This window comes from Dermochelys coriacea, chromosome 25 (genome assembly GCF_009764565.3).
Source record: "Dermochelys coriacea isolate rDerCor1 chromosome 25, rDerCor1.pri.v4, whole genome shotgun sequence".
NCBI classification, from domain to species: domain Eukaryota; kingdom Metazoa; phylum Chordata; order Testudines; family Dermochelyidae; genus Dermochelys; species Dermochelys coriacea.
In genome coordinates this window covers 10,593,266-10,729,354 of record NC_050092.1, presented here as the reverse complement: position 1 = coordinate 10,729,354, position 136,089 = coordinate 10,593,266, and the positions used below count along the sequence as shown (strand labels likewise).

The following is a 136,089-nucleotide window of genomic DNA, read 5'->3' as shown; positions in this document are numbered from 1 at the left end:
GGCACTGATGGCTGGTGCCTAGGCCACGTGCTAGGTCCCTGCAGCCCAGGGGGCGGGGCCTGTGCTGGGTCCCTGCCGCCCAGGGGGCGGGGCCTGTGCTAGTTCTATGCAGCCCAGAGGGCGGGGCCTGTGCTAGGTCCCTGCAGCCCAGGGGGCGGGGCCTGTGCTAGTTCTGTGCAGCCCAGGGGGCGGGGCCTGTGCTGGGTCCCTGCAGCCCAGGGGGCGGGGCCTGTGCTAGTTCTATGCAGCCCAGAGGGCGGGGCCTGTGCTAGGTCCCTGCAGCCCAGGGGGCGGGGCCTGTGCTAGTTCTGTGCAGCCCAGGGGGCGGGGCCTGTGCTGGGTCCGTGCAGCCCAGGGGGCGGGGCCTGTGCTGGGTCTGTGCAGCCCAGGGGGCGGGGCCTGTGCTAGGTCTGTGCAGCCCAGGGGCGGGGTCTGTGCTAGGTCTGGTCTGTGCCTAGGTCTTGTGCTAGGCCTCTGCACTGGAGTCAGTTACGACCCCTTGAGAGCAAACTCTTTGAGTAGACTCGTGTGTCCCCCCCACCCCAAACACACACACAGCGACTGTGGTGAAGAACCCCAGCCATCGCCACAGCCCGTCTTAGACCGCGGCTCCTGCGATTTCGCAAAGGATGAGGTTGTGTGGGGGTGTCGAAGGAGTCACACATCGGGACTCAATTGCCGGAGTTGTGTTGTGAAATACCAAACCTTTATGGCACACGCTGATATTAGGAACATATTTGAGGGAGTTTTTTTCTTTCTTTCTTCTGCACAGAGAGGAGACTTGGCCAGGCTGGAAAAAACCCAACCCAAAGTCGAAACAGATGCTTGCCGTGGGCTTGGCTCGTTCCAGTCACAACCGTGCACAGTGCTTTCTTCACCTGCTAGCCCCAAGGGGCCCCTCCAAGCCCACCGGGGCCAGCTGGGGCGCATGATGATATGTCTGCAGCAGGGGCAGTGTTGATGTTGTTAACCCTATTCATAAGAGAAATCTGGGCGGCCAGATTCCAAGTCGGGATGTATGTTCACTTAAGGAAGAAAGCTCCTTTAAAGGAACAAGGGGCACTGTTCTACCCCAGAAGACCAATGTCCCAGGCATGCTGCTGATCAAGCTAATCTGTCTGTAAATCCTTTACTCACCGTGGTAAACATCTGCTCATGTGGGAAGCCATGTGGCTTAGTGGATAGGGAACTGGCATTGGCATCTGCTCAGCCACAGCCCTGCTGTATGAGGTTGGGCAAGTTGCTCTCTGAGGCCTGAACGATGTCTCATTCAGGGATCTCAGTCAGCGCTATTGTATTTCAAACAATAGTAAGAAAAAGCACTAATCAGGGAGGTCATTGCTCATTCACAGGAGGAAGAGGTTTACCAGTCTGTCCTGCCTTTGCCTTGCGACCATGTGGGCCAGGCTTTCAAACACCAGCCTCTCTTTACAAACAGAGTTTTCTGGTGCAGTTTTGCACTCCCAGTTATTTGCAAGGGCATGTTTGGTGGAAGCAGCTGGTTGCACCTGCATGTGTTTTGGGGGTGCAAAACCAGAGGCTTGGTAAATGCTGGAATTAAATCTGGCTCTGTCTATGTAGCTGATCGTCTCGGATACTATAAATGCTTTGTGCCAAGCAAGTGTGGAGGCAGGGCTTCCGTGCACCTGCCCAGAGCTGTGGGCGTGGCCTGACTGCATGGGTCTGCTCGCACATATGTACAAACAGGCACGTGCTAACACAGGCACACACCCATGCGCTTAATAGAGACTCATGTGTGGACCCAAAGACCCACAAATGCATAATCACAGACACAGGTACTTTGGACACACATTGTACACACACAGTCTCTCATGGACATACATACACTTGCAGAAACTTGTGTACACTCACACACAGGGACATGCACTCACACACACTCAACACACCCTCTGGCTCAGCCTGTGCAAAGCCTCTAGGAATTTGCTTTTCTGTCCTGCTCTTTTAGCCAGTGCTCTGTGCTGTTGTTTTAAGCTAATCTGTGCTCCAATCTCAGCTATGGGAGCAGAAGTTTCCTCAGTAAAAAGTAGAAACTGAGAAACAACTTCATGCAGCTCAGTTATTCTTTCTTCAAAGTATCCTCACTTGTAAGTGACCCTGGGATCTGGCCCCATACCCTTCTCTCAATCTCATTGAATTCAGCAAGGGGCATGAGAGAAAACCAGAGACAGGATCTAAAGCGTCCATGGACAAAGTAAACATGCCACCCCCAGCTCCACAGACCAGCTCAAATATCATGAATGCGATTGATGATATTCCCCAGCCATTTTGGGGGGGGAACTAAAGTGACTCTGGTCCAATTTTGCAGCAATATGGCTTGAATATATACAAGTGCATTAAGGGCATTTGAGCTGCACAGTGGGAAGTTGCGTGCTGTTCAAGGGGCCATTGGAGTGTGCTATCACGCTGGAGATCTCAAAGAGCTGTACAAAGTTGGGCAAGTCTCATTATCCCTGTATTACAGGGAAGGAAACCAAGAGGAAGTGACTTGCCCAAGGTCACACAACAGGTCACTGGCGGAGCCAGAAACAGAACCAAGACCTGGCACCCAGGCCAGTGCCCAGTCTGCAACTCCGTACTGCCTCAAAATTGGGATGTACCAATAGCCACCTTCAAATATGACCCGGGGCAGTAGCCGAAGAAAGGACTGACGGGCTCACCCAGTCTGATCAAAGGCGTTTTGCATGATTAACCCCTGTGTAATTTCCCTGAACCAGTTACGCTACCTGCCCTTGTGTATCTGCAGTGATCTCATCTGAAGATCATTTCCTTAAGGACTCCTCCAAAATGCCCTGATTCATTACCAACTTTAACAAGCTGTCTGCTAAAAAAGACAAGTGGACTGAATTAACTGGGGATTGGGAATGGAGTCTGAAACATTTCCTCTCCAGGGACTGATCCAAAGCTATTGAGATTAACGGGGAGGAAGGATGGTCCAGTGGTTAGGGTGCTAGCCTGGGACTATATAGTCAGGGATCCAATTCCCTGTTCTGCTATAGACGCCCTGGGTGCCCTTGTGCTAGTCACCCAGTTGTTCCATGCCTCAGTTTCTGATCTGTAAAATGGGGCTAACAGCACTGCCCCACCTCCCAGCAGTGTTGGGAGGCTAAATACATTAAAGACTGATACTATGGTAATGAGGGCCATAGAAAGGCTTCCCCTGATTTCAGTGGTCTCCATTACAGTGGAGGAACTCTATTTAGTGTTACATGCTGGTGTAAATTGGCCCATAGGGCTGGATACAGCTCTGGTCAGTGATGCCCAGATGGCTTTACCACATGATGGCTGTTTGGCAGCCTATGTGAAATGAGTTTGGCAGGTCTCAATCAACCCCCGATCTGGGACAAGAGACCATAAAAACACCACCTCCATTGCTACTAACTGCTCCCCGTTGCTGTCAATCTCAGTGGAGAGGCCAAGGTCAGGGCCGAGATACAATGCTGGGGAACTTGATGCAGTTCCTACCCAGGATGTACCTGATGACAGAAGACTCTTGTCTCCAGGGCTCTCTCTCACACTGGAAAAAAAGATGCACTGGAATTGTTGAGCATTCGCCATCTTTCAATCAAATTAAATGTCTCTTTCCTAAAGACATACTCTAGCTCGACCACAAATTACTGTGTCTTGCTGCAGGAATCCCTGGTTGCAATTCTCTGCCCTGTGGTATGCAAGAAGTCAGACTAGTTCATCAGACTGGCCCCTTCTGGCTTTCAGCTCTATGAATCTGGGCACGGCCTCCACTTTAGAAATTACTAAAAGAAAACAACGACGTGGAACTAGGTTTTATTCCTTTTAATTATAACCCAAAATGTAACATAGCAGTAAAATGTCCCCAAACAATATGGAATAGGAAACTTACATGTTACATGGCATACATAAAGGATTGGGACACAACCATACAAAAATAGAAGAGAGGGGATTTTTTAATATATATAATAATATAAAGGCAATAGTTTCTGAGCCACATGGTTGTTGGAGACGATACACTATTTACACAGGTCACAACACACACGATGTCGCAGGGGATGTGAAAAATAAATACCAGGGATGCGATCAGAGGAAGTTGAGCTGAGGCTCCAGAGGGGGACGGGGCAGCTGCCCTGCCCCTTTTTTGAATGTGTCCATGAGGTTCTTGTGATGTGTTTGATAAGGGACAGCTGTAATGACCCAAGGTTCAAGAAACCAACCTGCTGGAGAGGGCGCAGCTTGGGTGGGTCACAAACGAGCCAGGCACCGCTTCCAGGACACCACAGGCCAATGCAATGTAATAGCAACTAGAGACTCCTGCTGCCATCAGGACCCCTATGGGCAGGGCTCTGTTAATACACATAGGGAGAGAGAGAGAGCGGCAGGAGTTTGGAGGAGATGCTAACTAGACTAGACAGACAACAGAAGAACTCCCACTGCCATTTTTACAGGTGGGGAACTGAGGCACAGGGTCCCCAAAGTCACATACAGAAGTGGTAGCAGGGCTGAGAATTAAACGCAGATCTCCTGAACCTCAGGGCTTGACCACGCAGCCAATCTTCGTCTCACAACACCTCCCTGTTTGCCAAGCACTCATCACCTCTCTTCCCGACTGCCCTCCCCGCTGTCTAGTGAGTGACTCTCTTTGGGATTCCTCCCATTTGGGTCCCAGACTGGTGATCAGTGTCAGCAGCCGGGGGAAGGGGGCCAGTCTGGAAACAGAGTTTGCAGTCAACCTGCAGCATGTTCCGTAGCTAGCTGTGGCCTTTCAGCGTAGGCCTGATGGCGACCAGGGGTTTAACTATTGAGGGACTGATTTGAAAGCTCCAGAATGATATTTAAAACCCAAAAGGCACTGGGCCGGGTTCTCCTCTAACTTACACTGATGTAAATCAAAGTAACTCCCTTAAAGCTGGGGCAAAGCTGATGTGGCTGAGATCAGGTTTGTAATGACGTTAGGAGAGGTCAGAGTTGGGACCTAAGCTGCCTGCCAGTCTCTTTAACGCACATCCCCTTGGGGCACTAGTCTCAGATGCCTTGCCCTTTGCACAGCCTCCGAACGAGTGCAAAGTGCTACCATGCATACTTGCTTTGCACCACCATCAATGGCTCCGCAAAGGTGCAGGCCAATGAAAAATGAAGCCCAGAGTCATTACCGAGATGGGCCTGAACTAAGACCCCAGAGACCAACACCACTGAACTCTGGATAAATTTGGCTTTGAATCCAAACTTGGTACCTGGAGCCCTTTACAGTTGCAGTGATCTGGGCTGGTGTAACCCATTCATATGGCACATTGTCCCTGTCTAATGGGGAGCAGTCTGCAGTTAGAAGTCGATGAGCCTGCCACAGCACTGGCTAATAGAGCTGATGCTTTTAGCTCCAAAGGTCTCAGATTCTATCCCTGCTGCCAATGACCCACCCAGGGGCATGGCATTATAATGGCAAAGGTTTGCCCAGCCTTGTCCATTGTGTAAAACCTGCCCTCAAGGGTAGCGTGTGAGGTTGTGTTACCTCTGCATCCTCACTGCCGTTGCTTATTACACGGGAACCTGGATTGGACAAGATTAGGAAAACAAAAGATGCAACAACCACAGCTTTGAACTGAGTTTCCTGCCGTCGGGAGCTGTCCATCCCCACAGCTGAACCCCTAGGACAGAAAGTCCCTCAAGGGAAGGCTCAACCTCAGATTCCTGCTGGACAGGTCCAGGAACTTCTGCAAATGGAGGCACCAAGAATTAAAACAAACAAAAAAAAAAATACACCCGGGAGTGCTATCTCGGGGCTAGTATACAGTGTGGGCCCAATTCTCAGGGATACTAAGGCCCTCTGGCAGCATAAAGGGGCCTTAAGAAAGGTGGAAATGGCCCCCAGAGAATCATCCTACACATGGGGGCCTCCCCAGCCAGTGTAGAGCTGGTGTAAAGATTGTACAATGGTCCTACTCCCAGTCCACATAACAGAGGGCAGACTGAAGACATGGTTGGAGTGCCCTGTGCTACAGCTATTCACTGCTTCCCATGGGGCGCAAAGCATAAGTTAGAACAGCCCAGAGGCTGCTCTAACTTACACAGGCTCTGACCCACCCTGGACAATGAGGAGCAGAAAGGTGGTTTAAAGCCACCCTAATCTCCCTCCCGTGCCCCAGATGCAGGAACGGAGTAATGAGAATTGGGCCCTATGCGTCTGCATAACATAAACAGATATAAATAAGGATCTTTTATCTTAATAAATATCAGGTATATGGTTTGTACAATATACACATAATGCCCCTGTCTCCTGGGTTCGGTCTCTTGGCCGAGAAGGAAAGGTTCACACATAGTTTTCTTCGGCATCGCCCACATCGAGGGGGAACTTGGCCAGAGCTGTAAATGGAGCCATAGAAGAAAGTGAGCAGCAGGGAAATATTAAACACCACAGTCTGGAGGAATCAGGGGACTGGGCCTGGGCCATGGAGCCTTTCATCTCTAGGTCGCCGGTGTAACGCGGCCCATCGCAAGAGCGGCCAAAAGCCAAATCTCTGCTCTTGGACCAGCTCTCAGAGCAGTCCCCAGCGGGCCGGTCTCTGAATCTGGGCTCTATTCCCAGCTCTCCTCCAGGCTCAGTAGGTGACCTTGAGCAAGTTGTTTACAATGCGACCACTTCAGCTAAAGTAGCCTGGATAATTTGGGGTGCCTGAATCTGGGGGTTCCACTTCCAGTCCACCACAGGTCAGACTCCCAAGCACTCACCATCCACAAAATGGGCCAGATTTTCAGAAGAGCTCGCCTCCCCTTTCAGACACCAAAACAAGGAACAGATTTTCCCTAATGCCCAGCACCCAACGCCTGGAGCCCGTGTGAGAATCCAGCCCCTTTTCCCCCCCAAGGCCTAATTGGGAGGTGAGCTCCCTTGAAAATAGTAGGGTCTGAATTTCCAGAAGAGCTGAGCTCAGGCTGCCCCCATTGACCTCAGCCAGAGTAGTGAGTGCCCGGTAACGTTGAAAATCAGGTCCCATCTCTTTAAGCTGAACAATAACAGTCAGAAGCAGAAATTGGACTCTCGCGAATGGAGGCACTAAAATTGGAGGGCACGGGACTGACAGGAAAGAGCCATCAGGCTAGGGAAATCGCTATCCAGTCTCAAGAGCGCCCTACAAGTGTTTCCTGTGTTGTTTCTCAACACATCTTTCTGCAAGGTCTGATTGTGTGGAAGGACCTACCAGCCAACTCTGAATCACGCCCCCATCCACTGGACCCAGGTGAATGTTCTCCAGGTCAAGAAGTGAAACATACCTAAGCAGCTTCCGTAGTGACGGACTCCGATAGATTTGCCCAAGAAGCAGGTTGCCCGCCGTAGATGGCAGGCAGACGGGTAGGTGATGTTGTTGTTGCCGCAGAGAGTGTGGTCCAGGGTGGAAGGATCAGGGCAGGGGGCCGTCCTGCACATCACACAGTGAGCGCTGCCCGTCTGGTCCACAACGCAGGTGTGAGTCCCGGGGCACACCACGCTGGAGCAGGACTCTAAGGGAAGCAGTCACAAGCCAGAAAGTGAGCTCGACCGCTTGGTCGGAGCATGTGTGTGCATGGTTCAAGCTCCATCAACAGGAAGTTCTAGAGCTGCTTTTCTACAGGGGGAGCATTCAAAGGATCTTTGTGGACCAAATACTGCTCTCAATTTCACCAGATTAACTCCAGAATAACCACACACTGGTCTCCGTGAGGTTTCTCCAGCTCTACATTGAGGTAACTGGGAGCAGGATTTAGCAACAAGTTTCCCTGGGAAAATGTGCTACCCCTCTTTTATTCAGCACAAATCCAGATATCTGGCTACTGGCAAACATTTGCTTCTCTTCAGCAGCAGAAGGAAGAAGTCTATGTGATTTTAGATGGTGCTGTGCATCTGATGACTACTTGTTTGGCCCTCTGTAGATCTGAGTACAGGAGCAAATGGGATCATACATGCAATGAATCTCATGGCCTCATCTGCCCCCGGCATGACACTTGCACACTTGACCAAACCTCAGCTGATGTAAACCGGGGACCCTTCATTTGGTCTCTCACCACTGCCCAACTGATGGTCTGTGCTCAGAAGAGGGCAGAGGGATATGCAGGCCAGAATTTAGGTGCAACAGCAGAGCAGAGCAACACTGGGGCCCAGGTTTAGACCAGCAAAGGTTCTGGAAGTCAGAATAAAGGTGCATTGACAGAGCTGTCTACATGATACCTAATGCCAGGGTCCTTGATCTGGGTACTACAATTCACTCCAAATTAAAACAAGAAGCAAATAGTAGCTTTACCATCCCTAGGCAATGCCCAGCCAAAGCCAAATGGAACTGGCAAATTGCTGGGTTCTCAATGCCCTGAGCAGTCACAAGAGTGCGAACCCGCACGCTAAGCTAGCCAGAACACATGGAGCAACAGCTGATTTCTGCTCTGACAACCCGCCTGCGTCCCATCTCTGCTGTGTACACACATACGCTCACACACGCCAGCAGACAGGGGCATTCCATGGCAAGCGTGCGTCATCACTTACTGTATATTATAAACACTTTTTCACAGGGGTTTAAAACTTCAGCTCTTTTTGAAGCTGGATCAGGCAGTGACTCGGCATCCCAGCTCCCAACTCCCCAGATTTGGCTTTTAAGATGATTTCGACAGGAAGGAATTTCAGAGAGGGGGCTGGCAAAAATAATAAAGCTGCCAGACCTTGGCAGGTTTGGGATGTTTTTCTGGTCTGCTTTTTTTAAAAACAATAGCTCGATGCGTCTAAGTGACACGTTATGGGCTGCTGTTCTTTAGTCGGTGATGTATGTAAACCCCCCATTAAATCCAGAGCTGTTTACGCAGCAGAAGATGCTATTCCAGTGTAGAATATACAGCGCCTTCAATACTGTGCATCGTATTTTAGAGAGTACGTACGGCTTTATGCAGCTTAAAAATCCCATTGCTCAATGAGACTTTGGGGCTGGGCCCGTCACCCTGCCCCTTGTGCGGTCATTTCCAAAGGAGGATCCCTTATGAAGGAAAAGGGCAGCATTTTATACCTACTTCATGTGGGTGTGATTGCAAAAGGTGCAGGGGAATGGAGAATCGAGCCTGTAGAGTCATACAGTCCCTATTCCAATGGGTCATTTGGAGCAAATGCGAGGATATACTTTGCTGTGCATGGTTAAACATCTGCCACTTGTCATCCAGAGGTGGCTGCATTTCAGTGAGAGATAAAGTAACCCCCACAGCAGTAGATCAGGTTGCAAATGTCTTTGGGATGGTTCAAGTTATCTAAATGGAAGGCTTTATTTTTATTCTTAGTACCTTGTGGGGCCACACCCACAACCGGTGGAAATGATCATTGTTCTGTTTATGACAGTTTGCAGCAGCTGAGAATCTGCCCTCTGGTACATGAGGAGGGTGTGTCTACACTGCACACTAAGCCCAGGCTCTGACCCAGGTTTGAACCCAAGCCCCACTTCCGTCCACACACAAATCAGTCTGACTCGGGTCAGCAAGCACTCAGGACCTGGATCCTAGGACTCTGGTGGGCTCTGACCCAGCCTCCTAAGTCCCACTGCAACTCAGGTCCAATCCCTGTCATTTTGCAGTGTGGACGCAGCACAAGTTGTGCAGTGCAGTATGGTCGCATTAGCACGGCTGTGAGTCTCTGGTCCAGCAAACGTAAACCCAGGTTTACAATGCAGTGGAATGCTCAAACGCAGACTTAGAAACACCAAGTCCACAAATCCGGGTCTCCCAGATCCAGGTTTACAATGCAGTGGCGACATATCCCGAGTCTCCCTACAACTCTTAGATGCAGCAGGGTGAGTTAAACACAGGGGGCCTAAAACCTCATCTCACTTACACCAATATACATCAGAGGAAAATCCATGGAAGCCAGTGGAATTATACCAGTGTAAACGAGATCAGAATCAGGGACGAAGTTTCAACAGGTTCTTCATCAAAAGCTCAAACATTAGATGCTACCACCTGTACCCATGCCAAGTGGTACCTTGCTAGGCAAGGAATCCCCCGGGGACTTGCTATGCAATGAGAGTGGCAGAATCGGGCTATGCAGTATTAGAAGATTCTGGTTCTTACTCATAATTTGCTACATTTATCCCAGCTGCTGGACACATGCAGATCCCCTGGTTCTCTCTGGCTCAAGTCCCAGCCAATGCTACACATTATGATCATGGGGCCTCCCTAAGTCCTGGCACCAATGCAGCTCTGCCCAGGCAAGCAACCAAAGCAGGATCACTACTGCAGACCTGGTGCTGGGGATTTTACAGTGAGGCGTCTCATCCTGCTCAGGGCTGGCATTGCTGGTGCTGCACTGGGGCTAGACCAATAGAGGGTGAAAGGCTCTAGCCTCAGGGGGACATGGGAGACAGTGTTGCCTAGGGAATACAGCACTGGACTGGGATTCAGGATTTCTTGGTTCTATTCCACCAACGACCTGCTGGATGACCTTGAGCAAGTCACTTCACTGTCCTGTGCCTCAGTTGTCCCATGGGTTATCATGACACTGGCCTCCTTTGTAAAGAGTCTTAAGCTCTACTGGAGAAAAGTGCTAGATAGGAGCTTGCTATTGTTATTTAGGAGGATGAAATAATGCAACATCTGCTCTCCGCATGGCATTTCCTCCACCTGGGGACAGAAACAGCCGGGAGAAAGACCGATCTCTCATACGGGCACCCTGTGACGTTAAAATAACAAGTGAAAAGACATGCAGTAAAACTGGAGCTAGGCCCAAACCAGATAATAGATCGGCCCCACCTTGGCCCTTAGTAGGGTGACCAGATGTCCCAATTTTATAGGGACAGTCACGCTATTTGGGGCTTTGTCTTATATAGGCGCCTATTACCCCCCACCCCCATCCCAATTTTTCACACTTGCTGCCTGGTCACCCTAGCCCTTAGAGAAGCCCAGATTTGAACTCCACCTCTCTGGCCCAGCTCTGCCCCTAGACTCCTAGAGCACCCCTAGAGTGATTGGCTGGATAGGTCAGAGGCCCTGCAGGAGACAGGAGCCTGTGCTCCCACCGCAGCCCTTGGCGTTGGAAGCTGGGCTATGGAAAGTGAACGCTGGCCGGGGCGCAGGGATGATCCCCTCCCCGTTCCAAACGGAGCAGCAGGGATCTGCTGAGTGTAGCCTGCTCAGCCCTGGAACCCGCTGCCATGTCTCAGCCTGGGCGTGGCCGAAGGGATTCACATGTCTCCAGATTGGAAAGGGTTTGGGGATCCTCAGGGATGGATTCACTTCTCTCTTGATGGCCCCGGAGCATAGTCAGGAGGGGCCTCAACTGAACAGCTCAGCTGGAAGACCATGCCTCAAACAGGGCAACCCCCTTTCGGGCCTTAGCTTGGAGCATGAGTCATGGCAAGGGGCTTTCTCGGACCCTAAAGCTTCTGGCTCAGAGGCAAGGGGGGGGAGGGGAGGAAAGCTCCCAGCTCCACTCTTGCCTTGCTGATTCTGACCAGGTGTAAATGCATGCGGCTCCATTGGGGTTCCCCCCCCACTAACAGTCGACTCTAAACAGGACCCTGCTCTTCCACAGTGAATTCCCGTTTCTGCTGCAGGCAGCACGGCGGGCCCGTCAGGGGAACGGCCCTAGGCTCCTTGCCCAGCGTAGAAATCTCCCATGCCAGAGGGATACGCCACAGGTACCTCAGTAGGGAAATCGCTGCAAAGTCACCTCCAAGGGGCAAGAGTCTAAAACTCAGCCTCAAAGATGCCAGAGCTAGGGAGTGGGGGGATGCCTGTACTAAGCCTTGAATGTGCTAGGGCTGCAAGTGCCAGCTACTGGGGACGCTGCCCTCGGTGAGGATCAGCTGCTTTGGTGGAAAGGGTGACCCGTGAGGACATCCAGCTTGACAGCACCGGAGACGCAAGGACAATCTGAAATTACTGAGCACCATTTCCTCCAATTACCAAGGGAACTCGAAACACACTCGCTTTGGGGATTTTTAGGACAGTTCCACTCAGGCTGTCATTAGGCCCAGCCCGTCGCGTGCAGGGAGAGGGCCAGGAAGCAGAAAGAGCAAGGGGGGGGGACGGGACGTACTTTTGCATTTGCCCTGGTACATCACTTCCAGGTCGGGGTGGTCTCTGCACTTAGCAGTCAGCAGCTCGCACTCGTCGCGGTAAGTGTAGCCATCCGAGCCGCACACTTGCAGCTGCCTGGGCAGGCTGGAGCAATCCGGGGCGCAGGCGCAGTGGGGACGGCCGTGTTTCATCTTGCAGACTTTGCCAGGGCCGCACTCCACCCCGTCACAGGTCTCTGGGGGTAAAGGAAAGAGGAGTTAGCACCAGGGAGCCTCCACTCGTTTTGCACCGGGGCGGGTCCTCTCCCTCTGCAGAGAGATCAAATGCTGCCAGGGGACACAGAGACACAGAACCAGGCCAAGAACCAGGTGTGGTTCAAATCTTGCTCAGAATTAACCCCCTAACGCCCACAGGGCCTGAAATCCTTTCTTTATCACAGGACAGGAGGAAGCAGCCCAAGCTTCCCCACAGCATCTCCTCTTATGAGAGTGCTCGATCAATGAGAGGTGGCTGCGCATATCTTAATAGCGGGTCCAGTGATGGTGCCAGTAGAGGGCGCTCAAGACAATGCAATATTGGTCCTGGGTTCAATCAGACCAGTGGCGCCTCTTGTTGAGCCCTGTCAAAGGCTTCTTGAATGCTGCTCTTTATACGTCAGCTGCTCTTCACAGCCCCCAGCTTGGCCACAGACTCGGGGAGAGAGAGGATACAGCCCCATGGCCTGTTCAGTCCTTGGACTCTGCTGGGGCCACCATTGAGAGTGCTCGCCGCCGTGCTGGCTTTTGGGACGTGCGTGCCCACCTCCTAGGAACCACCCCCACCCCCCAGACCTGCCCAACTCATTACACAAACAGATGGTAACAGCTACCAGTTCTCGCTGGGGTCCGCCCTGGGGGATTGGATGTTTAGAGCTCCCCGGGCTTTGTCTAGATGAGGGGTTGTTCCATCCAGCTTGAATGCAACTTGCCCTCCAGCCGGCTGCAGAACTTCCTTGATTGATCGTTCAGTTTCAGATCATGCTCAGTAGCCCAGGCTTTACCCTGCATTACCTCAATCCTGCTTGTACCTGTGTAACTACAGGGTGATGAGACAAAGTCCTGAGCCACCCAGCCCCATAATGGTCTGGTTCCCGGCCAATGGAAGCTGCAGAGCCGACACTTGGGGTGGGGGCAGCGTGCAGAGTCCCCTGGCTGCCTCTATGCGTAGGAGCCGGAAGGGGGACATGCCGCTGCTTCCAGGAGCCGCACAGAGCCACAGCAGGCAGGGCACCTGCCTTAGGCCCACCGACCAGACTTTTAATGGCCCAGTCAACGGTGCTGACCGGAGCCACCAGGGTCCCTTTTCAACCAGGTGTTCTGATCAAAACCCGGACACCTGGCAACCCTAATAACAGAGCAGATCTGCAGCTGGAAAAGTCGCTCCATTCATCAGCGAAGTCATACCGGTTTACAGCAGTTGAGGGGCTGGCCCCTATGTTCAATTGCCAGCTGATTTTTTTTTAAGAGACATTTCTTTCTCTCGTGCAACAGAGAACCCTGCTCTGTTGTGCACTACACCCTCCAGAACACCCAGCCTGTGCAAGCGTCTGTGTGATCAACAAGTTCTCTTTCCCAAACAATACCCAGCCCTGTTTCACTCCAGGCCTCCGTGACTTGAAAACGAGAATGGGCAACAGCGAGGGGGGAAATCTGTCTGGGACGCCTCTTTCCCCACAGGCAGGGGAGGAAGAAACAGATGGCTGCATTGTGGCACTGGGTCGCCTCCTAGCAAAAACAGTCTGCGCGGGTTCAACGGGGCCGTTGAACTCATGTGCGTGTGTGGCAAGCTGCGGAATTTCCCCCGAACATGGGAGACATTTGGGGAGTGCACAGCGCTAGCCAGGGGGAGGTGACATCGGCTCCTAAGAGTGGCTAGTTATGTCTCCAGAGGTTGGAGGTGTGCAGCGGGGGGGAATCAGGTTGCCCCAGTGGGAGCATTTACACCATGTTTCCACAAGTGTGACTCGGACCCATTGCCCCTGCTTTGCAGGACTGCTCCCTTCCCGATTATCTTCTCTAGCCTGTCGGCTGCGGGGTCATTTTTACTGCCCCATTTGGATCAGGAGAACACGGACACCCACCAAGGTACTATTGGCAATGTGTCTCTTTGGACCTAGAAGAAAAGGAGTATTTGTGGCACCTGAGAGACTAACAAAATTTATTTGAGCATAAGCTTTCGTGAGCTACAGCTCACTTCATGGGCATCCGATGAAGTGAGCTGTAGCTCACGAAAGCTGATGCTCAAATAAATTTTGTTAGTCTCTCAGGTGCCACAAATACTCCTTTTCTTTTTGTGAATACAGACTAACATGGCTGCTACTCTGAAACCTGTCATTATGCAAGTCTTTGGACCTAGAGAATCCTTCCCCTGTGGAGTCATTCCTTCACTGAGGTGGGGGCGTAGGGAATGTTACCGCAGGAGATGGTGGGGAGGAGGAAGTGACCCCATCCAATTAGGGGAAGGGATTGACCATGGGACATGGTGTGGTGCAGTTTCCCTGAAAGATCACATAGGGAGAAAGGTGGAATTCCCCCAGGAGTTTGTCCCTATTTTGCAGAGGGACAATCCCCTGGCAGGGGACCAGCTGTTTTTCCTGTTCGTACCCAGAGGTCCATATCCAAGCAGTAGCCACTACCTGGAACAGGGCCTGTCTTGTGAGTCAGAGTCCCTAGATCTGCCGAGGCTGAGTAAATGAGCTATGTGGGGCTAGCTCCTGTGGGGAAGCAGCTCTTTCACATGCACGAGCCTCAGCTGAATTAGCCTGGCATGGTCCACGATCCAAACAGGCCACGCCCTTCAGCGAGCCGGGCTGGGCGATTCCAGCACATGCAGGGCTCTCTGCGCTGGGTGTTGCAGGGGGGAGGGCACAGAAAGCACGAGCCTGCGGGGTTTTGCCACTGCTCCATTCCCAGCAGCCCCGACCCTTCGCCCAGGTTAGCTCTGCAGTGCCCCCAACTGAGGCTCAGTTAAATGGACCCAGAATGCCCCAGGAGGAACATAACCTACCTCTGGCATGGAACCCTGGCACCTTCCTCCATTCGGGAGCCCTGGGGGTGCTGCCAGCACCTTTCTATCACTCTCCAGCTGACCTGGCTGCAGAGCAGGGGGAGACGTTGGGCTAGGGGCTGAGACACAGAGGCAGAAGCTGGATCACAGATACATGTCATCCCTCCTGCTCATCGGCTAGCTCTGGGGGAGGTTCCTTTCCAGCACACTGGGGAATGGGCAGGGTCAGATTGGACTTTATGGGGGTTTCTGCTGTGTGGGGAGTTTGTTCCTCCTCTTGCTCTGGGATCCTCTCGTCTTTGGGGTTGTGGAGCTCTGATAAACCCCGTGCAGCGGATCAGTGATTGGCTATAGCAGCAGAGCTAAACGTAAGCAGAAGCCAAGCAGATCAAGGAGCTTGGTTGCCTCCTCCTGCAGCATGCTTATGGGATGAATGGCTAAGGCCTCAGGCCGTGACGCAGGAGAGCTGGGTTTAAATTTCTGGCTCGGCCACTGATTCAGCATGTGATCTTTAGCAAGTTGCTTAGGATTTTCAGAAGGGCTCAGAAGCAGCCAGGCTGTCGAAAGCCCCTGGCACCCACATCTCTCTGTGCCTCAGTTCCTCCACTCCAAAATGGGGAGAATAATCTTTCCTTTGCCTGCCTTGTGCATGTCAATTGTAAGCCCTCTGGGGGAAGGGCTGGCTCTTGCTCAGCAGCATGCCTGGCACAATGGGGTCCCAATCTCAGCCTCGCAGTGCAGACCGAGGTTCAGTGATCAGTAATCATTGACCTGGAGACTGATTCTGCAAGGTGCAGATTTCCAGCAACACCCATTAAATCAGGGCCCCTACTTCTGTTCTCTCCCAGTGCTGCCTGCCACTCAGTGGCGAGCCGAGCGACGGGAGGCATCAGAAGCAGACCTGATCCCAAGAACCTTAAATTGGGGGAAAGTTTCAAGTCTGAACCTGGCAGCCTGGGTCTGGTCTCTATACGGAATCAAGGACTGGGAGGGCAGTTTCAGTTTTACCTCTAGCCTCTCTCACTACCTGTCATGTTGTTCCCCTTCTGGGGACCTCTCCACGGGTTGAGTTAAGGGCAAGGAGGCAGCAGTATCTGTGATCAGGCAGGAGAGGGGTGCATATGGGCGGGGGAGGCTGTTCTGTTAATGGCCTTTGTAAAACAAATGACTCAGTGAACCATGTGACCTTCCCAACCCACTCCCTTACTACTGCGGTCAGCAGGTCTTCTGGCCTGTCCTCACATGGCTGTGCAAGTGTGACGCGAGGATCCGTGCCTCTGGCTCGCTCTGAAACATCTGGATGGCTTGGAATGCACAAACTGGAGTGTTTCCATTTTTGGAACTAGCCCATTCTATAAAGACATTTGGAGATGTTGAAAGGGGAGAGCCTTAAATAAATAAATAAAAATCCCCCCTCGGGGTAATCTGCAGCGGGCAGCTGGAAAGAGGATCTTGCAAGAGGAAACTGTTATTTCACCGGGAATGAGCCACCGCAAGCTGACAGCGCACTCTGATCTCTGCTCTTCCCTGCCCCAGCCGTGGCGTCCAGGGCTGGACCTGTGTTCCAACGGGACTGGGGGGAAAAATTCCCCTGGAGCAGGCACAGTGTGGGGCGGCAGTCGATTGTCCTACACTACCCCCTTGCAAGCCCTATGCAGGGGGCGGGGCCAGTAGCGAAAGAAGGAGTCTCCTCAGTGCACATCATGGACACCCAAGGCTCCTCGGGAATGCAGGGCAACCCATAGGCAGCTGTAACAACACACGCCTGGCGTTATTCTGATTGATGTCAGGGGCCTTCCAGTCCTCGGTGCCACCCAGAATCCTGAGGGCATGACGCCAACTTCACCCCCTTGGGCTCTTGCCTCTAGTTGGGGATCTTGCTGCTCGAAGGAAAATGGCTTCTGAAACAGACTTTCTAAAGGTGCCCTGCTACCCCGACCAGCACTTCTGCTCCTGTTGCTCTAGGATTTGGCTGGGAATGGCAGGGCAGGGAATAAACCCCCATACCTCCTGATATAACGTATAATCATGGGCCACAACAGTGGGAACCTCCAGGTCGCTCCTCCTCCACGTGCAGGAGCAGGGAGAAACAAGATCACACACTTCGGTCCTAACCCTAACCCCGCCCCGTTCCATGGAAGATCAGTTTACACTCCCTTTGCACTAGTGTAAACAACTGCACGCCACACACGGCAGTGACTTGGCTCAGAACCAACTCTGCTGGTTCCATGTCAGACCCCAACCCAAAAAGGGGTCCGTTTGTCTAGGTCCGCTGTGGCCCATCTCCTGAGCTACCAGGCCACGATGGTGGAAATGCTGCAAAAACAGACAATGGCTGGAGATTTCTGCTTTGTAGGACCAAAATCCACCCCCCCATCCCTCCGGGCGATGCCAGAGTTGATGCCATTTTAAATGTGAACCCAAACCTCTGCTCCTAGTGGCTGTTTGTGATCTAGTAGCTATGATAACACCCTGAGACTCAGGACATGTGTGCTCTTGTCCTAGCTCTGCCTCTGACCTGCCATGTGACTTTGGGCAAATCACTTCCCAGGTTTCACCTTGCATCCTTTACCTGCTCTCTCTATTTAAGCAAATATCTTTGGGACAGGGACAGTCTTACTCTGGGTATTGCTGCAACTAAAGTGCCACAGCATAGACATGTCCCATGTTGACAGAAGTTTTTTCTATCCACGTAATTAATCCATCTCTCCAAGAGGCAGTAGCTAGGTTGATGGAAGAATTCATCTGTCGACCTAGCTATATCTACACTAGGGGTTAGCTTGACCTAACTACACAGCACAAGGCATGATGTTTTTCACTGCCCTGAGCCTTGTAGTTGGGTTGATCTAATTTTTAAGCCTAGACCAGGCCTTTGTGGGCATCTCCGCACTGCAAAAAACAAAAAAAAAAACCCCACGGCAGCAAGTCTCCGAGCCCAGGTCTGTTGACCCGGGCTCACACTATAGGGCTAAAAATAGCAGTGTAGATGTTCCTGCTCAGGCTGGAGCCTGGGGTCTGGGATCCAGCGTGGGGAGAGGGTCTCGGGGCCCGGGTGGGAATGTTTACACTGCTATTTTTAGCCCTGTAGCACAAGCCCAAGTCAGTTAACCCGGGCTTGGAGACTTGCTGCCACAGGGTGGTTTTTGCAGTGTAGACGTACTGTGTCTGTACAGCACCCAGCACAATGGGGCCCTGATCTCAGCTGAGGCCTCTAGATGGTCCCATAACACTCAGCAGTATTTATAATAAAACACAATAGCCTCAGGCCTCCAGCCCCTGGGCAGGCCAGGCTTCCTCGGACACTTTGCCTACATAAGGACAGCAGGGTGGCTATATTATTTCAGCCGTCAGCAAGCACATCTACCTTTGCAAGGATGGCAGGTCACCAGCCCCAGGAACCCCAAGAGGCTGATCTTGTTGCCTGGCTGGGTGTAGTTGGACCAAGCTACGTCAACGTTGCTATTGCCGCAGCATTCCTCCCAGGTCACGCCGGTCTTTAGGATCATGGTGCATTTTGCTTCCTTCCCCTGCTGCAGCCAGCAGATCCCACCTGCCAGGAGAAAGCAGACCATGAGAACCACACTTGGGAGGCTGTGTCCTTAAGATGAAGCTACTGCGTTTACTGGGTAAAGCTACCCCCTGGACAGAGGGTCAGCCGGAAGCCTCTGCACCACTAAAACAGTGCATAATGTGTGAGAATTAGTTCCTCACCTATTGGTGCTTCTAGATACTTGCACTTCACAAGCTGGCTGTTGCCCCTCTTCAGAGACACAACAGAGCTCAACCTCAGGGGTGGGGTAGGAGGGAGGAAATAAGTGAATATTTACGGCTGGATTTGCAAAATGCGTCTCAACCTGCTATGGCATGTGCATTCCGCGCTTCTGTATTTGCATGTGCAGTTGTCCAATATGCATGCAAATGCAGGGCTTTGCACAGGTGCACACAGCTATTTGTGCAGGTGCACGCATTGTGCCTGGCCTGGGAAATTGGGGGTGGGAGGTGGGGGTGCTGAATAGCAGGGTCTGCAAAGTGCCGGTTTGCAAATGGCAAACTGTCTGCAAATTGCTGTGTTTGAGACAGGCGGTCTCTCTCCCCTTACCCCCTTCTAGTGCCTTCGCTGAGCCAGACCTGATTGACCCTCACCCATCTCTGGCATTAGGCTCTGGAAAACAGACACAGGGTCATTGTTAAAGAGACCAGCATCAAGAACCTAAACTGGCAGTTCCCAAACCCCTTCCTTTTCATCTGTAGGGCTGGAATAGGGTGACCAGCAGGCAAGTGTGAAAAATCAGGACAGGGGGCGAAGGGTAATAGGTGCCTATATAAGAAAGCCCCCAAAATCGGGACTGTCCCTATAAAAATTGGGACAGCTGTCACCCTAGGCTAGATACTCATGAATCTAGTTCTACAGATGGAGCCCAAGCTATAGTCCTGGGCTCCGGACAGCAAAGACCCCAAAACTGAAAGATTTTTAGTTCTGTCAACTCAAAGCATTCAAAAATCATGAGTTGGGACCCAAAAATCCATCAGATTCATGGCTTAAAAGCCATGAGACTTTTCAAAAATACCAACTTTGGGATGCTTTTAATTTGCTTTCCAGTATCGTAGCCTCTAGCGGGTCACATTTTCAAGCTTTTCTGTGCAACCACAAGGGCTAGAATTTTTTTTTTTAAATGAAAGTTGAGATTCTCTCTTATTCACATGAATCCAGGATCTGGGGCTTTAAGAAAGGCACTGAACAGCATGAGGCTTGCAATTCAATCGCAATTCACTCCTAACAGTGGATTTGCAAAAATGGGTTTAAATCTGGGATTAGATTTCAAAGTGTTCAGGGACATTTGGCTCTGGAGATTCCAAGCCCTCCCTTGTTACTTCCCCAGAACATTCAAGCAAGACTACCAGGTGTAGTGGTGGACCAGACATGTGGGACCATGAGTGGTATGGCACTTAGGATCAATCCTTCTAGTATGCAGCCACGTCTTGACCATTGGGCACTGGAGACAGCCCCCTGGGACAGAGCCAACCCACTGGCATCTGATCTCACTGAGTCAAAAGCCTGTTTGTTTCTTAATCTCATGAGCAAATCGTTTCTTTTTTCTCTCTCTCTTTTGTGAGTGATTCCTTTGCCATTTCCTTCCTTGTAAACCAGCCGCTGCTGATGCTGGTTGGTTTGTTTTCTCATTAGCTTGACTTGGGGTTTGTTAAATGGCTAACGATGTGGGGGCCAGTTTCTGCCCTCAGACATGCTGGGGTAAATCTGGAGTGACTCCCCTGTAATCAGTGGAGTTACTTGGGGAGTCACCTCAGTGCATGCTGAGGTCAGAGTCTGGTCTGAGATTCCCTAGCCCGCAATTAACCTGACTTTGGTTGGGTTGCAGCAGCTTTTTGCCCTGGGCAATTGGAAGCTCCCAGGGAAGATTTCCCACTGCAGCCCAGCCTTCTCTGTTCTATAGAGGAGAAGATAATAACAGGCTCTGTGTCTGGGCCCTCTCTGATTAAAAGCGCAGGACACCAGGCCACTAACTGAGGAACAGAAGGTTCCTAGTCTCCCCTTCTTGCCCCCGGTCACTAGTCTAGACGGGTGGGGTGTCTGAGCAGAGACAATGGGAAGAGGGAGCCCGCTGTCTCATTCAGGAGGGTTTCTCCCACCCTGGCCTCATGCAGGGTTAATCCTGAACAAACCCACCGAGTTCTGATCATTCTGTGTGACTAACTGCTGGGCCCCACTCCCTTTCTCCCAACCTCACAATGCTGCAGCCAAGGATGACCCACAGAGATGACCCCCGGGCATCCTAACATTTGGAGTATACCCCCTCAGTCCTCACCTCCCCACCCCCATTGGTCATAGACAGGGGCTGTCACAGCTCTTGCCAGCAGCGTTTCTTTGCATGCAAACCAGGACTTTGGAGTCTGCTCTTCATCTCACCCATGTTAAAAACATCACAAAGGGTGTAAACCAGAGCAGGATTCAGCCCTGAACACTGACGTGGCTCTTTGTAAATAGCATCGCATACATATTAGTGAGTTAATCCTCACAGCGCCCCCTGGGGGATGAGTGAGGATCACGCCCCTGATGGGGAAACTGAGGCATAGAGTGATTTAATGGGTTGTCTATATGGGTATAATGCCCACTGTGGACATTCTTATTCCAGCATGAGTAGTTTTTTCAGTTTAGCACAATAAACTAACCCCCCAAAAAAGGTACTTTATATCTTTGTCTCCACATGCAGCTATTCCAGAATAAAGATTCTTGAGTAACTCCATATGTGGACATTCTCCTTTAGAGTGCCTTGTTCTGGTTTAGCTTAATCTATTTGTGAATTAAGCTAAACAGGAACATTTTATTCTAGAATAGAGCATCCACACATGGAGTTATTCAGAAATGGCTATTCCACTTTAACTTTGCATCCCACCTTTATCCAAAATAACTTCCAAATCTAGACGAATCCTAGTGGTCCATGCAAGGAACTGTAACCACCATATAACTGGTTTCAATTCACACCTTAGCTTATACTGGTATAACTTTCCCATGTAGACAAGCCCTACTATAAAGCTTGCCCAAGGTCAATAACAATGCCATGCCACAGCAGAAAATAGAACCCAGGAGTCTTGACTCCTGGTCCCCTGCTGTAAGCTCCAGACCACACTTTCTCCTAGAGGCAGGACTAGAAGGCTGAGGCCCAATGTTTGATCTAACCACTAGACAACACTGCCTCCTTCAGAACTGTACATTGGGATGACGTGGTTGTCAATGAGCCTGGAATTTGGCCCTGAATTGCTTATTCATCTGTTAAATAATATTAATTGGGCTAGACTCTGCTCTGTTACCCGGTACAAATCCCAGCGACATCCATTCTGGAGTCATACCAGTGTGAAAGTGGGGTAAGTCAAATCAGTATCCGATGGTTTGTCTACACTTAGAGCGCTGCTGGGGCTGTAGTACTTAATGCAGATGCTACCTGCAAGAGCTTGTCCCGTTGGCGTAGGAACTCCACCTCCCCGAGAGGCAGTAGCTATGTCGACTGGAGAAGCCCTAGGTCAGTACAGCTACATCGCTTTTCCACACCCCTGAGCAAGATAGTTATCCCAACGTCTGTTTGTAGCATAGACCAAGCCTCACTCGTGTACTCTGCATGTCACAATGTTAGCCAAGAGCCAGATCTTTGTCCCCTCTTGGTAAAAAATGGTGGTTTTTTTTTTGTTTTGTTTTAAAGCAAATAAACATCCTCTGCAGCATTTGCAACCCAAACATTGCAACATTCTGCTGGTGCAACTGACTGGAAACAGTGAAACTGACCAGCCTGTTGTCCTTGTCCAAGTTGAGAGCAATGTAAAAGGTAAACAAAGTGCAACAAGCGCAAGCCAGATCCTGCTGTTACTCCTGAGTGTAGTAATTACTACCCCGAGTAGTCCCATTGATCCTGAGGACAGGGACCTTGTTCTGAAGTGTTTGCAGGATCGAATCCTCTAAAATAGATTGTTAAAGTTCTTTCAGTTTTAAGTACCTGGGGCATTATAGGGAGAGGAATGCGTTTGCTTTTAAAGTATGCCGGCAACCAGTGTAAATCCACATCACTGCACTGAATTCAATGGAGTTACCATGATGTACGCCAGCTCAGGATCTGGCCCATGTTTTTTAGTTTAGCACATAAGGGGCTCGAAGCAAAATCCAGGTTCACCCCTGCCCTCCCCCCTCCAAAAAAAGTTGGAAAGTGTTTGGATCCACAATTTTTCACCCATCTCTAAGTCCAGATGCTAATTCTGGGCCTGATCCCAAGAAGCGCCAAGTTCCCATCGAAGTAAATGGGAGTGACAGGTACTGAGGCCCAGATCCCCAAAGGTATTTAGGTGCCTAACTCCCATCAGAGTCAGCCACCTAAATACCTTTGAGGATCTGGGCCTCTGCCACCTCTTCTTTCAGTCCTGTTTGTCACCGCCACAGCCCCGTGTGATTCCTTATTGCTTGCTGCAGAAACTGTGTTGCCTTCTCCCGAACGCAATTCACCAAGTGGAAGTCTCAATAACTGGCTAGGTACTAAGCTCTGATGCAAAATGTGGGGAGCCTTGGCCCCCCTCATGGCTCTGCCAAACCTCCTCATTCCCGACTCGCAGCCTGCCCAGCTGTTCCAGTCCTAGACAACCCACACACAGCTCTGTCAGTCCTCCCCAATCCTGGCCCCAGCAGACCCAACTCCATCAATTCCAATCCCGGCATTCCACACAGCTCTGCTGCAATTCGGCCAGCCGTTCCAGTGCTGGTCTCCCCACACAGCTCTCGGTCATTCCTCCTCAATTGTAACCTGCAGCTGCCCCACTCCTGCTGTTCCAGTCCTGGGCTCCCCCACCCACAGCTCAGCTGATGCACCTCGATCTTGACCCACTAATTTCTCTATAGCATTTCCACTAGCCATAGGTATTTAAAGTGCCCCCGGCAGCTTAGAAATAAATTAGGTTAGAGCCAGGAAATTAATTAAAATTACCCGAAGACCTCCCGATCTCATGGCATCTCAGTCCCACGAATGTCCGTTCCCACCACACATCCCCAAACGATAGTGAAAAATGTAAGCACAAGTATTAGAAGTGGGCCAAACCCCTCGCCAGGAGCCTCCTTAGTGAAGCAAGGTCATCCTTCCAGTAGGATTTAAATTTAGCTCGGTCTGAGAGATGACACACTGATATCATCTAAAGTGCTCAGCTACTGTGGAGGGGAGACTTTCTAAATTTGGATATAATCCGAACAAGATTTTCTGAAATCTGGCTATTTTAGAATAGTTTAGTTGACAAAATAATTTTCAAGTGAAGAGGGGGTCAGTTGTCCTGAGCCTTTTGAGAAAAAAACAAGTGTTTTAAGATTGTCATTAACATTTACCCTGTGTCATTACTTTAAAAAAAAACAAAAAACAAAAACACACACATCCATTAATCCCATTGCTACTACATAGAACAACCACTTGCATTTCTAACAGTGCCTAGGTACTATGCCGATGGCACTCTTTAGGGTCCTTCAATATCTAGTACAGACTAACATGGCTGCTACTCTGAAACCTTCAATATCTAGTGCTTTTCAACTTGAAGAAACCCCAAAGCACTGTGTAAACTTAACAGTCAGGAGAATTTATATGCAAGTTACACTTCAGCTACTGCTGAAATACAGCTAGGGAGGAGCACAGAATCTGTTTAACAATGCCCAACAACACTACACAGCAGTTCAGGGAAGAAAGAGAGCAAATTAGAGTCCCATATCCAATTGCATGCTGCAGAGGAGAATTGGAGGGAGACAGAACGCAACTCTCTGAACTGCAATTTGGTCTGGACCTCAGGGCAAACACCTGTATACTTGTCCTGGGTTCTTTAACAAGGAGGAGTGGTCACAAGCTTGGTTTTACAATCCCTGGGAAGGAGTTAATTCCCCAGGTTCCTACTCAGGCAAAGTTCCTGTTGACTCCTAGGGTGAAAAGCTGGAAATAGGAGTTGTGCCATTGATTTCAATGGAACCAGGATTTCACCCCTTGATTGGTGCCTCAGCAAGGACTGGATCCATCTATGGTACTTCTCTAGCCCCATTGCTGGAGTACCTGAGCTCCTTACAAGCTTTAATGCATTTGGGCTCACAGCACCGCTGCGAGATGGGGAAAGTGCTGTTAAAGGGAGAACTCAGGCACAGATGTGGAGGATGTAGAGGAACGGGAATTGAATCCAAGTCTCCGAAGTCCCAGGATAGTGCATAGCCACCAGATCATCCTTCCTCTATGAGAATAAGAACTCATTCAGGATGTCAGTGTTTTGACCCAGGGACTGCACATGTGGCACTGTTAGTGCACCTAATCCCCATGATTTAACAGGATCTTGGCTGATATTTGTAACAATTCTTTTGATTTCAGCAAGGGTCTGAATTGCCTGTGCTCCTATTGCCAGTCAGCAACAGTATCTCATACTGTAGTAATTATATTCATATTAGACCAGGTTCAGAGGTCCACTGAGTATCAGTGGAAACATTACAGTGCAGGCAATGTCACAGATTTGTTTTGTGGCAAAGGCATGAGGCTGGGATCTAGGTCCAATTCCCAGATCTGCCCTGTGGCCCTTGGGTAAATCACATTAAAGTCGGTGTCTGTAAAACAGGCATCCTACCTCCAAAGGACACTGCAAGCATAAAATCTATTAGTATTTGCAGCATGCTAAGATGATTCCATAGCTAAGGTGATGGGGACCATACTTCAGAAATATTTCCAATCTACCTCGCTGTATCACTCAAGGAAGAAGCAAAAATCCGCTGCCTGGCAGAATTTGAGGCTGAGCAAAACTGCAGTGGGAACTTGGATGCTTTAAAATATTCTCGTAAGATAGGGATTTGTTGGCTGGCTAGAGTCTCTGAGGCAGGTTCCCCAGTAGACACCCATTACCAAAATTCCACAGGCAAACCCCACGCTTAGTGTTATTTTACCTTAATGTTCTTAACAGAAAGGGGCTCAAGCAGCAACCTCTACAGCTGGTTTTGGAACGCTCCAGTTCTGAGTTAGATGGATCTGGGGTTTGGGGATGGCCCCTTTATAAAGCCGAGGGGCCTGATTCTCCATTACCTTTCATCTTCAGCAGCAATTTGCAATGGGGCAAAGTGAATGTAAAATGCTACCAGAACAGAATGATAGAACAGATAGTACTCCCTTGGCCCGGGGGTAAATGACTGCATGAAGCAATGGAAAAATCAGGCCCATGGGAGGCTGCTAAATTCAAGTTGGTTCCCAGGTTTGGATTCTGAACGCCCAATGCTTCAGGAATGTTTCAAGCTAGCATTTGGAAACCATTTCTAGTTTTCAACAGATAAAACTCAGCATTAGGGCTGCTCTAGGAAGCACATGCATTCTCTTGCTTTTAGAAAATGAGTACTTGAGGCACCTTAGAGACTAACAAATCTCTTGCTTTTGAGATCCTTAGGCACTGATCCTAATGGGAAGAGAACACCTGTGGACTTCAGTGGGCGTTATGGGTACACAGCACCTCTTAGGAACTGACCCCACTGGGTAACTTTTATACTAACGCCAACTTGATGAAACAGACTAGCTGCAGTCTACTGAGATAGCATGGGACTTAGTTAACATTTGCCCGTGATCTCTTTGCTTTTACTATAGCTACTGGTGTTCTCCCACGGAACAAAGGGCTTCCTTCCACAATGAAATCACAGCTCTTATGACACTGCAGTCTATATCAGCATGATCATGATTGTGGGATTTCATCCTTATGTCTTCACACAGGACTGAATGGGACAGGAAGAGAAGCTATGGGGGAGGGCTGAGGAGGCTCAAAACCACAGAGGACTGGGCCCTTAGCAAGCCTGGTAAGACAGAACACAAGCAGGGAAGAAATGCCTCTGTGAAACTCACCAATAGCTACAAAAAACAATGAGGAGTCCAGTGGCACCTTAAAGACTAACAGATTTATTTGGGCATAAGCTTTTGTGGGTAAAAAACACACTTCTTCAGATGCATTGTTTTGTGATTTTTTTTACTCATGAAAGCTTATGCTCAAATAAATCTGCTAGTCTTTAAGGTGCCACCGGACTCCTCATTGTTTTTATGGATACAGTCTAACACAGCTCCCCTCTGATACTTGAGGCCAATAGCTAGTCTCCAGTAGTGGCCAGGGGTGAACGAGCATAATGCTAGATTTATAGTGGTTCTCAACTTTTCCTGTACTGGGACCCCCCATGCCAGCCTGGGATCTCTCTCCTGTTTAGCTGGGAAACCCCTTCCCATTTAGCAATCTAAGAAAGGGAAAAATGGTCAAAAATCCTTCCCCCCCCCCAACCCTTTTGTGACGACTCCTAGGGGATTGCTCCCCTGAGGGGAAGACACCTGCTGAATTACAACACAGGGAGGTTTCAGAGTAGCAGAGGTGTTAGTCTGTATTCGCAAAAAGAAAAGGAGGACTTGTGGCACCTTAGAGACTAACCAATTTATTTGAGCATAAGCTTTTGCGAGCTACAGCTAACACAGTGAGGCAATTTCTTCCTAAACCCGGCTGGGGAAAGGTAAGAAATATGTGGCAGGTAAATAGATGGGTGTTTGGCATCTCCCACAGTCTGCCGGAAAGCAGTTGTCTGGACTATACACGATTTGCAACAGCAAACGTCCCAGATCCAAAGTTGCAACCAATCCATCCATTTGTTTTAAAAGTTACTAAACTCCGAGTGCAAACGATCTGAAGAAACACTTAAGAGCCTCCCTGGAGCTCCAGCTGGGGACTAGCCCAGCTCTCCGGAGCAGGAACTGCAAGTCTCTGAGCCAGAGCTCTGGACAGAGGGTCTGGAGCACAGGTAGCTTTTGCTGCCCCTCAGGGGCACCACCCTCCGCGGCAGCTCCCACATGAATGGCCGCGTTATGGCCAGACGAGGCGTGCGCTTCTAGGAAGTTCATCCAAACCAAAACACAAACCAAAGGTGCACCTTGCATTGGTGCTGATCGGGGAAGGTGGTAAGCTGGGATCCGGATTCGTTCGGGACAAGGTCCGATCTGAGATCAGAACCGCCTTTGAACTACTTGAGACCTTAGCTCTGCAGAATAGCAAGGTTCAACTTCAAAATGGGAAAGGGTTTTATTTTGGAGGGGGAATTCCTCCCCCAACTTCTGCCCAGCGAGGTTTGCAAAGCTCACCTACAACCACTCGTCCGCAGCTGGCTGCCCTTCCCTAACTCCGGGCAGTTTGTTTCAAGGAAGCATCGGGGTGTTTGGTTTCTGGCCGGGGTTGTTGCATTATTGTTAAGAGCTGCACCTGGAGCAGCCTGTGAGAATCACTTACCCTGAACGGAGCCCTCTTCCCCTCCAGTGATGGGACACACAGCCAGCAGCAGCACCAGCCAGGGCTTCATGTTGAGCCGAGACAAGCGATCAAAAACCAGCCGGGCAGCCCCAAACTTGAAAAGTTTGCTAGTCAGTTTCACACCCCCGCCCAGTCCTCTCCTTTGCCCCCCAGGGGCGTGCAGCTCCCGCAGATCTCCGAGGGCGAGACACGGGGCGAGGCGAGGCGAGGCGAGGCTGGGCTGGGCCTCCTGTATCTTCGCCTAGTCCTGGGCTGACCTGTTGCCTTTTGAGTTACAAATCTCAGTTTCACACTGGCTATATAAAGATTTTTTTTTTCGTTCAGAGTTGAATCATGGTGCTGGGGTGGGCGGTGCCCGCGCAGCAGCCAGTGAAGTGCCGGGAAGAGCAGAGTGTGTGTGTGGGGGGGGACACGAATGTATGTTTGCAGGCTTGATTGTCTGAGGTTACAAATCATCCCACTCCCCTCTCACCCCCACTTTCATCAATAACGTACACACAAGTTGACTGGAGGAGGGATGGGGAGAAAACTCTCCAGTGTAGCTGGCTGCCAGCTTCTGGGTTTTTTCCTTTCTTTTCTCCACTCCTTAGTCTTTTCCGCCAAAATAATGCTCCCTGCCTGACCCTTTAAACACATGTCTCTGGTATGTGGAGTAGATCTCTCCCTAGTTCTGTTTACTCCTGCCAGCCCCGGCTTAGAATAATCACTCATGGGTCCAGGCTGGATGGCAAACTGCTTAAGTTTGTATTTGTTGCTTAGCTGTGGGGAATAATTATAGCTGTTTATACATCACAGTTGGTTCAAAAAAGAAGTAGAAGGGGAAAAAATCAAGCCGAGCACCGCAGAATTAATATGAGGCTGTTGGATTTTTGTTGTTGAAGTCATTGGTGCAATGCAGGTTTGTTGGGAGGGTCAGCTCAAGTGTTATTCTCCAGGGATTTTTCTTGGAACTTCAGGGATGTGTGTATGTGTATGTGTGTGTGTAACTTAAGTAACTAATGTGGAGTGGGGCAAATAATTTGCCTCAGGGGAAGGATGGGACCAGACTGCAAAGAGTCCGCGCTAGTGGAAATGTCTGCATGGGTCGTAGGGCAACGAATAACCCAGACCCCTGATTTGAATTTTGCCAAAGTTCAGGCATGCTTGGGCCTAGAGTTTTCTTTCAGGTTAATTCTAGCTAGCTGTCTAGTGACCTAGGTTTTATAACACCCTCTCAATCATGGTGCCAGCGTGCTCAGTAACTTCAGATAATATTAATACTACTTCACTGCTATGCAGCCTTTTTCATCTTCAGAGCACTTTGTAATGCTTAGTTAATTCAAGTTCCCAGCCTCTCTTGTAGAAGGGCACTCGCCACATTTTGTAGAGGGGGAAACTGAGACACACACAGGCCTTGTCAGTCCTCATAGAGCAATTCAGTGTCAGAGGGAGGGTTAGAAGTCCTGGCTCCCAGTCCCCGTGCTTAGTCTTTTATGCTTGGGGCCATGTCTGTGAGGCCAAGGAGAGTCTGGAAAGTAAATGCCGCCAGGCGTTCAGAGGCTATTACACAGGAGGGGGAGGGCCGGAATGGGGAAGGGGCGCGGCTTCCAAAACCCGCAGATCCAGAGAAAATATAGGGAAATGAAGTTCTAGCTGCTTTGTGATTCTGCCTAGCTCCCTTCCCCTCTGTTAGCATCACTCCTCAGGGCCACTGACTCATCTGGCCAGGTCTGTGCAAACCCAGTGCTGGGGTGGAGTGGAAGTTAAGGGACCCTGGAATAGCATCACTTCCATGTGAATATCATTCTGCACAGCGACAGGGTTCTGCTCATGCCCCAGTCCACCCAAGCTTGCTCCCAGCCTCCCTGAGGTTGGGTAGAGCGGAGATGTATGCTGTATTATCTTTGCCTCTTCCTGCAGCTGTTTTGGAGGGCTTTTCTAACCCATGTAACCTTTATTTTTTGTCCCTCTGTACTTCACAGCTGAGGAGAACATCAGACCCTTAACACTGGCCTCTGCTGAGGTCACTCACTCTGCAAAACTGATCCAGGGTCTTTCAGAAGGGAGGCCCCTTCCCGATGACGTAGGGGACCTCCCTTGCTTCACATTCCCTCTCTCTTAAATTCTGCCTTATGGAGCAGTGATCTTGCCGCTCAGAGCATGTCATCTCAGAGCTGATGATGCTATCCCAGAGTTATCCTTGAATCCTAGTTTGGTGGGGGATTAGTTCAGATCCAGCCAGGGCTAAATGTCACGTGGAGGGAGCAACTCTCTCCAGACAGCTAGAATCATAAGAAACGGGAAAGGCCAGCCATTCACAGAACTAGACTCTCCATTACCCTGCACCTTGTGCAGTCATTGCACCTATATATAGCACATGTCAAATGCTACCAAATCAAAATGCTCCAAACCTTTGTGCAAAGACAACCTCAGTAAAAATAGCAGCAAAGGGGCAGCCGCATGGGCAGTGGCAGAGGCTAGTTGCCTGCATTCCAGCCTGCCTTGTATCTTTCTGTTGTGACACGTGGACGTTTGCTGTGTTCTCTCTGAGCAATTGCCCACGGCAGGTCATGGGGTGATAGAGTCAGATTCTGTGGATGACTTTAAATCAGCAAGAATAAGTATGCAGCACAACGGAGGGATCATTAATCCACCCGCTTCAAGGCATGAGCTGCTCACTGCAGTGGCCAAGATGGGATTTTCCCTGGCATTGCACAATGGATCAGGTGCATTATGGGGAGGAGGTTACCTTTCTCGGCAACATCAAGTATTGGCTACATCTGGAGGCAGGCTGCCAGAACTGCTGGTCAGACGCCCTATGGCATTGTGCTGGGGAGAAAAAGATCAAAGCATGGCATATTTTCTCCCTCTCAGAACATAGTTCTGTAGTGTCCCTTTAAGGATTGCAAAGCATGGGGGAAGGGGGATACTCAGCTAATATAAATTGTCATAGCTTTGCTACTGTAGACAATGAAGATATGACACTTTACACCAGCTAAGGATCTGTCCCTTTCTAAACGTTAATGAATTTAACTTCAGCATCCCTGGAGGCAGGGAAGTATCATTATCTCATTTTACAGCTGGGGAAACTGAGGCACAGTGAGATGAAGTGGCTTGCCTAAGGTCATGTTGGGGGGGGAAGTTCTGTAGCCAAGCAAGGAACAGAATGTAGCAACCAGTCCGATGCTGTAATCAACAGATGGTCCTTCCTCCCCTTTTCACATTTTCCCTGGTGCACTTGTGATTGTCATCCTAAGGGCAAAACAAAAAAGAATGGCTGGCAGATACTAAAGCAAAACAGTAGCACATGCCAAAGGGGAAAGGGAGGAGCCATGCCACAAAAACCAAGTATGTTTTCTGTCCAGCGATAAAAGGTCATAGGTGCCTGAGCTTAGCCTGGCCACCCAAGAAACGAAACACGTCTCTATCCTTTACTGTCCTGGGCACACAGAAGCCAGGCCAAAATGTTTCTTCTAGATTTGCCCTCCACAGAGAGAGACATTGTAATGCTGGCTTTTGCAACAGGCTTTGGTGCCGTTACAGTGCTTGGTGGGCAGGGATAAAGCAATTCTTTACAGACACAATAAATGGTAACCTTGCACTTGACCTTCCCTGTCTGATTACGTTCCCTTGTTGAAACAACTCGGGTTAGCTGTCTGGGTGCTGGCATTGTTCTGGATCAAGCGGCTTCCAATGGTATTTTGCTCTGTAGTGGTATTTTAAAATTATGTGTACATTAAAGAAGAAAAAAGAAACAATCTCATTCCATAATCCCTGAACCGCAGATGACCCTTCAAGAGAATCTTGCTTCTCTCCTTTGTTTGGGCTAATTACACTCTGCTATATAAATTATGGCTCCAATTTGCAACAAGACACTGAATTCATTAGTGGCATTGAGCAAAGTGCTTCTTAAAGATCCCCCAGCTAGAGCAACAGGATGGAGAATGGGGTTTTCATCCCGGCCACTGTGGGGCCTTGGGCAAATAATTTAATCTCACTATCTGCCTCAGTTTCCCTACCAGTAAAATGGCATTGACAGCTCCCCACCCCAGAGGCATGTAATCCACTAACACTCATGAGCTGCTCTGATACAACTGGGAATGATGATGACTACAAATAAACATGGGAGACCAGGCAGCAGGAGTGGGTGGTGGGGGGTAGGAATTTGCTCTGTGATTAAACAGAGCCCCAACCCACTGACCTTCAGGGTGTAATATAAGAACCATCTATTTACTTAGGCGTTTGCCTAAGCAGGGCGGGTGATTACAGAGAATACAGAGGTAGCTTTATTCTGGACAGGGAATTTTTTAGGCTGACCTTTGTCAATATTGTTTTGCACAAGAAATAACAAGAGGGGCACATTTTATAGGTCACACAATAGAAAAATGACAACTGTGCATTATTGCCATGTACTTGTTGAACAGACGGTTAAGAATCTGGCTCAAAGGACCAGGTCTTTCCTTAGTGTAAACTGGTGTGGCTACACTGAAGTCAGTGGAGCTGCCTCGGTTTACATCAGCAAAGGATCTGGCACACAATCCAAATGTAGGCCCAGCAAAGCCAGGGAACCAAGAGTTAAGGGCAAAGCTCCATTCTTCACTTGTGCCCAGGGACAGCAGCATGTAGCTTGTATTGTTCTGAGATGTCTCCAGCACTCACGCACAGTATGGTGTATTAAGGCAGTGTCGCCTATTGGACAGAGCACTAGGAGATCTGGCTTGTATCCCTGTTTCTGTCATTAGCCTGTTGGGTGACATTGGGCAAGTCACTACCCTGCTGATGAAAAGAGCTGAATAACAGCTAGGGATTATTATTAAGGCAAATGGCCAGATTCTCAGATCGTATAAACTGGTGCAGCCCCATCAACTTCAACTTCCATTTAAACCAATTGGCCCTTTATTCAGAGCGATGCAACATTAGTGGATTTGCCTCCTGACTAATGGGTCTGAACCCAGAGCTGGACAGCAGGCACTGCAGTGTTCTAATCCCTGAGACTAGCTTCCTCTGTTCCCCTGGAGCAAGTTGCTTCACAGCTCCATGCCTCAGTTTCCCCATCTGTCAAACAAAGATAATGTTTCTTGCTCCATTCTATGGTATCTCGTGGGGAAGTCACTGAGGATTAATTCATTAATATTCACAAAAAATCTTTGAAGATGAAAACCCCCAAAGAAATGCCAAGAATTACTGAGCTATATTCTCCTACCCAACAAATCTTTTCATGTCACACTTCCATTTCTGCAAAATGGGGAGGGAGGGTTTCAAATCTTTCAAAGACCAACTCCTCCAAATCTGACTCCCTTGGATGTTTGGTCTTGATCAACTCAGACTCCCCCTGAATACTCACCCTGGTTTCTTCAACTAAAGCCTCTGTAGGGAATGCAAGATACTAACGATACCACCTTATAAATACCTAGTTCCACTACTGGGTCTTTTATCCCAGTGCAACTGCTTTTCCTGACTGCCGTTTTCCCTCTCCAGCCAAGCTGATGGCTGCACCATGTCCTATTGTAACATCAACTGCACAGTTAATTGATACCCCATTTACCTCATCTTCCAGATTATTAACAATAAGGGGGTTAAATGATAAACAGCCTGATGCCCAGTCCTGTAGCAAACCAACTCCCTGCTCCAACTTGATACTTTGCCATTTGTTTACTATCCTCCTGCCAGATTTCAGCACATGTGGCAGTGCTTATATCCCAGGCAATTTGAATTAATTATTTGGGTAAGACTTCACAAGGCACTGTGTCAAATGTTTAATTAAAGTTCCGATCTATTACACTGCCTGCATCCCACTCCATAAGCTCAGTCTGTAATTCGATCAGAAAAGCTATTGAGTTTGTCTGGCACGGTTTGCTCTCTATGAACCCAGCTGTTTATTGCCCAGGGTCCCATTAACCTCTTGGTGCCTGCAGATCTCTTCTCTGACTATACTCTGCATACATACACTTCTATCATCTCAGAACATGCTCCTTGCCTCTGTTTGCTCTAGAAGGACCCGATCCAAAGCCCCCCTGAAGTTAGTGGGAGTCTTTCCATTGATTTCAATAGACGTTGAATTAGACCCAGATTTTCAGAGCAACCTAGATAGAAAATCTGGCCCTATATTAAGCCACCTGATTCATGTGTGTTTAATCCCATGGCAATAGACCCTGCAGCACATCCAAGACTCTAACTGAATCCAGATATGGCCCCACTCTGGCTGTTTCACTGATCCTGACCTCTCTCTCCACTGAAGGTGGCCTGAAAGCTATTCCAGCCCAGAGACATCTTTAGCGCCACAGAACCGCTTGTGCTTTGTCTCTGCAAGCTTCATCCAACTGAATGTTCTTTCCTAGTTCTCTCCTTCTCAGTTTTCAGGACAACACCTCCTTAATTTGAGTCAGCCCCATTCAAAGACACATCAGCCTCCTTATTGCTCCTGGTGGTTTTCTTTTCCCTGGCATTATGGCCTCTTGCTCCTCAGTTATGCTGGGCAAAGTCCAGAGATCCTGACTCAGTTTCTTACTCAGACTGTAGGCTTGCTCCAGCCTACTTTTGTTCTTGGGGATGCTTCTTCTCCTTGCATTCTTCACCCAGGCTCTGGGTTCCCACATGAGCTTAAAGTTTCCCAGTATTCCTTGCATTCTTCTGGGTATCTTTCTAATCCTAGCGTGCCATCCTGTTCTCTTCATCTGGTTCACAGATGGCCTAGACTATATTATTCTCTATCAATTCACCAATCAAAATCACTATGAGCTGGTAGGCTAGTTCACTGGCCCTGGAAGGAGTCGTTCCCCATCTGTTGAATGGGAATAATAATCCTCCCTCTGTTTTGTCAATTTAGAATGTAATCTCTTTGGGATAGGAATTGTCTCTTATGATGTGTCTTTACAGTGTCTAGCTCAGTGGGGCCAGGATCTTGCTTGGAACCTCTAAGTGCTACCATAATACAGATAGAAATAGTAACAGGTCAGAAATAAGCCTGTACCCCTTGCAACAGGAACATTGTTCATCTTCTGCATGTGGCTTGAGAGCAGAGTGGTCTATGAGTGCTTGCAAAGGGCTAAGAGCCTTGGACTTTCTTTGTTCTAATCCAGCTCTGCCACTTATTTTGTGACAAATTACTTGGGCCTAGATCTTCAACGATATTTAGGTACCTAACTCCCAGGGACTTCAATGTACTTCTTCACACAATGCACAGTCAACCTGTGGAACTCCTTGCCAGAGGATATTGAGAAGACCAAGACTTCAACAGGGTTCAAAAAGGAACTAGATAAGTTCATGGAGGATAGGTCCATCAATGGCTATTAGCCAGGATGGACAGGGATGGTGTCCCTAGTGTCTGTTTGCCAGAAACTGGGAATGGGAAACAGGGGATGGATCACTTGATAACTACCTGTTCTGTTCATTCCCTCTGAAGTACCAGGCATCAGCCACTGTCAGAAAACAGTGTACTGGCTGGACGGACCACTGGTCTGACCCAGTATTGCTGTTCTTAAGTTCAATGGGAGTTAGGCCCCTAAATACCGCAGACGGTCATGGCCTTGACCCCTATGCATCTGAAAAACATTGACCTAATTCTTGCTTATCTATCTTTCAAGAGCATTGGGAGGATTGCTGCAATTAGTTGGTGTTAGTACCATGCTTTGAAGATACAAAGCAAAATGTGTGATCTTGAGATCCTCCGGTAGCTCTTGTGCATCCCAGTAAAGATTTCTTGGGTGAAATCTAGCCCTACTGTAGTCAATGGCAAAACTCTCATGATTTCAATAGTGCCAGGATTTGACTTCTGACCTCTAGTGAGGTCCTTTTCTTTCGTTACAACATGTCAGAGTCTGGGCCGTTGATCATGGAGGAGCAAATTCATCCTTGGCAAAATCAGATGTAATGAAGTCAATGTACGTGTGCCCACTTACACCAAGGCTGAATTTGACTTGGAGATTTTAAAACACATTGTTTTGTCAGTACTGAAGCACATTAAAGTTTATGGCCCCGAATGCCTGAAAAGAAAGGCATCAGAAACATGACAGGGGAGTAGAGCTATGGAAAGCAGAGGAGAGGGGAAATACAGACTGCACCTTGGAGATGGGAAAATTGTACAGAAGTCGATAAAGTCAAGTTGTTACTACTGAAGAGAAGCAGCTAGTCATTGATGAAGCTGGTTTCCCATCTGAGTGAAGGGCCAGATGCCTCTTGTCTATGGCATTCCCTGGGCTCTGTATTTGATTTCTCCAGGCTGCAGAAAGAAAAGGAGGACTTGTGGCACCTTAGAGACTAACACATTTATTTGAGCATAAGCTTTCATGAGCTACAGCGGATGCACAGAGATTTATAGCTACCTTAATTGGTTCCTTATGAAATGACCGAGTTATGCACATAATTTTCTGATCTTTAGGATGGGGGCTGGGGCACAAGTGCCAGGCTATATAAGAAAAGGGGAAGGCTGGATGGCAAGATTTTAGTTGTAACCAAAGATTTTGTTTTTCTAATGACCCAGACTCTCTGCCCAAGTCTAAGTGAAGCCAGGTGGACACAGTGTAGTGGTGAGACAATCTGGGGGCACAGGAAGAATCCTGATGAGCACATCCAGAGGTGTCCAAGATTGTTCTGGGCCATGGGCAAAACAGCACCGTGTCCAAAGTCCCTTCCAAGACATGCAAGTCAAAGGAATCATGTTGCCATCAATGTCCTGTTCTAATGGGTGCAAGATGTTTTGATCTGTTTGGTCCAAGAATTGTAATTCAGGAGCAGTACACAAAAGGGTACTGCACAAATACAGATGGTGCAATTATATAACCCAGTAACATGGTGCACAAAGATATGTGTCCAAAAAGTCACGGAAATATTGCATTGCAACACCCCCCATTGATTACACTTCTGTTACGTGGCACTGTGTCTGCTTCTCTGGAGCAAACTCAACCCAGGTGTCTTTAATAGAGTTGCACCCTTTTATACAACAAGGCTCAGTTTAGCCCGTGACATCTAACAGGAACCATTAGCACTGGGAACCCACACAGCCTACTTCTGTGTTGACTCATAACTTTGTCTACACTACATGCCTGCGTAAGTTACGTAGCAAACTGTGTCATGCATGATGGACCCGGAACACATAGTTTCTCAAAACCCCTGGTATTTCTTGCCATAAGTTATTGCGGGCATGAGTCTGTCCGGGGGATGAGTAAGCGGGAAAAGTGACAAAGGCTGTAACAACAGGTGACAGTGGCAGTTAGCGGCACAGAGAATCAATTCAAGAGTGAGCTGCGTTGATGTACACCAGCTGCAGAGCTTGTCCCAAAACATGGTTAGAGCTAGGAAAGTGACTATGAACGAGGATGTTGGGCTGGAGGATCCTGCTGAGAGCTGCTCGCTCAGGTGTGCCTCTGGGGGCGATCTTCCCCTTTCCGGGCAGAAGTGGGTGCTGCCTTCTCCGCACCCTCCCCATCCTGTGAGGAGGGCACGCTACAGGATGTGGGATCTGCATGTGGGGATAGAGTTGGCAGATAGTGCGGTTGAAGAGGGGACTGGGTTGCTTAATGCATTGTCCTGCCCATCCTGCAATCATCCTTACAGGGAATCTGCTCCAAAGCAAGCAATATCATTTTAACTGGAGCCTGTTAGCCTGGTGGGAACTTCCAGAGAGCTGGGGGCAGAGAAGTTCCCCAAAGCTGGTGTACAAGAAGAGGATGCCTGTGCAGATAGCCGTCATCTGGCAGATCACCCAAGGTCTGTTGGTTCTGGGGGACCAAAGACTCTGCACTTTCTGCCAGGAATAGGAGAGAAATTCTACCATCCACCCTCCCCCCATTCACCCCAATGGAACGATGGGGTATTAACTCCTCACGGTGACCCTCATACAGTATACCATCCCAACCCTCTCGTCTTCTGGCAGGAGGGGACAATCTGGCCCATCCTAGGGCTCTGTGTCTATTCTCTCTCAATGATGGGTCACAGATGCTCAATATGCGACTCCAGATCCTGCCTTCCAACTAGAAGGTCTGAAGAGCCAGCTGCATTCGTCCTGCCCCTTGCACGTCATCGCCTGTGACAAAGATCCTGCTACCGGATCTCAGATGACAGTGTGATGGAGGAGGATGAATGGGGCCGAATGGAATCCAGCCCACTCTTGCAGAACCATCCTCTCAATGCCGCACTAACCAGAGAAATTAAAGCATACTTATGAAAGCAAGACAAGCAGCTATTACTCACAGCTTGACACATGGTGGGGAGCAGAGACATTGAGTAAGAAAGTGCTGTTTATATTGTCAGCTTTTCCCACTGAAGACTCAATCCTGCTCCCACTGAATCACAGGGAAGAGAAGAAAGCTGCAAAATGGCATCTGAGGCCTTGATGCTGCGAGGCACTGAAAACACTCTGCTCCCGTTGGCTTCAGTGTGTTTGAGGGTAGTCAGCACCCGGTAGAAGGTGCACAGGACGGGCCCTTAGTCAGAAGTTGGATCAATACCCTCCTTGCAGGTCTGATGTGACCACAACTTACATAGTTCAGCACCAGAAAGAGAGGAATTGTTCAGAGAACCGCAAAAGTTACATTGGCTCAGCAAGCTGTTAGCCAGGAGGGAGGGATCTAACTTTGCCAGGCTTACAACCTATTGAAAAAGCAGTGTTCTAGGTTCTTGGTAGCTTGAAGGCTCCACTTCTGACTGGCTTCAGTGAAATGCAAGTCCTGTGCAGCTGCATGGCATGTCACATTCTTAGATTTACCCTGTTGGCCTCAGCAGCGGGGCCAGAATGACTTTCAGAGAAGAATCTCGATGGCTTGCAATAGATAGTACAGGCTTCCAGTTAGTATAAAATCAAAACATGTTTTTCACATTAAATTTCCCTTGAAAAACAATGGTTTAAATTAAGGATAAAAAGGAGAAAAGAAAGAAAGAAAGAAAGAAAGAAAGAAAGAAAGAAAGAAAGAAAGAAAGAAAGAAAGAAAGAAAGAAAGAAAGAAAGAAAGAAAACTTTAGCGAAACTCCAACAAGTTTAATGAAACTCCAAACTTTTTAAAAATAAGTTCTAGAGGTTTCATGAACCCTAAAAGGCAGGTGGGATCTCCCACCACGAGCTGCTCTATAGATCAACCCCTCCAGCAAGGGCTGGGAATATCAGCAGGGCAAAGAGATGAATGAATGATTGCTTATTATTGGCACTCCAGGAATGCTTAGGAGCCCCGCGCCTGGATTGGGGCCCTGTTGGGCTGGGCACTATATAAAACACATACCAACAGCCAGCCCCTGCCCCAAAGAGCTTATCATCTAAAGAGGACAAACAGTGGAAAAGTAAAGAGGCTTGCTGAACGTCACACAAACAGGTCAGTGGTGGGGCTGGGAATAGAATCCACACCTTGTGTCCCAAGAATGTATCTGGCCCCCAACACCACAGTATCCGAGAATCTCCCAATCTTTAATGGGTTTATCCGCACACCGCCTCCAGTGGGGAACGGCAGTGCCATTATCCCTGTTGGGTAGATCACACTCCTCAGACGCAGAGTCAGTCTACATTACTGTAGCTAAGCTACTGCACTGCAGCTGTGCTGCTGTAGCGTGGACACCTACTACAGCAATGGAAGGGGATTTTCCATCAGTGTAGGTAATCCATCTCTCGGAGAGGCAGTTGCCAGGGTGACAGAAGAATCCTGGCTGTGTTTATAGCAGGAGTCAGGTCTAGCTAGCTATGTCACACAGGGTGTGAGACTTTTCTCAGCCCTGAGCGATGTAGGTAGGTAGACGTAAGTTTTAGGTACATACCAGACCTCTGTGACTTGCCCAGAATCACACAAGGGTGTGCCAGTGCACAGATGATTAGGCGATGTGCACACATGATTTGGTGGAAAGTGGATCGAGACCCTCAAACTCATTTCATGCAGGCCACCAAACAGCCTTTGGTCACTGCAGCTGAGGCTGAATGTGAACCTGTGAGCCAGAGGTGAAAGGCTCTTTGGGTGGAGGTGGGGATAGAAATGTAATTCTTATGATCTGCCTGTACATTAATTCAAAGGGAAACCGATTCAAATCCACCATGACGTGAGTGACTGGTTCAGTGCTGACAATCCCTGCAGCATCTGTAACAAACCTTGCAGCTTTCCTTTGAATGGTCTCCAGTTTATTAATTAAAACATGCAATTATATATCATCTTGGGTGGGGGAAAGCCAGGAGCCTAGCTACACTATTTATTCTCACTTGCCCAGAAACACAACACAGAGCTAGGCTTTGTCTCCTTTGAGCTTCTCCTGGCTTCAAGGGTCTTTCTAAGGCAGAATCTGGGGTTGGTTCTGTGCCTTGCAGGAGAGAATTGTGTCTGCCATTCTGGAACTAACCAGCTCTGGGTCTGCACTGCAGAATTTGGGTCTGAATTGTGGGGCAGTCTGGGAGAGTTGAAAACTGGGATTTCAACTCTGATTATCATTTAAAACAAAGACCCCAGTTCTAAGGCGGGGAAGTTGTTCTAGAAGTAGCTCTCCCCAGGGCATGTATGGTTTTGTGAAACAGGACTTAGGGTGACGGAGGAGGTGGTATGCAACAGCTCAGCTTTAAGCCCAGACTTGCTGATGACCTCACAGCTTTTATGAATAGGAAATATACAGTGCTTTGGAGCCCCTGGCTTCAACAGCGTGATGTGGATCTGGTGTGTGCAGGGGAAGGAACTGTGAAGGAGAGACACTTTGGGAACATGTCTGTGCAATGCGACATCTACATGGAACAACATCTGAGAGTCTGGAATTTATATAAACACCGCAAAGCTCATGTTAGCAAATCCAGGAGTCGGATGGATTTACCCACAGCTCTGTTACTGTCCGCAGGACATGTCTGGGTAGAGAAGGCCTCGGCTAAAGGCTCCTCTGCCTGCTAACCACCTTTGCGTAATGTAAACTAGACCCCACACAGCTGGCACAGTGCTGGCAAGCTGGGCTTCCCCCAGCACAAAATGGGAGCAAGTGTGTGCCATGAACACACATCACACATGCATGCTGAAGTCCACTGTAGAGCCTCACAGTCTGAGACGCCTCTCACCCCTTGCCAACAGCCTGGCAGAGTGGCATTGTCTGAATGAAGTAACGTCTCGGGACGTGATCTCATGGTTAACGCCCACAGGCTCTTGGATGGAATGCAAGCGGCAGGGTCATGTGAATGGAACAAGAGGTGCCCTGACTCAATTCCTCTGGGCTTCCTGGGCATGCTGCATCTCATGTGCATGAGCCAGACAGAATCATTTGCTTGGGGCTATGAGCTGAACAGAGAAGATTCTACTGCTTTGCACTGGTCCTGGATTAAATTCCCCCTTTTCCCGCAGGTGTGGACAGTTTAAAGGTCTAAGCATTGGCCTTGCTATATTTACTCTCTCTGTAATCACAGGGACAGAATCCCAAGTGAGTTCTCCAACCCTTCATCTAAAAGGAGATATATTCAGCCACTGCAGTTTACTCCGTGTGCCTCTCAGATGTGTCCTTTCAGGCCTGTCTCTTCCTTGTGGACATTTAAGTGTTTGTGATATTTTCCACTGCCCTTAGCCAAAATTCTCCCTCTTTCCTTGCTGCCTTCCCTGAATGGTAATGGCTGCATTCCAGCAACTGCTAGAAAAGCATTTTGGGAATGGAAGGTGCTGTATATGGACAACATAGCGCTGAGCAACTAATTCACAGAGGATAACTGATTCAAAACATTTTGCCTCCTGGTCAATCTTCTGCAAACAGACTGCAATTTTCTCACATTTGCTATTCAAGAGCATTAGCATAAACTGTTTGTGGCTGGCAGCTCACTTGTCCGTTTTCATTGGACACATAAACCACCTGAGAATTTGCTGCCCCCACTGAATGAGTGTAACTCTTAGAATTAGCTTCCCAGTACAAATATGCATCACTGTGAATGTGATAACCGCTTTCCATCAATGACCATTGACATTTGCTTAAAATGTGAGGTTTCTGCCAATGCTCCTGCTGGTGAACCTGTGTGCTAGAAATCATGCAGAACAGAGGCGTGCACTCTGCAAAGCCGGCTCATTTAAACCATCGGATGTTTGCATCAAACCTGTCGGGCAATATTCTCCCAGCTCCCACATTATCTCCTTAAATGGCTGGGTTTACTCAGAGGGGATAATATTCACCCAAGTGAAGCCAGTGCATGTGACAACCTCTGCTTGGCTTAAGCCCCACAAGAGGGAAGAGCGGGGCATCTGTCGTATCAACTGGTACAATCTCTTCCTTTGTCTCCAGGAGGCCTTCTAAAGATCAACCGCTTTGGAATGTCCCTCACCACATCTGTTATTCAGGATGTGGCCTCTGGAGGGAGAGACTGTGCAAAGTGGCTGCCAATACACGCCACTATCCCACTGCAGAAATGCAAGATTTGGCCTCTACTAACTACCCATCTCTCTATCTCTATCCATCTGTCCATGGGCATTTAGATGCTGACTGCTGGGACTGCAACTTTCCCGGTTTGTAAATCTGTCCACAAACGCGTAGTTTCCTCTCTAGATCAGTCAGATTGCCTCTAAAGGGTCTTTCTTTCCTTTGTCCACTCATCTTCTCTCACCTAAGATGAGAAACAGCAGCACTGAAGAATAGAGTTGTTCTTGTGCATTGGTCCATTGACCTCCAGAATCTTATCACCAACAACAGCTAATACTTGATGCTTCAGGGGACAGTGCAAACCTCTCCAGCTGTGCGCTGTGTTTGTACAACACCTCGTACAATGGGGCCCCGGTCCATGACTAGGACTCCCACGCTCTACTGCAATACAAATAAAATAAATAACAATAATGACAGGGAGACTGTGTGATCATTATTTCCTGCTTGCTCCAGGCTATCAGTGCCTAATGCCCTGAAACTTGAGATTTGATTGCCCTTATCTCAACATGCATATGTGAAAATATTATCAATGATTATTAAAATGATACAGCCGCCATATTTGACTCCATCCCTTCCTTTGTCAGGGACTTCCACAGGGACACAGAAAGCAAAGGAGTATTTCCTGCTTGTTATAAATGTACAGCCATTCACTCCAGCTGTTCTCATACCATGGCACAGAGTAAAAAAGGAGAGAGGGGTCCAAGTCAAAAAAGTCAGGTCAGAACTTTCCTTAAGTTTGAGAGGTGTTAGAATCCAGGATCTGGGTTCAGACTAGTATAGTTAGTGGGAATTTACCAAGTTTGGCTCTAGATTTAGAGCTGAACGGTCATCCGGGTCAGGGGATTTCAGATGTAATGTTTTTGTCTAGACTTGTCTCCTATAAAAAGGAGGGACTCATCAGTTACAGGAAAAGCTAGCAGAATTATGAATCAATTACCAATGAATTGTAAAAATTTCTCAACACATACTAGAACCATTACTAACGACTCTACAATAACTAACTACAGTTACTAATTAACTGTAGAATTTGCTAAGTAATTGTTAGAATTTCTAAGCAATTACTAAACAATTCTAGAAATAGCTGCTCAATTACTAATCACTTGCTATAACAATTTCTAAACTCCTCCAGAGAAAGCCAATAATTTAGTACCCAGTGGCAAAATTTTATACCACTGTCCCTCAGCTTTTTAATTTTTTAAAATAAACTGACAATTTCACAAAGTTTTATTGCTCTGCTTTTCAGAAGTACAAACATTCACTGAGCAAGACACCTCCAGAATTTCATCTCTTCCTCTTAAAAACCTGAGCCAATGGCGCCCTCTCGTGTATACAGATTAATTTGATGCTTAGGCATCTATGCAATAGCCGCCTTTTTGTGCGAGACCAGATTCTTCTGTTGTGTTAACTGTTGGCTTCAGTGGAGTTATCTCAGGGGTGAATTAGACCCAGCATGTGCAGAAAGGAAAAATATTCTCAAACCACCACCTACATACACAATCTGTTCTTTGCGTCTCATGTTGATGGGTGAATGTATGTGTGGTATTGTGGCATTTGCCTCTTATTATTTATATAACAATAGCACCTACAAGCCCCATTCATGATCAGGACTCCACTACACTAGGCTCTGTACAGACATAGGACATAAAGACAGTCCCTGCCCCACAGAGCTTACAATCTAAGTAACGTGCCTGGCATAGAGCTATTTTCACCATCGTGGTTTTTCCCCCTAACACTGTGGTTAAAAATAGCCAGCACTTTCTAAAATAAAGGTAGGATTCTGCGCGCACACATGAATACTTAACTTTGCCTCATATAGGTACTCTCGTGTGCAAAATTAAGCAGTTCATTAGTGTTTGCAGGATTGGGGCTTTTAGGCTGTTCTGAGGCTTTAGCTTATTGCTTATCAGGGCACTTGGAGAAACAGAGCAAAAGAACTATTTTTTCTCTGTTACTTAAACCACCCTTAACTCTCAAAAGTGCCAATATCTGAAGTTAAAATAAATTAGCAGAGGTGATCGAAAACTTTCCACTGAAAAATTATTCTGACAGTGGGGTTTTTTGTTGGAAATTTACACTTGAAACACCATCCAAAAAATAATTCCTGCCCCCCCCAAGTTTTTGCAAACCAAACCTCTCACCCCAATTTTGATTTTCAGAGGAAAATTTTCAGTTTTCAGTCACTGAAAAAAACCCAGATTCTAATTTTTGTCAACATTTTTCACAAGGAGAAAAAAATTTACCAGCTAGCTCCACCAATTTGAAAACAGTGCCATCCTCCCACAGATAAGCACATCACCGAACCACCAGCACACGCGGTAATAAGACTCACTGGAGAGGACAAGAACTGAATGGAGACGGATTTCCCTTCTCTGCCCTACACAGGGTCAGTTCAGGACCCTGTAGAGGCACTCTGGCTGGGTGGAATTGGAGAAAAGCTTGCTCTGCAAGTTCCCAAGCTGTCCCTGTTTTGTGCATTGACAGTCCAGGGGCCTCATGGCCTCTATCCAGAGGTGCTGGAACTAGGGGTGCTGCTGCACCCCCTGGTTTGAAGTGGTTTCCATCAGATACTAGGTTTACAGTTTGGTTCAATGGCTCTCAGCACCCCCACTCTGCAAATTGTTTCAGCACCACTACCTCTATCTGGCACCTTTCACCAGCAATACACTCACTTCTAAAAGTTTTTTAAAAAATTATTTTTGTAAAGATAAGGTGGATCTATGCATAGGATTTTTTCTTTGTGTACCGCCAGAACACTGGGGCCCTAATCTCATTGAGCAATAGCATAAATCATAATAGCCATTGGTGCTATAATTCTGTAACAACTGGTTGCTGCATCCTATTACCATGCCTTAGACTCATATATATTCTCTGTGCCCTCATCAGTCAGAGACTTCCTTTCACAATGCCACCTGATCTATATACATCTTGGGCCAGATTCTATGCTGCACCTCTTAGTGGATGCAGATCAGAAGACCCAACACAGAGGAAGCAAAAGTAGATTCATGCCTCCCAAATTCTGGTCTGATGTGGGGTAGAGGGGATAACCCTGTGGAGTTGTCTGGCAACCCAGAATAGTTGGAACATAGAGTGCTCCTTCCTGCCACTACCAGGCCCGTGGGTCTGCCCTACATTATATCCCTTTGCCAAAGGCTGTGAATGGAGGCAACGTAAGGCCTTATGCTACATAGGAACCCACCTGCATGGGGAGGAATTTTTGGCTGGTGGATCTGGCAATGTTCTAGACCCTTTAAGGTGCTGGAGCAATGTTAAGGCCCAGAAATGGGGCTCTTGTCTATGCATGGATAGATTAGATTAATTCATAAAAAAAATTTATATCTGAGGACCAATCATCCAATGGGTCAAATCCTGAGGTTTGTCCTCAAAGCCAAAACCTGCCCTCACATGTTTTGCAGGAGATTTCAATTCTTCCCTAGATATTAAGGGGAACGGTGTTCCAAAAACTTTTCTTTAAAAAAAAATTGAAATTTTGTTTGTTTCATATATACATTCAAAGTAAATACACTGCACTTGTTTCCCAGCACTACCTCGTCCCAGCTGCCAGCCACAGCTGAAATTGGCAAGGGATGGTTTTATTCCTGACCACCAGCTAGCATTTCCATGGAAACATAAATGGTAAAAAAGGGGGAATTTGCTTTAACTGTTTCTCTGCTACCTAACATGCCAGGCACAAGGGAGAGATGAATCCCAGTGCTGCCAGAAGTACTAGGAGCATGAGCACGCAGCACTGGAATTTGAACGCCATAGTAAAAAAATACTCTTTGACAGCACAGGTGCTGGAGTGGCAGCATCAGTACACCACAAATCTGTCCCTTGAAGGAGGAGGCTGTACTGGCTACAGTGGCTAACAAACTTTGCTCAGCTGAGAGCTACCTTCATAACCCGCTGTGTGCCTTGGTACCTCTCCTAATTGACCAAAATTGTGGTAGACTGAGAATACGCAGAGGTGCAGCCGATAAAGACTGCAGATCCCAGCATGCAATGCTCTTATTGATTTCAGATCAGAAGCATGCCGGGATATGTAGTCTCCATGGAAATACCTCTGTATTAACGAAGAGAACAGACATTAGCTAAATTATGGAACTCTGTGGGCAGAAGTGAGCCCAAGGACACAAACTGGTAGTAGCTCCATGAGTAAGCTCTCCTATCAGTCAGAACATTGTCCTTCCACAGTGTCGTTTATAAAATAGGTATTATGCAGAATGTGTAAACTGCAGTTGAAATACTACTCCATCCAGTTACCAATACGCCTTCAATTCCTGTTTCTCACCAACATGCAGCTTTGCGGTGGGGTTGTCAGCTGCTGCACTCCACCCCAGAGGTGGCTGCATTTCAGTGGCAGATGAAGTCACTCTTGTGCTTGCTAGCATACATTTACAGAGAAAAACTCACTCACAGATGTGAGAGGGGTGCTGGTGCTGAGTGGCCACATCGAGACGAGCATCACATTTGCCAACAGAAAAATCGAACCCCATACCAGACGCCAGAGCCCTGGCAGTTCAGTCAAAGGAGCCACTCCCACTGCTGTGCGTTAGCACCTGGCTGTTCTAGATGTTGAGGCCTAGCGGTAGTGGGAGACGCTGTCATGGGGGACTTCTTTTGTATCTGAGACCAACAAGTAGACAGGCCTCTGTGCAGACCCTACAGAGCCCAGTAGGCACAGATAGTGGGATACCCCTGTCCCTGTGCAGCCCCCTACGCCTCATGTCCCTGTGCAGCCCCCTACGCCCCTGTGCAGCTCCTACACCCCATACCCCTGTGCAGTCCCCTATGCCCCTGTGCAGCTCCCTACGCCCCATATCCCTATGCAGTCCCCTATGCCCCTGTGCAGCTCCCTACACCCCATATCCCTGTGCAGCCCCCTCACCCCATACCCCTGTGCAGTCCCCTATGCCCCATACCCCTGTGCAGTCCCCTACGCCCCATACCCCTGTGCAGTCCCCTACGCCCCTGTGCAGCTCCCTATGCCCCATATCCCTGTGCAGCCTCCTACACCTCATGCCCCTGTGCAGCCCCCTACGCCCCATATCCCTGTGCAGCCCCCTACACCCCATACCCCTGTGCAGTCCCCTATGCCCCTGTGCAGCCCCCTACGCCCCATATCCCTGTGCAGCCCCCTACACCTCATGCCCCTGTGCAGCTCCCTACGCCCCATATCCCTGTGCAGCCCCCTACACCTCATGCCCCTGTGCAGTCCCCTACGCCCCTGTGCAGCCCCCTACGCCCCATATCCCTGTGCAGCCCCCTACACCCCATACCCCTGTGCAGCCCCCTACACCTCATGCCCCTGTGCAGCTCCCTACACCCCATATCCCTGTGCAGCCCCCTACACCTCATGCCCCTGTGCAGTCCCCTACACCCCTGTGCAGCCCCCTATGCCCCATATCCCTGTGCAGCCCCCTACACCTCATGCCCCTGTGCAGCTCCCTACGCCCCATATCCCTGTGCAGCCCCCTACACCTCATGCCCCTGTGCAGTCCCCTACACCCCTGTGCAGCCCCCTACGCCCCATATCCCTGTGCAGCCCCCTACACCCCATACCCCTGTGCAGCCCCCTATGCCCCTGTGCAGCTCCCTACACCCCATATCCCTGTGCAGCCCCCTACACCTCATGCCCCTGTGCAGCTCCCTACGCCCCATATCCCTGTGCAGCCCCCTACACCTCATGCCCCTGTGCAGCTCCCTACGCCCCATATCCCTGTGCAGCCCCCTACACCTCATGCCCCCATGCAGTCCCCTACACCCCTGTGCAGCCCCCTATGCCCCATATCCCTGTGCAGCCCCCTACACCCCATATCCCTGTGCAGTCCCCTATGCCCCTGTGCAGCTCCCTACGCCCCATATCCCTGTGCAGCCCCCTACACCTCATGCCCCTGTGCAGTCCCCTACGCCCCTGTGCAGCCCCCTATGCCCCATATCCCTGTGCAGCCCCCTACACCTCATGCCCCTGTGCAGCTCCCTACGCCCCATATCCCTGTGCAGCCCCCTACACCTCATGCCCCCATGCAGTCCCCTACACCCCTGTGCAGCCCCCTATGCCCCATATCCCTGTGCAGCCCCCTACACCTCATGCCCCTGTGCAGTCCCCTACGCCCCTGTGCAGCCCCCTACGCCCCATACCCTTGCGCAGTCTTCCCCCCCCCCACTACCTCCTATACCCCTGTGCAGTGAGGGGACACAGACCCTAGGCAGGGAGTCGTTCCCTAAGCCCTCCTGCTCTTCCCCCTCCCCTCAGAAGACCAATTAGCTCCTCCTCCCAAAATATTTTAGCCCCTCCCACTTCCTCGGGAGCCCCCCCCAGTGGGCGTGGCTATGCCCTCCAGTAGTTCCCTCCGCCCCACCTCAACCGTCTCCCCTAAAGCGACTCAAGGCCCCACCCCTCCAGGCAAAGAGGCTCCGCCCCCTCCCTGTGGGCTCCCAGAGGCCCCCTCCCTCAAGACTCTCAGCAGCTCCGCCCCCCTCAGGAGTCGTAGAGGCTCCGCCTCGTCCCACCGCGAGCGCCTTTCGTGCCCGCTCGGCCGCCGTAGCCGCGCCGTGCGTCGCCCCCGGCCGGGTGGGGCGTGGCGTGGCGTGGCGTGGGGGGGAAGATGGCGGAGGCTTCCCCGCAGCCGGGACGGTATTTCTGCCATTGCTGCGCGGCTGAGATCGCTCCGCGCCTGCCGGTGAGGAGGGCGCCGCGGCCTGAGCTGGGGGGGAGCCTGGGCCGGGTGAGGGATGAGGCATGGGGGGGCGGCCGGGCCGGGCCGTGAAGCGCGGGGGGGGGGGCGGTGAGGCGCGCGGGGGGGCGGCCGGGCCGGGGGGGGGCGGTGAGGCGCGCGGGGGGGGGCGGCCGGGCCGGGTGGGGGCGGTGAGGCGCGGGGGGGGGGGCGGCCGGGCCGGGGGGGGGCGGTGAGGCGCGGGGGGGGGGCGGCCGGGCCGGGGGGGGGCGGTGAGGCGCGCGGGGGGGGGCGGCCGGGCCGGGGGGGCGGGGGGGGGCGGCCGGGCCGGGGGGGGGCGGTGAGGCGCGCGGGGGGGCGGCCGGGCCGGGGGGGGGCGGTGAGGCGCGCGGGGGGGGGGGGGCGGCCGGTCCGGGTGAGGGGGGTGAGTGATAAGACTGGGGCAATGGGGAGAAGTGGAGGCAGAGAAGGGGGCTAAAAGAAGAGGGGAGCTGGGATTGGAGGGGTCGGGGAAAGGGTGTAAAAGGATCCCATAGGCTGGAGGGGAAGGGGGGGGTTGTACTGGGCGGGGTTTGGGGAAGCCCGTTTGGGAGGGTGATGGGCTCTGTGTTGGGGAAAGGGGAGGTTCTAGCTTGCTGGGCGTCCCCTTGCTGTACCTGGGTTGGAAGATAGCAAAGGGGACTGGAGACTCTTGGGTGGGGAGCAGGAGGGTGAAGAGGATTTTCTCTCTCCCCCCCCCGCATGTTCTGGGGTGGTGGGGAAGAGTGGGATCCTGCTGATAAACTGCAAGGTGGTGGCTGTTCCCACACACCCTTCCCCCAGGCTTTCAAACTGGGGCAACTTGACTGGGAGGGTGACTTTAAATGTTTCAAGGTAACTTATACTGCAGAATGTTTGATCAAAAGATGCCCCCACCCCAAGACTGCCTACAACAGATACCCAGAGAAGGTGTCTCCTGGCACCTATCCATGCCTCTGGGTGGTTCTTGCCCCACTGCCCTCATTTAAGTAGAGGGAGAGGTTCTAAGTGACGTTCTTCCAAATTAAAGCTGCATGCTTTCTACTCTATGTGCACCAGAAAAACCCCAAACAAAAAACCTAGGATGTGCGATAGAGTTCTTCCAATTATCAGGAAGATTTCCTGTTAAGTCAGTGAAGACACTCTGAGTGTAACCCTTAGAGAAAGTAATGCTTTGGAATGTAGAAATGGGCAACTGTGAGGCAAACACAATAATTTCACTGACCAGTGCAGGAGTGTTTTTTGCACTCACTGTAGTGCTTTAACGATGTGCTTTGAGCTCCAACTAAAATGCCCATGCATCTTTACTTGTTAGGAGAGAAACATCCTCCCCCCATAATGGTGAGAAAGAAGTGCTGATTATTGGCATGAAAGTGACTTTGATAAAGCAACATGTTTGACCATGACTTGTAGGAAATCCATTCAAGATGTGTTCTATTAATGAGTTGCCAAATGTCATCAGCACGTCAAGTTTGTTTTTTTGACGTTAATGAGCCTTTTCCTTGATGCTGAGTCTTTTTCTTCTGAAACTCTTAACATCATGCCAGGAAACTATTTGCAATAGAACATTTATATACACTTTAGTGAAATTCATTTGTTGATCCGGTGTACAGTGAAAACTCAAGTTGTGCCATGAACTTGGTAGTAGGTGAGTTCCAGATATAATACTTGACATTGTAGTAGAGCGCTTAGCAGCTGAATATCTCAGGTCCCTATAGACATGGTGCTAAATATTAATCCTGTATTACTGGGGAAATTGAGCCCTCAAACAGATTAAGAAACTTACCCACAGTCATAAAAACATCAGTGCCAAGGTTGGAAATAGAACCCACTTCCCTACTCTAGCCACTAGACCATGAGGCTTCTCACAGTTGTATTGCTTCTAGGGAAGTCTTTTTAAATCGTGTGCACAAATAATCCAGTTTAATTCATATTTAAAAATCAACCCAGAGCTTCACTGTGTATTGTAAATGTGTGCTGCTGTCAGTCGTTCCCTTTACTAGAGTAATTCACAGGCCTGTGACTGGTTAGTTGGTTGTGCTGGACTCCTTTGTCAAATCATCCTTCTAAGAGTTCAAATCTATATAGCATTTTATACAGTGATAAAGAGAGCTTTTACCACACCCTTTGACTGGGGTTTTGGAAGGAGCAAAAGGAAGTTAGGTGTTCAGTTCTTATTGGAGTTCAAAGGGAATTGAGTGCCTAACTCCCTTGGGTCTCTTTGAAACTCCCAGTTGTGAAGTCTGAGTTGCAGAATCCTACCAAAAATCTATCTTCTGTTAGGCTATATCTATACTACCACATTTGTCGGTACAGTATAACTTATGTCGTTCAGGAGTGTGGGGGAAAAAAAACCACCCTTCTGCGTGACAAAAGTTTCACCATCAGAAGCGCCAGTGTGGACAGCGCTATGTCGGCCGAAGAGCTTCTCCTGCCTCTCTTTGGGGGTGGTTTAATTACACTGACAGGAGAGCTCTGTCCCATACTCAGACAGCAGCTACATGAGAGATCTTACAGTGGTGCACCTGCATTGGTACAGTCCGCTGCTGTAAGTTCTCTAGTGTATACTTCATCACGGCTATGTATACAAGACTTTGAGATACACAAGTCTCTTTTTCTGCCACAGACCTGATGAAGAGCTCTGTGTAGCTTGAAAACTTGTACCCTCCACCAATGGAACCTGGTCCCATAAAAGATATTCCCTCGCCCACCTTGTCCCTCTCGTATCCTGGGACCAACATGGCTACAACACCATGGCAAGCTATCTTTTCGTGTCAGACTTTACACCTAGTGCCAGCAGATTGTGCAGAGGACTGTATGTTTATCTTTAAATGAACTAGAGGAAAGCTTACAATTTTTGTTTTGTTTTGAGGGGATCTAGATTAGTTCAATGATTGTCTAGAAATTGTAACAGGCTGCTGAGAAGGTTGTCAAATTATTTTTAAATATAAATGAAAATGTCTCCTTTAAATCAGTTGCTGTTCAGCTGCTACTGTAGCACTGCTGTGATGCTAACTGTGAAAAGATTCTGCCTTTTCCTGATGTTTTTTTTAACCCCCCTAAAATTGCAAAAATACTTGTTTTGTTGTTTTTGATTTTTGTTTGGTAAATACTCCCCCATTTCAGTCTGTATCTGGTTTAGCTTTAATGTAAATACCAGCATAATGGATGTTCTTCAGGACATGATCGTTGTAAACAGCTGCTGTTAGACCCTTCCAGTGCACCCTGATGCTTGATTCTCCAAGTGTGGTGTGTCTGAATATACCCGGATAACTCTTTATATGGAGGAGATTTTTTTTAGGTGTGACTATCAAATACCACGTTTTATTTTCTAGTCTGATTATGTTATAACTGACATTTTTAACCATAGCTTCAGACTCATTAACTGGGTGTCGTTTTCTTTCCCGGGTGACAGCAAGGATTCTGCTGATATTTTGACAAACTACTGTTGAACTGGGAGGTTAACATTTTTGTTAAAGCATGTTTAGCCCACAGCCTTTAATCTGAGCATCCAGCTCTCCAGATAACTCCTCAATTCACTAGCTGTTTGATAAAAACTTTTCTGACTGTTTTAAAATCAGGAAGGAATGTTTATAGCAAGGTTTTTCTAGATACGCCACCTTAGACTTGTGTCAAGCACTGGTTCATAAACTAACCAAGGACAGGGCTGGTTGTTGCTTGAATGGAAGACTTTGAGGAAATCCAGTGTGGTGATGCAGCTGGTGACGCTCATCTTTCTGAGTCAGCAACTGGAAGTACTCTTTCTGAAATATATAAAACTGAGACCTTTAATCTTTGGTCTCATTAGAGATTCCATAGTGCTTTTCGAAACATGCTGAAGACAGATTTCTTGGCCAGATTCCAGCTTAATTAGTCTACCTACCTACAGTTCTTCCTGCAATGTTATGTTGCTGTGTTCTTTTAAACACCTGCTGTTTCACTTCTGGGATAGCCGCACTTGAGCAGTGCGTGAAATGAACCCTTTGTATAGCTGATCTGTTCTTCAGCGGGATGAAAGAATTGGATTTATATTTTGTTTATATACAGTTTAAGAGCTAAAAGGCTGATATGCTCCTGCTAAATACTCTTGAGCTTTGAGAGGATGGGTAGGGAATTTGGTGGTGGTTCCTCCCCTCCCTTCCCCCCCCGCTTCCCCCCCAAAAAATCCTTCCTCCCAGATATATTGGTCACTAGCCTTGTGTAATACACTAAGTTGGGTTTCCTATAACTATTGGAGCAATCCTTTTGGTGGTGAATGCAAAAGTTGTCTGTCTCCTAACATAGCTCAGTGCTGAAAATCCAGGTTGTTGATGCTCAAGAAGCTGGTTGTTTCAGAGGTCCAAATTAGGAAGGCCGCTCTTATTGATGGCAAACTAAGTTGCCAGAGTGGAACTGGCACTGCATGTGTTACAAAAGGAAAGAGTCTAACAGTTTGAAAAGCAGTAAATTTTGGCAATTGTGCTGTTCCAGCTGCAAAAGAATTTGCTGATTGCTGTATTCAGAACTGCCTGTTGGCAAAATTATATCCCTCTAATAGGAAAGCTGAGAGGAGCAAATCACTTGCTTCTCTTGATCAGGCTCATGGTGCTGAGTGTGGAAAGCAATAGATTAGTTTTGTAAATTCTTATCCGAATGGGGCATTGATGGAAATTGAGTAAATTGGCTGACGTTTATTTCAAAGTCAGAGAGACTGATCCAGTTTTCTATAGACTCCTGCCCCTGTGTGCTGTTAACCAACTCCCTGGGAGGCATTTTGGTGAGGTAGGAACACATTTGAAATACAAATTGTGGGAATTTTGTAGAAACATGACTGCAAATCTAAAGAGAGTTCAGTGTGGGAGAGGAGGCAGCTGTGTCTGTTAAGTGGTATTCACTGACAGTTCCTACAGATGGGTGATGTCTTGCTGATTCCTTATTCTCTTGAATAGAGACAACATCAAATGGATTTTGGGTGTTGCTGTGCATAGCTAGGGTCTTACAATGTTTTGGGTTCCCCCCCCCCCATGGCTTGGGGAGGGATAGGCCATTTGCATCCTGTTCCTTTTGGGAATCAGGTAGCTCGGCTCCTAGGTGGAATATCTTTGAGCTTGACTACACTGTCCCACAGTTTGGACTAAAGGGGTGTGAATAGCAGTGCGCACCAAAGTGCTGTGCTGTAACTCCCCCTGTGTGGGCACTTTGGGTGTAAATGTAAAGACCCTGAGTTCACACTAATTTAGTCCTCTTGGACTTGGCACCTTTAAATTCATGCCTGCAGTGTCCACATGGGAATTATAGCACAGCACTCACTGCTATTCATACCATCTTAGTTCAAGCTGCGGGTTAATGTAGACATGCCTTATGTTCTAATGAGTGTGACAATCCCAAAAGTAAAAGTGGTAGGGGAAGCAGCATCTGCATTTTTAAAAAGATAAACTCGGGTAAGCCAGCTATCAATATCAGTGGAATTAGCAAATTCCACTTTGGTCGTTTATATTTTGCCTGCCCTAAGTGTCATGTTTAGTTCAAATTGGGCATGGTACACTTAACTTCCTCTCTTCAGCTGCACTGTATTGTATAGCATTGTTGTGTGCAGTTATTTGTGGGGGCTCATTTTACTGACACATGATTCCTTTGTATAATTTTAAGCCCTTTGAGTTTCTTCAGTCTCAAAGGGGCTGTCGAATTATCAATAGTCATTAAACATAGCCGCTTTGTTAAAGCTGGGAATAAACAAGAAAAGCAGGTGTGTAGAGAAGGAATCCGTTACTCTGAGAAGGATTCCTGATTCTGAACATGCAGTCTATCTGAGCATTATAAACGATCCCATCTTAAATTGGGAGCAATAGAGGTAGACCAAAAGAGCTTTCTCTAATGAGCATGCAGTGAGGGAGGTTATTTTAGTGTTTGTGTTGCAGAATGACCTCCTTATGTCTCCTTGAAGCCTCCACTGGTATAGCTACACTGCAATTAAAACCCATGGTGGGCCCATGCCAGCTGGCTGGGGCTGTGAGGCTTCTAAATTGCGGTGTAGACATCTGGGTTCTGATTGAAGCCCAGGCTCTAGCACCCTGCAAGGTGGGAGGGTCCCAGAGCACAGGGCTGCAGCCAGAGACCCAATGTCTACACCGCAATTAAACAGCCTCTCAGCCCCAGCCCCGCATGCCTGAGTCAGCTGGGTTGTCTAATTGCAGTGTAAAGTACTCTGTGTGGTGAAAAATCCCAGATCTTGTTAGGTATTGCTTTCCTCTTAGTTCTTCCTGACCTTGTAATTGGCAGAAACAGTAACTCCACATTGTTTCTCTTTCATTCTGACAGTTTGTCCTCTAGAAGCCATTTGAAAATCAACACGTATGCGTGCTGCCTTGCCAGGAAATCCAGTGGTTTTGCTTTCACTTCGCCTGTGACTACATCAAAATCTGTCATCTTTCTAATGTTCTGTCTGTGCTGGGGGTTAACCAGTGTTATCTGAACCACCTTTAAACCATGCTCCAAACAGATTCAGGCTTAAGTTTGTCTGGCCAGTGTGATGAAGAGCTAAGTTCCCTCTAAGCTGTGTAGTAGCCACATGGCTGTGCGGCAGGCTATCAACGGCCACGCAGGCGGGGAGAGGAATCTCTCCCCCGGGCTGCTGTGATAAGAGAGGGCTGGGGGGAGTCCTCTCTCCCCCGCTCCTCCTGGGGTAGCCTGCACCCCAAACCCCTCATCCCCAGAGCCACCCTCCTACTTGAAGCCCTCACCCCCTGTACCCCAACCATCTGCCCCAGTCCTGAGCCCCCTCCCACACCCTGAACCCCTCATCCTTGACCCCACCCCAGAGCCCACACCCCCAGCCGAAGCCTTCACCCTTCTGCCCCAGCCCTGAGCCCCCTCCCGCACTCCAAACACCTCAGCCCCATTGCCGCCACACAACACCTCCGTATTGGTGGACATATCAAAATTCATTCCATACATGCATGTAAAAAATTAAAGGGAACATTGGTGAAGGCATATGCTAATGGTTTTAAAACTGTTATAAAGACTGCTTGATTTTCTGTGGTCTATAATCTAATCTCTGCATAATAGAATGCTTTTAAAACATGATTTGATAACAATTTTGCCCTGTTCACACTGACTAAGGAAACTTATGCCTGAAATGGTTTTATGCAGCATTTAAAACTGGTTCATGTAATACCGTGTGGAGACAGAAGAAGGGTGTAGCCATGAGTCTCTTAAGTAGAGATTCTTTTTACAAAAGGGTGAGAAACAAGCATGGAATTCTGGGATTTGTAGCCTTTAGTCATAAAAGGCACAGAATAAGTTCAGCCAGAATTCCTGAAATCTCAATTGCTATCAGAAACTAAAGAATGCTCCAGAAAGTGTGAGGTAGAAAGGCTGCCTATTACATTTGTAGTTAATCCAGCTGTACCTGGGGAAGGATAGTAAGAGTGAGGCTGTAAAGTTTGGAATTTTCTCTGGAATTGTTAACTTCATGTATTGTTACATGTTGGTCCTCATTGTGAAAGTTGGTGTGGCCTGCATGAACTAAGACCAATTTCTAGTTAGTCCCCTTAAATATGAATAATTTGAGCTCAGTGTTACATAGCACTGCAGTGCTATGTGTCCTACCTTATCTAATCCATAAAGGTGGCTTCCTCCTTCTCCAGGACTTAGAGCTCCTGCTTGTTGCCAGTGACTCAAAACAGTGAATTCTTTGGTACTTAAAGCATGGTGGACTTTGGGAAGTGGCGCACTGCCTGACTTCACCTCTTAGTTTATTCTGAGTGCACAGAGTCAAGTTTTCTGTGCCTTATGCCTGTTGGCTAGCTGGAAAATCCATCCTGGAGAATGGAACGCAGGGTTTTTCTCCATTTCTCCATATGGAAGATATTATCTGTAACTCTTTTCTAGCACTTGAGTTTCTCATATAGTTTTTCTCTTCTATAGGATTATATTTGCCCAAGGTGTGAATCTGGTTTTATTGAAGAACTTCCTGAGGAGCCCAGGTAATGTGCTGTTCCTGAAGGATACCGTGAACATTGACTTGGAATCTTCTCTGTTCTGTTTTTCCTGGGGTGGGAGATATTACAAACTAAGGGGACCAGTTGGACAACCTCTAATGATATTTGGCTTTTCGCAATGACAACGTTGGGGGCCCAGCTACTTGGTTTTTCCAAGGTTGTAACATACTTAACTCGCACAGTCTGTGTCCACAAATAAGTCAACATGTTTCCCAACCATGAAGGTTGGAAGCCTGACATCCTGGCTAGTGACCTGTGGACCATTCAGAGAACTTTCTGCAGTTTTGACTGGACTTTCTCTGCCCTGTGCTGATGGGCTGCTTGCTCCAAACCCCTCTCTTCCCCCACAGTCTCTTATCTTAGCTTCACTCCATACTTCTTTTCTCCCATGCCTTGACCCTTCATCCCCCTGCCCTTTTCTTTGCTTTTAACTGATCCCCTGCTAACTAACCGCCCCCCCCAAAAAAAACCCCCACCGTGCAACTTAAATCCCATTTGCTGCCATCACATTGTTTACTCTGCTTGTATGTTCTACCTCTTCCCCCACCCTGCATCTGTCTTGTCTAGTTAGTTTGTAAGCTCTTCAGGGCAGGACCGTCTACTATTCTGTGTTGCAGGGTGCCTAGCACAATCGTGCCCTGGTCTTGGTTGGTCCTTAAGCACTACCAAAATATATATATTAATTTAAATGAAATAGTAAGCATGACAGTAGCTGATTTCTAACAGTTTTTCTGCTATGTAGACAGTAGCACCTAGCTGTGGGTTAATCGGCGGTAGCTCCCCCCTCCCCAAAATCAGAGAGCATATGATGTCTCAAAGGGCACTGTGAAGAAACACCCACTATTATCCATACACAGAGCAGGAAGCAGTGATACACACATAGTTGTACAGGATGTGGTTTTTGTCTTGTAAAAAATGCTTTAATGTGTGGACGTGCTGACCTGTTTTGGCTGTAATGGTGTGTTTGCCAGTGCAGGTCACACGCAGTGTGATTCTTGGTCTTGACTTGCAGAGAGAGTGACCTTGAGATTTAAACAATGCTAGGTGACAAGATGTTAAAGAAGTCCACTTACTTATACGTTTAAGAACAAACAAGTCTCTGCATACATCAGTTGTATCAAGTGTTCATTAGTTATTCTTTGGATTGCAGTAGGTTTTTCTAAACCCATGAAGAGGCATAGCTCCATCCTGAAAGGCAGCACTGTCTGGTAAATGGAGCTAGAAATCGTGCCTAGCTAATCCTAGCTTTGAGAGCGACTTGCTGTGACATAGGCAGAGTCACTCGGGTGTTCTGAACTTCAGTTTACTCTGCTGTAAAACCAAGATAACATTTGGCATGCACATGGGCCATGAGGAGTAACGCTCATGGCTTTTTGAAAGCATAGCGCTATGTATTGTTCTCTTGTAATCATTTGCTAACTCTCATTCTCTGACTGGTCATGTGATTTTGCAGTAGGGGGAAAAAAGAGGACTGGTTCTGATGAGTGGGTTTCCAACAGCAGCATTAAGCATGTTTGCATCGTTGTCATGTTGTCATCCTAAATCTTACTCTCATGTTGCTCCGGAGAACGTAGCTGAGTTGCCTAGGGGTGGAATGGGTAGAGAATGCTTGGCTGATGTAACAGGTGGTTCTTCCCTAGCAAAGTTACTGTTCTGCAACTTCGTGAGATGCGTACGAGGTGGGTGATTGAGGGGGGAGGAAGGTCTGAATATTCAAGGAAGTAAGGGACAGCGAGGGGAAAAAAAAATACATGAGCAATTGTGGTGGAAAACAGCAGCTGATGAGAAAATGTGTTGCCTGTGAAATGGTTTTGCACAACTCGTAAAGTGGTGTGATGTCTGTCCCTACCAAGATCCCATCCCTGGCTTCCCTCTGCTGCAAAAGCCTTTCCATCTACCCTGTGCTGTTGCGAGTCTGCATTCCTGAGGCTAACCAGTGCTGTTCGCTCTTCTCAGGAATGCTGAGAATGGTTCCAGCTCTTCCACATCGACCAGCGATCAGAGCAGGCATCCATTCGAGGTGAGTAATAGCCGCTCCCCATCCCCTGCTAGATTGTTGTTGGTTTTGTTTTTTTTTTCCTTGCCATTGAATCTGAATATTTTCTGCAGGCAGATCATTTTATATTGTCCCCCTGGATTCTGTCAAAGTTTAGAGGTAAATATCATCCAAGTGCCGCTTCTAGAACTCTCTAAATAGCCTGGCATTCTTCTCAGTGGACAGCTGAGTTTTCCCCATATCCCGTTTTTGTTAGAGGAGCCATGCTGTGGTATATTGAACTGTTTATCTGGGCATGCCAGGGTCACCGTTTAAAGAGTCGGCAGTTGACACTGTGTGGCAACTGAGGCTTTCAGAAAAATAATGGTTATTTCCTAAGTCTAATTTCAGCTGATGCTGTCTGCTCATTGCAGAGCCTCTGCTCAGCACAGATCCCTCAACTGTGATGCTGGAGCAGTCTGCAGAGTCTGGCTTTGTCTCATCAGAGGCCTTTGTTAGTAGAAGAAAAAGCCGAGCTCTCTCCTTGTGACCAACCTGCCTTGAATTCTCTTCACCACAGAACGTAGATCAGCACTTATTCACCTTGCCACAGGGCTATGGCCAGTTTGCCTTTGGGATTTTTGATGACAGCTTTGAGTTTCCTGCCTTTGGATCCAGTGGCCAATCTGAAGACAACAGGGACTCCGAGAACCGGCGGGAGAGAGAACACCAGTCTCGGCACAGATATGGTGCAAGGCAGCCCCGAGCCCGTCTCACTGCACGGCGTGCCGCTGGCAGGCACGAGGGAGTCCCTACGCTAGAAGGGTGAGAAGTGCTTTCTAGTGCTCCCTCAGTGCACAGGGCTTGCTTTTCTTTTTAAGGTGGTTTAGCTGTGAACCATAACATTTGTTCGTGTTATCCATTCACGAGGACTAGTCCCTTGTTAAACACTTCCTGCATGGAGTTATTCTCCTTCACAGATGCCTTACTTCCTATGCAAACAGCTGCTTTTGGGAGATTACATTTCAGCTGGAATAGAACCCTTATCTGGCCTGTATCTTGAGTGAAACTGACTTGCTGGCTGTGGTTTACCTATACTCTACAATAGGTCATACCGCAAAGAAGGGAATATGCCTGGGAGCTTTTAACTAAAAGATGCCCTAGACTGAGTAAGCATCTGTCTGCCCTGATTCTTTTCCTTGAGCATGGTCACTTGTGGGCAAAGCAGCATGAAAACCAGCTGATATGTCCGATTGCTGGTGAATTTCTCCGCTCCTTACAGTCAGCAGCTGGAAATGATGCTACCTCCCAGGCCTATGCTAGAGAGTGGATTGACTTTTCTCTAAGTGCATCTCAGAGACACTGTCCACTTCCCACCTTTGTGTAGAAAAATGGTCCTCTCTGAATAAAATCCTTCGACTTCTTCCTGTGGCAAGAAATAAGTAGTCACTAGGATGCAGTTGCACCTTAAACCGGATACTATGTCTTACCTTTCATTCCCTCTGATGATACCACAGTATTTCTGACCCACTCTGGACTTCAGGGCCATTTGTGGGATTTAATGGATCCTAGTTCTTCTTTGATCTTGATTTTTGCTGTCTTTCAGAATCATACAGCAGCTGGTCAACGGCATTATTGCACCTACGACAATACCAAACCTAGGACTAGGCCCTTGGTGAGTTGGAGTTACAGGCTACTCTACCTAAAGGTCTGGTTGTGTGCAGCCCCAGTGGAGACTAAAACCCTGTTGTCTTTATTCTTAAAGGGGAGTCTTGCATTCGAATCCAATGGACTATGCCTGGGGTGCCAATGGCTTGGATGCAATTATTACACAGGTAAACCTGGCACCTGATCTATGCCTCTGCCACTGGGGGATGCTCATGTGCAGTGGTTGGTACTGGGGTGGAACCCTTTCTCTAAGAATCTACCCATCTCCCTTCCATAGAGGGATAGCACTGACATCTGGTTTGGTTAGTAGGGACTCGCAGTCCAGTATGTCTCCAAACCCTAGCGTTGAGTCAATGTGTGTAAAAGTAGCTACATGAGGCACTGGGGTTTGCACTCCATTGCCAGGGAAAATGTCTTTTGTTTCATGATTCACGTGTCTTTAAACAGAGCCCTCCTCCTTGTGCATTTCCTTTCCCCTGCAGTGGCTTATCCTTTCAGTAACGATTTCTTAAAGGAAGCAAAGTATTTGAAAATACAGGCTCTGTGCCTAGTGGGGAACAGTATGAGCAGAAACATGTTTCAGTCAGGGCTTGGCTGTGGTTCCAGCAGACAAGCATGTTCTCCTCCTGTCTGCTGCAAGCTGACAACCTGTTTTATGGCTGTTGGTGATTTAGGGAGGTAGAAGAGAGGGACCGTGCTTGATTCTGCTCCTGGTATTCCTCACGGTGTCTGATAACAGGCATCCATTAAATTAAGAGGAAATAATTCCTTTAGCATATGTTTGGCAAATGGAATTCACGGCTGGAGAGTTCTAAGACCAGTTGTCATGACTGGGGCATGGGCGGTCAGACCTAGTGGTTGGAGCAGGAATCTGGAACTAGGAAGCAGCCCAAAGTAGGGAGATCCCAGTTGTAGGCACAACTCCCTGTTCCTGTGCTGGATTTGCATAGAAGTTGTGAACCAATCGGATTCCAGGACTGGAGTCCTCTGCCAGGGGCTTCTATTCTGGCAACTGCTAGCAGGTCCCTGGGTGGCAGGTTGGAACTTACTAGCTCCTAAGAGCCCTGTGGACCAGGGTTCAAGACTTGTGGTCCCCGTTATCAATACACATGTTACATTTTGTGCTGAGGGGTGTCAGCTGGTCCATTCAGAGGTCGGGGTGGAATCTTTCTCCTCGATGCAGCTCTGCAAAGTTGCCGAGCTCCATGGTGGGGAGTTAATATTTGAAGCATCGGGAATTAGCCAGCAGTAAAGGTCGGATACACGTGACAGGACACGGTTAGATGGCTCAATACCTTGGCCTAACAAATCCTATGTCCCATCCAGCCAGTGTCGTTGTCCTGTACCATATGGCATTTTGTCTTTCAGTTATTAAATCAATTTGAAAACACTGGGCCGCCTCCAGCAGACAAAGAGAAGATCCAAGCGCTCCCCACTGTTCAGATAACAGAGGAACACGTAGGTACGTCCCCTGCCTCCTTCACTGAGGAATCCAACAAAGAGCTTTCATGTGGTTTTTCCCTTGGGATTTTCATGTTAGCGACTTATCTGTCGTAGAGCAAAAGAATTCCAGAGGCAGAACTAGGCACAGGTCTCTCCTTCTCCTGCCTGAACAGAAGTACTGTAAAGCTGATACATTTGCAATAGGCCGTTAACTGCCTCATCTTTATATGTGTCTAGCTACATTAACTTCTAAAGATTGGAGCCAGCACAGAAATTGACGGACTGTCTCAGTCTCCCAAGTCTGCAGCCTGTCTTGGAAATGAGAGGTCTTTACTATCTCCTGAGCATTGTCGCTTTTTAGGGGAATCTCACACCCAGTGGCACTGCAGCGTAGGACTGGTGGTGTAGAACAGCCGGCAGCATGGTTCCCACTGCCTAGAGATCTGCTCAGGCCTCATTTTAAAGCCTAGACCCAACCTGTTGAGTTGTTTTCATACCTGACCCAAACCTGATGCTTGTAGTTGGGTGCATCCCATTGGCTTCATTTCAGGTAGCAAGGCTCTCACTCACACTGCTGCCCCCACCTTTGCTGTGCCGGACTACGCTGTCTGGTCTCCACCCCCATGCTCCGCTCACCGCCCGGGAGGTTCTAGCTATGCCACTGCTGGGTGCAAACGGTACATGACACTTCGCACTCTGCTGGGGCTCCTTCCTACAGGACTGGGAAACCCAGTCAGAGGCATGCCCCTGCAGGGAGCGCAGCTGTCTGGCAGCGGCTTCAGACAGCCCCCCGCGCCTTTGGCCATGAGGTTTCCTGGCAGGCAGGCAGGACGGGGATGGAATCCAGCCCACCTGCCTGGCTAAGCCACCATTGTCCTGCATCTGCTGTACTGTTGTGTGTCTCTCCCACCCCTACCTGCACAGCAGTGCACGTGGGCTCTTGGTGCATTCCAAGCCTCTTCTCTGCATCCTGGTGCTGCCTGTCTTCCTGTTTGGGAGAAGTGCTCCTTCTATGGCAGAGCTGCGCAGCTGTCTGCCGACTCCTTCAGCCAGCTGCTGCCACCTCCACTGAGCTCTGGGGACAGGGAACCAGATCCTTCCCTTGCTCCCTCAGAGTCCAAACCCGAGTCTGAGAGCATCAAGTTCTTTTCATGCCTGATCTGACACCTGAAGTCAGATTCTGGTCAGGTTGCCAGCCTCTGCCACTGTGTCTTCTAGATGGGCTATAAGCAGCATTAGATGACACAGTGGTAAAAATGCACCCGGTGGGGCTGCAGCAGTGTAAAATTCTCCTGAAACTGTCAGTGCTGGTGCAGCCACTGCATGTAAAAATCTCTTGGGAGCAGCGAATAGTGTTTGCTGGCTGTCATAGCCGTGCATAATAAAATGCTGGACAGACTGGCTTACAGGAAGAGAGATTTGAATCTGTTAGGGTTCATATAGAATTAGGCCTGGCAGACTTTGATTTTTATTTTTTATACGATCAGTGTTTATTTTTAAGCTTTTTTTTTTTTTTTCAGTTTTTATTGATTTCAGTTTTCACAATGGTGGGGAATGATGGGAGGGATCGGTCAGTACTTTAATGACGGTATTCATTGAGACTCAAAGTTTAGTTTTATAATTGTTAAAATACAAATTGTCGACCTCACCTGTCAATATACAAGATGAAGTTCCTTAACTCAAATTCTAATAGGTTCTCAAACTGCCTTTTTCTTTCTTTACCGGTGTGTCAATTTTGATGATTGTTTGATTGATGGAAATATTTTTTTGTGGGTTTGTGTGTACAGTGACATTGACGTTTAAAAATAAAAATCGAATCCTTCCTAGCCTACACATGATACACTGGCAGCAGCATGTTGAGTAAGGGAGAAAATATAGGTAAGGAAGGAGAGGAATTTGGGAATAAGGTGGAGAGATACAGGCAGCTATCCCAAATGGCAGAAGCTCTGGAGGCAGTAGTTTTCTCCCCAGTGCTGGGGAGACTGTGAAAGGCCAGATGACCTAAGTCAGGAATAAAGAGACTCGGTCAGGTGAGCTGGAGCATGTCCGTGGCGAGTTTTCAAAGCTGGGCAGCTCTGAACCAATTTCTGAACTGGCTGGGAAAGACAGCGCTCATTCTGTTCCCAAGCGGTGAATGAATGATACCCAGTCAGCCCTCTTTATTCTTCACTTTGTGGTTTTGTGCCTTGCAGGTTCCGGGCTTGAGTGTCCTGTATGTAAAGAGGATTACACACTTGGTGAAAATGTCCGGCAATTACCCTGCAATCATCTATTCCACAATGGCTGTATAGTCCCCTGGCTGGAACAGGTTAGTTACACCAGTGCGCGGATCCCTTTGATGCAAGGGGAATATTATACTCTGGACATGTTCCATTATCCTGTTCCCATCGGTAAATATTTCTATATTCTGCTGATACCTGAGCATGAGCAGCGTTTTGCCTCTGAAGAAGGAGGTAGGCAGTAGCATGACCGGCTGTTACTTACGCTGTTCCCATGTCCTATGTCTAATCCTTTCTCTCCTGACTCTTTTTTAAATTTCCAAAGCACGACACATGTCCCGTGTGCCGGAAAAGTTTAAGTGGACAAAACACTGCCACGAATCCCCCAGGACTCACAGGGATGAATTTCTCGTCGTCGTCTTCCTCCTCCTCCTCCAGCTCACCAAGTAATGAAAACTCATCAAACAACTCATGAATCCTAGTCCAGCCCCTGTCCTGCGTGCCCTGTCCATAGTCCTTCCTCCCTAGCCAACGTAAGCAACTAAGGGCCTTCCGGAGCGGAGCAAGGGGGGGAACCAAAACGCAGAAATTCCCTCACGAGGCCCCTGGTTCATCAGAGACGAGACACCTCCGGCTCTCCAGTGGGAGGAAGATCTCTGAATTCATCGTGTCGCTGTGTGGACTCTTAAAACTGTTGTGAAAGACCATTAAGCTTCACAGATTGGAAACCCAAGGTGCTGAGCTATTGTCTGCAACTCCAACTGGGGGAAGGTGGTTTGTATGGTTTTGAGATTCTGCTCTTTATATTCTCTCCCCACCCCCCGCTCCTCCATCCCTTATGCTTTGACGTTTTAAACCTTTAAAATGACAGTGTAACAAAATCCGGTTTGTGCCGAGGATCTCCAGGTGGGGAGGGTGAGTGAGGGTCAGGGAGTTGCCACAGAAAATGTGAACTCTTGGAATAGACCGAGCTATCCAGCCTTCCCTTGCCACAGTCCCTTTTTGTTTTCTTTATAACTTCACCCTTCTCATATTCAACACAGAAAGGGTTTTTATAATTTTAAATTATTACTGCTGTTAAATAAATGGACGTTTCAGCTCAACAAGAAGTTATGCATGATTTGTGGATAAATACAGGGTAAGCTTGTCTGAGTGCTGTACGATACCTTCTCAGTGGCAAGCCAGTCTGCACTGAGATCATTGGGCCCTCCTTCCCTCCCCAGTATATGCTGGTACACTGTGACTTCTTTAGCACAAGGTTCCTGCTGACCAACGCCCATGTACCTTGCCAGCCTGCAAATCAAGCGCTGTGGGATAGACACTTGCAGCATCTTTGTTCGATTTTTGTATTTCTACCCCGCAGTCCTGCCGTTCTCTCACCCTGGATGCGGAATGTTGGCTGCAGGACTGGATTCGTACCAGAGCGAGGACCAGCCGAACGCCATCGTGATCAGATAAAATACAGAGCAAGTGATGCTTGGGGAAAAAAATGTATTTCAAAGCTACTTCAAAATACAGCTGCTTTAAAAATCCCCAGGAGCTTGTGAATCGGTTTCCTTGCAAGAGTTGGTTTGCTGTGGGGAAGGTAGCGGCGGGGGGGGGGACGGGACTTTTGTCCTACTGTTTGGGGGGGGGGCAAGTTTTGATTTGGTATGAGGTTTTTTAATAAGCTGTTTTGCTCTGGAGAGAAGAAGTTGGAGCGGGTATGCTCAAAGTTACGTTTTCATGGGTTGTGGTCAGGACATATTTCCTTTACTGTTCTGATCACTTTAAAACTTCAGCTTCAGTGGTGGATGGTGTGATTCTGAAGGCATCTATAGTAGGAACCTGTGTAGATGAGGGTTTTCCAGGCCTGCCTGCTGGAAAGAGGGACCTGCCCCATGTAAAGGGGAGGTTGTGACACAAGCTGTAGCTGGAGGATTAAGTGAAGCAACTGATCCCATGGAAGACCCCAGAGAAGCACCGTGGGGGTGTGGATCCAACTGAGCTCTGAGGCTGCACAGTCAGCAGGGAGCTAGGTGGGAAGTCGAGCTGTCGGACCATAGAAGATGCTGTCTGTGTCTTCAGGGTGAGAGGCAGAAACTTATTTCTGGAGTCAAGTGGAGGAGTCTCCAAAAAAAAAAAAAAAAAAAAAATCTTCTTGAAAGCTGGCCACACTGGCGTGGTCTGGCCTTAGAAGGAATCCTGGAGTCTTTGCATCTCTCACCACCATGGATCTCGGCTATGTGTGTTGAAGGCCTTCACAGAAGTGTACGTGGGGAGGAAGATGGGTAAGGAGTCTGCTGTAGAGATCCTTTTTCCTCCAGGGCGGGACTGTGTGGCAAGGTGCAAGAGCATTTTCTCATTTCCAAGGCCAGGTTGACCGGTTTTACCAATGTAGCTATGTCAGGAGTGGAGGGTGTGGGGGGGCGAATCACCCCCCCCCCCCCCAAACTCACGGCTTTGCCAGCAAAACCTTTTGTGTAAACACATCTTATACCGCAAAAGGGACTCTTGCTGGTCTAGCTCATCTCATTCAGGGAGATGGTTTAACTACACAAGCAGAAGAACTCCTTTTGCTAGTATAAGCTGCATCTTCCCTAGGGGACTTTGCCCAAAGCTTTTGTAGTGTGGACTAGCCCCAAGTAATGTGAGGTTTTTAACAGAAAGAATCTGTCATACCCTGCAAATTCACAGTTGCAGTTCTGTGTGTTGCCGGCAGGTGGAGCAACAGGCCCAGAGGTGTCAATCTGGTTATGGCAAAGCTAAAATGTCCTGAGAGCTGAAAAGATGATTGGGGGGAAAACCATTTGTCATTCTTCCCCTTTAAAGTGGTGCTCTGGGTTACATGTTACAACTGCAAGCTGTCTTCTGTTCTTTTCTCAGGTGTCTCGTGGCAGTCAGCCAGGTCATGTATTGACCCCGCTAACCTAGCTTTCATGTGAAGGCTTTTAGTCCGACTCTGGGCCAGGGGGGCCAAAGGGGCCTGGCTTATACCTTTAGTTAAGATCTATGGCTCAGGATGTAAATTTTAGGACTCCGCACTCCCCTCGCTCCACAGCGGAGCTACCACTGGGCTCACTGGGAGGTTTGCACAAAGGTCAAGGAGAGGATCTGGCCTTTATGTCGTAATGAAACTTTTCTTTTTTCAGTCCTTGCCATCGTGCTAAGAAGGGAAATATGCTCCTGGTTAAGATCAGTGGCCTTTCTTCCTCTTCCAGCCGCTTTTCTCCATTTCTCCTCCAGTCTGTCACCTCTTTTCCCTCCCGTGCAGTAACTTCCAGTCCCCCACTGGTGGATCCAGCTCCCCTTCCCTTGCCCCCCTTCGGTCTGCTAAAACCAGAAATAGCTCACCCTGCCATCTAAAGTGTCGCTGGTCATGTGTGTTATAGCCCCAGGAAGGTTAATGGTAAGCAAGGGAGTACGTACCTATCTCATTGTTTCAGGCTCGCTGCAGACTCAGGTACAGACTGCTGCCTCAGCTGGACTTGGTGCACATTTGGAAGGTTATCTTCATAACCGGTGGGCTAGAAACCTTTTTATAAAATGAAAGTTTAGACTCCAGATGAGCCATGTGGACCACATAAATGTACTGTGCTGGCCCGTGGCTGTATGTTTGATACCATTGCTATAGGATGTGTAGTGACGAAGGCCAAAGTGTGCCCCGTTGTGATTAGGGTGATCCATATAAAACTGACTGCCTTCCGTATATCCCCGCCATAGTGTATTTCCATTGGGGCAAAAGCAGTGAGAACCAAAACCTAACTATCTGGGCTCTGAGTCTTTGGATCTCCTGGCAAAATCAACTTATGGACCCTTCCCTGACTTCTCCAGCTTAGCTCCAGTGCTCCTCTACCCAGACTGTTGGGGCATGTTCTGCTTCATACTTCATCTGGTGTTTCCTTGTGTCCCACTGGTTCCCCATTGCTTAATGTTGCCAGGCTACGATACTGGTGACTCCTCTAACTTGACTTGTTGTCCTAAGGCCCCATTGCTGGTTGGCTTTTAGGGCAGTCCCTGTTTTTAGGATTCAAGGGCAGAAGCTCGGCTGTGCTCTGAAAGGTTGAGAATGCAACCAGGAAGCAGTCTGCGCTGTGGAGAGTCAGAGGAGCTGATAGACTGGCTGCTGGGCCCACGCTGACAGTGTAGTGTGTGAAGTGGAGCCATGGGAGAGGCTGGTAGGATGACTTGAGTAATCCTGCAGCTGTACTTTCTGTTTCAGTGACACTTCATAAAACAAACTGGCTGTTACACGCCAGCTGGGTCACTTGGATTGCCACACACTTCAAACCCTCTTGTCTCGCTTCTTGGTTGCCTTGTGCTGTTGAAAGTCTTTTGCCCTGTTTCATGTTAGCTTGATAGCTCTGGGTGGGAAGGGAGGTATGGTACTCTGGGTATCCTCTTTAGAGGGTCACGCCAACACCCCCACGACTTTCAACTGCATCTTTCTTGAGATGCTCGCAGGTTTGCCTTGTGCACCATGTGTTGCCTTTTATAGATTTGTTAAAGATGCATTGGGGCAAGATGGTCTAGCCCTGCTTTGTGGGGAACGCGCAACTTTGAGGTTGTTACTGACACAAAGGAGGGACCAGTGCCATGAAAACCCAGGGGCTGTTTAAACACATAGCAGTGATGGTTGTGGTAGTACCCAAAGCCTCAAATCGGGAGTGGGAACCCCACGTCCTCCCAGAGAGTTAGATCATGGCAGCATAACCCCTTCCCGTTAAGGATGAGGTTTTCCGGGGATGCTGCTGAGTCCTTAAGAAAACCAGTGCTGAAAATCTGTCCAGAAGGGTATTTGTTCCCTCCAGTTCTTTATGCTCTGTCATGTGCAGGGCATTGGTCCATCCTAGTTCAGCTATGCTATTGAGGCTGCTGGAAGTCTAAGGAAACCCTTAAGCACAGGTCTGTGTCTTAAGATCCATCCAAGGGAGGATGGAGGTTTGTCTAGCACCTCTTCTTAAACTGTTTCGGAAGGAAAACTAGACCATTTTGCTAGAGGATAGAGCTGCTAAAATGTTGGGAGAAAAAGCCCAACTGTGAGTGCAGCGCGTGGCCACCGAAAGCGTGTCTGGGATTCACAGCAGGGTCTAATCCAGCAAAGCCCAGGGGAGCTTGAGTGAGCAGCAGTGCTGGAATGTTTCTCCTGTCGTGCTCACCAAGTGGACAAGTGTCGGGAAGTTCCTTTGATCTTTCAAAAGGCTGGTATCTTCGAGATGTTGCATCAGGGTCGGTGGCTTGTTTGGAACGTCCTGAGCTGGAGGGTGAGGCAGGAATTTTGTCACCAGGGCTGCCTTGCTTGAGGGCCAACTCTCTCAGCCCGTTGATCTTGCTTCTGAGGATGAGTGGGATTAGACCCAGGATGGACAGAAGAAAGCCCTTATCTCCATTAAAACACAGGTCTGGGAGACAGAGGTAGGTTCTATACCCAACTCTGCCATTGACTGAGACCTTGGACACCTTTACTGTTTCTTCCCACTTGTAAAACAGGGATGTCATCTACTCCACATAGGTATAGGGTGGCTTAATTCATTCATGCTTGTAAAACACAGTCTCTCAAACTGCCAGAAGGCTTCCAAGAGTTTCCTTGCTAGCTATTGAACCTCAGTCCCTTGTGGCTAACAGTGGTGGAGTGAGACCTGATTCTCTTTAGCAGAAGGCACCATGGGGTTAATGCATGAGCTTTTTCCCCTGAGCACAGACCTGTTCTAAATCTGGTTTGGTGACAAAGCAAACAAGTCTGGTGGTTTCTGCTCCAGTCAGCATGCACGTCTGATGTTACCAAATGACCGTGCAGTTTTGATTCTCCAGAATCTGGCACAGCAAAGGTGTTGCAGAACCGTGCACTGCCAGAGCCCTGTGTGGGATGCTGCCGTGCTTGCGCTATGTCTGGTTCCAGCCATTGTCAAGATCGCTACATTCACCCAGTTGTTTCCTTCAAAGGAAACTGGAGTCAGCGCTGTAGCCTGTGCCCCTTTAAGGACCGAGCTGCCTTCAGACACATGAAGGATGACTTTGGATAAAGTACAAGCCTTAGGTTCTGGATACCAGGGTTCGATTCCCTGTGGTGCCACACACCTTGGGCAAGTCATTTGGGCTCAGAGCCTTAAAGATTTGGGATCTGGGCCTTAATGTCCCAGCCTCTGTAAGCTGGAGATAATAGCACTGTCCCACCTCAGAGGGGTGTTGGGAGGCGATGCCTTAGGTGGATGTGGTCAGGTTACTCTTGAGTGCCCAGTAAGGGGGCTATAGAAGTAACTCAAACCAGCACGCCTGCATGCCTTGAACTGGGTGAGGTGCAAAATGAGGCACTTCCTGGAACTGTTTTTGGTTAGGGGCTGGAGTCCCTGCTGGGCAACATAAACGCCCATTACTAGGGGATGTAACGAACTAATAAAATCTAAAGCTTCCATCCCGCTGTGTGTTGCTCTGGGTTTCATGGAGAGGGAAGCCTTGCGTGTGCTTTTCTGGCCAGAACCACGCTCCAGCATTAATTCCTGAGATGGGAGGTGGGGGCAAATAGATTCTCCTGCAGCTGAGATCTCCTGAACTGTCTCTTAGTGGGTGAGATCAGGAGCCCCATGCTCTGCATGGGATCACAGGTGGCCTTTCCTGCTCTGTAAGAGGATGCTGCTGTAGTAGGGAAGCTGTTGTCTGTCTGATGGGGTGGGTTGAGTCCACTAGCCCCATTTAGTTACTGAGAAACTGGGCTACTTCCTGGAGCTTGACTTGGATTCTTACTAAATAACTAGAGGTTTTCCCTCTTATACTTTCCTCCTCGTCTTTCTGCTCCAGGAGGGGAAGCGCAGTGATTAGGATCAGGCAGCTGCTGTTACTTGATTCCACAGTGGAGCCTTTGATGTCCTGGGCACAGCGCCATGCCCTGGTGTGAGAAGCTAGGCCAGTTTGTGTACCAGCACAAAGGAGCAAGTAGCTCTGCTGCATCTGAGAGAGGCCCTGTGCCTCCCGAGATCAGAGGGGAGCTGTGTACTATACACCTAGGATAGGAATTTCTTGGTCAGGCTGGAGCAGCAGTGTGGTGTACTGGGTACAGCTCTGACCTGGGAGTCAGGAGATCTGGGTTCTACTCCTGGCTCAGCAACTGACCCACTGTGTGCCCTTGGGCAAGTCACTTCCTCACTCTGTGCCTCAGTTTTCCCTCCTTTGTCCTGTTTCTAGATTGGCATCCCTTTCCCAAAGAGCTCACGCTCTATGTACAGCACCTAGCACCGTCTGGTCCTGATCCCAGATTGGCTATGTCAATGTTCCTGTATCACAAATGACGATCCCTGACAGGGCTGTTGCATCACAGTTCCTTTCCTCAACACAGTCACAGCTGGAGTCTACCGGTCCGCAGCCCACCTTCCAAGTAGTTCTGTAATGCTTGGTGCATAAGCAACAGGCCCGTGTTTTCCTCGTGCTAAAGATGCTGAGACTCCAAGTGATTGGGCGGCCTTACAAACTTGAGTGTGCTGGACTCCGCAGGGCTGAAGGCTCCTGCTGGAGAGAAGTAACAGAGCTGAGCTCGTCCATTACTGGTGGTACCCACGCGCCGTTCGCAGTTACGAGGAGCGTGCACCCAGAGATCGACTTTGAACCGCTGCTTCCTAGCAATTAGAACCCATCGTCTCCTCTCTCCACCTGGCTTCAGATCTACCTTGTTGGCTTCCCCTGGGCCTAACCAGACAGCCCAACCGGATGGGCAGAGTCGTCTGCTGCTCCGGCATGGAGGCCTTGGGTGAGAAGTTTCTCTTCTGGCAGAGCTTGGTCTGTGGGGTGGCGACGGTTAGGAAATCCAGTCACTGCCCCAGTTCGTGCTGCTGATGTCCAGAGAAGGGAATTTCCTTCCAAATACAGATGGTAGCAGCAGGGTGACTCATTGCGTAGTGAGGTGTAGAAGGAAGCACGGGTGTCTTGCTTTCATTGTGGCAGGCCTTGCTTCCCCTGCCTGAAATTCACTGCGTAGGGCAGGGATTGCAGGCTGGGCTGTAACCTGGTGAACACAGGACAAGAGCACAGTCTTCTCAGCACCTGGGAGCCCTTTGGTTCCCTCTGATTGTCCTTGTCTGTGGAGGAAACGGTGAGGAGTATGAAGTCCAAGCGTCTTCTGGGAGCATTATCAGTGCCATGAAGTGCGATGCCCCTGGAGTACCATTGATGAGCTACGTGGGCTGCTCTTGTATCTGGGGCCCTGCTTTGCCCTGGCCTCCTGGGTCTTGTTTGGCTGTGAGTGACCCCGAACTCATTCCCTATCTTCTCTCTGCCCAGCCTCTCTGGCTACTTCAGTCTCCTGAGGACCCTTCCCTGAGGGTGTCTCCTGCTCTTTGACAAGAGCTTAAATGGAGCCATGGCTTTCTTTCTCTTGGCTCATTGCCTGAGGATGGGGGAGGGAGTACCCATATTAATGGGACCAGCTGGAGGTCAGATCTGTTTCTCCTGCTTCTTTCCCCTTCTACCCTACTCTGATGGCTGGGACCAGCTCATCACCTGGACCAAATCTGGCCATGCTCAGTGCTGACCTAGTTAGGTCCTTACTGGGGATGCCCAGGGGTGGTCATGAGTCCTGAGGATCTCGGCGGTGAGTCAAAGCCACCCTATAGAGGGTGAAAAAGGTCCCATCGCCTTGATCCCTTTACTGGGCTGCATCAGGATCCAATGTCTTAGGACAAAGTGAGCTCATGCCCATTTGGGCCTGTGCCCTTCTTTGAGCTGTGGGCTGTCAGTCTGACCCGCCAGGCTCTACGCTGGCCACGGGGCGTCCTTCATGGGGCTGTGAAAGAGCAATGCAGGGCAGGCCGCTCTGCTGCTTTAAAGCCCTCTCGGCCCTTTGGTGGTGGGGAAAGGGACACACACGACAAGGACTTGGAAAAGCAGGAGTCGCTGGTTCTTTTCAAACCATCCACGCCCTGTTTCATTTCTCCTCTTAGCTTTGCTCTTCAGGACAAATTCCATCACAGGTCTTGATGTTGTACCTAGCTAATGCTTCACACATACAGTATTTGACACCTTTACCAAGATATTGAAGGCAATCACTGCTGTGCGTGCCCTTTCAAGAATGGGCCCATCTAGCTGCCATTTTCCAGACCTTGCCGCCGTCCACTCTGTCTCGCAAAGGCACAAGTTGTAGACAAGCGATTTCAGCTTTTGGAAAGCCAAGCGGATGCAGCACAGAGAACCCCAAAGAACAGAACTACAGAGATTTTACCGCTCACCCTCCAGCAATGACACAGCCCTGGGTGCTTAATTTGCCTGGGCGCTTATAGACATACACTGTATACACGTTTCAGAGTAGCAGCCGTGTTAGTCTGTATTTGCAAAAAAGAAAAGGAGTTCTTGTGGCACCTTAGAGACTAACAAATTTATTTGAGCATAATGCATCCGATGAAGTGAGCTGTAGCTCACTTCATCGGATGCATTATGCTCAAATAAATTTGTTAGTCTCTAAGGTGCCACAAGAACTCCTTTTTTCTTTTTTACTGTATACACGTGCATTGATACCTAGTTTAACAAAAACGACCCCAAAGTGTCTGGCCGTTCCCACTTGGGTAGCTCAGCCTCACTCCATCCGTGGCCCTCCTTTTGAGGGAACGATAGTTGGAGCATTATGCCCAGAGATCTTGGGGCCTGCTGCGGGGGGACGGGGGAGCTGCCAGCACTCAGGGTGACACACGCAGGATGATTCCACTTCCTGGTCCATGGGGAGCCAGTTCTATTCAAGTGGGAGCCAGCGTCCCGGCTCCGGTTTGGCACTGCTTGCTGGAGAGCAGGTCCAAAGCAGTGGTTTAAAATCCTTCGCTGCTCCCCATGCTGGAGGGCAGGGGCAAAGCCAATCTCCTTTTTCATTACAAAAAATAATAAATAGCACAAAAAAGTCCTTTTAAAAAACATATAAACCCCAACCGACTTGGTATAGGGCAGCTGTGTGCGTCTCAGGAGACAAGCATGGGCAGGAAGTGAGTGGAGAGGTGCTGGCGCTGCGTCTTGCCCCCCTGCCTGGACCTGCCCTGGCCATTGAGGGCCAGGAACATGTGGCGGTCCCCGTGGTGCCAGTGTAGCGAGGCGTAGGTGTTGTAGCCGTTCTCCTCGATGCGCTCTTTGAACTTGCAGTTGGGGTTATATTCCTTCTGGGGAGACAAACAGGACTGTGAGTACGGTGCGGCTGGCGGGTGTCCTCTGATGGGGGGCTGGAGCAAGGTACCTCAGGAGTCCAGAGTTATAGCCCCAGTCCTGACCGGGAATGAAGTTCAGAGGTTGCAGGAGGGGACTAGGAGTTAGGGAGCTCGTACTCCAGGAAGGGAGTGGGGTCTAACAGAGCAAGCGGCCAGGAGGCAAGACTCCTGGATTCTTCTCCTAGCAATGTGCTATGGGCCCCCCAGCAGTGAGGGCTTCCTTCCAGCAGGCTGCGTGTCTCTAAGCAACTACCAACCCCTCTCTTGGCAGTATCAGGTACAATATCCTGAATGTCGGGCTGGGCCAAGCAGGGTCCTGCTAGCTTCTATCCCAAATTCTCCAGCCAACCAGTCTGATCCCTGGTCCAGAACGAAGCCACAAGCTGCACTCCCCACAGAGCATCATGTAAGGAGGGCCGAGGAGGAGGGGAAACAGCTTGCTACCTACCGACCCGTATACTTTCCCCTTCTTGTTCATGGCCAGGTAGAAGCCCGTGTGCACGGATTTGATGACTACGACACCCACTCGCACTGACCGGATCTCCAGGATGCCTGTGGGGAGACAGAATTCAGGGCACTGAATCGGGAGAGTGTAACCATGCCGCAAGCGGGTGTGGAAAACAGCTGGACTGCCATGGCACAGGGCCCAGGTGCTTCATTTCGTTAGCCAGCAAAGCACTCCGGAGACAATTTTTGTACAAGTGCCGATGGAAGCCATTGCATTGCCTGCCACTGAAATGCAGCCACCTCTGGGGTGGAAGGTGGCAGCTGTTTAGCAGCTTATTACAGTAATACTACTCAATACCTAAGAAGCCCTTTCATCCAATTCAAACTTTTCAAGGGAGGCAGAGTGCAGTCAGCTAGGCTGGAATTTGTCGAGGGCACCCTTGTGTGGATGGTTCTAGCTGGACCTTTGTCAATGAGGCTGCCGGTAGCAAAACATCTTCCTATCGCTCCCTTCGCACCCTGCCCGCATGTACAATGCAGGCGTTAGCCCAGCTTGCCTGACCTCTGATTTCCCAGTAATGGTCCCCAGGAGGCTTGAGTTAATTGAATGCCTCCCATCGTTAAAGACTCAAATCATCCCCAGCAGCCTGAAAGCTGAGAGACAGCTGCTGTCACGTGACTAACAAGGCATTGTATTATGCAGTGAAGCTCGTGTCTCTCTGCAACAGAAGTCGGTCCGTTAAAAGATATTTCCTTGCCGCTTGAGAATGTTAATGTATCGCTGGACAGAGGAGCGACTGGAGGCTGGAAAGTGAACCAGCGAGTGACTGAGTTACAAATTTGCTGCATTGAAACCCCCTGGCCGAGAAGAGCTTTAAGGAGGGATGCCAGGATAACCAGCAGTGCATGGCCAAAGCGCTTACCATCTAAATAGACAACGGGTGGGAGGTGAAACTGAGGCACAGAGAGAGGCAGTGACTGGCAGTGTCACAGAGCAGGTCAGTGATGAGACTAGAACCCGGGTCTCCTGACTCCCAGTCCAGTGTGCTGGGCACTGGGCAACACGGCCTCCCAATTATTGGTTGCATTGCAGGAGCACCAAGAGCCCCCAATCAGAGATCGGCACGCCACTCCGCTAGGCGCCCATACACACCGTGAAGAGAGCCTGTGTTCCAAATAGCTTCAATCTAAGCCAAGGCTTTGGCCACATTGGGATTTTTGGGCTGTAGGTGAATGCAATGGGGACAGATGATGCAATTTCACCGAGGATCTCTTGGGCCAAACACTGATCTTGGTTCTTCTAGTGAAAATCTGGAGTCAGTCCGTGGAGATCAATGGAGTGACTCCCGATTTTCAGCAGTGTAAGATCAGAAATAAGTCCAAGGTAAGCCCTACATTGCTTCAGAGCTTGACGAGATGCTTGTGTGATATGTTGTTTAGTATTATTCATTATTTGTCTTGTGATAGCCTGGGGCCATACTGCACTAGGTGTAAAAAGGAGAATCCCTGCCCAAAGCGCACAGTAGAGATCTTTCAGTTCCTCCAAGCCTGGAGAGGTTTGTCCTTCCTGCCACGATACAGAGCTGAAGAGGGAGACTGGGTTTGCAGAGCTCCGCTCTGGGGACCTTCATCCTTCCAATCTGATCCGGCCCATAGCACAGAGCTGCACCATATGCACTAAGGGAGGGAAATCCAGTTTCCTTGGGTTGCCCGGCCTTATCTGTAGAGTGCTGACTGCGTGTTCAATAGAACTGCTTGCAAATTTTCCAATGCCCGTTTTTCGTCAGGAAATGCGGACTTGACGGAATTGGCAAAACGTATTGATGTTGTCGACACTGGACAGGAAATTATCGAAGCGATTTTGTTTTGACTTTGTTTCAACTTTTACGGTATAATTTAGAATACAGACCAAAGTCAAACATTTAGACTTCTAATATAGCACAAAATGAACCAAAGTCAAAATATCTCCGTATCGGGTCGTTTTTGATGTTTTGGAAATGAAATCTAGGAATTTTCATTGTGTGATAAATTAGGAAATTTTGACTTTTCACTTTGATTCGGCTCAAGAGATGATCCTCAGCTGGTGTGAAGCAGAAAAACTCCATTGACCTCAATAGATCTACAGTGACTTTATGCCAGCTGCGGATCTGTCCCAAAGCCTCTATCCCTAGGAGCTCAGACAACACTGAATGCCCTGGAATGCACAAAGAAAACTAATGTAGCTCACCAGACTAATTGGTGTCTGTCCTGATCACAAGCACATGTGGATGTTGACTGAGCTAATCAGTGCAAACAGTTCTTGCCCTTGCCCTTAGGGGCCAGCTACTCAGATTGCTGCCAATTGATGCTGGAATTGGCTATTCCCGAATGCAGACAAGGGCCCTTAGAGTGATTTTGTTTTTATGTTGCTAATACCTAGTGATTATATGGAGCTCTTTTTTGTCAGTAGATCTCAAAGTGCTTTACAGAGGAGGTCTGCATCATTATCCCTCTTGTACAAATGGGGAAACTGAGGCACAGAGTAGTGGCGTATTCTTTTATACGTGCCACAAGTTGACCAGCCCTCTAACAGCTGCATCATGGAGGGCACCAAGGTGTTGCAGTCCCCCCCGTCTTCTAAATGTGCACTCCTGCCCCCCATGTGGCCCTCTCTGCCTCACTGCCCTGCCCTCCCATGGGGAAGATTGGACTAAGTCACCTTTCTGCATTGTGGTAGCTGCTCTGGCCCATGCAGTCAGCAGCCTGTGGAGCCTAGTCTAGGATCTGCATCCCAAGTTGCAAGCAGGTAAATTAAGGCTTCTGAAATTCATCAGCATCCCGGTCTCTTGATCCCAGAGTTGCTGCCGCTCTCCGAGGACACAGTTGTCAGCCCTGGTATTCCGTGGTTCATCTGGGATTGGCACTGGGCATGAACGTGAATGGCTGCTACAAAAGGGTGGCACTTTGTGTACGTTTTGGGGGAGCTCTGTGCACCAGTAGATAGAAATTAGATATTAATGTGTGGCGAAGGCAACTGCAGATGGTACGTGTCACTGTGTTCAGTTCCGCATCAACCGATGCGGATGCTGCCTTCTGCCCTAACCTGCTCCACCATATTCTGCTGGAGCGAACATCAGCGCCAGGGCCGAGGTCTGTACAACACTCTGCTCTGCAGAAGGATCCTGCTAGTTTCTGAATCAATGGCCGTGCGGGAGCTGATCTTTCCTTTTGCGTTCTACATGGGAACAGTATGTTCGACTACAGTCCAGTTTGACTTCTAAAGAAGAGAGAACAGGCTAGAAAGAATCGGACTGTCCTCAGTACAAACTGTTAGGGGTTGGCTGGTCAGGTAGAAGTTTCTCCCAACCTTGCCACTCTTTCCTGGCTTCCAGTGGGGACTAGGGGTTGGCCTGGTTCTCGTGCCAGGAGCAGCTTTGCTTCATCCTGGAGTTATCTGAGACTGACCAGAGCTCAACAAGAATGTTATTGCTTCAATAAAACAGTTTGTATCAATGTCTTTTCTTTCTTTAAAATGCTCGCAACCAAGGAGACAAATTCCAGTTGCCCTCAAGAGGCGCGGATGGGACGAGATGCCCCTTAATCCCGACAGGATGCTTTGAAACAGACCATTCCAGGTGATGTTAGGCAGTAAACTAAGCACACGGAGGATCCAGAACCGACTCTTCCAGGGATCTGCTCTTGCCCTAACATATTGATAAATGATCTGCCCCCCCACACTCTCAAGGCCATCCAGGTATGCAGATGACATCTGCCTCGCTTCAAGAGACAGACTTCCAAAAGATTGGGGACAACCTGAACTAAGGCATGGTAGCATCGGGCTCTTGCAAGAAGCGGAATCTTAAGACCCGGGTGTCAAAGACTGTGTGGTCTTACTTCCATCTCTGTCACGCTAATGCTTCGCGAGAGCCCAACGTCATCCTGAGTGGGAAAACAACGGCCATGGGACCCGCAGTCCATATATCCAGGAGTAACTCCTAGCTTGTATACTAACATAAAAAGAATGCCTCACCCACATAGCTGAGAAGATTATGAGCAAAAATGGCCCCCAAATAAGCTTCCCGGCTCAACTTGGGGGGCAAATGCGCATACGCTGTTCAGCTCCGTGCTAGCTCTCTGCCGTGCTCCAGGGTGGTTAAGCTCTTCCCACACCAAGCTAGTTGATGTCCAATGGAATCAAACAATGAGAAGAACAGGGATTACAAGACCAAACAATCAGAGTTGCTGCTGGTCTTTTCAAATATCCAGTCTGCTACTATCAAGGCGTCATGTTCCAGCACAAGAACTGCCTGGACAAAATCCAGGAGACCCACAACTGCCATTTGTCATAGGGATCTGGGAAGTGTCTCACCGCTATGAGCAAAACCAAGGAGGGACTAGGAAAGCCGGAGATTCAGGTGGACCTTTCCCAAAGGCCTAGCACAACTGAGTCACAAGAGGTGCTGTGAGTGCAGGAAGGCGTGCAGTCTGGTAGTGCAGAGGCGTCAGGACTCCTGGGTTCTATTCCCAGTTCCCACCATGTGACCTGGGGCGGATAGTGTTCTTAGTGCCTCATGTGGTCAGCCAAGAAAAATACCTGGGATGAGATTTAACAGTCTGTTCAGGCCCTATAATTTATGCTCAGCGTTTGACTTCCTGCATGACACAAGCCAGAGAACTGCACCCAATAGTCCTGAGAGGGGAGGGAATTCCCCTCCCCTTCTCCACCAGCCCAGCAACTTGTGCTGGGAGATCCTGGGATGGAAGGTGCTGCATGAAAGGGAAAGCATCTCAGGCGCTGGCTGTGGAATTGGGATTTCTGTCCCCTTGCTATGTTCTCTGATCTCCAGCTTGAAAAACAGGCCAGTGCTTTGATCACAAGCACCACGGGCTGCGAGATCAGGCCTGCCTTTTCCGAGGAAGAGCAAAGAACAAAACCACCCCAGCTTGTACCTGGCTGCATTAGCCCTCCTTTCACGCTGGCAAGGAGATGAAAGTTGGGGACTGATTTCCATGCGGGGAAAAGTCCAGATTTGTTGTGTGATTTATTTTCCCCTCTCCCTTGGGACCAGCTGTTCCCTAGAGTCAGGCACAAGGGATCTAAGCAAAACCTCCACTTGGCTGGAACAAATGGTCAGTCTTTGACCGGTGCTAACCCATGATTTATTTCTTCCTAATTGGCAGCTGTGGTGCACTTTTAGCCAAAATGTGGTTCCTCATCTTCAGGCACAGACCCCGCTGTTAGATCATCCTGGGCTCTTTCACCTCAGCGCCCTCCCAGGGGTCCTTCATCAGCTCCCGGTGCCTGTGGGGTCTGTGAAGAACAGGCCCCGTGGGCTAAGGGGGCCAGAGGGAAAGGGGAGCAAAGAGCTTGGTCCTGGCTCCTGGCTGCTTTCGTTGAGTGACAGAGGGGGGGAAAAAAGGTGAGAGGAATTGAAGGGATTAAAGTGGTAAAACTGCACTTCTTCCCTGCTCCCTAGTGTCTCTGGCTTTGTTTTTTTTTCTGAACGGCTTCTTTTACCTTCCTCTTAGGAAACTCCGGCCGTGTCCTAGCTGTGTGACCTGCCCAGCCCAGGTTGACTTCCTCATGTCAGCCTGCAAATCGCTGACCCACCTTCCAAGGGGAGAGAGAGAGAGAAGACTCTGCCTTGGGCAAAGAGGGGTTGGGTGTATTTGTGGCATGTATACATGCATGGGTATGTGCTGTGCATATATACACGCTACACCTTACCTGCATAAACAAATCCCGTACAGATGCTCTGCCCATACACAATAACATGTGACGTGTATTACATATGTACCCTGCACCTATACACATTATGCTACGTATGCAGTGGAGATGTACATGCCATGAACATAGCTTGCACCTGTACACATTTTGTGTATTGCACAGCCAGGGAGGCAAAGGTGCAGTATGTCTGTGTGAATGTATGGAGGGGTGTGCACACCTGCGTACTTGTGAGAAGAGGGGTGTGGATGTGTATGCACGAAAGGGAAGGTGGGGGGCTCAGTGCAAGGTGGGGGGTGTTGTGAGAATGGGGGTGGCAGAGGATGTGTGTACATGGGAATGTGGGTGGATGTGAGTGCAAGTGGAGGGAATGCAGATGGATGAGTGGGGTGTTTGTGTGGGGACAGGGCTGGGGGAGGATTTATGCCCAGGGGATGGTTAGCGGGTTTCTGAGTATGTGGGGGTAGGGGAGTACATGAGGAGAAAAGGGATGCAGTTGTAATACACAACGAGCCTGGGCTCTGGCTCTGTGCTTGGCCAGAGGTGGGTGAGTGGCTGGCAGATCTCCTAGCAGAGACACTAATGCGAAAGGTATGTGGCCAGACAAGGCAGGGTTTACAATGGAAACGCCCAGCACAGTTTCAGGAAACTCCATCTCCAGATTCCCGTAGCTCCTGCTCTAGCCAAGACCCTGGGGGTACCGACTCTCTGCACAGACACAGCTCTGCACATGTGCTGCCGACTCCTTTGCCCCCAACGCTGGCACTTGCAAGCTGCACTGCCATCACTGGTGCTACTCAGCTAGCCTTACTCAGGGTCCTTAGCACCACCTCCTCGCACAGTCAGGTGGGGAGAGTTCATGGTGCCTTTGTCTGGGCTCGAGGATCTTGCAGCATTTTGCAGAGGGCTAGTTCTCACAACACCCTGGGGAGTGAGGTAAATATTTTCAGTCTCATTTTGTAAATATTTTCAGTCCCATTTTGCAACTGGGGAAATTGAGGCACAAAGGGGCTGCGAGTCACCCAAGCTAACACAGCAAGTCAGCATCAGAGCCAGGCACTCAGATCAGGAGCTCCTGGCCTGTAGGTGATTGCTCAGACTTCTAGACCATTCTACCACTTCTATTACTATGCTACACTCTTGGGAAATCCCAGCTCTCCTATTAAACCCAGTTGTGGGGCGGGATCTCCATTCTCTGTGTCCATTCTCCACAGCAGTAGTTCCCTGGGAGGGTGTCTCCTTCCCCCACATACCATGCTAGAGGCCTGCCCTCCTTAGCACCACCCCACCTCTAATGCTTGAGCAAAAGGAGTAACTCCATTAACTGGCAGCTTCCCCCAGGCTCTTATCCTCTTTTGTGGATTTGCCACTAGAGGAGGACAAAGACATTCCCCCTCCCCACACACTCCTACCAGCAGCTACAGAAGCATCCCCCTTAGTGACTGCGGCCCTGGGAGGAGGGAGTGTGAAATCCACTCAGTGACACTGACAAACCTCTTTTCTTTGGGGCAGGTGGGATTTTCAGCACAGCATCCCGTTTGTTCTTTGTATCAGAGGAGCAGCTAGGGATCAGAGCCCCATTGCACCAGGCTGGAAGGGGGTATATACCCCCACACCAGCACTGAGAGGGTTCATGGGAGCTTCAGCACTCAATCAGCCGACCTGTTGGCACCTGGAGGGGATTAATTAAGCAAGGCCACCTGGAAAGGAATCAGGTGAACCTCAGTGGGGGGAGACCCAGGAGAGAGGAAGCGAGAAGGCACAGAGCAGTGCAGGAGACTGAGAAGGGCAGAAGGGGCTTAAGATTGTACCTGTGGTTTGGAGATTTGTGGGCAAGCGCTAGGGAAGAATGCTGGGGCGTACAGCCCTGAAGGAAGGGTGAGGGCTGAAACCTTGGAGCACCGGAGGGAAATACAGCTGCCCGGTGGTCCCAGGAGGGGTCTGTGGGGAAAGGTCTGCTGCCAACCCAGGGTAGGAAGATGCCCCTGGGAGGCAGCAGGGATGAGTCTGAATAGATGGACCCAGGCTGTTCCCTACAGGCTCCCCGGGCTGGAACCTAGAGGAGAGAAGGGGCCTAGGTTCCTCTACCAGCCACCAGGGAAGGTGGTGGGGAAAAAACCTGTAGAGACAAGGGGATCAGGACTTCTGAATACCTCGGGACATGGGTGCGTACGGACCACGGGGCCCAGAGTCGTAGGTTGCAAACCTGTCATAACAACATTGGACATTTGCTGTGTTGGATTTTCTCTTACCCTGGAAGGGGTGGAAACAAACTACGATCTGGCCGAAGAGCTGACCCCTGCAGGGCTGGAGCAACCTTCGCCAGGAGCATTTGAACAAAGTCTGCTGGGCCGTGCCCCGCCACGAGGGGGCCCACCTGCAGCGAGTCCACCCTTCTACTCAGACGCTGGTCGACTGGCCCTGCCCCAAAGAGTTTGCCGTCTAAACACGGGAGGTGCAAGGGGCAGGTGCAGACTGCTGTGACTCCATGATGCACGGATGGAGCCACGCGTGCCGTGGTTTAAAAGACACCAAGAGGGAGCCCAGGGTTCAGTCAGGGAGCCAGGTGCATTTTCGCAGCTGCTGCTGGACCTGCTGTCGTAGACCTGGAGTTTCCAGCCAAATCTGGTCTGGTTCATGCCCCAAACATCCCTCGTAAATAGGGCCAGAGCAGGACGGCAAGGGGCAGGCGGGCGGCTGTGCGTGATCACAAGGCAGGAAGTCTTTCATTAATGAGGCCAGCTCAGAGGAAGCCTTGCAGCCTCTGAGGATCAAAGGTCACCTGGCTCTTTATTGTTTCCGATTGCACTTCACGGATGGGGAAGCTGGCCAGGAATTGGAAGGCACCTGGCATCCTGCACCCCTTGCAGAGGCTTGGGGGAGTGGGTCTAGATACCCACTCAATCCTCCCCATCTCAGTCCACTGGTGTATTTGCAATCAATCTCCCGTTGTTCTGATGGGCCAGCACTGGCAAGCCAGAATTCTCCCCCATCGCCCCAGGCCTCACATGGGGGGAAGGCGGAGGACGTGCTCTTACTCTCCAGGGAGAGGGGAAGAGCTCCCAGGGGCGACTGAGCAAATGAGGACGGGAGAGGTGGCAGGAGCTGCCCTCGGTCAGGGTAAAGGAGGTGGGTGGGAAACTGGCAGGAACTTTGAGCAAGGGAGAAGGTTTCAGGCCCCGTAGGAGGCAGACAGACAGATGCATGCATGTTGGGCTCCACAGATGGATGGATGGACAGATAACAATTTAGGCCAAGTTATTTCACATGAAAGGACCATTCAACATGGTCCCAGTTGGGGTGGCTGCAGCGGCTGTTACAAAGGAGTTGGAGAGACGGGGTAGGCTCATTTCTGGAGCCGGGGAGAAGCTGCTATAGATTTATATGCCAAAGGGGTTCTGGCCACATCCTCTGGCCGTGGCAATCAGGGCAGACCGTTTCCCGCAGCACCCCCTGCTGGCAAGGACAGAGAGTAGTCTCTCTCTCTCTCTCTTGCTCTGGAAGCAGCCAGCAGGCTCCTTACTTTGCTTTGTGCCACAGCGTCCTGACATAGCCGCAGGCGAACGGACCCGTCGCCACAAACTGCCGACACAGGGCTTGCTCCAGCACCCATGGCAGCCTGTGGACAGGCTCCCACTGACGGCATTGGAGCAGGGCCAGGACCCATTGAGGAGGCCCATTCTGTTCTCCGTCTCCTCTCCCCCAGCACTCCTGGAAGCAGAGAATAAAACCTCTGGTGGGACTTTCCGTTCCAAATCCAGCCACTGGGGCACGTGCACCGGGCTTTGCTGTAGTGGGCAGCTCCCAGGACAGTGGGAGCAACACAGGGGGATCAGCGGCTGAGTCTGGGTTAGCTCAGCCCAGAGGTGAGCGGTCACAGTGCTGCAAAGCCATGGCCCTCGCTGGCGCAGTGCTCCTCGTGGGCTGGTGCTAGGGCTCCTGGGGCATATCCCATGCTGCTTTGTGCTGCAATCAGCCTAGCTGCTCTCTGATTTTTGCCCCCCCAATGACTTGTGGGAGGATTTGTCTGTCTTTCCAGGCACTCGGCGGATTGCAGGAAGGCATTGGCGGACAGGCAGCATTCGAGTGGTGCTAGCCCACATCTTCCCCGCAAAGAGGGTGGGTTACCAGCTGGCGTGAACCCAGCACTCAGGACCGGATGGGCCAGGTAACCCAGGTTTAAAGCACCACAGCACTAGAGTTTTGTGCGTGGAGGGGAGCCAGGATGGAGCATCACCCGAGTAAGACCCCAGCGTCTCTCTTTTGTGAAAACATCCCCCTTAGATTTTCACACTCGGCTGGACACCACTTCATCTCTTGGCATGAGCAAAACTGGGCTTCATTAAGCAATGTGTCCCTGTTTTGCATATCGCGCACCGTCCCCGATCTCTAATTTTGGCTCATCGTGGCCATTAAAAGGACACGGTCAGGATGAAGATGGTGTTTTACAAAGACCAGCATTGGCGAAGCCTGGAATCAATGGGAGCACAGAAACTGCCAGATCAGACTAACAGCCCATCACCCCATCTCCAACAGGCCCCAGCACCAGCTACTTCAGAGGAAGGTGCGTGAAACGCTGCAGCAGGCACTTATGGGAAAATTTCTCTTAAGCCCCTGGGTTATTGGTTGGCTTCTGTGTAAAACGAGAGGGGTCAGATCCTTTCCCGGGGGAAGGGAAATTTACCTCCCCCTCTGTGGCATTTGTCACCCACCTGTCGCAGAGTTGCACTCATACCCAGGAGCCAGAACCTGGCGCTGGCTAGAAACCAGTGAAGCCGACCAGTCGTCTTTTGCACGGTCTGAGCAAAGCCACAAGCAAACGTCCTGGGTGGTGAGAAGCTAATTAGGTGGCTGTGACCCCAGTCAGGGTTAATGATCCTCTACGGCTGCTGCTGTTAATAACAAAGGACGTTTGCTTCTCTAAAAATAACACAAGCTGGTCTGCTCTCACTCCCGGCTGGATCTGTCCTGGGAGTTCAAACCCGACAGTTTTCAGAGTAGCAGCCGTGTTAGTCTGTATTCGCAAAAAGAAAAGGAGTACTTGTGGCACCTTAGAGACTAATAAATTTATTTGAGCATAAGCTTTCGTGAGCTGGTGAGCTGTAGCTCACGAAAGCTTATGCTCAAATAAATTTGTTAGTCTCTAAGGTGCCACAAGTACTCCTTTTCTAAACCCGACAGTGTCTCTGTTCCCTAGCCCAATAAAATCGCCACCCCGGTGAAAGGCTAGATCCCACCTTGGCCAGCCTCAGGCTTAGCAGTGGGGGCTGCACAGCAATCAGAGCTCCCAGGAGGAGCTGATCTGGCCAAGTTCCCGGTGGGAGGCTCCAGGGACAGCATATGTTTCTGTTGCTGCAGCATCTGCACAAAGTCCGTGCCCCTCCACATCACCCCAGGCCGTGCTGTTAGCCAGGACCGATATGGAGTCCCTGTTCTGCCTTCATTGTTCCTTCCCAAGCCTTCGGCTACGGCTAGGGGAGCTTGGCAGGAGCAAAGGGCGACGCAATCCTCCAACTTGGGCTTTGGTGTTGGCAACCATCAGCTTTAGAGGAAGGACATGGCTCTGCCACTGAGCCCCTGTGTGGAGTCAGGCCCATAGCTCTGTGCCTCAGTTTCCCTATCTGTACAATAGAGATCATCCTTTGTTGGTCTTGTTTGTTATGATTGTAAACTCTTTGGGGGCAGAGTCTCTCTGTCTGTTTGGTTCCCAGCATAATGGGGTCTAGATTTCATCTGGAGACTGTAGGTGCTACTGTCACACCAATAATAAACTTGACCAAACTCACAGGGAAGGGGTAACCCTGGCCGATCTGGGCCATGTTAGTCATCACCTAGCCACGCTAGGCTAGACTCCACCCTTGTTAGGGTCAGTGGAACTCCCTGGGTGCAAGCAAGGACGGGATCCAACTCCTGCAGGAGTCAACCCCTCACATTGTGCACAGATCTCAGGCAACTTTCCCGGCTCCAGGGCTTTTCTCTTTGAGATACCATCAGCTTCCCATCCCTGTCTCTGTGGCCGCACTTGGATGCCAAATCCCACCAGGAGCTGCAGAGCTGTTATCAAGGAGATGGGAGAGGGGTGGGGACCGGCAGAGCATGGAGAGAGTGGAACTGAATCAGGACTTTGCTTCCACGGTGAAAATATTTACAGCCGAACCCTGATGAACTGAGACCCTCCAGCGTACAGGGGCCACTGGCCACCTCCTCCTGCTAGCAACCTGGTGTGGCCCTCCTGATTAGAGGCTGGTGGAGGAGGCAAAGAGCCAGCCTCATGTCCCAGGGAAAGGCCTAATCTTGTGTTGTTACCATCTCCTAGCATCAGGCTTCTCCCCACACCTCCTCTCTGGGGGATGCAGTGAAAAAGTTTTTCCTAATATCCTACCTAAACCTCCCCCACTGCAACTTGAGACCATTACTCCTCGTTCTGTCATCTGCTACCACTGAGAACAGTCTAGATCCATCCTCTTTGGAACCCCCTTTCAGGTAGTTGAAAGCAGCTATCAAATGCCCCCTCGTTCTTCTCTTCCATAGGCTAATCAATCCCAGTTCCCTCAGCCGCTCCTCATAAGTCATGTGTTCCAGTCCCCTAATCACTTTTGTTGCCCTCCGCTGGACATTTTCCAATTTTCCGTTTTCCAATAAGGTCAAGATCAGACCCCCATTGATAACATACAGAGAATAAAAGAGCCCAAGAATTTACAATAGCGTAGCCAAAGGGCAGGGAAAAGGGATTATTATCCCCATTTTACAGATGGGGAACTGAGGGCCAGAAAGATTAAAGCCCAGGTCCTCAGAGGTATATAGCCCAGATCCCATTCAAACCAATGGGAGTTAGATGCCTAAATATCGTTGAGGATGTGGGCTTTAAAGTGCCTCACCCAAGGCTGCACAAGGTGTCAGTGTCAGAGCTGGCAACTGAACCCAGATCCCCTGAGTCCCAGGTCACAAGCCCATCCTGACCCTCATTAGCAGCAGGCAAGTGGCCCTGTGATCTAGTGTGAGCTCATCGCTGCACGGAGCTGGACAGGCAACTCAATCACAGGGCAAAGAATTGCTGCAGGTGCCGAGTGCAACTAAAAAGAGAATTATTAGCGATCAGGCAAGAAGCTGCTGTCCCGACCCGGGTGTTGATTGCAGGGGCTGGCCCTCAGGGCTGGGATGCAGGGGGAATTGGAGATTTCCGGTGGCCTTGCAGGATACTTATAGCAAGATTTTCAAAAGTGACTCAGTGAGTTTGGGGGCCCAACTTGAAGCTACTTTAAAATCCTGAGTTTTAGAGAGCAGGTGCTCAGGTCCCTTCTGAAGATCAGGCTTCTTTGAAGCAGCTCAAGCTGTTGCTAATCACTTCTGAAAGTCAGGGCCTTACTTGAGTTTCCGTGAGAGATGGGCCTGAATCCGAACTGGAATAAAAACCTGGATCCGGCCCCATGTTTCATGGCTGCAGCTAGAGCCAAACTCCCCCAACTCTGCTTTAAATGGAGCTTCCCGTCTTTGAAAACCCCTGCTCTCTTTGGGACACATGGTCCATCCTGCCTGTCCTTGGGTACGTCGCTTCCCCGCTCGGGCCTCAGTTTCTCCGTCTGTAAAATGGGGATAACGGCACCTACACACCTTTGTGGAGCAATTTGAGATCGAGTGATGGGAAGTGCTCAGTGTGTTATGGTTATGTTCGTGCCCAATCGGGTGGTCTCAGTGCAATGAAAACTCCTGCTGCCTTTGATGGCATTCTCTCCCTGCAGCAGTGGGCCAAACAGCACTAAGTAATCCCCGAAAAATTCCTCAGAAAAAATACCTGCCGCAGCATATCCAGCACACCACCTCTCCACCCTGGCATCCATATACACGGATGCTCCCCAGGGCCTATGTACATCTCTGAGACTTAACACGCTTGTAACGACCCTGCTGGGCAAGCGCCTCTCCTCATGGTGACTCTCTTGCTGTTATTTTCCTTTGTGATGGGAATGGGAACCTAGGGGAACCCAGGCTCCAAACAGCCAGACAAAAAGACCAGGTCCACCAGCAGGGTAGGAAGGATCAGGGCTCGGGGGGTGGGGATAGGACCATTAATAACAGAGCTTTCCACCTTCAAAGCCCTTTATGCACATTAATCAAGCCCCCCCACCAAGTCTTGTCTCCCATGTCACAGACAGGGAAACTGAGGCACAAAGAGGCAAAGTGATGCACCCAGGGTTGCACAAGAGGCAGAGCAGGGGTGAGAAGGGACCTGTTCCTGGCTCCCAGGCCAGTGCTCAAACCACTAGCCCCTGATACCTGGTGCACAGGCCTCTAATGTCCCCTGGGGACTCCCCCATCCTGGTGTCCTCCATACTCACTGTTAGGACTTTCCTTCCACCGTGTGCCTTGCACCTTGCCGCTGCTGTCAATGCACAGGAAGAAGTGAGTGGTGCTGTACAGCCGTCTCCAGCGCACGTCGCCCTCCAGATGGTTATAGCTCCGGGGGCGCCTGCTGGTGGCCCCTGAGCGGTTGCTCCCCAACGGGTCCCCGTGGGCCGATCCGGCGAGCAGCGAGAGGGCCAGGCAGAGCCAGAGAGAGCAGGGGCGGGCCAGCCCCCTCCGCCCCATGGCAGTCCCGGGGGCGGGAGGTCCAGGCGGCAGGCGGGACGGGTGTGATGACCATGTGCTACGACTGGTTCCAGCACATGCCCGGGCTCCGGGAGGCGCGGGGCGCATCACCAGCCCGGCCGAGAGCTCCCCGGGGGCATCCCCGGTGCCAGCTTCCTTGCAGGGCTCCTAGGGCGGGGGGACCCCCCCCAGGAAGGGGTGCGAGGGCAGCAGCCCCTGGGGAAGCCCAGCCGGGGCAGCCAGGAGCGGGCAGGTGCCCCCAGCCCTGGCTCCCTGCCCGGCCGCTGCTGGAGTCAGGGTCAGAGCAGGTGGCAGCGGGGACTCCCGGGCGCCGGCCGCGTCTCGCTCTCAGCCGCGGCGGGAGCAGACGCCACGCGGGGGCGGCCGGGCCTGGGGCCTCCTGCCATTGACAGGCAAAGCCGCCGCTTCTCCGGGGGGGCTGCCCGGCGAAGTCCCAGCCAATGGCAGCGGGCGGAGGGCGGGGCGGCTCCTCTCATTCATAAATCTGCGAGGTCTTTAAACCTCTGGGTGCGCGCGTGTGTGAGTAGATATGTGTCTGCACGTAGGTGTGCGTATAATGGGGGTGCATGTTTGTCTGCATTTGTGTGTGTGCATGTGTGCGTACATATGCGTGTGCATGTTTGTGTGGGTGTGTGCATGCGGGTGTATGCGTTTGGCTGCATGCGTGTGCATGTATGTGTGTGGGTATATGCATGTTTGCATTTGTGTGTATGTTTGTGTGCACATCTGTGTTCGTGTGTGTGCATATGTGTGTACATGCGTGTGTGCATGTTCGTGTGGGTGTGTGCATGCGGGTGTATGCGTTTGGCTGCATGTGTGTGCCTGTATGTGTGTGTGTATATGCATGTTTGCATTTGTGTGTGTGTTTGTGTGCATATCTGTGTTTGTGTGTGTACATGCGTGTGTGCGTTTGTGTGGGTGTGTGCATGCGGGTGTATGTGTTTGCATGTGTGTGCATGTATGTGTGTGTATGCATGTTTGCATTTGTGTGTGCATGTATGTGTGTGTATGCATGTTTGCATTTGTGTGGGTGTTTGTGTGCATATCTGAGTTTATGTGTGTGCATATATGTGTGCACATGCATGTGTGTGCATGTGCATATTTGTCTGTCAGTGCATGTTTGTGCATGTGTGCCTGCGTGTGTATGTGTGTGTATGTGCATGACTGTGAGTGTGTTTGGGATCATGTGTGCCCAATCATGGGCGTGCCTGTTGCCCTGTCCTTGGTGCAGTCACTTGCACACTTCCGACACTTCTGTAAAATTTCTGATAGCTCTGACCTACATCACCAGGAGTTATGAAAGTGTAGTATTTGGCTCTCAGAGCTGAGTCAGCTTCATCGTCCCTCATTTTTCAGACAGGGAAACTGAGGCCCAAAGAGGGGAAGCAGCTCGCTCAGGGACAGACAGCAAGTTAGCGGCAGAACCCAAAACAAAACCCAGAGCACTCGATTTTCAGCCCAGTGTGCTATGGACTACACTGCCTCCTCTAGGGTTTGCAAAGTGCTTTGAGATCCTCAGGGCCAAAGCCTATTAAAACCAATGGGAGTCTGTGGCCCTGGGCAGAGGGAGAGGGTGTGTGCGCCCTCTGCTGGAACAGGTGTAAACGTCCAGCTCTAGATTTAAATACCAGCTTGATATGAGGCCTTGGCAAGGCAGAGAGCCAGTGAAGCAGAGGATGGGATGGGAGAGAAGCAGGGGCTGCCAAGGAGCAGGCTCTTGCACCAATGATATTGGCGAGGCCTGGTGCTACATGGGCAGAGGGGGCTGGAAGTGGAGGATTTTACAAGCCAGGGGCCTGCCCTCTTCCCTTGTAGCTAATGGAACTACAACCCCTGATTTTAACTGAAGCGACCTGCCTAGGATGCCCGGCGCTCCCGTGGGCCGGCCTTGGAGGGTGAGAGCGAAACGAATCAAAGGAGGAGGAGCCCAGACCTAGGAGGAGGGCGACGGAGGGGGAGAGGGCAGGGAAGCAAGCAGGAACCGTGACTGCCCTGCGAGCAGCACCAGCCATGCCAGGATCTCAAAGCTCCAGGAGGACACGGGCAGAGGACGGGAGGCAGCAGCAGCTGCCATGGGAGAGGGTCACAGGCAGTGCCCTGCGCTGCCAGCTCTGGCCACCAGAGGGAGCCAAAGGGCGCCCCGACCCTGCACTGCATCCTGGGAGTTGGAGTCTCCAGCGCCGGAGACTGCCCCGCCGGGTCTCTGCCGCGGCGCGGTGCACGCCGGGAGATGGAGTTCCGCGGTGCCGTGGGGCGGCGAACTACAGCCCCCGGCGGGCCGGGCGGGGCGGCCGGCGCGTGCGCGGTGGAGCCGGCGGCGCTGAGCGCAGGGAGGGCGGGATGGGGGCCTAGCGTGGCCGGGGGCATGTGGCGGGTGCTGAGGCTGCGGGCGGCGCTGCTGGGCCGGGGGCCGGGCTGGCTGCGGGGCCCAGGTAACGGCGGGTCCAGACTGAGCGCGCCCCCTCCCCCCCCAACGGGCACGGAGCCCCCCCGCGCCCCTCCCCCCTCAACGGGCACGGAGCCCCCCACGCCCCCTCCCCCGCGTCCCCTCCCCCCTCAACGGCCACGGAGCTGGGGAGAGGGATGAACCCCCCCGTGCCCCCTCCCCCCCAAGGGCACGGAGCCCCCCGCGCCCTCCCCAATGGGCACGGAGCCCCCCCGCGCCCCCTCCCCCCTCAACGGCCACGGAGCTGGGGAGAGGGATGAACCCCCCCGTGCCCCCTCCCCCCCAAGGGCACGGAGCCCCCCGCGCCCTCCCCAACGGGCACGGAGCCCCCCGCGCCTTCCCCAATGGGCACGGAGCCCCCCCTTTGCCCCCCCCAACGGGCCCGGAGCCGGGGAGGGGGATGAGCCCCCCCGTGCCCCCTCCCCCCCAACGGGCACGGAGCCGGGGAGGGGGATGAGCCCCGCCATGTCCCCTCCCCCCCCAACGGGCACGGAGCCGGGGAGGGGGATGAGCCCCGCCATGTCCCCTCCCCCCCCAACGGGCACGGAGCCGGGGGCGGCTGACCCCCCCCTCCCTCTCAGCAGCGCAGTGAAGGTGTGTTTCCAAATCCCAGGTATAGAAGACAACGGGGGCCACAGAGTCCCTGCCCCTTTCCCCGTTGCCCCTGCACAGCACTGGGGGGATCACCCCCTCTCCCCCCCGTTATCCCATCCCTTCATTGATAGCCATGCTGGGGACGGGGTCTGTGATTGGGGCACGAGCTGCTCCTCGGGGGTCGGGCAGTTTTCAGTCTCCTTTGCACAGTCCCCATAATGGGGAAGGGGCTCCCCTTCCTCCGAAGCGGCAGGGTCCTTTGGGGAGCAGCCCGGGAGGCTGGTTCTCCACTCAGCTGCTGCAGCCGCTGTCCTGTCCCCGTGCTGCTGGGGCTTCTCGATGCCCAGGGAGGCACGTGCATGGACCGGGGGGCCTCAGTGTGCGCGTGTCTGAGCTGTGCCTCCACCCAGCCATGTTCGAAGGGGCGTACAGCGAATCCCTGAAATGCTGGCCGGGAAGGGACCCCCAGAGGTCATCTCGTGGGTAGAGCAGTGACTCCATCCATCTCTTCCACCTCGCCCTCATTGGCCCTTTTCGCTGCAGAAAGATGGACTGTGATGAGAAATTACTCCTCAGCCAGCGCAAAGGAGGAGGCCAGGAGGAGAGGCGCCTGTGGGAGGGCTGAGCTGCTGGAGGGTAAGTCGGAAACGCGGGGGAGAACCAAAGGCATCTGTTCCCATAAGAGTCTCCCCCCGAGCTGTCTGGGTTTCCTGGTGAGTGGGGTTTATGTGCAGACCCGTAGCTTGGGGGAAAATGCCCCTGTGGCAGTGGGAAGGATCCTTCAGCCAATTCCACCTGCTGGCCAGCCCATACAGTGATGTCAGGTTTGAGGTGCGCTACGCTGCAGGGGTTCTCAGCCTCTTCCCTGCTCTGACCCCAAGTTACAGTGGGGCAAAGGTTGGGGAGCCCTCCCATCTAGCCGTAAGGAGTGGGAGGGTGGTTGCGAATGCTTCCTGTAGTGCAGTGGTTCCCAAATGTTTGATACGGCAAACCACCAACTGTATTTGGTCTTTTTTTTGTGACCCACCATTACTTATATGCAGCCCCAGCCTTGCAACCCTAATCCTGGCCTGGTGTGGAGGGGAGCCCCCAGGGTGGGGGTTGGAGAGCAAACCTGCCCCTCATTCCCCCTCTGCTTCCCCCACAGCAGCAGCTGCGGGGCTGGGCCTGGCTCCCTGCTCCAGGCATCCTGACCTGGCATGGGGGGTTGCAGTGCCGCTCAGGTTTGGCCTAGCCCCACAGGACAGGAGCTGCCACTGCAGGGTGAGTGCAAGGTGGGCTTGCCTAAATCAAGGCCCAGTGATGGGTTAATCTGGCTCTGGATGTGGCAACCTTCCAGCCACCCCCTGGTAAGGCAGGACCCATTGCTGGGAAACACCGCTCTAGGGGGTCAAGGCCATCTGCCTTTGCCCACTGGGGCACTCTGGCCAAGTCACTTTCCTTCAATGGGAGCTGGGGATCACACTCGCCTCACTGAGGTGGGGAGGGATAACTTACTCGTGTCAAAGAAGAGTGTCAAGCTAAGAAGCTGGGGTGTGTGGGGAGCGATGAGATGCTTGATTGGTGTGGGAGAGACGTGGATGGAAGACTGTCTGCAGTGACCATGTTCCCTTTAATTCCCTGTTCGCCCTCTGGCATGTTTTCTCTGGCAGTGCTGGAGGCTCGCGTCAAGCAGCTCCAGGCTGATAACGTCTCAGTGGTGACAGTCGACCGAGTGGACGTTGCCCCACTGCAGAAGAGCAGCTTCCAGCGTCCTGCACCAAGCCCAGCAGGGAAGGAGCCTGCTCCGAAAGTCAGGGAGGGGGGCGTCTCCTCTTCCGGGGGCCCATCCCAGCCCAGCCGCTGGGTTGAAAAGCTGAAAAAGGAGAAATGGATCAAGCATAAGAGACAGTTGAAGCTGGAGCAGAAATTCTCCTCGGCTGCCTCACTCCCTGGTGCAGAACGAACTAGCACGCCAGTCTTGGAGCCGGGCAAGGCAGCTGGAGCCAAAGAGAGCCAAGGCCGGGCCAAAGCCGTTCCCCCAAAGGGAGGGACAAATCCAAAGGTATCTGGCAAATCCAAGACCTTCCGTGAAAGCCCCAGGGCTGCGGTGGCTCCTGCCCGGGGCTCTCCCAAACTGGGCTCCCCTTCCAGCCCCTGTGCTGAGCAGGGATATGAATGCAGCAGACTGGAGGAATTGCCCGAGATGGGGGAGTTAGAAGGGCCGATGGTGCAGTGGGAACCCAGGCCGCGACTGGAAGACAAGGAGGGCAACAAGTATGGGAGCATTCAGCTCATCATCATGTCCTTCCTGGAGAGCTGCCTCTTCCTCCGCCAGCCCGAGAGGGCCCAGCAGTGCCTGATGTTCTATCACCGCTCCCATGCCAGGAGGAAGCTGCTGGGCATCAAGATGTATGACATCCTCATGCACGGCTGGGCTAAAAAGGTACCTTATCCCGGTAACCCCGGCTGCTGTGATGGGGGCGCTCCTCCTCCAGTAGCCGCAGCACACGCAGATGTTTGAGCTAATGACACAAGCTGTAGTTGCATGCTTTTATATCTGGAGGTCCCAGGTTCGATCCCTGCAGGGAGCCCAGCCCAGGCATGATTGCATCTCGTTTCAGCTCGCACCCTTGAGCCAGGCCTACGCGTCTGTTTTGAACAGGGGATGGCGTGTTTCTCAGGGTGGAGTTTTCTGAGCCATTTGATCATATTTATTCATTATTGAAATGGTGCAATCGGGGGGGATTGATTTAAATCATCAAGTGGGAAGTCTCGATTTAAATCATCAATTTTAATCAACTTTTCCGTTTGTACTTCAGTTATTTTCTAAAGAAAGGTTTCAGAGTAGCAGCCGTGTTAGTCTGTATTCGCAAAAAGAAAAGGAGTACTTGTGGCACCTTAGAGATTAACAAATTTATTAGAGCATAAGCTTTCGTGAGCTACAGCTCACTTCATTGGAATGCATCCGATGAAGTGAGCTGTAGCTCACGAAAGCTTATGCTCTAATAAATTTGTTAGTCTCTAAGGTGCCACAAGTACTCCTTTTCTTTCTTCTAAAGAAAGGTGCATTCTCATTGCTTGATATAACCATTAAAACATTCTAATTGAGAACAAAATAGAGCCTTGACACTAGATTTTGTACATCTTTTTGCTACCTAGGTGGGTACGCTATAATGATACATGTTTATCTAATCAATTATATAACATATTTTCAGATTCTTATTAATTAATTGTATGTTTTTAGTATGTTAGAAAAGTGATGCATTGCTTATTTACTAGATAATCAACTTTTTGCTCATGATTTGTGTCAAGCTGCGTTAGGATGATAACTGAAATTTAATTAAACATACACAACAGCATATCAAATTCATTTTCATTAAATAAAACAAGCCCTTGATACAGGATAGACTTATTTTGCCATATTTTTAAAGTTTGACCAAAAAAGTCAGATGTTCCCCTCCTACTTTTTTCTTTATATAGAAAAGCAGCCTTTCACTCAAAATTTCTGATAGAGGCTCATGGATTTAGCATATTTATTTCCTATTTAAATATTTTAAGAGATTATAGTAAATTCAGGCCTTAACATATTTTGTATTAAATTCAGTTTTAATTTTAAACAGGTTTATTTTTAAAAAGAAAACAAAGCATCCGATGAAGTGAGCTGTAGCTCACGAAAGCTTATGCTCTAATAAATTTGTTAGTCTCTAAGGTGCCACAAGTACTCCTTAATTTAAATAGTAAAATCAAAAAAATTCAATTTAAATTGGACAAAACTAGATTTTTTTTTTTTTAACCTTGGGAGTAATTAACTCAAGCTGGTTTCAGAGTAGGAGTTGTGTTAGTCTATATCTGCAAAAAGAACAGGAGTACTTGTGGCACCTTAGAGACTCACAAATTTATTGGAGCATAAGCTTTCGTGAGCTACAGCTCACTTCATCGGCTGCATTCAGTGGAAAATACAATGGGGAGATTTATATACATAGAAAACATGAAACAATGGGTGTTACCATACACACTATAATGAGAGGTTTCAGAGTAGCAGCCGTGTTAGTCTGTATTCGCAAAAAGAAAAGGAGTACTTGTGGCACCTTAGAGACTAACAAATTTATTAGAGCATAAGCTTTCGTGAGCTACAGCTCACTTCATCGGATGCATTTGGTGGAAAAAACTCTGTTTTTTCCACCAAATGCATCCGATGAAGTGAGCTGTAGCTCACGAAAGCTTATGCTCTAATAAATTTGTTAGTCTCTAAGGTGCCACAAGTACTCCTTTTCTTTTTACTATAATGAGAGTGATCACTTAAGGTGAGCTATTACCAGCGGGGGGAGGGGTAATGACCCAGCCGCTCCCAGTCTCCAGTGTGACCTAAGTGATCACTCTCCTTACAGTGTGTATGATAAAACCCATTGTTTCATGTTCTCTGTGTGTTTATATAAATCTCCCCACTGTATTTTCCACCAAATGCATCTGATGAAGTAAGCTGTAGCTCACGAAAGCTTATGCTCAAATAAATTTGTTAGTCTCTAAGGTGCCACAAGTACTCCTTTTCTTTTTCTACAGCTCACTTCATCGGATGCATTTGGTGGAAAAAACAGAGGAGAGATTTATATACACACACACAGAGAACATGAAACAATGGGTTTATCATACACACTGTAAGGAGAGTGATCACTTAAGATAAGCCATCACCAGCAGCAGGGGGGGGAAAGGAGGAAAACCTTTCATGGTGACAAGCAAGGTAGGTTATTTCCAGCAGTTAACAAGAACATCTGAGGAACAGTGGCAGGTGGGGTGGGAGAAATAACATGGGGAAATAGTTTTACTTTGTGTAATGACTCATCCATTCCCAGTCTCTATTCAAGCCTAAATTAATTGTATCCAGTTTGCAAATTAATTCCAATTCAGCAGTCTCTCGTTGGAGTCTGTTTTTGAAGCTTTTTTGTTGAAGTATAGCCACTCTTAGGTCTGTGATCGAGTGACCAGAGAGATTGAAGTGTTCTCCAACTGGTTTTTGAATGTTATAATTCTTGACGTCTGATTTGTGTCCATTCATTCTTTTACGTAGAGACTGTCCAGTTTGGCCAATGTACATGGCAGAGGGGCATTGCTGGCACATGATGGCATATATCACATTGGTAGATGCGCAGGTGAACGAGCCTCTGATAGTGTGGCTGATGTGATTAGGCCCTATGATGGTATCCCCTGAATAGATATGTGGACAGAGTTGGCAACGGGCTTTGTTGCAAGGATAGGTTCCTGGGTTAGTGGTTCTGTTGTGTGGTGTGTGGTTGCTGGTGAGTATTTGCTTCAGATTGGGGGGCTGTCTGTAAGCAAGGACTGGTCTCTCTCCCAAGATCTGTGAGAGTGATGGGTCGTCCTTCAGGATAGGTTGTAGATCCTTGATGATGCGTTGGAGAGGTTTTAGTTGGGGGCTGAAGGTGATGGCTAGTGGCGTTCTGTTGTTTTCTTTCTTGGGCCTGTCCTGTAGTAGGTGACTTCTGGGTACTCTTCTGGCTCTGTCAATCTGTTTCTTCACTTCAGCAGGTGGGTATTGTAGTTGTAGGAATGCATGATAGAGATCTTGTAGGTGTTTGTCTCTGTCTGAGGGGTTTGAGCAAATGCGGTTATATCGTAGCGCTTGGCTGTAGACAATGGATCGAGTGGTATGATCTGGATGAAAGCTAGAGGCATGTAGGTAGGAATAGCGGTCAGTAGGTTTCCGATATAGGGTGGTGTTTATGTGACCATCGCTTATTAGGCTTGAATAGAGACTGGGAATGGATGAGTCATTACACAAAGTAAAACTATTTCCCCATGGTATTTCTCCCTCCCACCCCACCCCCCCACTGTTCCTCTGATATTCTTGTTAACTGCTGGAATTAGCCTACCTTGCTTGTCACCATGAAAGGTTTTCCTCCTTTCCCTCCCCTGCTGCTGGTGATGGCTTATCTTAAGTGATCACTCTCCTTACAGTGTGTATGATAAACCCATTGTTTCATGTTCTCTGTGTGTGTGTATATAAATCTCTCCTCTGTTTTTTCCACCAAATGCATCCGATGAAGTGAGCTGTAGCTCACGAAAGCTTATGCTCTAATAAATTTGTTAGTCTCTAAGGTGCCACAAGTACTCCTTTTCTTTTTGCGAATACAGACTAACACGGCTGCTACTCTGAAACTTTTCTTTTTGCGACTACAGACTAACACGGCTGCTACTCTGAAAACAGCCACTCAATGTGTCTCAGCTCTGACTGGACTGGAAGGGGTGAGAGGGGAACCAGGGCTCCAATGCCCTTTCAGTCTGTCACCACTGGGGCCCAGAATGGGGCCACTTGGGATGGAGGTTTGTGGGTTGCTGCCAGTTGTAATGCCCACTGGGACTGGTCTGAGACCCACCACACTGGCTCATGCAGGCCCCCTCGGAGCCATTCGATGGTGGAACCATTCAGTGGCTGGGTTCAGAACGAATCAGGTTTAATCTGGAAGAGAAATGGAGGGGCTTGGAGCTTGAATTGATCCCTCTCCCTTCTCTTCTCAGGGCTCCTTGAACCAGATTGGCCGGCTCTTCTTCATGCTGGAAGAAGCTGGCCTGAAGCCCAATCTCAGCTGCTACGCAGCCGCGCTGGAGTGCCTGGGCCGTGCTCGAGCCCCCGCCACGGTCATCAAAAGGTAACTGGCCGGGTGTGCCCGGCGTGCTATGTAAATAACAACGCTGCCTCTCCCTTTTCCACTGCTTCCCCCAGCTCACTAACGGCTCGGGGAGCTGCGTGGGATGAGTGGGAGACGCCTGCCTTCTCTGTGGAAATGCAGATTTGGGGGTTGTAGTGAGCTGCGCTGTGGGGTTCCCATTGAACCAGTGGGCATGGGCGGGGTGGGGCAGAGCTTCTGTGCTGGGCAGGCTGGGACATGTCCTCCCAACCTGCCGCCGGGCACGTGCAGCTCCATATCTCGCAGTGCGACACTGAAAGGGAAGCAGAAAGCGGTGGCAGTGGGATGGGACGCTGCGCAGGTGCTCAGGAGGGGAGCCAAGAGGAGCAGGCACACAAATCTCAAGCCCCTGCATCGGTCCGTGCTAGGAACAGTTTCTCTGGAACTGCTGGGGGATGGGAGGTTGGAAAACAGTGAGCCTGTGCAAACAGCTGGATCTCCCACCCGCCATGCATTCATGGGCAGCTCCTTAGACTCCACTCGCTCAGAGCCTCTGCCTCTGGGATGAGCCACTGTTCTGCTGGGTCTGTCTAGGTGCCATTCCTCCAGGGCCTTTCTCTAGTTAAAGTCTCTTGTTAGCCATGTCTTGGCAGGTGAGGGTGACCCTGCCATCTCCCCCGGTTGCTGCTCCACCATCTCTCAATGGCATTTGTGTGCTCTTTCTCCTGGTTGCTATGGATCGGTGCCAGACGCTGTTGTTAGCCCCAGGGTATCAGTCCTCGGGATGATGGGCGTGGCTTAAAAAGGATTTGTGGTTGAAAACTAGTGTGTGGGAAGCACTGGATATGAGTCAAGGCAGCATGAAAGAGCTCTTAAAAATAATAAATAGTGTTTGTTTATTAAGAGTCTGAATCCAGGTGAATTTCTGTGGCCCGATGTCTGTCACCTGCCTCCGAATGGGGCCGTTGATAGTCCTTGCAGTTCTTTTTGCATGCTTCTTGTGACTCAGTGACTTTATGGCAGTCTGTATGTTCTTGGCCACCTTGCGTGTGGCAGACGCCTCTTGTTAACTTGTCCCAGGTCACCTGTTCAGAGCTCAGTTGTGTTGATTTCTTGCCTGCATAAATCTATAAAAACATTTGCATGTCCCTTTGCCTCTGAGCATGTCCTCCTCCTCCCCGGACCATCCTGTATTCAGGACTGTGTGGTTTAATGGGTAGAGTTTAATGGACTGGAGACGTGGCTTCTATTCCCAGCTCTCCCACTGAGCTGCTGGATGGCCTTGTTCCATCTGACATCTCTTGTCTATTTAGACTGTAAGCGCTTTGGGGCAGGGACTGTCTCAACTCTGGGTCTGTAGGGTGCCTAGTGTGATAGAAGCCCCAACCAAGATCAGGACCCTAGGTGCTACTGTAATACAGGTAGTAATTAGATATTTCCAGTGTACCTTTTGTGGATCGCTTGCTGTAGTAGGGTGTTTAGTGGCCAGCTTTGGAGAAAAGAGGTCACAGTGACTTGCACTGGTGTAAAATCTTCCATCATGGAGGCTCCCAAAGTGCCTACAGTCTTTACGAACAGCACCACTGAAATGCAATCACTTCTGGGGAGGAGTGCGGCAGCCAGGTGCAGAACACGCTGCACTGGGAGGAGTTTTGACAAAGAATGCTGATGTAAAAATGCCTTGGGATCTTTCCTGCTCTCACAGAACAAGGCAGGACCTCGGTTTTCCAGGTGATTGGTTTCTCTCGCAGTCAGAGTTGAGGTTAGGACAGGGAACATGCCGCAGTTCTCCCAGCAGCACCATTCATCCACCATTCATCAGCCTCTGCAATGAGCTTGCCTGTCCTCATTCAAGGTCAGCTGCCTGCAAACCTCCCTGCCTGTCACGTGCTGTGTAATGCTTGGGGGGCCACCAGATGGCACTCTGAGCATGCAGCTTTGTCGGCACTCTGCCTTGCTGGTGTCCCAGAAATCTTGGTGGCTTTAAATTGTGGCTCGCAGACTCCCAGGATTGTAGCTACTATGAGCAGCAGTGACTGTTTAACCTTGGGAGCCAAAGGGCTCCGTGTACGGGAGAGATTCTGATGCCAGGGCTCTGGATGGCTGCAGAAGAATTCCCAGGCATGGCATCACGGGAATCAAGATGGTCCTAACCCAAGCCGCTGGGTTCGCCTCCTTACGTCTATGCAGCAGCTGGTTTTTATTTAGTATTGTGGTGGCCTGAGTTATGCCCACAGCACCCCCAGGCCATTGTCCAGACAGCTCGATGGTAAACTCAGTCCTGCCTGCTCTGAATGAGCATCAAAGATCCCATGGTGCTTATGAAAGGATAGTATCCATTGTGCTGGTTGGCTGCTGCTCTCCACCCCAGAGCAGGCTGCCTTTCAGCACCCTCTATGCAAGCACTTACCTCTGCTCTTCTATCAGGCATTGGAGGAGTCAGACATAACAGCATGGGAGGAGCTGAGCCTAGGGCTGCAACATGGATATCCAAGTAGCTTCCCTTTGTCCCTCCCCTTTGATCTCATGACTCCATTGCACCCCAACCTCACGGGTTTGGAATAGGCTGAAATTCCCTGGCCCTCGGTCACGCTGACAGCTGTCCTGCCGCCATCCTTCAGTTACACGTTCTCTGCCCTCTACCAGATGCCACCCGTCTGCAGCGTGGCTGGGAGCGAGCTCTGAGGAGATGGGATACGAGGCATGTGTTGGAAGCAGGCTCCAACATAACAGTGGGATTTGCCTGCTTTATGTTAGAGTAAGGGGAGGATCCTCCAAGGGAGGAAGGGGCATATTCAGATCATGCCCGTGGTCCTTTAACTCTGTTTTCCAGCCTCTGCTAATTCAGAATGACAGGTGGATGCATGTGTTTGGAGGTGATGAGACCTAGAGATTTTTGGGCTTCGGTTCTCTCTTCTCCCAAGCTTGCCGTTGGCCCTGTAACCCCACTAGGTCAGGCTGCAACTTTGTTGCATCTCTCCAGCTAATCAGGGTTAGGACTTGGTTGGGAGATCCTGCGAGAAAAATCCAGATCGCTGCAGGAAGTGGTGCCAATTCACTAGGAGACGCACTGCCCATGGAGCCAGTGGCACCTGGCTTTGCAGCTGGCAAGGTCTCCTGTCAGATGGGACGTAAAACCCAGGACCTGACTGCTAGTGTGATCTTGAATGGTCAGAGCAGGTGTTAGCCCCAGTCGATTTCCAACATGGGTACATGAGCTGTGCCTCTGCCTGGCTTCAGATCCACTGTCCACCTCTTGTGCTAGGCTGCTGTATGCCATTAAACAACTGCCATGCCCCAACTCAGCAGCTGGATTTCAGTAATTGGTGATGTATCTCTTCACCTACGTGGGGCTGAATCCTGGGCCAGTGGGATTGTAGGTATGAGGCACCTCTCAAGGTTTGACCCCTCATAGGTTTCCAAAGTGTCTTGTGGACAGTGCTGGGTAAACCGACACAGCAGAGCTGGAATGTGCTTGGGAAGGACGGTGGGTCCTGCTGCAGGGACGAAGCCCCACGCAGGGCAATCAGGCCTTCGTATTTCCAGGCAGCATCTCGAAGCTTCGCCGTAGGAGCTAGGTTTCTCTGCTCAGCTCTTCACACATGGAACATGAAGGTTAAGGTGGATGCAGAGCAGGGAAGGTAATGGATGTCACACAAGGCAGGTGACCTTGTGGCTTCGTTCTGGTAAATAGCACTTCAGTTCCAGTGCCTTCTATATTCCCCGCTCCTAGCCCTCATGAAGCACGTGGGCAGAGAGGGCTCTGTGCTCTCCCAAGGGACTGGATCTCGCTGGCCGGTGCCTCTGCTGACACTTGGGTTGAAGGTTTTAACCATCCCGGGTGGCTGAGGGGTCCATCTTCTGCTGGCGGCTCCTGTCCCACGCTCCCTCCAGCCTGCATTGCTGGTTGTGCTACCTTTCCCCGTTACAGCGTGGCTAGAGAGAGACAGATTCCCGGCTGATGTACATGGACAAGTTCCAGTCAAGTTTGTAGGCCCAGTGACCGGCTGTGAGAGTCGGCAGCTCTGTTGAAGTCAATGGAACTGTGCCCCTGTAGGCCAGCTGGGGCTCTGGCCCCCAAAGGGTATGTCTACCCTGCAAAAAACCCTGCAGCTGCAAGTCTCGGAGCTGGGCTCAACTGACTCAGGCTGCTGGGCTCCCAATAGCGGTGCAGACGTTCCCGCCGGGGCTCTGAAACTCAGTGAGGGGGGGCAGGTCTCAGAACCCGGGCTCCAGCCTGAGCCTCAGCATCTACGCTGCTATTTTTCGCCTCTCGGTACAAGGCGAATCTGTTGAACCGGGCTCTGAACCTCGCTGCTAGGGGGATTTGGAGCACTGCGGATGTACCCAGAGTGCACATGTGGGTGTTTGCGTGAATTCAGTCGTGTGCAATTTGCACGCTCCCAAGCAGAGGCCAGGAAAGTGTCCTGAGCGCTTTCTCCTTTTCCCCTTGCTCTGCCATCTGGCTAACTGCCCCTCAGGTTGGCGTTGTCTTTACTGCTGGCAGGGACGCGGTCTGATTTCCTGCCTGTCAAATGCTCTGACCGTCTATCTAATCCACTGGTTCTCAGCCTTATCCACTCTGAGACCTGTCTGTCATCCCGCTGGTATTTAGCCAGCACCTGCCCCTCTCCCATTTAGTTGCATGGGTAAGACCAGGGGGGTCATGATCCCTCCCAATGCCTGGTCCTGACCCCGCCTCTCCCAAGCTGAGAACCCCTGGGCCAGTTTCCCATGGGTTGCACAATAGAAACTAGTTCATTTCAAACCCTCTTTGGCTCCCGCTCCCTCTGTTAACTGAAGGCATTTTGCAGATCCTGTTTGAAAGGCTCCCCATGGATTATGCCAGCGCTGCCTGGGGGAACTGGCACTGGCCAGCCAAGCTGAGGCGCTGCCCCAAAGAGCCCAGGGCTGGGGCACTGCAGCACAGATCATTGGGACGGAGTGTCTGTGGCGTGAGGCTTCCTGATCCACTTGGGAGATCGGAGGTGTTTGGAAAGGGCAGAGGAGCGCATGGGATAGAGCCAGCTGTGTGGGGTGGCATGAGAGAAGGGCAAGGGATTGCTGTGTCAGCAAAGCCACCCCCTCTTCTGGCCAGGGCAGTGTGTCGAACCCATTCTATGTAGGTACCCTCAAAATCCTGTCCGCTCCTGCCCCAGGTCTGTAGGTCTGGACAGCATGGCAGCTGGAAGCCTGGTAGCAAGTGTCAGAGAGGTTCCAGCTCCAGTGCCCTGTCTTGGTAGGTGTCTGCATTTCACGATGGCCAGCGTCTCCAGCCGGGCGTGACTCCCGTTGTGCTGGCTGACACCTGACTGCGCTTGGGAGGAGGAGAGGCTACAGCAGACCTGGTCCAGAGGGACTGTTCTACCGGGGCTCCCCAAGGTGGGGCTTGCTCTGATCTACACGGTTCCTTTCTTTTTCTCTCTGGTGTGCATCTTGCTTAGTCTCTGGTTCTCTGTTTGCACCGTCCCTTGTCCCGTACCTAAACATTTATCCTCTTCCTGGGTAGATATTCCCTCCCTCTCCTCTGTCCCCCCCTGCTGATCCATACCTGTCTCTCCAGATGTGTGCAGCAGTTGGAAGAGGATGGTTTCCACCTGGACGAGCTCTTCAAAGGCATGGTCTACGAGGAGGACGAGCGGGAGATGGTGCTGAAGGCTGTCAGGATAATCAAGCCCAACTTTCAGCCACTGTCTCTGCCCCACTCAGAAATCTGCACTTCTCCTTTGCTCTGGGATTTCTACTCCAAGGTAAATGAGGGCTGCTGGGCGCACGTGCCTGGGGATCCTGCAGGGCTAATGACATTTTCCCTCCTTGGGATAGGCTATTTGGGGCATGGAGCCCTTGTTATCGGGGTGATTGTCACAGAACTGGTTGCACGGACCACGAGCCCCTTGAGTGAACCAGCAGTGTGAATAGCACTGAGCACAGACACACGAGTCCTTCCAGCATCCCCTAGAGGCAGAGCCAGCTTTAGAGATGGGGAGAAAGGAGCTGGGAGTATAAGTGACTTGGCCCAGGCCAGAGAGGGAGGCCTGTGTCAGAGCTGGGATGAGAATTCTCAGGTTCCTGGCTCCTAATCCTGTGATCAGTCCCATTCTGCCATACTAAGAGCTGGGGTTTGGTCCCTCCTGCATGCCTGTTAGCTGGCGGTTTGGCTCCCAAGGTGCTTAGGTTGAGAGCCATGGAAAATGGGGCCTTATGTCTCAGGAGGGGGGGGAATCCACTGCCCAAAACAGTTGGGAGTTGTGTCTACGCCAGGTGTGTAGGGTGCTACCTCGTTGCTGGAAATAAAGCTGGCAAAGGCATGGAAGTGTGACGTATGACTGCAGCCTCTGTGTAGCCATCAATCAATCGCAGCGTTTTCATACAGCGTCTCTTCTAGTTCGGCCAAGCGTACGGATAGGGGAGAGGCTGCGTGGGGCCAGCCCCCTGGCAGCTCCCTTGTTCTGCTCATGCGGTTGGGATTCATAATTGACAGGAGCGGCTAGTGATGACCCTCATCTCACCGTCAGCCGTGCCGAGGAGGCTGTGTGGGTGCTAGCCTGGGATCAGGATTTAGTGTCTTGCTCTGCCACAAGTCACTAGGGATCTCCGTGCCTCAGGTCTGTAAATGAGGGAACTATTTACACCTGAAAGCATCCAGCCACTGAGCAACAGAAGCACCCGAAAGCCCTGTACCTGAATCCAAGCACTCATCACCTCCGTCTCCCTACAGGAAAAGCCAGTCTCCTACCCCAAGCTGGACTTCTCGGTGCATGAGCTGCGGGAACGCTTCCAGCAGCAGCTGGAGATGGAGGCTTCCAACACCGTAACCATCAACTCTGTGGAGTCGGCCAAGCCCCTGACGGAGCAAGCCATCAAAGCGGTAAAGCCTGGCGCTTGGTGGAGCTAACGCAGGCATTGTCCTTGTCCCCCTCTGAGAGCAAGGGTTGTAAACGGAGTTTGGGTTGCTCTGTAGAAGACGTGCCTCTGGCTCGGCCAGCTGCATGTGGGAATCATTGGGGGTGTTATGCAGGAGGTCAGACTAGACGATCAGCGTGAGCCTTGTGACTGGAGATCCCTGGCTATCCAGCGAAGTGCTGCCGGAGCCTTAAGCCCAAACCGTGCCGGGGTTTACAGCAATATTGGAAAGTCAGTAAATACCCACAATTCGAAGCTAAAGAACCTCACTAAAAACAAGCAGAGGACTACATCCCCCTGGGTGTAACCCCCTGCTCCACTAGGTTGGGTTTGTGAATGACTTGCTCTGGATTATCTGTGGGTGTTGCGTGCAATAACTGATGCCCTAGGGGTAGGGGAGTAGAAGCTGTTCTGCGCACTGTGTAAACAGAACGCCCAGCTGAGAGAATGCGGAGATTGAAGACTGGAGGATCCCTTTGCTTGGGGAGTGCCCCCTGCTGGTGCATTCGGGGAAGCGCTTCCTCAACTCACTGACTCTATGGAGCCGCTGGTGGTTGCAGTGTAGGGCAAGAGAATTAGAGAAAACATAGCCAGAGGCAGGCAGTGAGTGAGAGGAGGTGGCAGCGGAGTTCTGGCTTTGATACTTGGAAAAGGGGTGAGAGCCTGGTGTGGATCTCTAGAGACCAGGGGAATGGGGAAGCCCACCGGCAAACTCCTGTGCCCTCTGTTAGCCCACACCTGCCTCTGTGCTTTCACCGTGCGATCGCCGAGCAGCTGACCGCCTTGTTTGCCTGTGTGCAGCGGGAGCTGTTGACCATGCTGCGTTCTAAGTGGCGAAAGTCCCTCCTCCAGACCCTGCGGGAGTCTAAGATCCACATGAAGAACAGGAAGTCTTGGCAGATGAGCCTCTATCCCTACCTGTGCTTGCTGGAGGACGAGGATTATGTGGACATCATGCTGCAGGTAAGATGCCTTCCCCAGCCCCATTAGGCCACTGTGCAGGAATGGAAGAGTCTCGATGCCACTGAGTGCCCTCGTGGCCGATGAATCGGGCTTGCAGCTGTGCCGTGGGGCACTGTCATGGGGGGATTTGCATCTGGGCCTGCAGAACCAGATCTTGTGCCGTGAACCTGGACTAGGTCTTAGATCAGGGCCACGTTTGCGCCATGTGCTGAGTAGCAAGCCCACGATCTCTCCCAGCTGCTCCTTCATCTTGATCTTGGCTGCGTCCTGCTGGTTTTTGTCTGTCACACTTTCCCTTTGCTGTAGTGAGCCTGGGTGGTGCCTTTAACGCCCTGATTGATTTGCCCTTCTCCCCTAAGACCCTCGCTGCCTCCCCCTTTTCAGATCCTCTCCAGCCTCCCTCCCCAAGGAGAGTCCCTGCTGGTTTTAGCTAAAGAGCTGGGCACCAAGATCTACAACAAGTATGCCGTCCGGAAGAAATCGCACAGCCGCCTGGTGGAGAAGATCCGGAAGATCTATGACGAGTACATCCAGCTGCTGGCGAAGGACACCCAGGTAGGCCTGTCTTAGCTCCCTGCCCCAGGGTGAGGGGTTCCCCAGGCTGGTGGACCGTGGCGGCTGGGTGTGATAGAGACAAGGGCAGATGTAGCTTCCATGGCCTGGACCCAGTGCCTTGTCTCAGGCTCTCCAGGCGATCTGCCCCAGTAAATGCGAGCAGCTCTTTGCGGGGAAGCAGTCTGGGCAGCAGATTGCTTCCTGTGGGGGCAAAGGGCTGAGTCTCTGTCTGCAGGATGCAGGCTTGTCAGGCTTTGGTGTCCTGAGTGCTGCTCCCACAATACCTAAGATGTTTGGGATTTTCCAGAGGCTTTGGGGTTTGCTGTCACACTAATGCTCCCCACTGCAGAACTCTCGACAGCTGAGAGCTGGAGGAGTCGTTGTCCTAGGATTTGGTAGGTTGGAGGCTGTCTCCCAGAGACTGTGGGTCTGGAGGGCAGACTCTGCTTCTACAAACGTCTAGGGCATGTATCCTGGGAGGGCATCTCAGGAATTGCAGGTTCCGGAGAAGAGGCCACGAGAGCTGACGAAACCAATAGCCTGGCAGTCTCTTCCCATCCAGAATGAACTGTGCTGGCAGAGTCGGAAGAGTCGCTTGGGCACTGATTGCCCAAGCTAGATCTTGTTCTGGCTCAGGAGTGACTCTGGGTTTGTACAGCATAAGCGCTGCTGGTGAAGTTGGCTCTCTGAGCCATGTGTATGAGTGGGAGGTGCAGATCTGGAAAGGCGAGGGTCGTTGCAGGTCCTGCTGGAGGTGGGCTGGCAGAAGCTGCTTTCAAGAAGGCGGCCCCTTTCCTGCCTGCACTGACCATGCCTGTGTGTCTTTGCTCTCAGCTGTCCCTCCTGTTAACATTTACACACAGCGTGGCTGCCCTGTGGGTGTGACGGGGCGGGGGACGGGATGCTCCTCGGCATGGCTCCCAGTCACAGTGCGTGTCCTCGGCTGCCCCTCTCCAGAAGGCCCCCAGTCCCTGGAGGCAGCGTAGAGGATAATCTGACCCAAATTCCAGACAACTCAGTCAGCCCCAATTAATCTCTCGAGAGAAATAATTGTTGCTCATGCTGGGCCGTTTTCCTCCTACTTCCTCAGCTGGATAATTACCTGCCACGGGAGTACTGGGAGAAGTTGGAGGCCAGCTCGGCGTTCTGCCTGCTCAGTAAGGACTGCACCTGGCCTCACATCCTGATGGTGCAGCTGGGTGCTCACATGGTGGAGCTCCTTGTGCAAGTGATCAAGGTGCAGAGCAACATCCTGAACCCCAGCTTGGAGGTGAAACTCATCCCCGTCCTGTATCACGTCTACTCCTTCCGCAGCAGCCGGCAGGTAAGGGCTCTGGGGCGGGGAGGGGTCTGTAACCAGGCATCTGGACTCTCCATCAGAACAAACCTGCTAGATCATCAGGTCTGGCCTTCTGCCAGCGCCAGGTATGGTCCCCCATCCCTCTGGGGGAGCATCGCTATTAAACTGAACATAACAGCCGTACTGGGTCAGACCAATGGTCCATCTAGCCCAGTATCCAATGCCAGGTGCTTCAGAGGGAATGAACAGGCAACCATCAAGTGATCCATCCCGTCATCCACTCCTGGCAAACAGTGGCTAGGGATGCTCGGAGCATGGTGTTACATCCCTGCCATTCTTTACTAATACCTGGTGATGGGCTTCTCCATGAACTTATCTAGTTCTTTTTTTAACCCTGTTTTAGTTTTGGCCTTCACAACATCCTCTGGCAAGGAGTTCCACAGGTTGACTGTGTGTTATGTGAAGAAAAACTTCCTTTTGTTTGTTTTAAACCTGCTGCCTATTAATTTCATTGGGTGACCCCTGGTTCTTGTGTTATGTGAAGGAGTAAATAATGTTTCCTTATTCACTTTCTCCACATCAGTCAAGATTTTATAGACCTCTATCATATCCCCCCTTAGTCGTTTCTTTTCCAAGCTGAAAAGTCCCCGTCTTTTTAAGCTCTTCTCATACGGAAGCTGTTCCATACCCCTAATCATTTTTGTTGCCCTTCTCTGTATCTTTTCCAATTCCAATATATCTTTTTTTGAAATCTGCACACAGTATTCAAGAAGTTGGCGTACCATGGATTTATATAGAGGCATTATATTTTCTGTCTTGTTCTCTATCCCTTTCCTAATGGTTCCTAACGTTCTGTTAGTGTTTTTGACTGCCACTGTACACTGAGCAGACGTTTTCAGAGAACTATCCACAGTGACTCCTAGATCTCTTTCTTGAGTGGTCACAGCTAATTTAAACCCCATCATTTTGTGTGTGTAGTTGGGATTATGTTTTCCAATATGCATTACTTTGCATTTATCAATATTGAATTTCATCTGCCATTTTGTTACCCAGTCACACAGTTTTGGGAGATCCCTTTGTAACTCTTCACAATTGGGTTTGGACTTGACTATCTTGAGTAATTTTACCACCTCTCTGTTTACCCCTTTTTCCAGATCTTTTAGGAATAGGTTGAATAGTACTGGTTCCAGGACAGACCCCTGGGGGACCCCACTATTTACCTCTCTCCATTCTGAAACTGACCATTTATTCCTACCCTCTGTTTCCCATCTTTTAACCAGTTACTGATCCATGAGAGGGACCTTCCCTCTTATCCCATGACTGCTTACTCTCTGAAAGTCTCTTAAATACACTATATCCACTGGATCATCCTTGTCCACATATTTGTTGACCCCCTCAAAGAATTCTAGTAGATTGGTGAAGCATGATTTTCCTTTTCAAAAAACATGTTGACTCTTCCCCAACAAATCATGTTCATCTATTTCTCTGTTCTTTACTATAGTTTCAACCAATTTCCCTGAAGTCAGGCTTACCGGCCTGTCAGTGCCAGGATCGCCTTTAGAGCCTTTTAAAACAATTGGCGTGACATTAGCTATCCTCCAGTCATTGGGAACAGAAGCAGATTTAAATGATAAGTTACATAACGCAGTTAGTAGTTCTGCAATTTCATATTTGAGTTCCTTCATGGCTCTTGGGTGAATCCCATCTGGTCCTGGTGATTTATTACTTTTTAATTTATCAATTTGTTCCAAGACCTCCTCCAGTGACATCTCAGTCTGGAATGCCTCATACCAGCAAAGGGCTATGGTCAGGCACATGTCATCTTAGTTCTAGTTCCTTTCCTTCCTCTTCCCAGCTGCCCTGACTTGTGTGTGTGCCCATTGTGTGACTTGCATGCATGCTCCGTTCCACTAACCAAAAAGCTTCCCCCTCTTCCTTCCCTACCCCCTATTCAATTCCCAGCACACCCCACAGCCTCCCCAGAAGGGACAGAGGGTCATAAATTGCCCCCGACGGTTCAGACACCCAGACCCGCTCCAGCTGGGACACCCGTCTTGGCCTCGCCAGCTCCAGGATGTTCAGCAGCTTCTGTTCCTGCAGCCCCACTCCCGCGTAGCTGTGATCCTTGCTCGTGTGCTGTGGGTTAAATGGATCAGCAGTTTAGGGCAGCCATGTATGTTGGATGAACTAGAGTCTGTCAGTTTGTCTGTCTCCGAAATGGGGGGGGCTGGGGTGAGAGGCCCTTTTCCCCAGCAGTGAGCGAAGTGAAGCCGCAATGCAGCATTACAATAGCTTTGCATTGTGCTGCCTGTCTGGACTCTCTTTGAATCCAGTCTGAAGGGAGTTGTAGCCCCCTGTGTTGCTAATTAACTTGCCCCCATCTCCCCGCAGAGCTTCACCCTTCTTTAATTCTTCCCCCCCCCCCCAGATTGGGTTTATAAAGCCCCATCCGATCCTCACCCAGATCCTATCAAACGCTGCCGAGACCACGTTGACTTTCGACTCCTTTGTCATGCCCATGCTGTGCCCCCCGGTGCCATGGACCTCACCGCACTTCGGGGCCTACATCCTGCTCCCCACCAAGCTGATGCGCTGCGTGGAGGGGGCCATCCAGCACCAGCTCCTGCTGGAGGAGTGTCCTCGCAGCAACCTGCACTCGGTCCTGGATGCCTTGAACCAGCTGGGCAACTGCCCCTGGAAGATCAACCAGCCCGTGCTGGATATCATCATCTCCATCTTCAACGCCAAGGGCAGTGAGAAGCTGGACGTCCCACCGCCCATGTCGGAGGCCCCCAAGCCATCTGTGGCCCTCCACATGGGGCCTGGCACTCCCTGGAGCAAGTCATCCCTGAAACGCGAGCTGACGCAGTGCAGGAAGAAGACGGTGGAAATGTACAGCCTGCGGATGGATGCCCTCTACAAGCTCTCCATAGCCAACCACATGCGGGATAAGGTGTTCTGGTTCCCCCACAACATGGACTTCCGGGGCAGGACCTACCCCTGCCCACCCTACTTCAACCACTTGGGCAGCGACATCACCCGGGCCATTCTTCTGTTCGCGGAGGGAAAGCCACTGGGGGCGCGTGGCCTCGACTGGCTCAAGATCCACCTTATTAACCTGACGGGGCTGAAGAAGAAGAACTCTCTGCGGGAAAGGCTGGCCTACGCCAACGAGATAATGGAGTTGATCCTGGACTCTGCTGACAACCCCCTGACGGTATGTAGTGGGGATGGTCTCTCTGGCTTTAGAGGAAGCCCAGAACAAGCCTGGCACTGCTAACCCTCAGGGAGAGGCATCAGGAGCTAAGCGATAAAGCAGTAGCCTGGAATCCAGGACCTCTTGAGGCTGCTCTCTGCTCAGGTCCACATTACAAGCTTGTGCGGGCCGAGTTGTGTCGGGCAGAGGTGCAAAGAGCTGTGATTTCTTGACCAACCCAGCTGTGCCCACAAAAGCCCCTATGTAGACGCAGTTATATCGGCAGATCTGTGCTGTTACTGGGGTAGCTTGTTTCGCTCAGTGGGGCTGGAATAAACTCTGCTGGCAGTAGTGCAGGTTTGCCGGTAGAAGCTGTGTTCGCACTTGGAACGCTTTGCTGGTATTGTATGTGGCATCACTACGCTGGCAAAGCGCGCCTAGTATAGACGTGGCCTCCGTGATCCTGTGAGAGAGGATCTTGCCCTGTGTCCAAAGTGGCAGCCAGTGGGTGCCTGCTCATCCTGGGTGACTTTATTAATATTCCAGTAGCACCCTGGGGTCCCAGTCGAGATTGTGCTAGGCCTAGTGAGAGACAGGCACTGCCCTGAAGCTCTTCCAATCTAAATACAGGCAATAGGAAGGGTTGAAGAGGAATACTGAGGCTGAGACCAGGTCTACACTAGAAACTTTTGCTGGTATAATAGTGTTAGTTAGGGGTGTGATCTGCAACATTTTTATAATGGCGAAAGCCTTCGTGTCAATGCGGTTATAGCAGCAAAAGGTGGTACTGCCTATTTCATTTGGGGAGCCGGAATACGCGCTACCAGCAAAGCCCGTTTTTGCCGCTAGAAGCTGCGTCTCCGCTAGGAGGCGCTGCCGATACTGCTGTACCGGCAAACCTTTTCTAGAGCGGACTAGCCCGCCGACGGGTGGAGCGACTTGCCAGAGGTTGTGCCGCATGTCAGTGCCAGGAGACATGGCTCCTGGTTCTGACGCAGTTCAGTAGCCAGGGACTCTTCTGCTCTAGTGCTGAGATGCTCTTCCTCCCCTCCTGTCCCCCCGCCCAGGGCAGAAAGTGGTGGATGGACACCGATGAACCCTGGCAGGCCTTGGCGTGCTGCATGGAGATAGCCAAGGCTTTGAGATCACCGGACCCCACAGCCTACATCTCGCACTTCCCCATTCATCAGGTAAGGGGCCCCGTGACTGTAACTGTTGGATTCCTCCTGCATGGGGCAGAGAGCTTGGGGAGCTAACAGAAACTCTGGGGGGAGAGGACAGAGGGATGTGGGAGACTCTGGGTTGCAGGGGTACAAAGGCTGTTGGAACTGCAGTGGTGCTTGGGTTTGATCTGTAAACAAACAGACTCTAATTCGCTCCCATGGCAAAGAACCAGACCACTGTCAAGTGCTTCCTGTTCCAGGGTATGGACAGGAAGGATCAGCATGCACAGATCCCTCGTCTTTTCCTCGTTAGCTGCCGGGCCTGTTATCTGTGTATTTATATGGCCACCATCCTCATAGTATCTAAACCTCTCCCAAGGATCTGTAGATTCAGTCTCACTTCACACTCCTGCGGGGTAGGGAAGCATCACTAACTATGCTGTGCAGATGGGGAAACTGAGTCACAAAGCTGAAGTGACTCACCCACGAGTTTGTAGCAGAGCTGGGAATTGAATCCAGCCTGACCCTGTGTTGCTTTGAATCAGACAGGCTTGCTGCAGATAGCGATTGCGGCTGCAGTCCCTGAAAGGCACTGCAACTGCTTGGTATATGGTATATTGGTATATGCCCCTGGGGCGGGGGATCTCTCCTACTCTGTAGCCAGAGGGCTTACGTCAGCTGTTCCACGTCCTTCCTCATCTGCTCTGAGGGCTGGAGCAGAGCAGCTCTGCTGGCTGGAAGGATGAAAGCCTGACTCTGGATGAGGGCAGAGATGGTTCCTGCTGTGCTAAATGACACGAGTCCAAGTGCTCACAGCAAGGCCAGGCCCCAACTGGGCAGTGGAAGCAGAATAACCCTGTGCTTGGTCTACTCACGCTGCCTCCTCGCTAGCGGGGGCTGCCCTTACCATCCAGAGAGGAGCTGCAGCGGAAAGGCTCTGTTGCTCTCATTAACCTTAGGCCAGTCCTTTTGCCCTGCTCCGTTCCACAGCCTGAGTGCACCAGTCAAAGGCCTGTGACATCAGAGGATACTGGGTCATTAGCATTTCCCTGCGAGAGGGTCTGTGTTTCTCCCCTTAGAGGCTGGATCACCCTAATGGGAGCAGGGGGAGCATGTGTCAGAAACTAACCCTAATGACTCGGATCTCATCGGTGTGATGGGGATGGGGGCAGAATGGAAAATCAAAGATCAAGCAGAGGTGCGGGGAGTCACCTAACAGCTGACCCATCAACCTCCCATTGACAGAAGCAGTTCGAACGTGGGGGCAGGGTTGCCACAGGCCTGTGGATCCCACCTCACATGTCTGCGAGGCTGCAAGTGCCCCAGGTGGGATGGGGTGGTCCTTTCTCTTGGTGGCTTCAGTCCCCCCGAATATAGACACGGTAGCAGGAATGGTGGGAGGTATTGAGCATCAAGGCCTTTGCAGTTCAAAGTGTGTGTTGCAGGGTGGATTGATTGAAATTACCAGGTGGAAAGGCTCAATTTAAGCCATCAATTTGTATCAACTTTTCTTTTTCTAAAAAAGAGGTGCCTTCTCACTGGTTGAGATAACCATTAAAATGTGTTGATTTACAGCTAAACAGAGCCTTTCCATTGGATTTGGTACATCTGTTTTCTGCCTGGGAGGGACTGCTAGAAAAATGTACATTTATTTAAGCAATTATACAGCTTAACATTTTCAGATTTGAACATTTTTAATATGTTAGAAAATGGGGAATAATACATTGCTTAGTTACTAGGTAATTAACTTTTTCTCTTGATTTGTGTCAAGCTGCCTTAGGATGGTAACTGGAATGTAACAAAACACACAACAACACATAAACATTAACACCCTTAAATGTTTTGGACACACAAACTTGTCTTATCAAAACATGTTTCAGATTTTCAACAGAGTGGTTTATTAAACAGAGGGATTAACCGCAGTCAGTGAACTAAACTGATTATTTCAGGTCAGCCTGGGAACATTTTCAAATAAGCCTAAATGAAAGTGACTGGAGCTTAAATTCTTACTTGCCTAAGTCTCTTGAAAATGAGATAGTCTCCTAAGTTACTTAGGTGGATCTTTTGTGCCATGTTTATAAAGCTTGACTTCAGAAGTTAGATGTTTATTGCTCTGATTCTTTCTTTCAACGCAACGTTTTTGAAAGAAACTCATGGATTCAGCATATTTTTTGTTATTTAAATGTTTTAAGAGATTATAATAAGTTTAGGCCTTAACATATTTTGTATTAAATTCAGATTTCATTTTAAACAGATTTACTTTTTTAAAGAAAATGTTTAAATAAAATAAGAAAAACCTGATTTAAATTAAAAAAAATCTATTTTAAAGATTTTGTTGTCAAAAACATAAATTTTTACCCACCCTGCCATGTTGCATTTTAACCACCCCCCACACCTCCCATTGCTTGGTTCATGCCAGGCATGTTTTTGCCCGTGTTGTCCCAGGCTCGCCTAGGTCTCCTGGCGCTGTCGATCCGACTGTTGTGGGAGATTACTCAGTGGCGAGCATCTGCAAAGGAGGCATGATACCTATCTGGTCGTCTAGACTGCAGTGCCACACTTAGGACAGGTCAATGTTAGGTTTGGCAAGGGTCAGGGTGTGGCCCAACCAAAACCCTCAGAGCTGAACACCCCAGAGTTTTGAGAGAGCTGAGATCTGGAGCAAAACTCTGGCACAGATGCCTCTTTGGTTACAGGAAGGTTTTCCAAGCAACAGAGGAGAGGCAGCCTGGCACAGTGGCTAGAGCACTGATCTGGGAGTCAGGAACCCTGGTTTCTATCCCAGGCGCTACCACTGACATGTTGTGTGATCTTGGGCAATTCTCTGCCCTTCTCTGGGTCGGTCTCCCCTCCCACCCTTTTTGTGTCTTATCTACTTCAATTGTAAGCTCTTCTGGGCAGCCTCTTACCATGTTCGTACAGCACCTAGCACAGTGTTGCTCCTATAATACAAACAATACAGAATAATAATTAAAATGTTTCCATTCTTTTCTTTTCTTTTCTTTTTTTTTAAATTCCAGTGAAAACTTACTGTGTGGGTAGAGAGAGGGGCTGATTTTATAAACGTCCCATGCCATGTTTGCAACTCGGTCATTGCAGCATTGGGCTAGTGCCTGAGACTTGGACAGTGACACAGATGGGAAGTGAAAGGGAAACCAATGAGTCCTTTGTCCCTGCTGGGAAAAGTAAAAAAGCCAAAACGGTGCAAAGTCAGCATTAAAAATTCTTCTGACCTGAGCAATTTCTAACGACATTGGTGAGGGCATGAGAAAGTCAGTGGGAATTGAGTGCCTAACTCCCTTAGGCTTCACTGAAAATCCCAGCCTTGGTTTTTAACCAGGCAATGCCCCTTTAAATGTCCAGGCTCTCAGTCCCACCCTTTGTTCTTCCTGCTCACAGGACGGCTCTTGCAATGGGCTGCAGCACTATGCCGCACTGGGGCGCGACGTCATCGGCGCCACCTCGGTCAACCTGATGCCGTGTGACATCCCCCAGGACGTGTACAGCGGAGTGGCCCAGCAGGTGGGACAGAGCCGGTAACTCTGGCAGGTCCCTACGGTTCACCCCTCTGCTCGGACCCACCGTGGAGCTGGTGGTCAGTGTCCCCGAGCAGGACAGTGCAGTTGTGGCCCTCCATGGGGAGAGGAGAGGCAAGGCTGAGATAGACAGCACTATCCACCGAGCTGGCTCAGTAGACATCAACTGACTGAAATCCAGTGCCTGACTGTCCCTCTCTCCTCTAGAGGGAAGCACTGCGGTGGCCCCAATGAAAATCCAGCTGAGATTCTGCTGGAAGTGGGGAGGGTGTGATCACAGTAGACAGAGAAGGAGCCGGGACCGAGAAATCACCAAGCCATGAACCATTCCGAGGCTTCCTCTCTGGTTTTCCCCTGTGTGCAGATGGGGAGTTGGTGAGACGGGGTCTCCAAGCAGCAGGCACATGCTCTGCCTGAGTTGCTAGGACCTGGCTGGCACACAGGAGGGGAATTCTCTTTCTTTTGGGCGACGTGGGAAACTAACCTCCATGGTACATTCAGTCCTCGGCCTCTCTTGCCAAGCAAACCCCAGTCTCTGAAGTTTTGCAATATGAAATCAGCCTGCTGGCAACTGGACTGAGACCTGCCACATTCATTCCACACACAGAAACTATCCTTAGCTCCAATCTAGAGCTTTTCATCTGTGGATCACCATGGTCAAGTATCATTATCCCCAATTTTCGGATGGGGAAACCGAGTCACAGAGACCGGCTCACCCACAGGGTCACTGGCAGAGTCGGGAACAGAACCCAGGTCTCCCAAGGCTTGGTCCAGTGCTCTATCCACTCGGACACACAGTGCACCTGACAGCCATTGGGTGCTGTGCCAGCACAGGGGGGAAAGGCTCCATATCGCAATACCAGTGCCCTGAGTCAGTGTCTCTGTGGTCCAAAAACTCTCTAGTTCCTTTAGCTAGTGGCCTCTGTTATCCAGGATGGCTAGCATGGAACACAGTGTCTGTCGTGGGTGTGGGGAAGGGGCAGACCGGTGGTCTTGGCTTGGTTTCTCCACAGTCTGTGTAGAGGGGGTGCAGCCCAGTTGGCCCTGGGGCTCCCTCGATGACCCTATTCCTATGTGGGAGGGTAGGCGGGTCCTGATTCAGCAGTGGCAGGATCACGGCATCTCCCCCTTGGTTCCTCTCCACGCTGCCCTAGGTAGAAGAATTCCGGAAGGAGGACGCCCAGGAGGGCATAAAGGTCGCCCAGGTCCTGGATGGCTACATCAGCCGCAAGGTGGTGAAGCAGACAGTGATGACGGTGGTGTACGGTGTCACCAGGTATGGAGGGAGGCTGCAGATCGAGAAGCGGCTCAAGGAGATCGACGGCTTCCCACAGGTAGGGCATTCGCCCCGGCTTCCCCTCTGTCCCGTCTGGCTGCTGCCACTGGTTCCTGGCTGAGTTTCGTGCAGTGCCCGTTTCCCTGGGGAGAGATTTCCCTTTTCTTCCTCCCCTGGCACAATCCTGCCCTCTGGGTCCTCTGGGTGCTGCTAAGCTAGATCCAGGGCAGGGGTTCGGCTAGTGGGGTGGAATGGGAGCCAGCTTATAGGTGGTGGCCTTTTGCAGGATGGGCTGGATTCTTCAATCAGGTGTATCCTGTCCCTTTGGTTTCCAGCATTGTCATCTGTTGCCCAGCCTCTCTGGCAGTAATAGGCCTCACCTATTGTAAAATTGTGTCTTGTACAATACAAGGCTTGAGAGGCTGCTGCTCCCTCTGGGGGTCATATTGGCCCCCCGGAGCCTCCAGATGTCTGCCTCCAGGCAGCTTGCTGGTGCCTGGGCTGGGCTAATGGCACCTCCGGCAGAGCAGAGGGTTCCCCTCGGCACCTCGCAGCGGCTCGTAGCCTAGCGCTGTCCCTGTTACTTACACGGCCAGTAATGCAGCGCAGAGGCCAGCAGGGTGCCTGGTGACTTGGCCCTCCTCCTGTGGGAGAGGAGAGTCATGTTAAATGCCGGAGCTCAGCTTCCTCTCTGCCCACTCGGGAGCCAGATCAGGGTTCGGATTCCCAGCTCCCCTGACCTGCAGCAAGATCTTGGATCTCAGCTAGCCCACGTGGGAAGGCAGGCTTCTGCGAGGTGGTAACCCTGGAGGGGAGGGAGACATGTCAGCAGCAGCTCATCCCAGCCGTGGTCCTTTGGGTGAGAAGGCAGGCAAGCCTTCATCGCAGGGACTCCCACCCTGCCTCTGATCCACACAGGAGTACGTCTGGGAGGCGTCGCATTACCTCGTCCAGCAGGTGTTCAACAGCCTCAAGGAGATGTTCTCAGGGACTCGAGAGATCCAGGTAAGGTCCCTGCTACTTCTCTCTCTCTCTCTCTCCTTCCTGCTTTTCTTCTGGCTTCCCTGTATGCCAAAGAGTGCAGCACTGCAGAGCTCCTGGCATCTGCTCCTGGGAGCGCTACAAGCAGGCTGGAGAACAGGAGAGGAGCTGGGGGGCAGCCCCTAGAGATCCCGTGTCTCCTCCCGTCACCCCAATCTCTAACGCCAGCCCTGCTCAGGAAGTGAATTGGGGCCGCTGGATCCAGCGTCTCAAGCAGCAGGACTCTGTGGGATCCAAGCCCCACAAGAGCATTCCTGACCCCCGCTCCCCACTCAGGTGGAATGAATCCCCTGGAGAATGGGGCCAGAGGGTGTTGTGCCATCCATGGTGGGCTCAGAACTGCCTGTGGTGGGCGGGGACATTATGGGGTGAATCAATCCTTAGAACCTCTGGAGCCACTGGGGCTCTTGGCCCACTGAGTCCGTGCTCTGGGGAAGCTGCTTACTCCAGTCTGTCCCTGCAGATTTGGCTGACGGAGAGTGCCCGGCTCATCGCCAAGTCCGGGAACACGGTGGAGTGGGTCACCCCACTGGGCCTGCCCATCGTGCAGCCGTACCATCGGGCCAAGTCCACAGTGGTGAGTGCCTCCCGGTGCGGAGACAAAAGGGAGCAGAGGTATTGGCAGCTTGTGAGCTGGGTTCTCAGTCTGGAACATGGGGGATCTAGCCAGCCACTGCCCTAGGCCGAGGGCATTGAGGGGCAGTACGGCAAAGTCTCCAGCCAGTGCACATGTGTAGAACCTTGCTTTGTATGTGTGTGCACACGTGTGTACTTGTGCACAATGCTGGGATGTCTCCAGCCAGTGCAGATCTACGCAGAACCTTGCTGCATACGCGCATGCAAAATACAGCGGGCTGTGAAGACTCCAGCCGGCAGGGGTGCCAAATCTGGTTTTGTTACACGTGCACATCGTACAGTGAAGTCTCTCGTGGGGGTGTGTGGGTGGGGAGGGTTTGTGAGGGATGGGTATGGTGTCAGGCTGCTCTCTCTTCCTCCCTCCCCACTGACTTACTGGGGTAATTAACTTTTCGGACTCCAGGAGGTGAGCCCAGCACGAGTCAGGGAAACAGGATGAGAAATGAGAAGTCGTCCCCCAGGGTTCATGTGACTCACTCTCGCTCCATTCCCACACTCCTCCCCGCTGATCTCCTCCCTCCTCCTCCCCCCCCCCCGTCTCCCGTGGAGCTTCGTGCTAATTCAGCAGCTGAGATTCTTGGGGGTGGAGGAGTTTATCCCTGAGGGGAAGAGACCAGAGGGGGGCTTGTATGAGCACTGACATGCGGGGATGAGTCCGCACTGGGGCAGGGCCAATGTCGGAGCCAGCATCCTTAGGGGGCTGAGGGTGAGTCAGTGGGATGAAGTCAGGATGGTATTTAAGAGTAATGGAGCTGGCGAGTAACCAGGGCTCCCCAAAGGCTCAGCGTCGAGACCCCCCACATGGTACCGATGTGGGCATAGCAGCAGGGAAACAGATTCCTACTTGCCCACCTGCACGCAGAATCTGTCCCATCTCCTAGCCGCTGGCACGCCACATCCCAGCAGTTACGGGGCAGTTCAGGGTGGCCTGCCTGTCTCCAAGCCGCTGCTTTGTTCAGCTGCATTTCCCAGTTCTGCTGGTGAGATAAAGGCCTTTAGAGCCGGTGAGCCGGGCGCTGGGCACCTCCTGGGAGACATGCCGGCTGGTAGGACAGAGGCTCCTGCCCATTTCCGAAGATCTGAAGTAGGCTGTTCTAATCTGGCCATGGGCTCCCTGCTCTGGGAGCTGGCCGGCCAGTTCTGGTCCTCGACTATGCACGGCGCATGCTGGGGGCCTGTTGCTGGCATGATCCGCTCTCCAAGAGTGAAAAGAAAAGCAGTACTTGTGGCACTTTAGAGACTAACAAATTTATTAGAGCATAAGCTTTCGTGAGCTACAGCTCACTTCATCGGATGCATTAAAAGAGTGGTGTGCCTGGGACTCCCTAGGAATGTGTGATTGTGTCTCTCTGCAGCTGAGTCCGATCTCTGTCTCTCTCTAGCTGAACAGCACCATGCAAACCCTGAGTCTGAACGTGCGCTTTGACGCCAACCAGTAAGTACCGGACTGCAAGTGCTCGGAGCAGACTCTACGTTCCCTTCCCCTCAGCCTGAGTGATTTCCTCCCCGCTCCCCCCCGGTGCAGCCTGGAGCTGGGGAGCCATTGCCCCAGGCGGTTTGGAGACAAAATCCCCCCATCAGCAGAGCTTGGCAGATGAGTCCCCAGTAGGAGAGAGAGACACTGATCAGGGCTGCTGCTGGTATTCGCACACTCCTGCTTTCCTTACCTCATGCCGCCCAGTGCGGCGCTCAGCAGGAGTATGGAGTGGCAGGGGAGGAAGGTCCAGAGGGAATCCAGCAGCATCTGTGGACAGCGCTGCAGGTGCAGGGCCGTAGCACTCGGCATGGGTTTCCAGGAGAGGGAAGCATCTCCTACCTGCTCCCTTGTGTCCATGGACCAGTGTGGGGGGCCAGCCCCTAGAGCTCCCATCATCCCAGGGAATGCAGCCCAGGGTCCATCCCCATCTGTGCTCAGCCCACTGGATCCAGTTCCCTCCGATCGTGCAGCCCTGGTTGGCGTTACCCTGACAGCAGGTCCTGGGCTCTGTGCCTCCCCGCTTTTCCCCTCCCCTGGCCGTGGCGGGCAGCCGGGATGTCTGACTGTTCCATGCTCCGCCACAGGAAACCAGACACGGTGAAGCAGAAAAACGCCTTTCCGCCCAACTTCATCCACTCCCTGGACTCCACGCACATGATGCTGACGGCCCTGCACTGCCACCGGTAGGGAGTCCCAGGAGCAGGGCCGCCACTTCTAGCCCTGTGCGACTCTGCCCTCGCTCCCCAAACTCGGGGGGTGGGTGGGAGGGGACAGACAGCGGAGTAAACAAGGGGCTTCTTACTGAGACCTGGGGAGTCGTGTCCTCGTCTGGGGCACAGCACTATGGGCAGCAGGGAAGAGTATTTCAGAGCCAAGATCTCCGCTGTTGGTGGGCGGGAAAGGGTTAAAGCAATCAGCTGAGCGGGAAGTGGGGGATGTGACCAGGGCGGTTGGGATTCCGTCTCGGGTCATCTTTGGGGTTACTCTAGCATTGGTGGAGGCAAATCCCGCAGGGTTCAGCTGCCCCTGCCGGGGTCCAGCCCTGCTACTACAGCCGTCTGCCCCTCCCCGCATGGCCTGTGATCAGGGACGCACCGTACCCAGAGCACTAGGCAGTGCCACAAGAGATGGCAGCCTCCAGTTCAGCTCACGCAGGCCCTTGTGGCTGGTGCCAGCAGGAGGGTTTGGCTGGGCTGACATCAGAGAAGAGGGAGGGTCTCTGCAGGCAACACCTGACCTGGCTGCTCTGCTGCCTTTCAGACGGGGCCTGACGTTCGTCTCAGTCCATGACTGCTACTGGACCCACGCGCTGACTGTGGATGTCATGAACCAGGTAGAGACCAGCCACCGCACGCTCCCCCCATGGTGAACAGAGCCTCTTGCACTGACCCAGCGTGTCCTCCTTGAGGGGGCTCGGCAGGTGCTGTGCAGCCCCTGGCCCTGGCTCTGGAAAGCATCTCCTCCCCCCACCCCAATGACGTGGGTCTCCTTTCCCTCCCCACCCTGTAGTCTGATTGGCTGTCGGTAACCAAGACAATGCGCCCTGCAAAATACAGGGTTCCAAGATGGCACCTGCTGTTCATGTGTCTGCTGATGCCCCTCAGTCTGACCCCTGCTGCCCCAGCCCTGGCCATGGCTCCCCATGGATGTAGCTCTGCCACTGCCCCTTGCTCATAATGCACGGCCCTTCCTGGTGTGTTAGCCGTGGGCTTCCCTCCATTCCCGTCCCCCTACAGCTCTGCTGACACCCCTCATTCTCAACCCGCTGCGCTCCGTGCTCTGCAGACGCACCCCACGTTCAGCCCTGTGCAAAGAGGTCTAAATGGAATTTGTCTTGGGGTGAGAGGGCTGCGTGCTGTTGTATTCCACTAACTTGTGACCTCTGTGCTCTGGCAGGTGTGTCGAGAGCAGTTTGTGGAGTTGCACAGCCAGCCCATCCTGCAGGATCTATCCAGGTTCATGCTGCAGAAATATTGCACGGACTCCCTGTAAGTACCCAGCTCACCCACCCTCTCTGGGGCTCCTTCAGGGGAACTTCCTTTGTTCCCTGCACTGTGTAAGTTACGCAGCCCCACAGCCTCCGGCTTGGAGCCTATTCACTGTATCCTTCCTCCGGTTGCCTCTGGGCTGCTCTAGGACAAAGATGGCCCAGTGGTTAGTGAGTTAGGCTATGGCTCGGGAGACCTGGGTTCAGGCCCCTGCTCTGCCACAGATTCCCTGTGTGACCCTGGGCAAGTCTCTCTGGGCCTCAGCTCCCCATCTGCAAAGGAGAGTGAGATCACTGCCCTGCGGGCTTTGTGTGCTGAAAGTCCATAGAGGTTGGCAGGCGCTCAGATACTCTGGTCAGATGGGGGCAGCTAGGCACCAGAGAGTGATACTGAGATAACATGAACCGCAGGAAGATACTTAGATGCCCAAGCAGCCACATAGGGAGACTCTTATCTTGAAGCTGATCTGATGGTTCCTGTGACACCGGGGACCTGTCACCACCCCCTTGGCCAGAGCCATGTGCCCACAAGCTGCACAGAGATGTGTGTGTGTGTGATTCAGGTGGGAGCAGAAAGGGCTCACGTTCCTATTTAATGCCCCTTTGTGTTGTGGCTTTTTTTGACCCAGGGCTGAGTGGAGGGATAAGAAGTCCCTCGAGCACAAGAGGCTGGTGGAGCTGCTATCCAAGGTCCCCGAGACAGGTATTGTTATTATCCGTCGTGGTTATTATGGCAGTGCCTCCAGGCCACCCGCGAATGCTGGGCACTGGACTAACGCTTGCCTCTGGAGTTGGTTCCCGGGTTGGCTCCCAGGCGTGAGCCCTCTGACGCGAGTGATTGGAATGAGCCAACCCCATAACCCTTTCCCAGCAGTAGCCATGTTTCTGATGACCAGTGTCTTTTTGAGTTCATCCCGCAATGGGCAGGAGGAACCTGCGAGACAGGGCACGGCGCTGTGCTCGGTGGGTGAAAGTTAGAGGCTTGGTCTATACACCTAAAATGTAGGTTGACCTAGCTGCGGTGCTGGAGAGATGTAGTCAAGCTGAGCTAAGCCCCAGTGTAGACACAGCTAGGTCAATAGAAGAATTCTTCAGTCAACTAGCCTTTGGGGGTGGGGTCACCCTTTCTGTCGCTATAGCAAGTGTCTGTAGAACAGCGGCAGGGCTGCAGTGGTGCCTCTGTAGCGCTGGTAGTGTAGACTCACCTTAGCCTGCTGGATCCTACTGGGGAGCTAGCTTGGTCCCCAGGGATCCGTCTCACGCTGCCAGGAAGGCTGGGTGAGCGTCACTATCTTCCCTGTGCCTGGCTGCCAGCCCCGTCCACCCCAGCAGAATCTCCTCCTGGTCCCCGTCCTGAGGCTAGAGTGGCCACACGGCTGGCTGCCCTCTGGATGGGCCAGACGGGAGAACCCAAGCTCGGTAGTGTCTTGCTGGGGCTGTTAGCACTGGCAATCTAGTAGGACATAACCCCCCCCAGAGCAAGCTGCCTTTGGCTCCCACCCTGGCATCCAACTTGCTGTGCGAGTCCAGGCCGCTGGAGAGCAGAACCTAACTAGCTAGCAGAGATAATCGGAGGTCACTAAGCAAACAGTCCTTGTCCTGACCCACTCTCTGTCCCTGGCTGGCTCTTCTGTGAGGCCAGGTGCACACAGAGCTAGAAGCATCCCTGCCCTAGTGCTGAGGCCTTTTACAGAGCAGTATTGCACCCACCACAGCCTAGGATGGGGGATAACTGATGTCCTGGGTGGGCATCCTAGCTTCTACCCCCCCCCCCCAACTCTCTGCCCCAGGGAACGCGTCCACGTGCAATGGGCCGGGCAGCAGGAGGGGTCCTTTGAGCGGTGTGGGCCCCCTGGTGTGCTCTCTGCCCCAGGTGGGGTCAGGAAGAGTCGGTCTGATTGCTGCTCTGAGCTGCTGTCTCCTCCCTGGAGTGAGGGGAATCTTTCTGAGTTTGGGGGGATGGGGTGTATTGAGACTTAGAATTTAAGGCTGCAAGGGCCAGTGGGATCATCTAATCTGAGGGCCTGCGTAACACAAGCCAGAGAAGCTCACCCAGCGATTCCTGCATCCAGCCCATATCTTGTGGTTGAGCTAGAGCACATAGTTGAATCCTTTCCCCTAGAATGCTAAGAGACGCCCCCGGACTCCAACCTGTGCAGTCCCCGCTCTGATCTTTCCCCTGCTCCCTCTTCCCCTCCAGGCGACTTTGACCTGCAGAAGGTGAAGGAATCTACATATTTCTTCAGCTGAAACGGTCGCGGGCAAGGCCCTGGACTGTCTATCGAACACTGGCTAATTGGACCAGAGGTGCCAGCCAGCTGAGTCCAGGGTGGGACCTGGCTCACAGTACCCCATCAGAGAACAAGGGGAGATGCTGTGTCCAGCACCTTGTCCTAGGGGCACAGCATACAGCTGGCCCAGCGAGGTACCCCCCAGGGGATGGATCGGTGTCTCTGCTTTGGAAACGGATCCTGCCTGGAGAGCAGGAGCATGGGGCTGCCACTAGGAGGCAGGATCTCTGCTTTCTCTTGTGCCAGGAGGGGTGTGGCGCTGCGTTCATATGGCTCTCGCCAGCCCAGCTCACCCGTTCCTCCCTCTGTGCTGAGGGACCTTGATCTGGAGATCACTGGCTGCTATTTTACCTGGTGACTGGGAATCGCTGACCCAAAGACGAGATTGCTTTGCTCACCGGGAGCTTCTGGCCTCAAACTGAGCTGGAAGGCAAGGGGCTGATTGGGGACTGGCATTCTCTGTGACCTCAGCCTCTCACACAGCTGGACCTCAGCAAGGGGCCCCTGTTTGCTGCTGGTAACTCAGGTGCTCTAGGCCAATCGACCTGGCCTCTCTTCCCCCTTCACTCACCCCCGCTCACTAATCCATGCATCTGGAGGGGAGGACATCCTGCAGATGGATCCCTCCAGGCCCGGCTTTGGACACCATCTGGGTCACCCACGCCAGGCCGGAGTGCTGTCGGTCTGTGGAGTGAAGGGGGCTGTGGGTCTAGGATCCCAGTGAGACCCCTCTCTTCACTAGCTATAATGGCGCCTTTGTGGGCTAGCCGAGCATGCCTGGGGGAGCGAGCTAGAGAACTCCTCCAGGAACAACAGCATCCTACAACCAAAGGCCCCAGAGTGCTTTAGGGTTCTTGGCCAATAAGCTGCCTCTAGGGAATAACCACTTGTCTGGGGAGCAAGAACCTGTCAGTCCCTGGTCTCTGCGGCTGCGTAGGACTTGGCTGGGGTGCAGCACTCAGCCCGTCACTCCGTTTCTGTTCCTTTCCCCTAGCGGAGTGGGGGGGACGGTTCCTGGGGTGCTGCACCTCACCTGGTTCCGCAGGGGAGTGGTTGTTCTGCATTGGGGGCAGCCAGTCACTACTGTAATCCGGAGGAGCCTCCCGTACTGATTCACCCTCTCTCCCCGGTACGTGGACTCCTTTCACTCGGCCTGCTTTCCAGCAGTGTCTCGTTTTCAGGGATATTGTCCGGTGGGGCTGGTGTGTAACTGGAGCTGCATGTGAAGCACTGTACATTAAAGCCCTTTGAAACTTCTCCTATTGGGGCTGCTTTGTTAGCAAGTGTGATTGTATTCCGGTGGCGTCTGGAAGCCCCAGCTGAGATCAGGGCCCAGCGCTGCACAGTGAGAGCGTGTCCCTGCAATGAGGAGGTTAAATCAAAGAGAGAGAGCGTGGCAGGGGAAACTGAGGCACAGAGAAGGGAGGTCAGTGTCAAGAATATAGAACCCAGGGCTCCTGACTCCCAGTCCACTACCCAATCGCTAGGCCACACTGCGGATCTCATTGTGTGGAGGTGTGTACTATCTGCTGCACAGATGTGTACGCGTAGGGGCTGCCTTTACCAAGCAGTGCGCGTGCAGAAGCTGCACCATGCTGGCAACACTGCACAAGGCCAGGACCCGAAGCCTCTTGAAATTAGAGCAGTGACGTACTCGCAGGATGTAAGGAACCCAGCCGAGACTGCTCTCTGCTATGGTGGACGGTACCTGGGCACCCTCGTGGCTAGATGTGAATCTGGGCTTTGGGCCTGATTCTCAGTTACACCAAAGCCTCTTCCCCCTCCCCCACACAAGCAACATCAGGGGGCCTTAAAGTGTCATTACACCTGCAGCCTGCGTGGCTTTAGGCTCACTGAGATTGAGGCCTGTTACCTCCAGCAACACAGCATCTGCCGACAGTTTGGGGCGTCCGTTCAGCACAAACCAGAGAGGAAAGTGCCACTTCCCACGGCACCCAGCTTTCCCTTGGCGGTCTCCAAGCCAGTCCCCTCACCGCCCCCATCCTGTGGAGGTTGAGTTCAGTGCAGTCCCTTTGCCAGGACGCTGATGAGCAGAGAGTTGGTCAGTGACATTTGATATGGCCCCACTCTTCACACGTCCCTTTTCCAGGCGCACCCTGCCCTTGTCACCTCTGTTCTGGTGCAGGCAGCTCAGTGACAGACAATGATGGCACAGACCATGGTTTGGCTTGCTCTTAATCGACCTGAAGATGCTTTCTTTTTTCCTTTGCCTCCAAAAGACACAAGACATCCACCATTTAACACCCTTCAAGTCTTTCTTTACAAGTGTACGGTTTTGCGCTAATTAAGAGATTTGCACCAGTGGCTAATAATGCCAGCGGCTCTGCTTCCAATTGGCCTTAGATTCTGCCTAGGCTTCTAGGTAGGTTAATGAGGGATGGGTCCTGCTCCTTGGGTTTTGAAAAACGGATCAGACCTTGAGAGAACAAAACTATGTACAGAGACAATAGTGAGCGTTCTGGAAGGGGATGTAAGTACTCATGCTTCAGGACTTAAGCCTACCTCTAACAGTGGGGGTCAGGATGAAATGTTTCTTGGGGGCAGATTATACGGTAACTGGCTACTACAAGTTTTCTTGCACCTCCCTCTGAATCAACTAATATTGGCCATTATTGGCTAAATGGATTCCTGATCTGATCCAGAGAACAGTTCCTCTCTCATAATCAGCGTGTTAACACCTCCCATCATGACCAGCCTCTTCTAACAGTCAGAAACTGGTTAGGAGAGGCTGGTTAGAAACCAAGCTGTAGGATGCGGCCACTCCTTGCCCTTGCCCGGGGGGGGGGGGGGAGCAGGGTGCCAGCTTGGTGCTTACAGATGAGAAGCTGAGTGCCGGAGAATCACGGTCTACTCCTCAGCTGTGCAAGCAGCCGGGCATGTGTTCCAGCCGAGCGTGTGGAGATCTGAGTGACGGAGAGCTGTTGTTTCGTTTGTTCTTTCGCTGGCGTGTTTGAGTTGGGGAAAGGCGGGGGGGAGGGAGGCTGCAGATGCCGCCAAGAGCCGGAGGGAGGCATCTCAGCGGGCTGCACTGAAATAGGAGCTGCTGATGACTGTGCTGGATGCAATCAGAATAAATCTTGGGGGTGGAGGGGGATGCATGAGGAAATGAAGGGAAAGCTCAGCTGCCAGCATAGAGGAGGTAGGAGAGGCCGGTTGGAGGGTAGTTGTGGGCTTCTCCCCTTCCGCTCTATGGAGAAAGGTTAAAGATATGGTGGGGGACTAGCTCCTGAATCCCCCCTGCCTCCTCCGAAGGGAGTGTGACTGAGCGCATCTCCTCTCCCAAGGGTATTTCTGCATTTGCCTGACCGCCCTCCCCAGCTGAGTGACGCAAGCCCTTTGCTTCCCTCAGCCCTGCTTGGGCACTTTCACGGCTGGCACAGATCCCTCCCTCCTCTGCCCTAGGGCCATGGTAGCGGGATGCAGAGGGTATCGCTTCTCAGCCAGTCACTTGAACCTGGCCAGGGGCAGTCATGGCTGCTGTGGGATGCAGCTTTGATGCTCTGGATTGCAGTGAGCTGATGGACTCTTTAGGCTGCAGGGATCTACATCGCACCACCTGGCTTGGTTAGCAGCCTCAGCAGTGGGGACTAGACGTCCCCAGTTGAGCGACCAGGGATTAGGCACCAAAGCCCTTGGAAGTCATTGGAAAGTTTCCAACTGACACTGGTTTGCTTTGGATCAGGCCCGTAGGCAGAAAACTGTATGGGGCAAGGGGAGCATGTGCTTTGGGGGCAGCGAAGACTTTCTCACGCTCTGCCTCCTAGCTTTGCAGCCTCATGGCTCTTTGCCTCTTGGAAATGGGCCTTTTCCAGGGCTGATCCTAAAGCCAAGCCAAGGGCCCGGGATCTCCTGCAAGGAATCCATCGTGAGGAGGTTTTTCCTTGAAGCCATCAGTTCTGATTCCATGCCCAGCAGCCCTTATTGTGTGTCTGTGAATTGTACAGGCTGGGGTGGGGAAGTTGAAAGCTTTGTAGGGATGGTGCCTCCTTGGCTTTAATTGTATCTATCTTAGAGGCTCAAAAATGCTCCACAGACTCTCCCTGTAAGAAGGACTCAGTTACTAGTAAATTGCAGCCCGTGCTGGGGTGGGATGCGGCAGCGTGAGGCCGTGAGGGAAGACTCGCTCCTCTGATTGAAGGCACAGCAGGGAGGTGTCTAGGGCTGCAGAGCGTGATTAGTCAAGCCGGGGTTCAGTCAGGGCGTGAAAGTGATTGGGGCAGATAGGACTATGGGCGGCCGGAGCCTGGGTTTTATGCCCTTTTCCTAAGAATCGCTGGCTTGAGCGTGCTGGGGACTCTGCGGGGAATGGACAGGGCCACAGAGGGGGAAATAGCAAACGCGCGGCAGCATCACAAGTGGGGAGGTGGGAATTGGCCAAGGGAAAGGTCCCACCTGCTACTGCATGAAGGCTTGTCCCATTGGTGTGAGCCAGTTCACTAGCTTGCAGGGCTCCGGCTCGGGCCTTTTCATGGCGGTGTAGACTTCCGGGCTTGGGACCCTCGCACCACCTGAGGTCCTACCGCTTGGGCTCCAGCCACATCCCCTGGACATGAACCCTGCAATGAAACAGCCCCGTAGTCTTCAGCTGCAGTGGAGACATGCCCTCTATGTCACTTGGGGTGAGTCACTTTATCTCCCCCTTGCCTCCAGCTCCCATAGGGCCCTACCAAATTCACAGGCCATTGTGGTCATTTCCTGGCCATAGGATTTTAAAAATCATAAATTTCATGAGTTCAGCTATTGAAATCTGAAATTTCATGGTGTTGTAATTGTAGGGTCCTGACTGAAAAAGTTGTGGGGGGTCACAAGGTTATTGTAGGGGGGTTGCGGTACTGCTACCCTTACTTCTGTGCTGCTGCTGATGGTGGCGCTGCCTTCAGAGCTGGGCTCCCAGCCAGCAGCTGCCCGCTCTCCAGATGCCCAGCTGTCATAAGCATACAGCTAAGGGTAGCATAAAATCCCTTCTTTGCCTGTAAAGGATTAAGAAGCTCAGATAACCTGGTTGGCACTGACCAAAGAACCAATAAGGGGAGAAGATACTTTTAAATCTGTGGGGAAGGTTTTTGTTTGTGCTTCTTTTGCTGTTCTCATCCGGAGACAAAGAGAGAGACCAAGCAAGTAATCCAGATCCTACTAAACGATACATCTAAAATTACAGAAATAGTAAGTAATAGCAAGGAAATGCATTAGAGGATCTTTGTTTTAGCTTGTGACTTTTCCCGTGCTAAGAGGAAGGTTTATTCCTGTTTTTTGTAACTTTAAAGTTTTGCCTAGAGGGGAATCCTCTGTTTTAAATCATATTACCTGTAAAATATCTTCTATCCTGATTTTTACAGAGGTGTTTCTTTTACTTTATAATAAAAGTTCTGTTTTTAAGAATCTGATTGGGGTTTTTAGTGTCCTAAATACCCAAGGGTCTGGTCTGTGCTCACCTTGTTTACTCTCAAGCTTCCCCAGAAAAGGGGGTGAAGGGGCTTGGGGGGATATTTTGGGGAAACAGGAACTCCAAGTGGTCCTTTTCCTAAATCTTTGTCTAACTCACTTGTTGGTGGCAGCAATACCATTCCAAGGACAAGGAAGAATTTGTGTCTTCGGGAATTTTTTAACCTAAGCTGGTAGAAATAAGCTTTACGGGTCTTTCATGTACCCTAGAGTTCAGATTGGGGAGGGAACCCTGACACCAGCTTTGAAGGCAGCACAGAAGTAAGGGTGGCAATACTGCAGCCCCCCTAAAATAACCTTGTGACCCCCCCCCACAACTCCCTTTTGGGTCAGGACCCCCAGTTTGAGAAATGCTGGTCTCCCCTGTGAATTCTGTATAGTAGAGGGTAAAAGCACCCAAAAGACCAGATTTCACGGTCCGTGACGTGTGTTTCATGGCTGTGAATTTGGTAGGGCCCTGCCCATAACACCTCTCTTCTTCCCAGGGGGGATTGCAAGGCTAAAACCCATCGCTGATTGCACAGTGCACCCCTGTGATGCTAGGGGCCGGATCAACACCTAGGTAAGCAGTGGGAACAAAGGCCTCTTGGAGCAAACTCTGTGTTTGGCAAGGGCGCTGCCCTTCCAACCCCCACGTATCACCGTGCTGGGCATACGACTGGCTCTCTCGCGTCTCCTTTCTCTGCAGCAGCCCCTGGGGTGGGCGGGATCTGGTGTAAATGACTGAACCTGTGAGTTGATGAGACTGCGCAAGCAAGGCTGATGCCTTCCTGAAATGCCTGTTGTTCCTGTATCTGACAAATGAAGTGACATTTTAATTATTTACGACACTTCTGCGTCTCCCGGCAAGTAGTTTGTAGCGTGTTTTGTCACAGGAAGGGAGATGAAACCTCCCTGTCACGTGCTCTTGTTCAGTCACAGTTCACACTCGTTGAGGGAGGCAGCTGATGAGCTGAGCAAGATTCTGCTGCAGTGGGAAGGAAAGCGATGAGTGAAACTCAGTCTGACTTCTGTTCCTGTCCCCCAGTGGTGGGGTGCTGAAGGGAGATAAGTTTTGGGTGTAGTCATGACTAGGACTCTAGTTTGTTGTTAATTACCCTGTGGCACCCCCATTGTTCCCTTGCCACACAGGTCAGTATCACTGTCTCCCTTTTACAGGTGGAGAAACTGAGGCACAGAGCAACCCAGTGACTTGCCCAAAGAGTCGGTACTAGAGTGTGGGCATTGACCCTTGATCCTTTGAATGCTGGCTCAGTGCCTTAACCATGCCGCCATCTTGCCTCTTGGTAGCTGGCAGCTTAATTTCAAGGCTGATTGTTCTAGTTGCAAACTCCAACTGGGATCTGACAATCCGGCAGTGGCCCAGTCATGTTCTGCTTCTAAGATCTGCAGCCAGGACGTAGCTCTGAGCTGTGAGAGCTCTGCACGGCTAGCGGGAGGAAGGGGGATGGGTATATCAGTAAAGCCAGCTGGATAGGAGGTGAGGATGTGGAGTAAGAGGGGGACATGGTTTTATATTTGTCACTTTTCTGGCTGGAACTGACTCTTGAAAGGAAAACACCCCCATTGAAATCTCTTCTGAGCTGAGCTGATACCTGTGAGTCACACCGGTCCACCTACCCCTGCAGTGCTACTGAGTCATGCTTTCCCTGCCACACTCCTGCACTGGGAGCAACTCCTCACCCCTAGCAATAGTCTCTCGGTGTTAGGTACCAAAGAATCTTTTCTCTTTCCCCCCCACTGCCCTTTGGGAGGCAAAGTAGAACCTAATCCCTGCACCCCCTAATTCACACAGACTGAACAGCAGACAGGATGCTCGGGAGCGTGTGTGTTCTCCATTATAGCCCCTTTTGCATTGCTGCTCTGTAGAGATCAAGGGCCCTTAAAATGGGTGGAAATGACCCCATGAGACAATCCCATGCCCCGAGGGCATCCCCAGCTGACCCAGAACAGGTGCAGAGGCACAATCTGGCCCTACTCCCAGTCTCTGGGAGGGGTGTTGGGGGCAGAGGCTGTGGACTGTGATTATTCTCTGCTTCCCAGGGGAACATAGGCAGCAGATTACAAATTGCAGCTGGTTTACACTAGGACCTGCCCAGCTCCAGAAGATGGAGAGCACCAAGGTGGCTTAAAGACATCTAAACGTCCCCCAGCTCCTGTTCAGAGACAGGGTAACTGAGACTAAGTCATAGGCCTCCACTGCTCTTGGGGAAGAGACTGAATTTGTCAGGTCTCAGCTCGAAGTGGCCAGGGCCTCCCCAGTGCTGAGACAGTTCCCAGTGCCCGATCCACTGCCTAGGAGACAGGTTGTTTGCTCGGGATGTGGTGAAGCGTCATGAATAATTGAAAGGAACCTGCACTTGCCAAATAACTGAACAAAGTACATTCCAGGATGCATTATTCTCGCTGTTCTTGTTCTAATGGCTTGCCTGCTCCAGCCCAGTCGATCACAGTGGCACACCCGCTCGTTAGCACTCACTAGCAATGGTTTTTTTTGTTTTTTTCCAAATGCCCAGACTGTGTCAGCTGTCAGGCCCTGCTGCCGGTGCAATGGTTCCTTTCCTCTGAAGTGATACCCCAGGTCTCACTAGCTATTTAGGGGCTGGGATGCAGATCCGGAGGGGCTTTGGAAATTCCCCACTCAAATGCGTTGGCTGAAAAGTATCTCACTGTGACGCCTTACAGAGATGGGCCTAGATCCTCAAAGCTAACCCCCATTTATGTCCCTGGGAGTTGGGTACCTAAATACATAATTGCATCACCAAGTGCAGAGGGGAGGGTCTCAGAGCTGATCACACATCGGTGGGGGTGTGTGTGTGTGTGTGTGTGTGTGTGTGTGTGTGTGTGTGTGTGGTTTTTTTTTTTTTTTTAAGGTAGAGTCCAGGCTAGGTGGATCAGCTGCATTCCAGCATGGCTTGGGGTTGGGCTGTACCTTACAGGTGGGAGATTAGCAGCAGGCACTGACCGCTGTAACAGGCTAGCCTGGCTATGCATCTTAAGCGGCTCTGAGAGAACCTCGGGGGTGGGTGGTGAGGCAGTTTTTTGTTACTCACCGACCAATTTCACAGGCAATTTCTGTTCATCTCTTCCGAGAGACTGTTGTGGGCTCAGGTGGCCCTGGGGGTCACAGAGCTGATGTGAGCTGAATCCTTTCCAGGGCCAGAAGGGACCGTCTCTCTCATGCAGTGTTCACCTGGCATGAGCAGAGTGACTGCGACCCGTATAAGGGCTTTGTGTGGGTCTGGGTCCCGACCTTTTCACCTCCTCCTATGGGCTACAGAACACTCTGTTGCTCAGCAGGAGCCCCTCACTCCCCTTCGCACAGGATGGATGGGTTTGTACAGCACCTAGCGTGATCCTAGTCCAGGCCAGGGGCACCTCCGTACTATTGCTCTACAAATAATAAACTGCCTTCCCGCTGCCTGCATCGCTGGTGCTGCCCCCCTCCTCCCCCCCAGCCTTCGCCATCTTATCTGCGTGTTGCAGGAGAAGGCCGTGGCACTGCAGTGTCCCCTCCTGAGGCAGGAAAGGTGTGAGGCCGGGGGGGGCGGGAGGTCGAGACCAAGACTGGAAATAAATGTTCAAGGGTGAAAGTAATTAACCCACTGGACCGTGGGCTGGGACGGATTTGCCATCTCTGCTACTTTTCAGCTCAAGATTGACTGGTTTTCTAAAAGCTCCGCTCTAGGCATTGTGGGTGGGCTGGTCTCTGGCCTGGGCCATGCAGGAGGTCAGCCTAGAGCACAAGGGTCCCTTCTGGCCTTAGATGCTATATGGCACCCCCTCCCCCCGTGTTTGGGGGACCAGGGGTGTGGTCTAGCAGGAAGTGGGAGTCAGGATTCCTGGGTTTGGTTCCTGACACGGGGTGGAGAATGTGGTCTAGTAGTTAGAGAGGCGACTTGGGACTCTGGACTCCTGCGTTCTCTTCCCAGCACCGGAGGTGTGTGGGGGGGTAATGGGAGCTGGTTTTCAAGCCCCAACTCTGTGTCCTAATTTAGAGACCTCAAACAAGACATGTTCCCTTCTTAGTCCTGCCTTGGTGCAGGGGACTGGACTAGATGTCCTAGCGAGATGCCTTCCACTCCTCCATTTCTGTGAGTCTTGCAGCCTCAGTTTCTCCATCTGCAACATGGGGATAAAAACCTTGTGAACTGTCATTAACCATGGGGAAACATGTGGGCTATGGGCTACAGTGAGACAACCTTGGCTGGGGCCACCCCAGCATGGCACAGCCTAGTCTACTTCCCCATGGGGGGGCAGGAAGCTGCGAGATAGTGTCTCTTCTGCAGCCCAGCTATGGATGGTCTTTCAGGTGATCAACCCAAGGCCTGAGCTGCTTCCGAAGCAGGGGTCCCATTTCCCAGCATTCAGTGTGTGTGTGTTGGGGGGTTGAAGAATGGGGGGGGCCTCGTTCCACAGCACTGTGGCCTCCCTGGCAGAGCCCATACAGCGGGAGCGGTGTTAGCATTCGGCGCTGCCCTTGGAACGACCTTGCAGCTGAGCCGCATGGAGGCTGCTGTGACCGCTGACAAGTTCTGAGCACGTTAGCGACGGGCTGATGCTGCTCCTGCAACCGGCTGGACTCAGCTGAGGGCAGGAACCTGGGGGGGGTGTGATATTAAAACACAGAATTGCATGGCTCCCGAGGGCTGGGAGGAGGGGGGAGAGCCGAGTGTCAGTGTGCAAGGCACTGGACAGGACTGTGTTAATTACCTTCCCTGGCTGAGATAACGCGCGCCAGATAAGGCAGCCTGCTAAAAGCTTGGGTGAGCAGAGATTGGGGGGGAGGAATTGGATAAAGGGCCCACCAAAGCAAATGCATGTTGTTAAGCCTGAGAAGCCATTAGGAACAAAAGCCATGTTAATCACCCTTCGCTTCCTCAGGCCAGAGATTGCAGCTGTTGCATTGTTTTTCCTGTCCTGCTTGAAGAACCAAATTGAAAAAGATGGGAGGAGAGTCAGACTAGTCCCTCAGCTTTTCTAATGGGGCTGGGGGGGCTGAATGGGGCTTGTGTCGCTGGGATCCCCGGTGGAGATGGGTGCATTTGTCCTCGGAGCTGCAGGCCCAGGAGTTAAGGCTCAACTTTCCTTTGTGCTGGCGATGCCATGGATCCCCATACCAGCTGGATGCTGCCTTAGCGCGCAGGGGCGTTACCCCTGGGGGAGCATGGCAAATGCCAGGCTGAAATGTTCCATGGTGCTGGACCGAGGGGTGTGGGTTTGAAGTGTCTGTCCTCAGGGTTTGCAGTTTGGTTCAATGGCTCTCAGCCCCCCCTCCCCCGCTCTACAGATCCTGCACCCCGGGAAGTTGTTGCCCAGCTCATAGGACCTGAGGCAAGACTTAGGGAAGAGTTTCTGGCCTGGGAGGTCAGACGAGGCATCACATCTGGCCTTGGCATCTAGGAGCCTTAAGTCTGTAGGAGGGGGTGAGACTAGTCATGGAGTATAGTGTGTGTTTGTGTATGTGGGCGGGGGGGGCGCTAGTGCCACCCTGTGCAGGTGTAGGATAAAGATGGTCTTGGATCAGCAGGGACTAAAACACATGACGGCATTGCAATGGGCTGGGCAGCTCAGCGCAAA

At 51.0% G+C, this 136,089-nt stretch overlaps 4 protein-coding genes across 5 annotated transcripts; 2 read left to right on the top strand and 2 right to left on the bottom strand.

Moving 5' to 3' along the window:
* Positions 1-3,798: 3,798 nt before the first annotated feature.
* FSTL3 (follistatin like 3) lies at positions 3,799-28,422 on the bottom strand. Its single transcript, XM_038384025.2, has 5 exons — positions 27,844-28,422; positions 18,413-18,598; positions 12,023-12,238; positions 7,258-7,485; positions 3,799-6,348 (listed from the first exon to the last, which is right to left on the bottom strand). Exons 1-5 carry the CDS (start codon positions 27,911-27,913, stop codon positions 6,296-6,298), a joined length of 753 nt encoding a protein of 250 aa, XP_038239953.1. The 5' UTR covers positions 27,914-28,422; the 3' UTR covers positions 3,799-6,295.
* A 20,145-nt stretch (positions 28,423-48,567) lies between these two features.
* RNF126 (ring finger protein 126) lies at positions 48,568-65,256 on the top strand. Its single transcript, XM_038384434.2, has 9 exons — positions 48,568-48,857; positions 56,775-56,833; positions 58,805-58,868; positions 59,404-59,648; positions 60,430-60,498; positions 60,589-60,658; positions 61,860-61,953; positions 64,127-64,242; positions 64,479-65,256. The coding sequence occupies exons 1-9, from the start codon at positions 48,783-48,785 to the stop codon at positions 64,626-64,628; spliced, it is 942 nt and encodes a 313-aa protein (XP_038240362.1). The 5' UTR covers positions 48,568-48,782; the 3' UTR covers positions 64,629-65,256.
* Positions 65,257-73,967: 8,711 nt separating this feature from the next.
* FGF22 (fibroblast growth factor 22) lies at positions 73,968-89,066 on the bottom strand. Its single transcript, XM_038384488.2, has 3 exons — positions 88,786-89,066; positions 74,750-74,853; positions 73,968-74,256 (listed from the first exon to the last, which is right to left on the bottom strand). Exons 1-3 carry the CDS (start codon positions 89,033-89,035, stop codon positions 74,062-74,064), a joined length of 549 nt encoding a protein of 182 aa, XP_038240416.1. The 5' UTR covers positions 89,036-89,066; the 3' UTR covers positions 73,968-74,061.
* A 2,205-nt stretch (positions 89,067-91,271) lies between these two features.
* Positions 91,272-126,303, top strand: POLRMT (RNA polymerase mitochondrial). Of its 2 annotated transcripts, XM_038384239.2 has the most exons (21): positions 91,272-91,488; positions 92,640-92,732; positions 93,749-94,521; positions 98,613-98,743; positions 104,286-104,472; positions 105,441-105,590; positions 106,427-106,588; positions 106,973-107,143; positions 108,234-108,467; positions 110,872-111,660; positions 112,707-112,829; positions 116,202-116,324; positions 117,493-117,672; positions 118,533-118,619; positions 119,119-119,232; positions 120,674-120,726; positions 121,353-121,451; positions 122,029-122,101; positions 122,665-122,756; positions 123,385-123,458; positions 124,956-126,303. In XM_038384239.2, exons 1-21 carry the CDS (start codon positions 91,287-91,289, stop codon positions 125,003-125,005), a joined length of 3,960 nt encoding a protein of 1,319 aa, XP_038240167.2. In that variant the 5' UTR covers positions 91,272-91,286; the 3' UTR covers positions 125,006-126,303. The 2 variants fall into 2 exon arrangements, with proteins under 2 accessions (XP_038240167.2, XP_038240169.1); XM_038384241.2 differs by lacking the exons at positions 91,272-91,488; positions 92,640-92,732 and adding an exon at positions 93,243-93,359.
* Positions 126,304-136,089: the final 9,786 nt, after the last annotated feature.

What these genes read in the sequence shown, in the direction of transcription:
- FSTL3 (XM_038384025.2), bottom strand. Translation starts at nt 27,913, where the DNA reads ATGAAGCCCTGGCTGGTGCTGCTGCTGGCTGTGTGTCCCATCACTGGA. An exon ending in GACCTGCCATCCTTGCAAAG is followed by an intron (nt 12,239 to 18,412) that starts GTAGATGTGCTT and finishes CTTTACCCCCAG; the next exon opens with AGACCTGTGACGGGGTGGAG. An exon ending in GTACCAGGGCAAATGCAAAA is followed by an intron (nt 7,486 to 12,022) that starts GTACGTCCCGTC and finishes TGCTTCCCTTAG; the next exon opens with AGTCCTGCTCCAGCGTGGTG.
- RNF126 (XM_038384434.2), top strand. Translation starts at nt 48,783, where the DNA reads ATGGCGGAGGCTTCCCCGCAGCCGGGACGGTATTTCTGCCATTGCTGC. An exon ending in GGAGTCCCTACGCTAGAAGG is followed by an intron (nt 59,649 to 60,429) that starts GTGAGAAGTGCT and finishes GCTGTCTTTCAG; the next exon opens with AATCATACAGCAGCTGGTCA. An exon ending in AACCTAGGACTAGGCCCTTG is followed by an intron (nt 60,499 to 60,588) that starts GTGAGTTGGAGT and finishes TTATTCTTAAAG; the next exon opens with GGGAGTCTTGCATTCGAATC.
- FGF22 (XM_038384488.2), bottom strand. Translation starts at nt 89,035, where the DNA reads ATGGGGCGGAGGGGGCTGGCCCGCCCCTGCTCTCTCTGGCTCTGCCTG. An exon ending in GTGGAAGGAAAGTCCTAACA is followed by an intron (nt 74,854 to 88,785) that starts GTGAGTATGGAG and finishes GTCTCCCCACAG; the next exon opens with GCATCCTGGAGATCCGGTCA. An exon ending in AGGGGAAAGTATACGGGTCG is followed by an intron (nt 74,257 to 74,749) that starts GTAGGTAGCAAG and finishes TTGTCTCCCCAG; the next exon opens with AAGGAATATAACCCCAACTG.
- POLRMT (XM_038384239.2), top strand. Translation starts at nt 91,287, where the DNA reads ATGGAGTTCCGCGGTGCCGTGGGGCGGCGAACTACAGCCCCCGGCGGG. An exon ending in AGATCGACGGCTTCCCACAG is followed by an intron (nt 117,673 to 118,532) that starts GTAGGGCATTCG and finishes TGATCCACACAG; the next exon opens with GAGTACGTCTGGGAGGCGTC. An exon ending in GTGCGCTTTGACGCCAACCA is followed by an intron (nt 120,727 to 121,352) that starts GTAAGTACCGGA and finishes GCTCCGCCACAG; the next exon opens with GAAACCAGACACGGTGAAGC.